The sequence below is a fragment of the Barbus barbus genome, assembly GCF_936440315.1.
Source record: "Barbus barbus genome assembly, chromosome: 37".
NCBI lineage: Eukaryota > Metazoa > Chordata > Actinopteri > Cypriniformes > Cyprinidae > Barbus > Barbus barbus.
Window position 1 is genome coordinate 13,229,355 of NC_136715.1, and position 121,906 is coordinate 13,351,260.

The 121,906-nt window shown below is 36.9% G+C and overlaps 9 protein-coding genes across 16 annotated transcripts; 2 read left to right on the forward strand and 7 right to left on the reverse strand.

The window, feature by feature from the left end:
* Positions 1-13,940: 13,940 nt before the first annotated feature.
* On the reverse strand, positions 13,941-15,939 carry LOC306856620 (glutathione S-transferase kappa 1-like; the record flags this gene model as incomplete). The annotated part of the gene is made up of 6 exons (XM_079395975.1): positions 13,941-13,990; positions 14,504-14,597; positions 14,681-14,797; positions 14,992-15,134; positions 15,691-15,772; positions 15,868-15,939. The coding sequence occupies 6 exons, from the start codon at positions 15,937-15,939 to the stop codon at positions 13,941-13,943; spliced, it is 558 nt and encodes a 185-aa protein (XP_079252101.1).
* Positions 15,940-42,712: 26,773 nt separating this feature from the next.
* Positions 42,713-47,050, forward strand: LOC306856954 (tribbles homolog 2-like). The gene is made up of 4 exons (XM_079396533.1): positions 42,713-43,493; positions 44,283-44,570; positions 44,660-44,952; positions 45,573-47,050. The coding sequence occupies exons 2-4, from the start codon at positions 44,283-44,285 to the stop codon at positions 46,033-46,035; spliced, it is 1,044 nt and encodes a 347-aa protein (XP_079252659.1). The 5' UTR covers positions 42,713-43,493; the 3' UTR covers positions 46,036-47,050.
* A 3,888-nt stretch (positions 47,051-50,938) lies between these two features.
* LOC306856654 (repressor of RNA polymerase III transcription MAF1 homolog) lies at positions 50,939-54,845 on the reverse strand. 2 transcript variants are annotated; one of them, XM_079396017.1, is made up of 7 exons: positions 54,132-54,845; positions 53,839-53,967; positions 53,566-53,728; positions 53,330-53,451; positions 53,079-53,198; positions 52,375-52,479; positions 50,939-52,111 (listed from the first exon to the last, which is right to left on the reverse strand). In XM_079396017.1, the coding sequence occupies exons 1-7, from the start codon at positions 54,212-54,214 to the stop codon at positions 52,090-52,092; spliced, it is 744 nt and encodes a 247-aa protein (XP_079252143.1). In that variant the 5' UTR covers positions 54,215-54,845; the 3' UTR covers positions 50,939-52,089. The 2 variants fall into 2 exon arrangements, with proteins under 2 accessions (XP_079252143.1, XP_079252144.1); XM_079396018.1 differs by having other exon boundaries at positions 54,441-54,820.
* Positions 54,846-58,468: 3,623 nt separating this feature from the next.
* Positions 58,469-66,521, reverse strand: LOC306856939 (zinc finger CCCH domain-containing protein 11A-like). Of its 7 annotated transcripts, none has more exons than XM_079396507.1 (17): positions 66,376-66,521; positions 64,975-65,517; positions 64,688-64,835; positions 64,353-64,472; positions 64,132-64,255; positions 63,863-64,051; positions 63,592-63,657; positions 63,432-63,512; positions 63,236-63,337; positions 63,077-63,145; positions 62,891-62,986; positions 62,266-62,802; positions 61,865-61,932; positions 61,407-61,779; positions 61,038-61,201; positions 60,770-60,909; positions 58,469-59,777 (listed from the first exon to the last, which is right to left on the reverse strand). In XM_079396507.1, the coding sequence occupies exons 3-17, from the start codon at positions 64,739-64,741 to the stop codon at positions 59,570-59,572; spliced, it is 2,391 nt and encodes a 796-aa protein (XP_079252633.1). In that variant the 5' UTR covers positions 64,742-64,835; positions 64,975-65,517; positions 66,376-66,521; the 3' UTR covers positions 58,469-59,569. The 7 variants fall into 7 exon arrangements, with proteins under 7 accessions (XP_079252633.1, XP_079252634.1, XP_079252636.1 ...); XM_079396508.1 differs by having other exon boundaries at positions 64,975-65,041; positions 66,376-66,480; XM_079396510.1 differs by having other exon boundaries at positions 64,688-64,809; positions 66,376-66,472.
* Positions 64,769-79,058, reverse strand: LOC306856621 (acidic mammalian chitinase-like; the record flags this gene model as incomplete). Its single annotated transcript, XM_079395976.1, has 11 exons — positions 64,769-64,809; positions 67,816-67,948; positions 68,034-68,150; positions 68,263-68,445; positions 68,543-68,663; positions 68,761-68,885; positions 69,145-69,310; positions 69,512-69,562; positions 69,653-69,857; positions 70,011-70,034; positions 79,052-79,058. The coding sequence occupies 11 exons, from the start codon at positions 79,056-79,058 to the stop codon at positions 64,769-64,771; spliced, it is 1,173 nt and encodes a 390-aa protein (XP_079252102.1).
* Positions 79,059-79,620: 562 nt separating this feature from the next.
* On the forward strand, positions 79,621-82,108 carry LOC306856818 (acidic mammalian chitinase-like; the record flags this gene model as incomplete). The annotated part of the gene is made up of 11 exons (XM_079396302.1): positions 79,621-79,645; positions 79,730-79,756; positions 79,922-80,126; positions 80,277-80,333; positions 80,440-80,605; positions 80,699-80,823; positions 80,932-81,055; positions 81,150-81,332; positions 81,445-81,561; positions 81,638-81,770; positions 81,861-82,108. The coding sequence occupies 11 exons, from the start codon at positions 79,621-79,623 to the stop codon at positions 82,106-82,108; spliced, it is 1,410 nt and encodes a 469-aa protein (XP_079252428.1).
* Positions 82,109-86,130: 4,022 nt separating this feature from the next.
* Positions 86,131-92,657, reverse strand: LOC306856816 (acidic mammalian chitinase-like; the record flags this gene model as incomplete). Its single annotated transcript, XM_079396297.1, has 11 exons — positions 86,131-86,384; positions 90,455-90,587; positions 90,688-90,804; positions 90,891-91,073; positions 91,168-91,291; positions 91,397-91,521; positions 91,770-91,935; positions 92,024-92,080; positions 92,194-92,398; positions 92,517-92,543; positions 92,633-92,657. 11 exons carry the CDS (start codon positions 92,655-92,657, stop codon positions 86,131-86,133), a joined length of 1,416 nt encoding a protein of 471 aa, XP_079252423.1.
* A 4,553-nt stretch (positions 92,658-97,210) lies between these two features.
* Positions 97,211-101,026, reverse strand: LOC306857107 (acidic mammalian chitinase-like; the record flags this gene model as incomplete). Its single annotated transcript, XM_079396802.1, has 11 exons — positions 97,211-97,419; positions 98,318-98,444; positions 98,527-98,643; positions 99,260-99,442; positions 99,531-99,654; positions 99,740-99,864; positions 99,963-100,128; positions 100,348-100,404; positions 100,544-100,748; positions 100,875-100,904; positions 101,002-101,026. The coding sequence occupies 11 exons, from the start codon at positions 101,024-101,026 to the stop codon at positions 97,211-97,213; spliced, it is 1,368 nt and encodes a 455-aa protein (XP_079252928.1).
* A 698-nt stretch (positions 101,027-101,724) lies between these two features.
* On the reverse strand, positions 101,725-121,060 carry LOC306856953 (contactin-2-like; the record flags this gene model as incomplete). Its single annotated transcript, XM_079396532.1, has 22 exons — positions 101,725-104,374; positions 104,482-104,650; positions 105,221-105,333; positions 106,392-106,578; positions 107,090-107,205; positions 107,963-108,197; positions 108,368-108,438; positions 108,651-108,800; positions 110,374-110,532; positions 110,958-111,078; positions 114,409-114,584; positions 114,991-115,118; positions 115,247-115,397; positions 115,609-115,738; positions 116,017-116,153; positions 116,738-116,919; positions 117,059-117,161; positions 117,269-117,481; positions 117,587-117,682; positions 117,792-117,967; positions 118,581-118,722; positions 121,003-121,060. The coding sequence occupies 22 exons, from the start codon at positions 121,058-121,060 to the stop codon at positions 104,271-104,273; spliced, it is 3,117 nt and encodes a 1,038-aa protein (XP_079252658.1). The 3' UTR covers positions 101,725-104,270.
* Positions 121,061-121,906: the final 846 nt, after the last annotated feature.

Below are 121,906 nucleotides of genomic sequence, written 5' to 3' on the forward strand. Positions count from 1 at the left end.
TATAAATAGTTTCCAACATATCAGCCTTGTCTCAGAGAGGACACCTCCAGAAGTGAAACTGTAACCTTGAACTCAGGAATGACTGTGAGAGAAAACAAAATAAAGGTAAAGATGCAATTGGAGCCAGGGATTAAGGTTTTCAGTCACAGAGCTGCCAAGCGGAACGTGGCCTGAGAAGTGATTTGAAGTATACAAATTGCAAGTGTGCACCTTAAAAATGGAAGGAACAGTCAAAATAATGTTTCTGCTCTTTTCTCTGGCAATAGTCATGCTGTTCTGTACAATTACTAGATATCTGCATTGCATCACTGCTCCCTTAGGTGAAAACACTGAAGTCATTTATCATGCTATCCAAAGAAAGACCATACAATAAATGTGCACTTAATAGTTTCCACGAGAGCCCTGGCAAGCTTTTTGAACTGCCACATATGATTTGAACTTTACAACCAACATTCTTCATGTTTCAGCAACAGAGCCATGGTTATTTATGGTGAGGGCCAATCGGTAGCTGACTCACCCATCATGCAACACTGGCGCGTTAATACTTTGTAATTAAACAGCCAACACGGTTTTTGCAGACCTAGCAAAAAGGGACTGAAGATGGGATCGTTCCAGTTCATGTTTTCTGAACCAATTTCATGCACAATTTGCTCTGTGCTGGATGAGAGCAGTGTGTGAGCATGCCACTGAATCGCTGGCCTGTCTTTCTGAGCCAGAAGAAGATCCCGTCAGCTTAGAATGCCATTCGACTCTGTGATGGTGCTCTCAACGGACTGCAGATCTGATGGAGTGGAGAAAATACCTTTGGATCATGGAAAATAAGATACACTATCTAGTTTTAGATGTTTGGTCACTTAAAGGGATAGTTCACCCAATTTACTCCCTTCAATTCCAAAAAAGAATTTGTGAAAACGGTAACATCACGCGTATGCCTGGCATACATAATACAGTGATTTATTTTATTTTTTTTGTCTGATCTGTGGGTCGTTGCAATTCAAAGAAAAACATTTCCATTTTCTAGTACATTGTTGTCATGTAAAGCCCCGTTCACACTACAAGTGACACGCAATGACAAAGTGACACGATACCATTCATTTAAATCAAAGTCTATAGTATAGAATACCCAAGAGGTGTCACTCATATAGTTTTGAATGGGGAAAAAAACACAACGCTCAATATGTCGGCTCTCAAAAATCTGCTAGGGCTGGTTAAAAAAATAGATTTCTCGATTTTAATTGATTCTCATTTTTATGCGCCAATATTTTATGAAAGATTCTTAATCCCAATCGATGCTGTTTTTAGTTGATGAATGAACAGTAGCCTACATAGTCTCCCATCCAATAGGCCTAAATCACAATAGGCTAATCTTTATATGTTGATACTTCTGATATGAAAAAGTCTTAGTTTTCAAATTCTGTCCACTTTATTAGGAAATTCATTCAATAAATATCATTGGCAGGATAGATCGTTGTAGCCGCCTCAGATCAAGCGAAGCGGCAGCGCAAGTGAACTGATCATCTCTTTCGCTTTACTACTAATGGGTAATGGCCTGTGCATAATCAAACACAGCAAAAGAATAATGACAATTTTATTTTTGTTCTGGAGCTCATGATCCCGTGCTCCGCTGCCACACTGGAGCACACTCGCCACCGACTGGACAGGGGTGAGAATTACAGTTACAAATTGCAATAGCTCATCCTCAGTGTAATCTGTCAAAGAGACTGACAGCCTTCAAATTTTTCTACTGCCAAGTGACTTGCATTGCCATAAAGGGACTTTAAATGGAGAGCTGGTGATTTCTGGCGACATGAGTGACAGAGATCGTTGGTGACCGGATGGGGCGTGTCCAGCCATGTGGGAAAGTTTAGAATCCTTCAACTTTATGCAAATGAAGAGCGACTTATGGGAAAGAAGACGGTAGAGTCATGTGCTCATTCTGTCAGCTCCGGAAAGATCCTTGCCTTCATCATTCATTTTTGTTGAGTGTCGACATGGTGAAATTCATATTAGCATGTACGTATTGAATTTATATTTATATTATATTTAGTCTTTTGCCTCCAAAATGTTTGTATTTAGCGGCAAGAAAACTGTCAACAACGGCATGGGAACAAAAGTCGCTGCTAATGTGAATTGCTTAAATGTTTAGCCACTGTAATGTAGCATGCCAATGCTAAGTTATGATATTCTGGTACTTTTCATATGTTACTTTGTCCATAAGGCAAATAGTCTGTTCACTTAGAAAGGTTAGCAAATCTTTTATGCTCACTAAGGCTGCGTTTTAATTTATTTTAAAATGCACATGATCCTTCAGAAATCATTCTAATATACTGATTTTGTGCTCAAGTAACATTTCTTATTGGAATCAATGCTGAAAAAAGTTGTATTGCTTAATATTCTTGTGGAAACTACTAATTTGTTTTTATTTGTGTTAACAAGCAGCACCAATTTGACCTTGTAATACATGTAGCATGCAAACTGCAATGTAAAGTAAAAGATTCTCACTTGTTTTTGTGGTGTGATCATAACTATACACATGCAAGAAGGAGGGTGTGCAGTTGGCCTCTGTGGTTAAATCTCCTCTCTTTTCTCCTCTCCTGTTTAGCAGCTGCAGCAACACAGTAGGGGAGCCCACAGGCAATCTGCTCCAAACACACCCTAAAATCCCAGCACTACATATTATCCAGCACACACACACACACACACACTGGGCCATGAAATGAGCTTCCTCCACAGAGCCCACCCTTCATTTACTGCTCGTTTTATTTATCTCCTAAAGCAGAAAAACTAAAGGGAGTCTATATCCTATAACACTGCACTGAAATCAGAACAACTGCAGAATGAAGTCTTTTGAGACTCATACTGAATGTGCAAGGTGTGATTATCATTTCAGTCAGTTTTACATGATCTGCAAAGAGTTAACCACAACAACATGAAGACATATGCTACAAATGCACAGATACATACACTGTGAAGGTTAGAGTGATTCAAACTTGCATCATTTAAAACACAGGGACGGGGGTATAGAAGACAAACCTACAATTAGGAGGGTTGAGCACAGTTGCCAAGTCATTCTCCTTGAAATCCCCCTTTAATCTATCACAGGGGGTCATGACAGGTAATGAATTACAGACCCTCTATGTTTAAGAAGACCTCACCTTACAATGTGTTTGTGGTTAGTAGCATGTGGGGATGATTTGGAGTTCAGAAAGAGGCCAAAATTATCAGTTGGGTCAGAGATGTTTAGTTTCACATAGCTTTAGTCTGCCTAGGAAACACAATTGACCAAACAACATTGATTTTTCTGATTGGGTGTAGAAGACCGCTTTAATCAAGCCACACTTAGGACTGATCGGCCAGATCAATTCAGATTTTCAAATTACTTTTTATTAGTTCCGCTTTCAATCCTTTAGTAAAACATTCCTTGCTCCTAAACAGTAAATCCAGCACAAAGAACCCAAAAAAGACAGTTATTCAGTAAACGCTAACATTTGCATCTCAGAAAAATTAGGTTGACAGTCAGGGAAATAAAAAAATATGAATCTCTGCTGTGACTTTAAGCTGTTTAACGTCAGCATCAGTGCAGCACACTCTTGGCAGTGTTTGGCTGGATTCTGCACGATAATCCATTTTTACAGTCACGCTTCACTGTGTCAGAGAACCATTTGGTGTGGCATTATAAATATGTGCTCAATCCCTCCTTTTTCAAACTGCTTATGCACCTCCCTAATGGAAAACCACTCCATGCAGGTGATGGAGATGGAGAAATGAGAGAAAAGGTGAGGATGAGAGAGTTTGCTCACAAATAGGGTTTGTCCTAATGACAACAGCATCCTCTAAAGGTTAGAATAGTTACTTCAGTTGAGGGAAAAAGGTAGAGGGTGCTGCCAAGTACACTCAGTATATACTTACTCATTGGAATTGAATAGCTGCCTGTGAAAAACATACTTCTACAATGGCATTGGTAACCAAAATCTATTGTTTTTGCTTGATGCAAGGTGTCAGAATACATTTCAGATGAATACCACATTGGCAAACATTAAGACTTACTGTATTTATGCATATATAATGCTTTAAGTCTTGGATGCTTTCACAAGGTTATTAGTAGCGCTTTCTAAGGCAAGCATCGCTATTAGTCTAAAGTCTACTAGTCTGGGGATTTGACACAAACTTGATTGAAGTTAGTGCGTAACTCGTTCTGTACCATTTGTACTACAGACATGAACCATGCCACAAACTGAGTGCTGTGTTGAGGAGATCAGACTTATTTCTGTCTGGAACATGATTACATGGGTAAGAAACAAAATCTGCAAAAAGAATAGTTAAAATGTCATAGGGACTTGGAACTGGGCTGAATTAAGACCTGTGCAGACCAAGGACAATAACGAGAACTAAACTATTAAAACTAGTTTTCAAACTAGTCATGGTTAGCAATGCACCAAAATTAATAACAAAAAAAACATGTTCAAATATGTTCATTCTTAGACCCAAAGATTAAGTTTTAAATCAAATTTAGGACCAATTTAAGGGGAAAATTGTGGCCGTAGGCCAATGTTTTCATTTACTGTATACCTTTCACGTTGTCCAATGTATGTTATAAGCTGTTGTGTATTAAATTTTTTCATTAAGCCTAGATTAACAAGATTCATTAAGGTACAAGGGACACAACATGATTTCTAAGACAGCAGCTTGGAGGCAATAATTAAATAAAGCAATCATTAAACAGCCTCATTAACACGGAGTTGTGACTCTTGATATCATAATAATGACAGTGTCCTTGAGTAAGTGATATTACACGTATAGCATCAATGTTTGTCCAGCGCCTGCACTGAGGGCACAGGAACCCTCATCAGAATTTACATAGGTAACGTCAAAGGTTAATGCGAATCTGCTCAACTAATTAACTAACAGTTTGACTTCTCTGCCTCCTCGCCTTTGTTCGGCTACAGACAGTCCTCCTCTCACCTCGTGCCAAGGTAATTTTGCCTGCCACACAACTATTGAATGCGTAAATGGGTTCTCTTATGTGGAACAGATTGCTCGGTCTTAGTAATGAAGGCGCCATATTTGGCGATAACGGACATGGGTTTTGAGTTATCTCCAGATATTTAGTTTTATGTTATCATAATTGCTAAGTGTCACCAGGGGAGGCATGGTACTTTTACAGAACCTTGATGGAAGTGAAGCAAGGTCACACTGACAAATGAGCGTGTCAGCAACCGCTGGACTCCACATCCCTTTCACATCCTGTGGCGTGTATGACTTACATGTTTAGGTGTTAGGTGTTGTTTCTTTTTAAATCACTTCCTAACATGCTGGCCAAGCTCTCATGTGGTGAGTTTTTACCATGAGATGTGCTCTCACGCAATTCATCTGTATGTCAAGTATGTCAGTCTAATGGTCCTTTAGTTCTCATGGAATAATACTTTTATTCAGCAAGGATGCGTTAAATTGATACAAAGTAACATAAAATATATTAATAATGTTACAAATAACTTCTATTTCAAATAAATGCTTTTCAAATTCTCATCCAAAAAAAAAAACAAATAAAATGTGTCATGGTTTCCACATAAATATTAAACAGCACAACATTGATAATAACAATAAATGTTTCTTGAGCTTCAAATCAGCATATTAGAATGATTTCTGAAGGATCATGTGACACTGAAGTAATGGCTGCTGAAAATTCAGTTTTGCATCACAGGAATAAAGTAATTCTGAAACATACTAAAACATAAGAATTATTTTAGATTGTAATATGTTACAATATTACTGTATTTTGATCAATCTCTTTAAAATTGCACTGTCAAGCAAACCTAAAAAGTGCTTCATGTGGCAACATCTCAATGAACTGTTTTTTATTTAAGTTAAAAATACAATAATAACAGTATTATACAGTTCAATTTTAATTTAAGATAAAAATCCCTTTCCAATTACATGTCTTAGCGCTGCTAGACTGAAATATTGCTAATGCAATATCTGTTTGTATTACATGCAGTCTGCTGATAAAAATGAAGCGGGAAGCATATAGGTTTAAATATTATTACAAAACCAACCGTAAGCACATACTTGTTACTGTTATTAATCTTTGAGAAACCCAAAAGACTGTTTTCAAAACTAAACTAAAAGTGCAAACATATCAAAATAATCATCTGTGTAATTTAACCCTACTGTTAAACCGAGTGTTGTTTCTAGTATTCATCCTGCTCTCACTTATGCATGTGTATTTGTGTGTGTGTGCTGTCATGTTTCTAAATGTTCCTCGGGGCTTTATCTAGTGTCACCAGGCATCAGACAGACTAGGCCGTCTCAGAGCCATGCGCTCGCCCGTATACACCCTGATTAGGCTTCCCCCATCTCCCAAATGTGCAGACAGACAGAAGGAATTGGACAAGGTCACTGAATGTTACCATGACAACCAGACACTCAAGCTGGAAGGCTTCAAAGAGATCTCCTCCCATTCTCCTGCATAAAAAGCTTAGCTTGTAAGTGTGTGTGTAAGGCAAGATAGAAAAAAATAATCAAAACCCAATATTTAAAAGCATTTTGACAAATCACATTGTGGTGAAAATTTAAATATACTCTATTTAATGAAGACTTGTGCTATTACATTTCATTTTAACTGCTTTAGACAATGTAGACTGCTTTAAAATGAATAAGCCGAATGCATTCTCTCGTTCTGTGTTTGCACTGTTGACTATCAGTGAAGCGTCAGATTAGAATTGATGTCTGTGTGTGTCTGATGTGATAGATGGAGAAAATCTGGATTGAGTCTGTCACATAGTTTGACTGATTCAGCACCATTCACCACACACTAACCCAACATCTGTCACTCAAACTCAACAACCACTCAGCAAAATACTCACAGACACTGGCCACAACACTCATGTAAAGAATAAACATACACACTGTAAACAATTATTTTTCAAAGTTGTCAATAAAACAAAGATAATTTGACTATGCTTTACAAGAAAATACTATTACAGTCTTTATACTTCAAATTGTCATGTTCAATTCAATTCATTACTCGCTGTTTCTTTGTGTTTTTTGTGCAATTTAGTGAAATGAGTGAAAATTGTTTCAAAGTATTGAAAAAAAATATTACTAAGCTATATCTCAGCAACTACGAGGTTCCATTTGTTTGAGTTCCAAGTCCTTGTTAAATTTGAATATTTTAAAAATTAAAACTAAAAGCTAATTTTTTTTCCTAGCAATCAGACCAGAGTTAACTACATAAAGATGATCAATTTTAACCAAAAGTTCAAAGTGAACTGTACCAAAAGTGAACTGTATCTGTTGTCTGGTGCAACAATGGAGGAAATGTTCAACTTTTTTTTTTTTTTTTTTTTTAATAAAACAATACAACAATATTTCAAGGCTAATTGACTTTTTTGTGATTTACTGGATAATAATTAAGGATAAGGATTTTTAAAAAAAAGAAAATTACTCAAAATTTCTACCCAATAAAATATTTTAGTTTAGCTTAACTAGAACATTCCCATAGAGTTTTACCATAATTTCACATGGTATTTCCAAGTTGTGGAAACGTAAATAAAATAATGGCATGCAGTGAATTTTAAAAAGATCTTTATTTTTGATTTTTGTTTAATGGTTGATTTGCCATTTTAAATCATTTTGACACTCCTTGAAAGTTTTCCGAGGCCCCCTAGTGGACCCGAGCACCCCCGGTTATAACATATAAATCTATATCCTGACTTTATTCCAATGATATTCAATGGAGTAAAAAGTGTTAAAACAGATTTTTTTTAACAGGTTTAATTATACAATAGATTTTCTTCTGTTTACTTCTCTACGTGATAGATGCTTAAAGTAGTTCACCCAAAAATAAAAATTCTGTCATTAATTACTCACCCTCGCTCTCAGATTAAATCCAAAATATCTTAATTTGTGTTCCAAAGATGAACGAAGGTCTTACGGGTTTCGACGACATGAGGGTGAGTAATTAATAACAGAATTTTCATTTTTGGGTGAACTATCCCTTTAAGGTAATGCATGCTTGTGAGATGTCATAGCCAGTAGCCTCAGTCTCCCCTACATTTGTCAGAAAACAAAAATTACTTAATATCCTTACATTACTTTAAAATACAAAAGACCTTAACTTTTGGATGTGTTTTTTAAATCATAGTTTATGAATGTGAGCATGTACAGCTGGGCAAAGGTTGCACATATATGCAAATGATTTGACTTCTTAAGATTCAAAATGCCAAGCTTTTGTCATACCAGTGTTTGAGGTTTCACTGGGAGTTTTCCAGCAGGGCTGTTTGGGGCCAGACTGAGTTTGATCACTCCAACACATCCCTGAAGCCCAAGTGGATTTCAGATATAGTTTAAGCTTTAATGAGCCTGAGCTGCTTTCCCTCCCATCCTGCTCTTGAAAAGCATGCTCCATTATTTAAAGCCATTACTTCACGTCTGAAGCACTCGTCTCAATGAATACTGGTCTGGAAAGACAGTTAAGAGTTGGAGCCAACAAAATGAGCTATTAAAGCCAACACCAACTTGCCAAAGCTTCAGTAAGTCATCTGATACACAGTCTGGTGATAGATATTAACACTAAAACATCTGCCACTAAAAAGCAAAATGCATTGCAATATACTTAAAAAGTAGGCATGGTCCAAATGGATTTTATGAAGTGCAGCACGGTGCCACTGTGGTAAGGTCCTTAGTTGCTATTTGAAAGGACGATCCATGAAGGAAGGCTCAACATCTCTCTTAAGAGCTACCGCATGCACTATAGGTGCACTAGCAAAGCAATGGGATATCATAAAATACACAACCAGGCAAAACTAATGCAACATAATATTTTACCGGCCTGAACAATAAGGATGACCCACTGGCCTAGGGTCTGCAAGAGAGTGTTTCCATATTTCCACTGAAAATTATTATGTTAGCTGATCCTCAACATTAAAAAAAAAAAAAATTAAGCATTTGGTTTTCTGTGATGTATTTTACAGCATTGGAAATTTGACTGATTTAACATAATATTGGAGTGCATAAATAGTTACATTATAGATGCATAATTTGCAGGTTGCTGCCAATTGCCTTTGTGAAATATTGTAAAAACTATTTAACATAAAAAAGTATACAAATTAAAATACATGTTATTATGATATATGGTCATTGACAGAATTGGCAGTCACCTCATTAACCTCAGTGCTGTGATTGCACCAATATACTGCTGAAAAGCATCCAAAGCACCCACAGTACATCACTGGCAAATGTGATTACGGCACGACTGAGCTATTAAAACTTCTTTGAGGATTTCACAGACATCCTCAACAGGGCTTATATATTAGTTCATTTACCACTTAACTGGTGCAGCCATTAGTGAACTACAGGTGAATTTATCAGTTGTCTTTCCAGAGACATCAATTACTTCATCCATTACCATTGGAACTGCAGGAAAAATCCAATTTTAAATCCAATCAAGGCAGTCATTAAACAGCTATTAGTGACCAGAATTGAGATCTCAGCAACAATCTTAATCGGTGAGGTCTTTCCTTAGATGACCCAAGCAATAACCTCATCAGTGACCCCTCTGAAAACTCTACTTGTCCCCTCACCGGTGACCTTGCAGTTTTCCTCACTGATGGTTTCATGAACGATCTTATTGACTACCACATTGATAAGTTAACTTGTGGCTTTCTCAGTTGAGTTACTCTGTGAATAGAACTGTATGTCATTATCTTTATATCATGATTGTCTAATGATGTCATAACTCATTTTATACCATATTTGTGATTCTTACCTGAACTTTTATAGATTCCATGCTTAATTCTATATGAAGGGTGCCTGTGGACGGCAGGTGCTAACGTAGATGATGTTTAGAGGAGCATGCTGTGGGAATAGTGCCATCATGAGGACTTCGTAATGTATGCATATTGGGCTTGTAAACAATCTGTTTTTGCTGCGTTCACGTGCTATCGGAATTATCGTAAATACGAGTTTCCTAATCGGAAATTGGCCATATACATATATAAAAGCAATGAGGCCAAAACTACGGTGGCCGAAAGAGCTCAACGCGAAAGAGCTAAAAAAAAAAAAAAAAACACCTGCAAAGAGTAAGATTAATTTGACAACACACGCGCTAAAAACGCTCACAACACAAACAAATAAAGAAACGCACTGCAAATAGGCACAGACCACATTATAAATATTTAAGGGAATAGCAAAGTGACGAACACGGCTGAGACGTTTATCAATGAAATCAGTTTATTTTAACATCCTGATCAGACGACTCCTTAGCTTTAAATAAATAAATAAAAATGACATTTAGTCATTTAGCAGACGCTTTTATCCAAAGCGAATTACAAATGGGGACATAAGAATAATACACAATCACCGCATTGAAATATTATGTAAGCTGGCCAAAGACTTTTACAAAAACAAAATTAACCATAGCCTATAGGCTATTAAAATTAATTAATTAATAAATACATTTATTATATAAAAATAAATAAAAACTAAAAAGAGTTACTATACCATGGATTTACTAACCATAGTTTAACCATGGTATTTGTACAACTGTGGTTATACAAATGGTAGCCTAATCAAGACAGCAAATAAAATAAATTATTTTGTTGAGGTAATTTTGTTGTGGTCTGTGCTTGCGCGTATTTGGGGGCCTGTACCATGATGAACAAATTCAGGATTAGTTGACAAAACCAAACCACTCCGATCCAGCTTTGTTGGTACCATGATGCTGATCATCAACTTTCTTTCCCTGCGTCCCAATGTGCATACTATCCACCCTATCTGCCCTAAATAGTATTGAAAATTACTACTATCACATAGAATTTAGGATGGATAGTGTGCACATTGGGACAGGGTTTGTCAACTCAGGCTTTGATCCTGAGTTTGTAGAGCACATGCGCATGAATGTGTGACATCACTGGAGAACAGTCAATCACGAGCCTTGGTTAAAGGTTTTTCTAAAGGCAAAGAGATTGAAGAATATGATGAATTTAAATGCATCTACATGGAAAAAAGTACTTGTTCATGAAAGAGGACAAATAAAAGAAATGATCTTGCTTTATCAGTGCAGTCACAAGTGAAACTTGTTAAGTTAGTTTATATAGTTGGAAATATACAGTGATAGAGACTCGAACATGTAAGGTCACATAGTCATTTTTAAAGCATTATCTATTGATTATACAGCTTATTTATATTACATACGATCTGTATTAACATTCATTTAAACTAAACATGTGGACATCAAAACATGCATACAGAGCAAGGGTTTAAACTTTTATTTTGAAATTGCGTATTGGTTGCGAATCAGTTAGCGTATTTAGATGTATTCTCCTGTGCTGGCACAGGTTTATAAAAAAAATGAAACTTATAAATCTGATAGAATGGAGCACATTGTTCCCAGATGAACATTATGAGCAACTCAGACTCACAGCATATGCAGAGATGGAGTTTGAGACGGTCTGTGCAAGTAAATGGTAACTGTTTTTGTGGAGCAGCATTTACTGTGAAAGGAGATGCACTTTATTCTCTACTACAGGGGTGTCAAACTCAGTTCCTGGAAGGACGGAGCCCTCCAGGAACTGGAGGTTAGATGCAACGCTAATTAAACACACCTGATCCAGCTAATCAAGTCCTTCAGGCTTATTTGAAAACTACATAGTTTGTGTGTTGGAGCAGGGTTGGAACAAAACTTTGCAACCCTCCAGGAACTGAGTTTGACACCCCTGCTGTACTGCATACATTTTGATGGTACAATTATTCCACTTTTTTTGATTATTTGGGAATATTTTATTGATAAAACCTTTTTTTGACCACCCCTCGCCTCTGATCCCAAAATATTTTTTTTCGTTGCACAACAATGGTGCAGAATCACAGAGAAAATTCCCCATTCACATTGGTCTCAAAGTCAATTCCTGGAGGGCCACAGCTCTGCACAGTTTAGCTCCAACCAGCTCCAAATCACACCTGCTTGTGAGTTTCTAGTAATCCTGAAGACCTTGATTATCTGGATCAGGTGTGTTTGATCAGGGTTGGAGCTAAACTGTGCAGAGCCGTGGCCCTCCATGAATTGAGTTTGAGACCAATGTCATAAGACAATGTTCAGAGAGCAATACAAAATCACAAATCTGTCAAAAAATGTCAAGAAATCATTAAGTAAAAAGGGAAAAACACATTGATATATTGCATTTGATACAGACGTAGTGCAGGGCTGGGTCGCCCTGAGTGTCCTGCAGAGTTTAGCTCCAACCTTAAGCAAACACACCTGCCTGTAGCTTTCTAGTGATCTTAAAATACATTCATTAGCTGGTTCTGATGTGTTTGATTAGGGTTGTAGTTAACTCTGCAGGACAGTGACCATCCAGGACCTTAGTTTCCCAGCCCTGATGTAGTGTGTTGTGTCACATTATAAACTTCATGTAATGAGATTTTACTCTGTGTGAAACTTCAAAAAGCACTTTACACTTTTTGCCCATCACGTTGGGTGTTCCTGTGCACCCAGGAACCCTGCATCTTTCCTTTTTGTCACACATTATTTGCCCGTATGTATTGTCAATGGGAAATCCTAGTTAGGGATGGCTGTCAGGGACTCCTGCTTCCTTACCCTTTATCGCACAATGTTGAAGAAAAACTGAATTTCTGAACATGCAAAATAAAAAGAAAAAAAAAATACGCACACACACACACACACACACATTTTTATGTACAGTTCATGTCATTTTAAATAAGATTACTAAAGCCAATAATCTTGCCTCCTTCTCACGCATGTGCTTCTGTGACCATATGTCAGAAAAGGAAGTCCTGTCTACAAATGGTGCTTGAAGTGCCCCTAGTGTGAATTTTTTTAAATTACCTTTCATACAGTGTGTAACACAGCACTAAGTGAAGGAAAACATCCTGCAAAGTTTTAAATCTGAAAGTACAGCGTGTATAAAGTTATTGTCTCTCAAGAAAGAGTCGTCTCTGAATCACTTAATGGAGTCGTTTTTAAAACGAATCCCAAGCCGTTTCATGTTGAGGTCAACATGAAACATTAGCATATCGCCCACCCACATGTTGCGCGTGGAAAACTTGATTTTTGCGTTGGTTTGAATGAAAATGCAAATTCATTCTTTGCCACTATAGGTGCAGCTTTTGGAGCGTTAAAAATAGCTGTTTTGTTTTAGAGGAATTGTGACAGCCCTGAAGTTAAGATTAGATTATTACCTATTTCTCCAGTCATTTGATTCAGACCAAAAAGTCTTTCAGATTCCTTCATTGATGTTACATTTATACCAGTAGTTGGCAACAAATGTCATTGAAACAAGCATTATTATACTTTGTTAAAATTAGCTTGTTTACAAATCTACTAATGGTTAACAAATGACAACAAAATAGATATATTTTCCCTTGTTCCTTTATTAATGAATGCAGTAAACACAGTTTGGGATAATTCTGAGGTGGCAGTCTTCATTAAGTGTCTGTTACATACTATGGTTAAAATTCATCAATGGTCATGTAAAACAACACCCTTATTACCTTGTCAAAAAACAGCTCCTTTCACGACTAATTTCAGTGCATGTCTCTTTAAATGATTATGAGCTATTGCTCATAACACCCCCTTCTTCTGTGGGGCATGTTGACCCTTGACACAAGACACTTGAATATATCTGTATATGGCTCAGAGGTGGTCTTATTCAAATAGCTTGCTAGCTACAACGATGCCAACTGCAAATTGAAATGCATGACACAGTTTCAGACTCAGACAGTCCATAACAAACTGGCTGTATGTTGTATTTTCAACCTCTCTGAGCTGGCAGACACACCAGAAACCTAGCTCAATGCAAAAAATATAAAATAAAAATAAAATAAAAAACTACAAAAGTAATTATTTCCCCTGATTTCCCCTAAAATTGTAAATGTGTGTTTGTGTGTGTGTTTGCTGTTGGATATGGATATTGGAGGAGTAGTGATCACATTGTGGCTGTGGGCTTGTTAGGGTAAGGCCCCATCCACTTCTCCCCTGGAACACAAAAGAATGACAATGATTGGACAATGCACAGTACATCACCAAAGATTTTATGACTTAAAACATGAAAATGCCCAACAAATCATCAAGAAAATGTTATGTTAAATATAAGTATTAATAAACAGAACACCTGTTCACCCCCATTCACTCGTGCAGTTGTCCATGATTTCAGTTTTTTTAAATATTAAATCAGTAGTCAGTTTTTCCACGTGCATGACATTATAGTGCTAAATATAAACTGTGACTGGAAAATGTAGACATAAATTAGCACAGAATATTAAATAACAGAGCATTAATAACATACAATACCTTGCTTTTCTTGCGAGAGATAACTGCTTTTCAAATAATTGTATCATTTATTATTTTTTATAATGACAGTAATTGGAATAGCCTTTCTAAAACTAAAAAGGAAAATGTAAACATGTAAATAAAATGTGTAAATTAACTAATGGTATTAGTCAGATAAATTGTTGGTTAATCGGCTAATCAATCAATTGTTTACATTACCGAAGGAATAAGCCATGAGCTCAAATTTGTCAGAGCCAAAGAAGACCTCAGCCTTCCCATTCACATGACACACGATGAATGGAAGACCAAAGCACTGCAAAAATGGGGAGAACCTTTTATGATAACATTTTATGATATTTATACTACAAAGACACATGCAAGTAAAATTTATTTTACTTCATACTCAAGTGCTTCCTGTGTGACACTCCTCAGCTTGTCTTTGATTGGCTGAGATTTTGAAAGAGTCAGAATTTCCTCTACCTCATTGACTGAGAGACCTGCCTTTAATCCTGCCTGAGCAGAAAGACACCAGACAATACTTTTAATTATAGTTAAATAACTATATTTAACTATAACTATATATCTTGGCTCAGCATAGACAGTCTCCATCTTGGTGCTAAAATAAATAATGACAAAAATAATCAATTATATTTAAAAAAAATTTTTTTTTTTTTTTATTAATCTCATTTGTCTCAGTTGTAGCATACCTCAGTGAGCGAGGCAGGCTGGGTAATGTCCTGATGAGTGCTCCACATTCTCTTCCAGAGCTCTATAGACACCCTCTCCAGCGTGTCTCCCTCTTTTTCCCTCTCTGCTACAGCTGTCACAAAACGCATCGCATTCAAAGTATCTGATGGCAAGAGAGAACAAAAAATTGAATGAAAGAGATGTGATTCACTAACAAGCACATGTCCTTTTTTAGATTGTAACAACAGTCTGATTGTCTGTGCCAAAGTTTAACACTCACTTACATGCATATACATATATATACCTCGCATTAGAAATCTGATCCTAAGAAGCAGTAGCTTGAATACCTTTCTTAGAAAGGTCTGAAGGTCGAAATATGGGTACTCCAAAATACTCAGACAGCAGCATCAGATCTGAGACCATGTATAGAAGTTCACTAGGGTTCGATCCAGGGACCGTGCTAGGAAAAGAACAAACTTGATAAGGGTTTCTCATCTATAAATAATACAAATTATCACATAGTTGACTACTGTATGTTACAAATTATACTTCAGCGGTTATGAGATTATTGTTCTAAGTAGAGCTCGACATTTAGTGCATAAGAAATACAATTCTTAAATAATTATAAGAGATTCACTTACTGTTTGGAATTTCTAAAAAGCTATGACCATTAATGTGATGTATTTAGATTAGTTGTGACCATGTCATTTCCCCATTACCTGAGCCGTATATGATTCCTCCTAAATATGCTGGTTTGAATTTGAGGTCAATGTTCCAAACATTTCTATAGCGACACAGCACCTAAATACACAAAATCAACACATAACATGATATTGACACTGCAGTAGCACTGATGGCATGGCAATGATACTAAAAGCAAAAAAAACATTACATACCTCAAATGCCAGCCAAGAATAAGGAGAGATAACATCATAAAAGAGCTTAATTATTTTTTTGGAACTGGACATCTGTAATAGATCATCATATAAATAACTTAAAAGCTTCATAGAGGTGTTTTGCTTTAATATTTGTTCAAACCAAGAAGTAACTCAATATAATGTTTTCTTTAATAACATTTAGCTCATTTGGTCATTTTCCCATAATTAGACAGAAATTATAATAAACACCACATGTGGTTGTAATCTATCAAAATAAATAAATAAATCTTTTTAAGAAAGATTTAAAGAGAATGTCATCTGTTGTGCTATAAATGCAGTAAAAAAATATGTGAACAACATTCTATTTCTTCAACCCACAGAAATAGTAAAAGTTTATTAAGTTTAAGATTAAGTATTTTAAAATGTTTTTCTCTTAACTTGTTATATAGGGGCAATAACCATGCACATTTCCAAGTAGTGCACTCAAATCTTGATTGCCGTGACTCGAACTATGTTGGTCGACGTCAGAATCTGGTGCAAATCATTGGGATAGACATCTTCCAAACCCATCCCCTTGGCTGAAATCGGAATCACATACTAAGCATGCTGCTTGTACTATTTCTGTCATTATATATATATGGTAGAAATAGTGAGAGTGTTATGCATTTGTTTGGTATCAAAGAAGCAAATGAATATTAAGAAAAGTGAAACTTTACACCCATACTTATGCAGATTCAAAGGAATATTGTAGGAACATAATAAATGTTATTGTTGGTATATGAAACTGCAAATACACATACTGGACTGGGATTTCTATAGGTGCTTGATACGAAATGGAAGTGAGAATTCTGGATGAAATGCTGTGACTTTACCAGCTGTGTTTGCTTACGTCATGGTTATAGTATTCTCAGTTGGAAAAACTAGAAAAATGTAATTACATGCATGTGTGCAACTTACCCTGGCTTCGACCGCTCCTCTTTCAGGGTCTGTTCTTCTTCTGATTGAATGTATTGGCGATTGTCAGATCAGTTTATGGGATATATCTGCCACCCACTAGAGGTGGGGTGTAGGAGTATCAAGTGACTATGTTAGATGAGGTGTTATCCAATCACACTATATGAATCTTTAGTGTAACACTGAAGACTGGAATAATGGCTGCTGAAAATTCAGTTTTGCCATCACAGGAATAAATTGCATTCTAAAATATATATTAAAGTATTCCACAGTATTACTTTTTATTAAATTAGTATTGAATATATTATAATCAACTACAAATCCCAGGTAAATGAAATGAATGAAAAAGTTTAGACATTTGATTCTTTTAAATAGCATTAATGACTGCTGGGTGTTTGTGTCACTTGCATATAAAATATAGTCTTCAAAGTGTTTATCAATAATTTGTGAAATTGTCAAATAACACAATAAACCTACCAAGGATCTTAAATACCATTAAAAAAAAAAGTACATACAACAATAACTTATTTTAAAGGTTATTTTTAAAATAAATTAATTTGACAGGAAAAATCTAAATTTACATCTACAATGCAGTGTCCATTCAAAGAGGCCACTGTTTTCTATCTTTAACCACAAGATGGCAGTAAATGCATGATAATAACCAAGCTGAACTGAAATATTGGCCTGCATGCCAAACCTTAACATATTTTCATGATCAAATAATTTAATGCAAAGGGTTGTAGGTCATGTGGGTCACGTGCCCATCGCAGTCCATTCAAATACAGGATTACCAGGAATATTCCAAGATTAACTGGATTAAGCTTTTTATACGTGCATTACAAATATAACTCTATCTGCCTTGGGGATTTGTCTACCCCGTCTAAAAAACTTGAAGGTGTCTGCTCGGCACACAGCTCTGATCCTGAGGGTCTGCTAATGCCTTGTGTAATGAGAGGAAAATGAGAGTGATTCATTGGAAGGGGTCAGTATTGAGTTGAACTGTGGATGCCCATTTTCCCCGCTGACTTCCCATGTGAACAGCGAAGCCTCAGAGCTGCTTCTTATAATAACACACACACACAAAAACACATGACCACACACCCCTCACTGCGGCCCCCACCACATCCTGCATCCTGCTGAAGCCAGACTGCTCCTGTCAGGAAGTAGCTCACTAATAAGCAGAAAAGGTCCTGTGGATGAGAGCTGAGTCTCTCTAGGGTAAAGGAGGGAGGCTATTGTGTATCTACGGAACTCAGTGTATCATCACCCTGTAATCACGATGAGTTGGTTTCCGCTGGTCTGAGATTAATGTTATGTTCTGCAGTAACTGCTACATCAGTGCTTTGACTGCTTCATAGAGCATACATGATCATGTGTCATTCCACATCCTCATGATATACATATTAATATATTTGATAAAATAGGAAATGAAAAAGACTTTAGAGTTGATTTTATCATTAATCATTTTTTCAGTTTTAATTTAATTTTGAACTATGAGTTTAGAGTCTTAACATTGTATACAATATAGAGCCAGGGCAAAATGAATAAATAAATACAATAAAATAAAATAAAAACATTGTTCATGCTGATGAGCAACAAAGTGGAATTAAACATTAAAAAGAAAAATTAAAAAGAAAATACAGACCTATAAGACGTGTTTATTTTAAATCATTTGAAATATTTCAAATAATTATATTAAATAATTTGAAATAAAACAAAACAAGAAAAAAAAAAAAAAAACGATCCAGGTGTTTCTTTGTTTTTCCTTAAATACTTGTATGATAAAATCACCAAGCTCCTTAAAAGCACTGGTGATCTAAAAATATCAAAATGAACATATTTTTGTGTCTGGTTCAGTGAGTAGGTGACCTTTGTGCATAACAGGTACTGCATAACAGGAATTACCCTAATTGTCACTCTCTTCCTCATTCAGGTGTGTACAGAAGCAAATTTAACATGATGTCCCAACACAAACACTGAATGTGCTGAGGTCACACTCGAACAAAATGGCACAATAATAGGCCCATTATGTCATGTGTTGCAGTGCAGTGGCACAGGCGAGGAGAGAGTGGGAAGGAGGGTGGAAACAAAAATGAGTGAGTGAGCATGTAAATGACTGAGTGAGAGAGTGAGTGAGTGTGTGCTCTGACTGCACGCTGAGGGCCAGAGCTGCACATCCTGTGCTCTGTTCCGCTCACATTTCACATGACCTGAGAGGATGTTGAGCAATCAGCAGACTCTGCAGAGGTACAGTATAAATACATACGTTTTCACATTCACAAGATCAAAAGTGCCTGTGGAATGCACACATGCAGTAAAAAGAACATATGGACACATGCATGCCCACAAAAAAAATCAATTAAAAAAAATCTATAAATAAATTAAAAATAACATCTGGACATTTCCTTGAATACACACCTTCCAAGACTATTTTCCATGAGCAACAAACCTGGCGGCACTCCCGGCCGAAGGTTTGTTGTCTGATACATACACACGGATTATGCTGACCTACTCTCCACATATCTCAGCAAGTGGGTTATTGACATCAAATTTCAAGCAATGATGGAGCAGTGAGTCTTGTGGTGTAACACACTATATTTAATCTAAAACTATTTGAAGCATTTTTATTTCCAATATTTGTGCATTTATTAGCGGTGGATGTTGAAATAAGCATCACTGTTTCTATTGCTCATGCTTAAGGATCAGAACTAACCCCTAACACTTAATGTAGCACAAATAATCCTTCACCATTTATGCCACAGACATGAAAGACACCTCAGATTATAAGGAGAGACGTGCTATAATTTTTCTAAGCAATAGAATTTATGAGGAGGTGATAAAACAACAACAACAAAAAAAGTTTTAAGCATTTAAAGATATTTTAAAATAAGAAAACACACTTAATATGTGAAATTAAACTAAACTAAAAATAAGAATATGAGAAATGGGATATGCAAAAGTATACAGCAGTAAATACAGTAGTAAACAGAACACAACACTTGGCCTTTGTTTATTGTGAATGTAAACAATTAAATTAAATTAAATTAATTAATTAAATTATACATTTTTTATAACTATTATATATTTTATAAAAATAAAAATATATTAAATATATATTTCAGGTGCTTCTTCGTGTTTTTCTTTTAAAAAGAGAACGGCATGCATTCAAAGGTTGTTAAAAAAAACATCAAAATAGCTTGCACAAAAGCATTATACATGCACACACTTTCAATGTTTCAAAAATACAATCAAAAATCTTTTAGTAATCTTGATGTTGAAAAACAAGTGAAATGAGTTATATTTATTTTGATATCTGCATTCCATCACTCCGATCTGTTCAGAAATGAGTGTTTCAGAAAACGAATGATTACAGATTAGATTACCTGCAGCTCTTTAAAAATGCGGTTTATGTTGAATGGAATACACACGAGCCTGTCTACAAAGATGCAGTACGTGCAGATTACACAATAGTGTTTGTGCATGTGGAAATTTCTCCAGCAGGCCAAGGGCTGTGTTTTGGTTGACCACAAATAGTTTGCTGATTGTTTTTCAGTGAGAGACTTAACGCTTCTGGCATGGTCCCACAGTGAAAACGGAAATACAAATCATGACCTCACCCACCAGTTATTCCCCAGATGCCATTTACATTGACGCGGAGCATATAATAATATCGTTTTGCCTCTCAAAATGCCAACATAAATGCTTTACACAGCTCTGTGACAATGAGCAGGAGAATACAGTCACGTTTGTTAGAAATTGAACGTTTAAAACTCAATAAATCATGCATTATGGATTATTTCAGACAGCTGAATGAGTGCAGACAAAGACTAGATCCACAAACCCGGGAGGAACTTGGGAGGAAGAACATCAAATTTAAAGGACACAACAGCATGACAGCGACAGGGAAATGTGACATGTTTAAACAGTCAGGCATTGTGTGGCCTTAACCCACGGGACACAAACCCCAGCAGGGAGGACAGAGTCTTAGGCAATCCTGACTCAATGGGCCATGACAAAGATGGCTTTGTGAGCATGCAGGACACTCACGTATTGTGTGAAGACTACGGAGGGTGCGTGTGGTCTGAAGCAGAACTGAGGTGGTGTTCAGGTTACAGGGAATAAAACACACCGACCAATCCGACCTAAAACTCCATCTTCTTGTCATCAAACACCACCCCACCTGTTTCCTCCCAACCTCTTCACATTTGCAAATTTTCAACAATAGATCCAATGATAGCCGCCTCCCTCACTTCTCTGTCTTAGTCGGAGGAACAGGGAAAATAAATTACGTTTTTCTCTAGAACAAACAGCAACCTAAAGATAGTTCTTCAAAGGGAACACTCTGTGAAGAACGCACTGTGTGTGCTAATTGAGATAAAAGCTTGATGAAGGGTACGTGAAGTCTTACTGCTAATCTTTTATGTGGGAGGACCATCAAGCAAAAGCAAATAAATACATCTTGTCTTGGAAAACGGGTGCCTTCCTGCAGTGGTAACACAATGCACTAATTTTCTTCAGTCAGATTTGAAAGTTCTGTTTATATGAACCCTATCTGATTGCAATCTGATTCAGATTTTCATTTACATGTATGTTAAACAAACTTCAGATTATTGACTTTATGAATACTGGAGTGCATTTTAAAAGAAATACTTATACAGTCTCTACTTTAAAATGTCACATTTAAACATTTAAACAGTGCTGACAAGATCCAAAAAAATTTAAAATCAAAATTTAGCTGTTTATGCAGTATAAATGCATTAAAAAATTATATATATATCTATATATATATATATATATAGTCACAAACCCAGTCCATGAACTTCCGTTCACTCACCACCAGAGGTCACCCGCTCACCGCATGGACTCTTGCATTACACCACTGTTGCATTTCACCATTGAACTACAATTCCCATCATCCATTGCACTGATGACACACAGCTGTCACCAATCTCACATTGCTCTGATTACACAGTTGATCACACAATCACACACGCTTTATAAACCTTGGACTTCCTCTCTGTCGTTGCTGACTATTGTATAGCATATATCCTAGCGATAGCTACTCTATGAGCCCACTCGTTTGTTATAGTCTTGCCTTGCTGGTTTTCTCGTGTTTGATACCTGCCCGTGTTTCCTGGATTAACCCTTTGCCCTGCCGTTCGGATTTTGTTTGCACCTCGTTTGGATTATTGCTTGTGTACCTGGATTATCTCTCTGCCTTGCCCTGTTGGATATTGTTCGTTGACCCACGCTTGCCTTAGGATTACTCTTTGTCTTGCCTGTGTTGTTCCTGTTTGCCATTTCATGAACCTTGCTTGTTTTGTGACCTTGCCTTTGAATAAAGCTTGCAAATGGATCCTCATGTCTTGTTCGCCCCGTAACACACACACATACATATATATATATATATATATATACAGTGCCCTCCAAAAGTATTGGAACAGTAAAGACAAAATTGCTCTGTTGGCTGTGGAGTCAAGACATTTACAAATAAGATTAAAAGATGAATATGAGACAAAACTACAGAATGTCACATTTTATTATTAGCCGTTTCAACACAGATGTTTTACCAAATAAAAAGAACTGCACTTTTAGAGGTGTTTTGGGTCATTGTCCTGATGCAATATGAAGCACTTCCCAATGAATCTGGTGGCATTTTCTTGAATATTGGTAGGTAAGATGGTTTGTACCCTTCCAAATTCATTCTGCTACTGTCATCATACATTAAGTCATCAGTAAAGTTCATCTTTGTCTCATCGGTCCATAAACACGGTTCCAAAACTCACCTTTCTGTCTCTGTCTCACCTTTGTGCTTTTTTGCAAACTCTAATCTTGCCTTTCTATTTTTGGTGCTGGTCAGAGGTTTGCATCTTGCTGTGTAGCATCTGAAATTCTGTGTCAAAGTCTCCTGAGGACAGTAGATTGTCAGAGCATCACCCCAGCTTTCTGGAAGTTGTTGGTGATTTTACAGACACATCTTTTAGTGTTCATTTTAACAGCTTTTATGATTTGTCTGTCATCAGCTACTGTTGTTTTTTCAGCCGATCAGGTCATTGTTGGTTACTGGTGTCTCTGGTGGTTTCCAACAGAGCAATTTTGGCTTTACTGTTCCAATACTTTTGGAGGGCACAGTATATATATATATATATATATATATATATATATATATATATATATATATATATATGTTCAGCATAGGTAGAGAGAACAGGCTGTGTCAAAAAAGGTAGAAAATTTTAAACACCCATAAGGCACTGGGCTTGATCAGACTATCCATGAGGGAGTTCAATGTAGTTTCCACAAAAGGCCTTGAGCTGTGAAAAGTCCGCAGGATGACATAACATTTTGCTGATAAATTAATGAGGATATCTTGGTGAAGGTAACAGAAAAATAGAATAAAAACTAATATTAATTGTTCATTTACTACTGTTTACAGCACTGCTAAATACTATTGTAACCATACTGGTTGAAAATGTGTGAGCCTACACTTTAATTCAGTGTGTTACTTGCTGCTTCTTTGTAATGAATAGTGCAATATACTAGAAATGTCCGATGATCCGAGCGACCACAAGCATAATAATTGTTTTTGTCTTTATGACATATCTAAGCTGAAGTTTATTGTCAAAAGCGCACTTGTGTATGATGTAAAAATGCAAGTAACATACGAACCACCACTGCACGTGCGCAAGGTATCTTTTTAATTCGGATCAAGCTTAATCGGATTGATGGAGGTGTTTACATGAAGGCTTTTCAGTCCAATTGAGTCATCGATCTGAAAATAAAGAATATTTGTGTGCATATAAACATAGCTAGTGATGGATAGGAAAGCACGGTGAGTTTAGCATCTCTGCTTTGCTCCACAGATGGGTCTGTGATGAAAATATAGCAGACAGACATTACCAAATGACTCTCTTGTCTAAAGTCACGTGCTGAGTTGTCGCAATACTGTCATCATATTGCCCCAGTGATTGCAGTATTCTCACAACCCAAAATCATGACTGGAATGCCTTTTTAACACAAAGGAACTTCGTCAAAGAATTTTAAAAACGCGTTGGGAATTGCAGCTGATGTCAGCCGTTGCTTCGCAATCTAACAATAAATTATTCAGGTCAGCTACCTTTTTATGCACTTTTCTGTGTGATGTTTACTAAGTCTCCGTTGTGCTCTGGGAACTAGGAAGTCCAACACATCCATGGGGTCAAAGTTTGACGTACTGCACACAGTCGACCTTCTATGACACAGTGAGAGTGTACACTGCTCAGCTTCCCACTATGGGAAACACAAAGCTTCTTTATTAATAGCCTGGACCAGAATGTGTAAACACTGACAACACTGACAAAATGTCATGTGTAAACACTGACATTTTGCACACGTACAAAATCCTATCCATAAAATAATCATGGTGATTACAGAAAATTATATAATAAATACGTAACAGGAATAGTTTTTTTTTTTTTTTTTTTTTTTTACATCTGTTGTCCTTGTCCTATAAGTTTGTTTCCTCCTCTTTAATTTTATGATTTCCTGGACTAATCCAATCATTTCCTGTTATTTTCTGTAATTTTCCTGTATATACAGTGCCCTCCAAACGTATTTGAACAGTAAAGACAAAATTGCTGTGTTGGCTGTGGAGTCAAGACATTTACAAATATGATTAAAAGATGAATATGAGACAAAACTACAGAATGTCACATTTTATTATTGGGTGATTCAACACATAGATGTTTTACCAGCTAAGAAGTTCAGCACTTTTACCTTATCGGCTGAGAAAACAACAGTATTTGATGACAGACAGATCAAAAAAGCTGTGAAAATGAACCCTAAAAGACGTGTCTGTAAAACCACCAACAACTTCCAGAAAGCTGGGGTGATGCTCTGACAATCTACTGTCCTCAGGAGACTTTGACACAGAATTACAGATGCTACACAACAAGATGCAAACCTCTGACCAGCACCAAAAATAGAAAGGCAAGATTAGAGTTTGCAAAAAAGCACAAAGGTGAGCCAGAAGAGTTTTGGAACTGTGTTTATGGACCGATGACACAAAGATGAACCTTTATCTAAGTGATGGGAAAGCAAAAGTGTGGAGAAAAAAAGGGAACTGCAAATGATCCCAAGCATACAGTCTCATCTGTAAAGCATGGTGGAGGTGGTGTCATGGCATGGGCATGTATGGCTGTCTCTGGAACAGGCTCTCTCAACTTTACTGATGACTTAATGTATGATGACAGTAGCAGAATTCATTTGGAAGGGTACAAAACCATCTTGCCTACCAATATTCAAGAAAATGCCACCAGATTTGTTGGGAAGTGCTTCATATTGCATCAGGACAATGCAATGCAATGCTTGCACCCAAAACACCCTGCCAGTTCAGTCAAGGAGTTTATAAGGGCAAACAAAGGGAAAGTCTTAGATTGCCCAAGTCAATCTCTAGATTTAAATCAGATTGAACATGAATTTCAGCAGCTGAAGAGGAGAGTAAAGGCAGAAACTCCCCAAAACAAGCAACAATTGGAATTGGCTGCATTAAAGGCTGGGAAATCATTTCAAAGGATGAGACCAAGAGTCTGGTGATGTCTATGAGTCACAGACACACTGCTGTGATTGTGCGCAAGGGATCTGCAACTAAATAATAGCTTTTAATCTTTTATATCTGCCTTATGTTCAACTGTCCCAATACTTATGCTCACATCAATGAGTGGGATGAACTCTAAAAGTGCTGTTCTTTTTATTTGGTAAAACATGTGTTGAAACGGCTAATAATAAAATGGGAGATTCTGTAGTTTTGTCTCATATTCATCTTTTAATCATATTTTCAAATGTCTTGACTCCACAGCCAACAGAGCAATTTTGTCTTTACTGTTACAATACTTATGGAGGGCACTGTATGTATATATATATATATATATATATGTGTGTGTGTGTGTGTGTGTGTGTGTGTGTGTATATATATATATATACAGTATACACAAGAATAAAGTATCGTCATTTAAGTTGCCAACAGCTTTAATACAACATGTCTTTAAACATGAATTTTAGTTTAATTTTAAACTTTAATTTTAGTTTTTACTTCTTCCACTTACTTCTTCTTCTATTTTTCTTTTTCACCAAAGAAAATAATTTCAAACAAATCCAACGCTTGGCTTTCCTGAATAAATCATAGAGGTGTATTCAAATCATTGTATTTTGAATAAATCAATATATACAAATAAATTATTATAAAAATATGTGTGAAGGTGTTAATATAAAAAAACAAATGACCAGTAAACCCATCAACTATCCCTTAAATATATGTGTTTGTGAAAAAATTAATTTCAGAATCATATAGTAACCACATCTGGATCGGATAGTCAGTGATTGTTTAGTAAAGTGCACAACATGACATAGCAGACTATTAAATGTCTCTCTTTAAATGTCTTGTAGTATGTGCTTGGCATTAGACAATATGCTTTATCTTATTTCCTTCCTCCTCACAAAACATACTATTTCATCCATCATGTCCACAAGGAAATCCGATCCCCTAAATGGACAGACATCCATAAAGATCCAGTATCCTCAATGGGCTGAGCAGTCAATGAGACATCAGTGCATTTACTGGAGGCTCTTCAAGGTCACTATGAGGAAAATAATCCTTCCTGGAAGCGAACCAGTGCTTTATTGACAAATTAGCCTCTGAGAAAAATGATTAGGTGATAGAATGATTTCAAATGCTCTCTAAAACCCATTCACAAGGACCCTACAATCACAATATCACACACAAGAATCCGTTTGCAGTGACTTGTCAGGATATATTTTCCTGTATAAGCAATTCTTTGCAGTTTTTGTGACTCTATATGAAGACAGTTGACCTGTACACTTCCTCTTAGAAACTGAATCTCAAAATTAAGATAGCTAGCATGACATAATGTGACATTTTTAGAAGCAGGATCTAGACACTTTCATATAGCCTGATCTCCATTTAAAGATTTTTAACTGGTTTCTATTAAGAACCTTTAAAATCCATGGAAATTTTCCATTACACAAAAGGGTCTTCATAGTGGAAAAAGGTTCTTGAGATTATTTAAAATTCACTGAAATATTGCGAGTACTATATTGCTTATATAAAAAAGACTAATAAAACAAAAGGTTTATCCTGTTTACTTTTGATTTTAGAGATAACATTTCCTCTTATTTGGTCTATTTTTGCTCTAACATGGGTCTTAATCTAAAACAGGGTTTTTTTAGTTGTTCATTGTTTATCTGCATGTTTTATTTGATCTTATGAGTTAGTTTTCGCTTTTTAATTGTATATTGCCAAATAATGTTTCAAATTGTACAGCACTTTGGTACAACACTTGTTTTTAAATGTGTTTTATAGAAAATGTGAACTTGAATTTAACAAAAAATTGTTACAACGTTAGGTGTAGTTATCAACTGTTGTGCATCTCCTAGCAACATGCATGTTTTTTAATGAATTGGTTGATTAAATGATTCAGTGACTCGAACATAAAGTTGCTGCATTTGGATATGCATACCTCCCTACATAGTAGGCAAAAAAAAAGAGTATGTGAAAAGAATGGTATGTCCACATTCACAATTTTCATAAAATAGCAGGCAAAAATTACCCGAATGACACAACTGACATTGGTAGGTCAACTTGATTACATTCATACTATATTCATACTGTACAGAATGTAGTTTTTAAAGGCTGCAAAATACTTATTCAAGAAAAAAAAAACTACTTAGAGAGTATGTGATTTCGGGATGCAGACAGACACTGTGTTTTTAACAAATTGGTTGAGCGAATTATTCAATGAATCTCTCATAAACAGTCTGGTTTTGTACCTCAATGAAAATTACTAAATTATTCCTTTTTTTTGTAAATGAGTCAATAACTCAAACATAAAGACGTACACAGAAAGATTCAGCAGTGTTGCTTAATATCAGCAGTCAAACTAACAATTAATATAGATAAATATAATGTTAATTATACTATATTTCAACAATGTCATGCATCTAATGTCATCTAATCAGAGTCTAGGGAAATCACCATAAATAAGGTAAAACAAAATACTGCTGCTTATAAAAAAAAAAACACTGCATCAGAAGATGTGTTTCCCTGCATGGAATCAAATGCTATGTAAAAGTGAGATAAACTGATTTAATCTGTATCTCTACACAAAGTCTTTCCTATGTTAGTTTCAACTTGAGTCACATGAAGAGGCAGTCTTTGTGTGTGTTTGTGTGCTGCATACACCTCATGACAGAAAAAGCTCTATGGGCGGTGTGTGTACTGTCTCAACTGAAAGCAACAGTGTGTTGGCGAACACGGCAGTGCTACATTCTACACTAATATGACATTTCGAAGCCTTTAGTGCTCCACAGATTGTTCATATAGCGACAGCCAGGTCTCCGTAAATGCTTCTAGAATGACTCATACATTCAGGCAATTCTGCCCAAATCACAAGCTGCCATCTTCAGGAAGGAAAGCACAATCTTAGAAACAAAACAAGGCAATAAATCAAAGCATAAGACAGTGTCTGCTATTTGAATTTTCACTCGCTCGTTCGCTCGCTTGCTTATGAATGCAAACCCTGAGCCAAAAGAATCAACAGAGTTGCAGTTAAAGGGTAATTTTAGAGATTATCCTGGAAATAAAAGTCAATAAAATAGCCACAAATTGCAATGGAGGTCAACTAGGGTCATGAAAAAGCCAAAGAGGAACCCAAAGGTATGATTATTCATACACTATTATGACACTGCGATTCATGGAATGACTAATGCTTTCTGACAGGTTCAAACAGCAGCCCACATAAACCTCCTATGCAACTTTTTCCAGTGAATGTAATCACTAAAACTAAGCCAGCCAGATTTAGACATTTCAGCCTTGATAGGGGAATACCAATCACTGTGAAGACTTCACTCTCAGACAAAAAAAAAAGAAGCTTGTTCAGGCTTTGTTCATGAGAAGAAGGGAAACCCTGAGTGTTTCTTTATACTTCCTTTTTCTGGAAACCACAGGAGCGACCTAAAAGGGCCGTGAAAAACAGAAAGAGATTTCCACTTTAGCCTGAGGTGCACTTCCTATGTACCTTGTGCTGTGTGAATTACTGTCTAAATTACCTCCTGGTATTGCTTCACTTTCCCACGAAAGCTAAGCAAACAACTGTTCTCTTCTAAAACCTAGACCTGCAGTATTTAAAGCAGCTTTTTTTAACAACCAAAAAATCATAATTAATGAATTAGCTAAAATGGCCTTGGGAAAATTCCAGATTGTGCACAGTGAAAAAGAAATGTTGATTATAAACAGCAAAATTTACAACAACAAAAAAAAAGTTACTTGTGAGGTTCTGTGACTGTTATTATGCTGCCTCAGAAGGCAGCTCCCTACTTAGGCAGTGAGGCGGTTCACTAAGTTTTGGAACGGAGCTCATGTCATTATGAAAATATTTAATTAATATTAATGTGTTATCAGTTTACATTATCATTTTATTATTGAGAATGTATATTATAACTATCCACTTTTCGGGTATAACTGACTTAAAATCACCTTCTCTATTGAGTTGTCAACTGACAGCTCTGTAGCTCAAACAGTACAGCATAGTTCAAGCGACACAAAGGTCATGAAAGGTCAAAAAATGCATATGTTAAATGAAAAATGTAACCAATAACAATCTGTGTCACACACACCATTTACAAAAGCACAGACATGATGCTTTGCATGCTGAGAATTTTTACCCTCAAACCTGTGAAATGTATCACAGATTCACCGATCTCAAATCAGCTTTTTGATTCTCAACTGTACACTGTTAAGAGCCATACACTCATCTGACTTCACATCGGCGTCTGTTGCTAGAAGTGTCAACATCAGTCTCACCTGACTCACATTCTGCAACTCCCATGCAGTCACTTAAAAAGCGCTTTTTCTCCCTGTTGTTACGTTTACCACATGACTGACCTTCCTTCATTCATCTGAGTTGGCTCAGTTTACGTGAGTGTGCGTAGAGGTTAGCATTCCACTGTTGGTCATTGTTGCACAGTGATTGCAGATCGTTACGGCATGGTTAAAGACGGGTCCGCTTTTATTGCAGTGAGAGACAGTGCTATTGCCTGGAATTGCATATGATCACATGTTGTACAGTGATATCTGCCTGTTGTGTCATCAGACAGATTTAATACACGCACATTTTCTCACTCAAAGCACTCAAGAGGTCTTTTTAGTTTGACATACTGTACAGCAAGTCATTTGCAAGTACTTTTGGGCTTTAAAAATGTCACACTGCTATTTGAAAGTAGGGCTTTCCAGCACGGTGCATATTTTAATTTGACAAATAATAGCATGTGTGTATCTGTAAATAAAAATTTAATTAAACTTTTCTTTGTTCAGCGTCTCACCCTCAAGCGTTCCTTCATGCCTTTTGCTCTCTTTGATAGTCTAATTCCATGACCACAATTACAAGTCATTCGCCTAAACCCAGTATTGCCCTCTGTTTGCAGTCAAGGCATTATTACTGTGACCTCCGGAGCAGAAGCTTCTGAGATCCAAAGACTGTCGGTTGTGCAAGCCCTTCCCCTCCCCCGCCAAGTCCCCGGGGGCTGGATACACTGTATTTACACAGCATTACCTCACCTCCGGTAGCCGCATGTCTCGCGTGTCTAGAAGAGCTTGACTTACATGCACAAACTGAAAGAGAGGGAGATCGCACCTGAGAGGGAGAAGGGCAGGGTTACGCAATGGCCCTGGGATTGCTCAACCTTCTCACTGCCTACAGGAACTATGTCGACACATCAGGCTGGGAAAAACAAAGCACAGTTGAGAGGTCACTATGGTGACTATCGGTACACAAACCTGCCATCAAATATTCCAAACGCCGATGGGAACAAATCATTGGCTTTAAAGGAATTGTTCAACCATTATGACATTTCTTCTTATTTTCATAGAATGACAATGAATGTGAACTGGAGATTCCAGGCCAGCATTGTTATAGTTAAATAGAACTAAAACTATTGCAAATCTTTTTTGTTAATTAGAAGAAAAACAATCAAATAAAACAGTAAAATGTTAAATTAAAAATATAATTTAAAATAAAAAAACGTAAATGAAAATTAGAAATGACTAAAATACTTAACTTAGAAATGTAGCCTTGGAAAGTAAAACTAAAATAATAATAAAAAAAAAGAATAATTTAAAATAAAAAAGTTTTAAAATGACTAAAACTCAAATAAAATAAAATCTAAAAGCACATAAAACTTGAAAATGAAAACTAAAAAAAATATATATATAAATAAATTAAAGCAAAAATAAGTTCAAATAGAATAATTAAAAACTTTAATAAATAAAGCACCAAGAAAGGTCATAAAAGTACTCCATATGACTATAATAACAAATACAAGCTTTGCGTGATTTGCGAGTGGTTTCATGAACTAAAACTATGTGAAATATCCCTTTAAGAATGCATCATAAATAACATCTAAAAGCTAATTAGTTGCTTTGTCATGGTGGTTAAAAAGCATTTAGTCAGCTGCAGGTCAGTGTTAGGTAAGTGTTCTCTAGGTCAAAAGCTGAACGAGGCATTTGCACCGGGTTTGTTATGGACATGTTAGATCTTCACATCCACCTCTGCTTCTGTGTGTTGATAGCTCATTGTGAAACCGCTCTGGTTGAAATGAGGAAATTACTAGGAAGACAACATCCTGGAAACAGGATTCTACCCAGCACACATGCATCATCAAAATGGTGTGGTATTTCCGATTTCACAAACAATTTTTGAATGTCATATAATTGGGAGGAAACTTTTTCTTAAAGGCCTCACATTTTTGGCGACTATATTTCCCTGCTAATGGCAAAGAAATGCAGATCCTTTCATGTTTTGTTGATAGTCTCTGTCACTATCATTTTAATCTCACTGATATGATGATATTTGGATTGCATCATGCAAGCCATGCTCTGTTTTTTCCCAGCTGGAGCTCTGCACTGGAAAAAGCATGTCTTTGAGAGCGTGAACCCGCTCAGATGTCACAAGCATGCAATTTTGATGAGCTGCAATGGGAAAATCAGAATCATTCGGTGAGTGACAGAGAGTGCAAGAAAGAAAGTTGCAGAGAGAATCGAGAACAGAAAGATTAGAGAGAAAGAGAGATGGAGAAGGACAGAACGGGAAAGTAAGACCTCCAGTATTATAAATACCACCGTGAAGCGTTACAGAGAGTTTCATCAGAGATAGATACAATGTAGCTTGCTGCCACAACCCTAAGCTAACAAGCTGTCTTTGGATACTGCTGAGACTCTGTTACATTTGGAGAAAGGATGATAAAAGCCTTCTGTAATACTATAATAAGGTTCATAGGTGATGCAAAATAACATAAATCATAACAAGCGTTGTCTTAGCCTGCAGGCACAGACTAACATATAGCAAACAAATTATTAATAAATGTGAAAACTGTAAAAACAATTGTGTCCATGGAGTCTCTTTAAAGCAATAGCTCTTCCAAAAATAACATTTCTGCCATCATTTACTCACCCTCATGTCATTCCAAAACCATTTGAGCTTCTTTCCTCAGTAGAACACAGAATGAGAACTTTAGCAGAATGTCCAAGCTGCACTCTTATATAAAAAAACACCAATATATCATAACACTAATCCATATGGCAAGAAACATGAAATCTAAGATGTTATTCACAGTTATAAATTCATAAAAACAGATAATCTTTATGTTGAACCACATTCAACATAAAAAAGTATTTAGCATGTGATTGTTTTCATTTAAATGAATACAAATTTAAAAATACATTAATAAAAATAATAGATTTAATAATTTGAAAAAAAACAAAACAAAACATTGTATTCATTAACAAATGCAAAACATTTGACATGCTTTTAGACATAAGGATGTATGTTAGATAATCTAATGTTTGTCAGAGATGTCTGTGTATCATGTATCTATCTCACACACAGATATAAGCACAAACAACATCCTTCCTCTCCTTCCTCCCGATTGGCCGACAGGATCACACTGAAATGTCATGACAGGAAGACATTCCACAGATACCAAAATAAACAAGAGCAGAACGCTACAACTAACAAAGACACACTGCCAAGAAGAGAGCTACACAAAAACACACATGCTAATTTGCCACTTTAGCTTGTTTTATTTGGAATTAAAGGGAAGATACATTTCAAACAATTACTTTGTTTTTGAAACTGAAACCTTTCTGAGTTGGAAAGTCCCCAGGCATCATTCTGTGATAGTCAATGATTGACAAATATTTAGTCGATACTAAGATGCCAGCCAAGTTTCAGGCAAAGCCGGGACAGCAAAGCCTGAAACTTATCTTGACTTTTGTTTTAATCGCACGTGGTGCAATAAGGACTCTGTGGCTCCTTGCTTCCTGTTTCCCACTGACGCCTATGGAAGTGTGGCCCTAGAGGAAATCCTTGTACTCTAGGATGGGCCTGTCTGAACTGGAAAGCCTGATAATTGTATCCTGAGTCCTGACTGCTGTCCCGGCCCTGTCTCCTGGGTTCCCATTGACAAGATCTGGTCACTTCCCAAACGTTCCTCTGCACTTGTACTATATGGTCAGTAGCAAAGGCTAATAGATCAGATATCTGTACTAATAAAATGCAAGCTCACGGGGGAATCTCCAAATAAGGGTATCAGCAACACAAGAAATAAACACTTTTAGATTAAACCTGTGGATTAGCTCAGCAATACAGCAGAATTTATTTTGCAATACTACATATATAAATGAATATGTCCAGAAACAGAACATGATTAACCACAAAAAAAATCCCTCTCAAGGGCGCATCAGAGTCAGATATTTAAATACACAGTGGAAGTCGTGGTTTCCCTACGTTCTGAAAAACCAAACCACCCACAGAAAAGTGAGAAAGAAACGGAAAAGCTGCAAAGCCCGTTCCTTGTTTTAACACTTCTCCTCTAATTTCCCAGCATCTTTGGTTATCATGTTTAATGATGGTAAGCAGACTTTTTTCTTTTTTTGGCCAAGTCCAAATGGATAGAACCTGTCTACACTGCATTCAAGCATTATTTATTCATGCAACTTCATTTATTAACATTTTAGTGGCATATTGTTTTGTCTCTTTTATAAATCATTAACACTAAGGTTTCATTCGTAAACATTATTTAAGATGAACTAACAATGAAAAATACTTTTAAGGTTAAACATTACAATTAAAATCAAAAGTTGTATCTGTTAATATTTTGTGATGGACCTGAGCTGACGTAAACGAACAATGAACAGTTGTGCTTTAACGTTAACTAAATAAATAAACAAACTGTAACAAATATATAGCTAATTCTTAGTTGATAATGTTAACCAACATGACGTTATTGTAAAGTGTTATTAATTAATCTAATATGGAAACCAAATTTATGCTCATTAAGAAACAATTCTACAAAAACAAACAGGATTTTTTAGGGATTCCCAATATAAAACGCTGTCTAAGCTAGTACAACTTTCCACATTTTTGTAATGTCACCACAAAAGAATTCTTGCTTTCATGACAGTAACTGCTGAGCCACACCTTCCCTATGTGTCTCTCTCCACTAATGCTGGTCACCGGGCTGTGAAGAGTAAATCACATGAGCTACGCTGTGCTAAACCTTTGTGGTCTCACAGACTGGAATTGATGCCAAAGTTCAGTTCGAAAAAAATAAGTCAACCTACAGCTGGCATTGCCTAAAAAACACACTCTGTGGTAAATGTGTTAACGTTTAAATCCTCCAAAATAAACTTGAAACATTTCGAATTCATTTGATAATGAGGAAAAGACCACACTTTTGTTTTTTGCCCAGCTGCACGAGAAAGCAGGGGAAAACACGAGAAAACGTGTCGAGAGACAATGGCAACTAATGAGGATGGGCTTGCTTGTGAAAGCCTCTCATGCTCCTCATCTCGGTGGGGTTTAGCAGAGCTGTAACTGTGACAACAACGGCTGCTTCCCTCTCCGGTCGAGGGAATTGAGTAAAAACTTTTACATATTCTTTCTTTCTTCACCTTGTTTTGCTGTCTCTCTCTAAACTTTAACGTCAAGCAATGTTTGACTCATTCCATTTGGCCTCTGGTTTCATCACATATATTATGAAAGGCATGTGATTCAGAGAGAAACGGAGCTGACTCAAAAAAGCTGCTTACGTGTCTGGGAGTGGGATGGAATTTGCAATGTGTCTCGCTCAATATAGCCTTACAGCAATGGCCCGTGAAAGCGGCCGAATATGATAAAAACAAGACCGGTTTTGTGGGAACTACTGCTGAAAGCCTGTTATGTCTACAGTAAAACAAGTAATCGTATTGATTCCATATGAAGCTGGAAATATTACTCTGGGATCACAATGAAAAGAGACTGATCATTCTTTCACGAGGTCTGCAGCTTCATAAAACAATCATGAGGCACTGTTATGTATTGAACTGAAAGTATGAAGTTTTTAAATGCCTCGTGAAAGAAAGTATAAGAAACCATGGATGACTCATCCAAGAGTCTGACAAAGAGAATATCCCACACCTGCTCTGCAAAGGAGCAGTTTCTTAACAGTCATGTGCTTGGTCTTCTATATGATTGAAGAAAGGACACATTGTTCGATTTTTCAACTCTTGTGTTGAGTTCACATCCTGCTGTCTGCAGGAAACAGAAACATAGAGGTGCCCCTGGCAAGAATGCATGTGATTTCAGGGAAAACTTTACCGCATATACTACACCAATTATCTTCTTGATCTCAGAATGCTTTTTTAACAGCTCATCTTGATCGCAGGACTTTTGTATCCCTCATTGTAATTTGCATAACTATGAAAACCTTATGTAATGTTGCCAGTTTAACATGGTAATACTGGTATGATTAATTGTTGTTTTTTTCATTATGCTATTAATCATGACTTTGACTTGTAGACAGTTCAAGACTGATACAGACTGACCATGTTCATGTATCTTGCATTCAAAGACAGTTTGATGAACATTTCACAGACAGTGATGACGCATTTCCACAGTCTCTTTTGCCTGCCATAATCGATGTTCGATGTCTCTTAATTTGTTCCTGTTTTGGAAAGTCATGTGAATGAAACCGTTTTTTTTTCTTTGGGGCAAATGTTATCATAACAATCAGATTTTCTTTACTCTCTCATTCAGAGTGCAACATTCTGGTTCTGACAGTAAAAAATCCATTCATTTTATTCATAGGGATATTCATTTTCAACAGTATCTACTGTGAGTTACAAGGTATTTTACGAGTAATATATTGTATTTAAAAGTGTAATTCTTGATGAAAAATTACATTAGCCATGATTCTGCAGAGAAATCTCCACCAATCAGAGAATCACCCAAAAGCATGTAAAGCTCACTTTACTTATATACACATATTTTGCAATAAACAAAAATATAGTTTCTATATATAATAATCATTTAATTCAAAAGTTTTATATTTCTCAATTTTTATTTTAGTTCATTTTTATTTTATTTTCTATTATGTCATTTGCAATGCTTCATGGGATTGTAGTTCTTTTCCTCATTAAAGTCCTTTACACAGTCTTGTACCCTGTCTTTTTTAGTGAATTTGAAATACAAATAATATTTTGCTTAAAGTTTGTAATGTTGCGATTCACTTTGTAACTTGTTGGTTTGGTTAATGGCTTATAGCTCGAGACTTTTAAAAAAAAATTCTGTGAAATGATCAGTCTACAGCATTGCCATAGCTGATAGGGAATATTAGGAAATGCCACGATTGACCATTCAGAGACAGAGAGACACTTTTTTCATGTCTATTTAATATTTGCTTTCTTGAATTATATTAAACAGCTATAAATTATATTAATTTGAGGGCTTTTCACGGCATATATGGGTTTAAGTGTGATCAACTCAATTAATTAATCCACATATTTCGTAATTAAAATAAAATAAAAAATTTATTGTATATAAAAAATGTCTAAAAAGTAAAGCTAACAGAAACCTACAAAAATAGGTCATACCACAGAAAATGTGACACTTTTAAATTGACTCAGCAAGCACAGTTATGACTTTCCACTGTTGTTTCGCCCCCTGTCTGATGTACTAAATAAAGTTCAAAACCTCTGTGTTTCTCTGGAGAGTTTCGGTTATTTTACTTACATATCACTACAGCATTAATGTGGAAGGACTCAATGTTGCGTTGAGAACGTTTGAGAAAACTGCTGAGGCAAGAGATGTGTCGTCTGCTGGAAGATTAAGCAATCATCCTCCTTAAATTTCCTCTAAATAGAGACTTTCTACTCAGCAGAATGGGAAGTTAATCAATTAGGTACTTTTGTGTCACATTTCTCATACGTGATATCACATAGTGAACAAATTTGTTAAAACATTTGCAAACAGTTCAAATTGATTACTGTACAAAAAAGTACAGTATTTCTTTTTCTTTATCCCCTTAAATACATTTAAAGTACTTCATTATTTAATTCGTTCAATTATTTCATAATGTCAAACTATTTCATAAAACAGTTATTTACAAGTCTTTTATTTTATTTAAAATAATGATTTAATAAAATAATTTAATTAATGTTCAAGACATGGTTAAGGTCTTAATTTGATAGAAGATAGATGCCAAGTGTGAAACAAGCATATAGTGTCATATATCAGGCATTCAGTCCTTTTTGTTTATTGGTTTTATTGCAGTAATTCAGCTGTTTGAAACCACAGTCTACCTCTGTGACTCAAATTATAACGCAATCTCAGTCTGTTTGCAAGTTCAGCAGGTCCACTGAAAACACCTTCGTAATCATAATACTTATAGGCCTATATATGTGATTCACAATGAATGCAACTTTACATAAATCTTTTTATGGTGTTTAGAACTGTTCACCTAATGGTTGAGGGTCTACACTGATAAAACAAAAAGATACCATGATTACAAGCCTGCTACGATCATTGGAACTGGCCCCAACATTAGTGTCCCTTAAGTTGGAAAACTTTTGCAAAGTGCAACTAACTAACTGTAAATGCTGCTATCAGACTACTAGAAAAAGGAAAAGAGATAACAGACAGGCTGATCAAAATAAACCCACCGCATGCCGAACACCAGCTTCGACCCACTCACAAGATTACCTTGCAAACGGTAAACGGGTGTGTGCATGTGTCATTTGATGTTGTTTTAATTATCTCCATAGTGATATTTTGAATCATGTTGCATATTCAACTGTTCATCCGTGTATATCATGCAATCTACTATTAGCCTGGAGGGTATGTCAGTAACACTACTTCCAGCAGGATTACAGACTGTGCGCACCTATGTTTAGATTCAAAACTTTAGAGTTTGATCACTGTGTCAGCTAGCTTGGGTTACAAGCTTAAGTGCCGTAATCATTTAAACTGCACGTACACCTTAAAATGTATTTATTTATTTACATATTATATATATTGAAATAAATAAACAAATATAAATACTTTGATTATTGTAGGTAATCTACTCACTTTCATGTCACTCAAAACTAATGCTATTTAAGTTGCCTAAAACCCTATTTTTAAAACCATTATTTGGTCACATCTTATCTTGCCTATAGGCCGCAAGCAAACAAAGACTTAAAACAAATGCTCGAGGAGCAAGTGCTTAAGGAGAGAGAGAGAGCGAGAGAGAGAGAGAGAGAGAGAGGGGGTAAATGGGGGTGTTACATGAGAGATAGAGAGACACAAAGCCCAGTCCAGACGGAAGTATTCAATTTATTCAGGTCTCAGAACAGCTGTAGCCAAAATAGCTTAGTGATTAAGAGACCAGAGGCTTAAAAGGACAAAATCTTCCAGAGCAGCCAGACCTGGCGGTTACAGTCAACAGACGGCTGGACGGAACAAGCAATATAAACATTCAAGAGGTCATTAGTAATAAACCTGTGAGCATTGTTCATTTCAGTCAGCACTGTGTTGATGTTTCACACTGAATCCAGTTTCAGCATGATGGAACATTTCAGCAACAATGTCTTATCTATAATTAAATGAATAAATACATAAATAAACCAAATATATATAGTAGTCAACATTTGAAGTGGATCAAAAAAGTTCATCACAGTTGTCCCAAGACAAGAACATATTTTGGTTTTGGGTTTTAGGACAACTTTGATGAAAGGTTTTGATCCACTTCAGATGTTGACTAGTGTGTATGTGTATGTGTGTGTGTGTGTGTATATATATATACACGTGTATATATGTGTGTGTGTGTTTGACCCTGGAACACGGTCATTTTTAATTTTTTTTATTTTAATTTGTAATTTTTTTAAATAAGCTTTCCATTGATGTATGGTTTGTTAGGATAGAACAATATTTGGTCGACATACAACTTTTTGAAAACCTGGATTCTGAGGGTGCAAAAAAAAAAATGAAGAAAATCGGCATTAAAGTTGTCCAAATAAAGTCCTTAGGAACACATCAAAAAAAAAATGTATATATATATTTATGGTAGGAAATTTACAAAATATCTTAATGGAACATGATCTTAACTTATATCCTAATGATTTTTGGCATAAAAGAAAAATAAATCAATAATTTTGACCCCCATACAATGTGTTGTTGGCTTATTATGTTACACGTATACAAACGTAAATGCTTCAGTTAGACCTATTCAAGAACTGTTTCAAACAAATAAAATATGTAAAGACTGTTGATTGACAAAGCAAGAAAAAAATGTATAGCCATATTTAGAAAAGGATTTCTTTAATCCTTTTGTGGATCCTTTAATGAGCCATTAGGAGGTCAATAAAGTCAATACACACACAATACACATTTAAGCTTTGAAATCAGATAGGGCTGTTGGGCCCAACTACACAGAGAACGCTTAACTGTTGGAAATGAAAGGACTTGCCACTTTACACTTGTGATCTAGAAAGACAGGGTGGAGGTCTGTTTACAGAGGATCTCATTGGAAACTTAAGCAAAATAAAGAGCATCCCTGAATACAAAAACCGTTAAAGAGCAAAAACCGTTAAAGAGTTTGAAAGAATCAAATGACTCAACGTTTGGAGTATATATAAAATGCAGTTTAGTTTTTTTTCCCCCACAAAGCTACTTAACACCACTTTAAGACATCTGAAAAACCCCAAACAGAAGCGCAAAGCCATTCAATGTGCCATTAAGCGCTCTGAGTAACTTGTTTATCTGAGAGACCGCTCATGGCTGAGGAATTCAGACTTTCACAATCTTTCAAAAACACTACGGATGATCCAGGGTGAGGCTTAAAAAGAAATAACCTGCTGACTGCCGTCTTTCTGTCTCTCTTTAAAACACACGTGATGGTTTCATTAAAAAGACCTTGCAACAGAGTGACACAATCTTCCAGACATGGCCTTATAGCAGTAGGCTAATAATCAGAAATTAGCTGATTTCTGATCCTCTTCTAGTCCAAGTTGCTCAATACTCTTCTAAGCGCTTGCTGCTCTGTGATGTTTGGTATGCTGATGAGAGGGTATTTTGGTTTTGGTGAGAAGTAAAATGAGAATCACCCACCCATACTCTCTAAAAACCACTCTGTATCTATTGTTAGTCATTACTTATATTTGCATGTTTCTTTGAAAAAATGTTATGACTTCAACTAAAACAAACTAATGCAGGTTGTGTTACATAGCTAGCTGCATATGAATGGCTTTTCTGATTTTAGTAAACTTGCTCGAAAGCTCACCTAGTACACTTGTGATACAGAGCGCATTCATGTTCGGCTGTTTTGAATAGAACTTAACTTGCTTTTAGCACCACTCACTAGAGAATTCAATTTAAAATTGCTGTGAAGGGTTTGAGAAACAACAACGTGTCACTCTAAACATATGTTTTTCAAAGTACCTGGGTTGATTTTTTCTGTAGTTTCACTGAAATTAAAATGTTAAAATTGTTCAGTATATAAGATAATAATATAAGATAATATTTGTGTCTGCTCTTACCTTCCGAAAGAGTTACAAGTTCTAATAGTCTCTTTTAAGTGTTTCTGTTATGCTAATGGCATTGTTACTAACAAGATTAGCCAGTTAGTTGTGGAAATGGTGTAGCATGTCCTCTAGAGAGACATCTGTGAACTTATAGCATAACCCACTCAATCAGACAGCTAACCCACTCAATCAGACAGCTAATCCAATTAGACTTTAGACTTTGATATGCAGGTCTGCCCCTTTTCCTAAACTAGGCTAATTCAGCAACGTGTCTGTGGTTGAGTGTATTTGTGTCTGCGTGTGAGAAAAACTGATGCAGAGCCAATATGAATAGGTCAGCATGTCTTTCATCAACACCAACTGAGACATAAAGAGAACAAATGTGCCCTTTTTGCCCAAAGGCTGTCATCAGCTGGTGGAAACTGGAGGGAGGATATTCATGACTTCCTGATCACTTTGGACCAGTGCTTCCATGGCGGTAAACCACCATTAGTGTCCATCAAGATGAGACAGAGCCTTTGTGAGGACATTGCCTGTTCCCATGGTGACAGTATGTCTCAATCCAGAATGTGTGACATCTGTGTAGACACAGACAGGAAGGAGATTTCTTGGAAATAGAGTGATATTCATCCTAACAATTACCTCACTATCAACAAGCAGAGAAGCTGTGCTACACTTTTAACTTTCAGATGGTGATATATTAAAATGTTGTGACTCAGCTATGGCTGTTAAACAGAAGGATTACATTTTAAGAAATCCCCTGAATATCCATCCATCTATTTAGTGCATTTTGAACAGTTGCATCTGGTGGCTCGATGCGCAAGATAAGAGATAAAATGCAACGTGCAGCAAAACCGTTTCCATTTTAAGGAGTGGTTGGCCTCCCACTCAGGCCTCTGACGGTGGAACAGCCCAGGAAACCTCTTTCCACCCACACACACACACACACACACACACATGCATGAAACCTCTGACTCAACTTGAAACCATGAGCGCTGTGGAGGCATCCTGCTGACTGCCTGGTGCACCCTGTATAATGTTACAGGGTTTGTCTCTGCAGCCTGCTTAGTGTAGGTCATCTGTGAGATAAACATGCAGTGTAGGCTACTAAATAATCAGTACTCCAGCAATAATACAGACTGAAATCGAATAACACACAATGCAGCTGCAATACTTAACTTGGAATTATGTTAAGATTAGCTCACTGACCATGCCTTCCTAGAGGGAACTTACCTCAAGGCGGTTTAAATGAGCCTCATGTCATTTAACATCTCGACTAAACAGATCTAAAATGAGACAATTGTTGACCAAAGGTAGCCTAAGTAGTAAAATGTATATGAACGCCATAAAAATTGGGAGAACATAATGAAAACTGTTTGAGTTCATATTGAAATGTCTGACTTTTTGTATCTCTGCAAATCTGAACACACATTGTTGAGCTTTCTAGAAGAGACCTGAGAAAAGAGAAACATGTAAACTCCATGTAATATTATTGATGTTTAGGAGAAACGACACATTTATTTTCAATGGGTTCATATTTCGTATTTTGCTCTATATCTGTCATCTACCTGCATGTCGCCCTGACAGACATTTGATGTGCAACACCTTCACTAGTATTGAGTCATACACAGGGGGTGGGGCTTTCATCTTCATAACGACAAAAATAACAAACTTAACTTATATATAGCAACACATATAGCACGGGTTTCGCTCGCTTTAATGTACATTCACTCGATCTATTATATTACTTTGTTTATTTCCCCTCTCCGTTGAAATTCAATAGGAGGCTATATCGACAGCACATTGTGCACTGCATATTCGCTGCTTTTGAAAACCGTCAAGGTGTCGTGGTCATTTTAGCGGTGTTTACTGCGTTACATTGGCTAAATTTTTCCATTAAACGCTACGCTTTGTGTTTGCAATCCACCCCTTGCAAGCTTCAAAAGTAGTGCGTACTGTTGCGAAGCTCTGTACTGGATGTCGTCAGACCCGAGGGGCGGAGCCAAGATGTCGCAATCTTACTAAGAACAGCATCATCGAGTCAGGCTGGTGTAACACTGAGCATATTATAGACGTGCCCAGCCAAAGTGAGACTTTACAGTCGGAGGGGCCACCTCTGATTTGTGATCTCAGTACGAAAAGAACCTTTATTTCGGCCAACCAAAGGACTGCTTTTTCATTTCTGTGCTGTCGGACGCGTCCTCCAGTTAAACTTTCTTCAGACAATTCCTTGTGTATCGTATCGCAAAACTTAGTTAAGTGCGTTTAACAGCATTTTATTTTAGTTTTATTAGACCGGTACTCGCCGTGAAAGATCTAAAACTACATCCGACCACCAAAGGACGTTATACCAACAGTGAAAATCAAGATCCAAGGAAATATTGTCCATGCAGGACGAGTTCATTCAGCGGGAATAAGGAACAAAGACATTCGTGCCAACAGCTGAAGATCTCTTGGTGTTGCCGCCAGACAAGTATCAATTTGCTCAATCTCCAGGACAAAGAAAGGGACAGAATACGCATGGAAAAGGTCTAATTGTGCACGGATATCTGCAAAACACTTTGAAGCCGGAGTTATTTTTCATATCACCTACTGTATAAGGCACCTTTCATACGGACTCATATTTATTCTGCATTCATTGGAGACTACATTTTCTCTCATATGCCGAGACTTAACTACAGCTGACGGTTTCCCAGTGCTCATTTCATAATATTGTATGTTTCCCCGGTGGAAATGTTCTCTGACAAGTAGACACAACTAAGTGCGCCTGTAGTTTTCATTGTTCTGTTTTGGAGAGGAGCGGGTCCTTTGTCTAAGCAGCGAGGTAAGTCCTGTAAACCTTTAAGCGTCACATTAACCTCTGTTTAGTAGCCTGCATCCAACCAAGAGTCCTTTAAGATTAGTTCAATTATTGATCAACTTTCCCATTTAAACGATTATTGAGAAAAAACTTTGTGGTTAAACTTTACAAGGAAAGTGATGCAGCGCATGCTATTGTTTGAACCTTGTCAACTTGGATATCACATCCTATCTATTGGGTATTTTGAGCATATTACTTGAATCTTTTATTCAACTGAGAGCTTCGACGTAGTGGTTTAAGTTTATGCTAAAAACCGCTCGCTCTGGGGGTTTAGGTTCGAGTCCGACGTGATCTGGGTCAACCTCACACACGAAAATGTTTAAAAACATCTTCTAAACAAAAACGAAAAACATGAATATTTTTAATAGAACAACTTCGTTTCAAATGGTGAAGTGGAGGAAACTAAGCTACGTCATTCTATGACGTACGCTTGAATGTGTAATAACTTAAACACTGAATGACTCACATCTCGAAAAGAGCTCGAGTCAGTGTGATCGAGAAACCCTGCTCATCAAATAGTCATTCAATAGTTTTCAATTACACAATATAAACGAACCTCCCATTCTTGTTGAGTTGGTTAGTTAGTTGGTTACTGAGTGTTAGAGTGTGGCGCAATAATCAAATGCACTCATTTTGATCAGTTTTCCTTTTCAGCTTTGTGCATGCATAGACTCTTAATTCTTCATCCAATCAACCTTTATGGTACGTTAAGTCATGCTGTCACAAACTTACCCAGCCTTGTTTTTGTCACAGATGAGTATGAACCTGTCAACTCCTACAAATCCACTGCAGCTGAAGCGAGTAGACTTCGAGGACTCTCACAACACCGATACCTTCAAATGCAAGCGCCGCAGACTCAGCCAGCCTTCATCCCCGGGTCTCACACCCTGTCTTCGCCCCCTGTCCCAGACCCTTGAGCAGCCAGGGTCAGAGAAGCACCACGTCTCGCGTATTGGGCCCTACATCCTGCTGGAGGCCACAGAAGGAGCTCAGACGTTCAGAGCAGTTCATCAGGTCACAGAACAGGAGTACACATGCAAGGTGAGCATAGATGCTTCATTGTAGTTTCTGTTAATATAAGTATGTAAAGAGGGATAAATAATCATCTTGTTTTGGTATGTTGCCACCAGGTGTTTTCCATTAAGAAGTATCACGAGTTCATCGCACCCTACACACGTCTGCTTCCACACAGCAACATCTGCAAGATCTCAGAGGTGGTGCTAGGGGAGGCCAATGTGTACACATTCTTTGAGCGTAACTATGGAGACATGCACTCATACGTGCGCACCTGCAAGAGGCTGCAGGAGGATGAGGCAGTGCGCCTGTTTGGCCAGATGGCAGCCGCGGTCGCACACTGTCATGAGAACGGTGTCATTTTAAGAGACCTCAAACTGCGCAAGTTCGTGTTCACCGATCCACAGAGGTCAGTAACTCTACTTTATTCTTTAATTACTAGCTAACTAAGTCACATCTGCTCTTGGTAGTAGGGATGCATAATATTAAATGCCAGCAAATATTACAGAACTTTTTTTGCGCACAGTATTGAATTTAATTAATCGCGCATTTCCCCTATTTTTACTTTTCAATGACCTTAGTTGTTGTTTAATGCTAACTAAAGGCTATTTTTTTTAAAGCATTAATAATTTGATAACATTGTTAAAGGTAATCTTTAGCAAAGCTTAAAATTCATATCCATTTTTTTATTGTTGTAATGCTAAATTTAATGATAGCATTTAAAAAGACTTTTAGAATTTTAATATTGGTTATTTACATAAGAAAAATAATTATTTGCTTATTGGTATTGGACAGAATTTTAATATTTTTATTGGCGTTGTTTAGGTATAACATGATTACTCCGTAAAGGTGTTGTTAAATTTAAATATATAGTATAAAAACTTTTATATTACCTACTATATTAAATAATGTATAAATGAATTGTAGATTAATATAAAATAAATGGTTAAATAATAATAAAAAAAAAAGTTCATATAGCAAATATTTTCCAGTATCAGGTGGCTGATAGATGTTCTTTTGTTTCCTCAGAACAAAGCTAGTCTTGCAAAACCTGGAGGACTCCTGTCTTCTTAACGGGAATGACGATTCGCTGACGGACAAACATGGCTGCCCAGCCTACGTCGGCCCGGAGATCTTAAACTCACGGCACTCATACTCAGGGAAGGCTGCCGATGTATGGAGCCTTGGCGTTGTCCTCTACACCTTGCTAGTAGGACGTTATCCATTTCAGGACGTGGAACCCACAGCACTGTTCAGCAAAATTCGCAGGGGTGCGTTCAACATCCCAGAGACTCTTTCACCCAGGGCTAAGTCACTGGTGTGTTGCATGCTGAGGAAGTCTCCCTCGGAGAGGCTCGAGGCTGGAGATCTACTCCTCCACCCGTGGCTCCACTGTAACAACAACGTATCCCTCAACCAGCACTCCAGCACCAGACATTCGACAGATCAGGTGGTGCCTGATTTTGAACCAAATGAGAATGAAGCTTGTTAATGAGCTGCTTTATTCTGTTTACCCACAATCAGGGGGATTGGACTCTATGGAGAAAGAGAAATTGCCTCGTAAGGTATGCAGAGTTCAAGGGCATCAAATGCAAGAGATTCCAGTAACTAAAACAGTACTGTTTTTTTACCTTGCGAGGAACTGCTGAGGTGTTCGGGAGGGCCCAGAGACTGACCTTGTAGTCTTTACAGACAGAAGTAACTGTGTTTCTTACCTCTGAAAATATCCATTTGTGGTAATCTCTCCAAGAAAACGACACCGGAAGACAAAAAATGCTGTTTTCCTAGCAGACGTCACGGCACAGCTTCGTTCCTGAAAGAAAGTCATGAGCCTCGTGCACATGATTTTAACATCAGTATTGTCTAATTAGTGCATGGATTTCCCATTGTACACCCATGTTGTGTAAATTAAAGTACCTCTAACTTAATTCCTGGTATACTTGATGCACACTTTGTGCCTTTATGTACTGTTTACATATTTTTGCAGTGGAAAATACAGATTTGACTATTTAAAGTGCCTTTTATTTCTTCAGTAAAACAGCCAATGTTGTTGTTGGACTTAAAGTACCAAAGATTTGAGTTTTTTCTCCCCCAGTCTGAGCGTGTGTATCTGCAACGGGTCAGCACGAGTGCTCATGTTTCCTTTTCATGTGAAGAATTCAAAAAGGTTCTGTGTTTTCTGCAAGTCTCTTTTGTAAATGTCTTTCCATCTGTTAAACTACGTATTTGTGCTGTAGAGCAGGTTTAACCCTGAAGGGATGTGGGGCAAATCATGCACCACAGGAAGCATCCATATAATGGTTTAGAGGTGTGCCTGTCGGGCGAAACAAAGGCTTTACATACGTTATCGTTTGTGATGTCTGCATGCAATGCGTTCACTCTTTTTTCGTTAAAGTACCTGTCATTTTGTAGATATCTTTTTGTTACTAGCGAGAAGTGGACACTACATTTGTTGTTGTTTCAAGGGTTGAAATACCTACAAACAAGTATTTTGTTGTTGCCAGTACAAATAAAAGGAAAAATAAAAAAAAATCAAGACTGCCTTGTTGCTTATGAGATTTGGCCTGATTTAATGATATTTAAATCTTCACTTTCAGTACAAAAAGCAGTACTTTTTTTTTTATCCCACCAAGGTTTTATAATAAGAATGTGTTTTCTGAAGTAAAAATCGCAATCAGTGCACATTGTCAGTAAATATTTATTTGGCACAGCATTTTCAAAATAACAAAAATGCTCTTTAAAAGAATATTCATAAAAATGTGTTAAGCTGCCAAGAAGGAAATGTTAATGTATCATTAATGCATGGATCTGCATCCAATGGGGCTCATCCTTGATTTTTTTTAGGATTATTACTCAAAACATTTGTAGAACTAACCTATGAAATTAAGAGCAAAAGTGATCTTACATCTCTCTGCTGGTATCCTGTTCTTATACTGGTGCAACGCTGTGATACATCGAAGTGCTCAAAATTACAAACATAGATGGGTCACAGTCAAATCTAAAACAGAAAAGGAATTCAGTAAGTTTGCAACTTCACCACATATGGCCAGATCTTCAAGAGGTCCTCCAACACATACTGTAACAGCGGACAATATAAACTATAGCGCTCATCGTGAGTTGGGTGTTATTTATTCAAGCCACAGTAGAAAGACTAAGCAACAGCACTGAATCTGATCAGACAAATTCGTTCACTATCAATCGAGGGACGCTTCTCAAACGCAAGGCTGCTCAGTACTGACATGTTTTTCGTCAGTTTATTTTCATGAAAAGGATTGTGGGCGATTAAAGGTCGCGGAGGATACATCCCATGCATCCAAGGACGCGAAACGAAGGCTGTCTTCGACTGAGACGGCCTTCAGTAACATTTCATGACGTGACAGCCGAGATATGCAGCCCTCCGTTTGAGAAACACCCCATGTGGCAAACATACGGAGCCCGGCACGCCACCTGTAGGAGAAAAAAAAAACAATCCGTGGCGACGGTTTTGCAATTCGTCCCCTCAGTTTATAAACCGTACCCACGAATTTCCAATCCGTGCACTCAAATTTTGTAAACCGTGCCCTCGGTTTTTGAGTCTGTGTACCCACAAATTCATAATCCATCGCACGCTTTCGCAATCCGTTCCCACGGGTTTGTAAACGCACGGATTTGTGGCCCCGCCCCCATTATTTTACTCACCAATAGGATAAAACACCGCCGCCTGTATAAATAAACGCTAAAAAAGAAGAATAGAAAATTTCCTGAATTTTCTAAAAAAAAAAAAAAAAAAAAAAAAACCCTATAGGTTTCAAGAGGAGAAAGTAAAAAGCAATACAAAACAAACAATGTACCGACTATGTTGTCATTCCTTTGCTCTCCAACTGAATGTAATGTTATAATAGACCTAACATTAACAGTGAAACTACGGGGTAAAAGCTTAGTATAATAAAATCACCGAAATAATGAGATGGTCCTCACTGCAGAACACAAGATCCAGGGGGCGGGGTTGGATCTAGATCCAACTCCATACACCTGAACCTACCCGTCTCCACCCCCTGATCCTTAAACCCACCCATCCCCACCCCTAAACCTACCAATCTCCACCCCCTAGATGTGGATCCCACCCACATGTGGAGTGAGGGGCTACTGAAAATAAGTCTTCATGTTAAGAATGAATAGTAGCTACACAAACACATTTCCAAAACTGTAAAAGGTTATTTAAAAAGAAAGCATTCATGGATTATTTTATGATAAACATTTTACTGTCTTAAGTGCACTCATTTATTTAGCCTATTAATAATAATAAATTATTATTATTATTATTATTATACGGGCCATTCCACCGAATGGATGCCATTTGCTTCAAAAACTCTTAATTTAAACTCTTTTTTAAATACTGAATCTAGTAATACACGTTTAACTATTCAAAATCTGTATTGGCCTATCTCAGGTAACTTTATTTAATTTTTTACACATTTTTTAAGTGGAAGATGGATGCATTTTTCTCAATCCTGTTACCAAAACTCTAATGTCTTTTAAAAAGCATGTTTAAAAATATGTCAACAAATTCCTTCATTTCCCCCTCAGGCAGGTGTTTATTTTTAAAGAAATTGTTGGTTTCATGGTAAAAAAAAAAAAAAATCCCTTTTAATCATAAAAAAATCACCATTTATCTACACAAGATGTATTTTTCTATAGTACACAAACTTTGATGCTATTTATTAAACAATGGGATAAATTATAGTTTATGTACTTAATTAAAAAAATAGTGGTTTAACTTTATTTTTTAAAGAAAAAAATATTTAGTAACAGGAATGAAACAGGTATTAATGCCCGCACCGATATAGTGAAAGTGTTGAACATTGACTAGTGAGCTGACCTCACTGCTAAAAAAGGCCAAATCATGTTTCTATTTACATCTAGTGGTCTGCAGAGGTTTTTGTTAGGGTTATGAGATATTAAATAATGAAAAAATAATAAATATTAAGTTAAAATTGATATTGAAAATAATAAACTTAATATATTTTCAGTTTTTCTGTGGATATTGTTTTCTTATAGCGCAGCTCACAATATATGAGTCTAATACATAATTGCCACAGGACAGAAATCATACATTTTCTGTCATACTTGCAGGAATATAAAAGAACAATGCAGGAACAACCATACGTTTTCTCTGGGCAAAAGCATAGTCTCGGTGTGGAAAGAAGGCCAAAACATTGAGAAAAATGGTTTGTCTAGACCAATATGGATGTAGCCTAATATTTACATGAATAAATCTGATGACACTACTCACTCCTGTTACTTTTACTCAGCTACTATAAGTATAGGATATATGAGTACATGAGTAACAAGACTGAAAGTAACAGGATTGAGATTTTAGGATAAAATGAGCAAATACATATAATCTAGCCAAATGGAGTACATACATAAACAAAAATAAATTAAAATAATCTAAGAAATAATTTAGGTAACAGGACAGTATATTTATAATGACGCTCCCAGCCACAAATACAATATCATACAGAAAAGAAAATAAGACCGCATGCTTCCGATCATTTCATTACCTTCAGAAGATCCAGATGTTGCAATATTATGTTGAAATTGTGTCTTGTGGAATTTTCCTATTTTTTTAGAGGGAGAATGTGTTTGGGGAACAGGACTGAGTGAAAACCTGGGGACACGATTAAAATGTGTATTTTATCCAAAATATTATACATTTATTTTGAAATAAATCTATTTAAAGCACAGATGAGATATGGAGGTACACAAAAATGCAAAATTTTAAACATATTTCATATTAAAATGCTACATCATGCACAAATGCTATATTTTCAGTGTTTTAGGTAGTTTTTAATATTTTTTTAAATTATACATCTTCAATTTGCAGTTAGATTAATGTGCAGGACACTTTGCTTAATAATAAAATGTATTTTATAGTTCATTTTTATGCATGTTTGTACCTATAATTTCCTGGGGACAGAAATGACACCCATTCGGTAGAATGGCCCATACATTTAGGTTAGGCTACTTGTGCATTTAGAAGAAGCTTTTATCCAAAACGACTACCAAAAGTAGAACAAATTACTCAGTCACGCCAGGTTTATTATACAATAATAATCAAGTGCTAAGATTATCACAAATTAAACAAGATTTTGACGCACATCTTTCTTATTAAATCGTCGTATTCCACCTCGTACACAAGACAGAGAATTGGAAAATTCGTGGGTACGGTTTATTAACCCATGGGCATGATTTGCTAAACCGAGGGAACGGTTTAAGAATTCGTGAACACGGTTTATAAACTGAGGGGACGGACTGCAAAACAGTCGCCACAGATTGTTTTTTTTTTCCTCCTACAGGTGACGTGCCGGGCTCCGTACTACCAGGATGTAATAGTTGAGAAGTTGAGAAATAGTCACTAACACCCACTCAGCATTTATAGATAATCAACATCCACAGAACCATGTTAGATCTACAGCTATAAACACATCAGCAAACAATATCAAGAGTCAAATGTGTTGTCAAACAACACAAAAATAAGTCACCACAAACAGGTCTTCATGGAAGAAAGCAGAACTGAAATGTTTACTTCACGTTATACACCTCACATATGTTACGAAATCCAAATAAAAACCAGTCATAACAAATAAAATCTTTACAAAAACTAAACTTCACAAACCCATCAAGGTTTTCCTTTCACATATTTGTTAGCTTTGGGGGCACAACTATAAAAAGGAAGTTGGATAGGTCAAGACACCAATAAATTTACTGGGTGATGTTTACGCTGACATCTGTTTAAATATTTTTTTTTTCCTAAGGCAAGAAAGTTGCAGGAAAATATATTACATCCTACAAAACAAAACGACACACATCCATTAACTTCTATTGTAATTAATAGTGAAAAGAATTCAGGGGGATGTTGATATAACAGAAACGAGTTATAAGCATGCATAAGACTCAAAAATATGTCAACTCAAAATAACATTTAAATGTGAAATATGACTTACTTTCTTCTGACCTACAGTTCTTTATTTAATGCTCAAAAAGCCTTACAACTTAAAATAAGCTTCACAAATAAATTTAACTAAAGCAGTAAATAACCAGAGACAGAAAACATGGATGTTGAAGGATGCCACCTAGTGGAAATACTCTTGTAAAGTTCTTGGAGCCATAAAAAATTGTCTAAATCATGAACGTGAATAAATCAATGAGGTTTGGGTAACAAAATAATAATAATAATAAAAAATAAAAAGCGAGGGAGAAGGGGGAAAACAGACAGGGAGAATAAACCTTATATACTTGCATTCAGATACAAATAAAACGACCTCTTTGGAAATGGGAAAAAAAAAATAATAAAGTAAAAATAACATGTTCACACATGTTCCCTCCAGTGAAATTCAGAGGAACATTAAGAGAATGTAAAGTACAAGTAAAATGCTAAAAGTGCAATGTTAAAAAAGCAACAATATATAAAATGGAATAAGAAACAGGAAAAAAATAACAACAGGGAATTAAAACTCAGGTAAGAGATGCTGGCTTCAGATGACAAGGGGGAGACAAGGCTTCATCAGGCACACAGTGCACCATACCTGTGGAAAGACCCATCAATGCATCATTGACTTCAATAACACAGTCTGGTAATATCAGAGTAATATTGTTTACAGTTACACTGCAATGTTACTTTTGGCTGTTGGCTCTACACTAGCAAATACACTGGAACCACATGATTTATTTGCAGTCATTTTTCAGTCAAATCTGGATGATGATAACGCATTACATGGGGGTTCATGATACAGTACTTCCTAGAGAAGTGATAATAAATAATAACAGTGCAGTTCGCTTAGTTGCTCACCTCTCTTCATCCATGTTGCCCTCTTCCTCTTCCTCATAGCTGCCCTCATCTAACTCCAGATCCAGTTCAGTGTCAATGCCAGAGTCTTGTGGAGCCATGAAAAGACTAAAGGATCACAAACACAAAAATTGATTTTTTTTTCTCCCCACGTTGGACCAGCTGATCTTTAATAATAATAATAATAATAATAATAATAATGTAAATAAATTGTATAAATAGACTACCATTCAAAAGGTCAGTAAGATTCTTTGCATTTTTTTAAAAGTCAGTTATGTTCACTAAAGCAATATACATAAAGTAATATTGTAAAATATCACAATGATATAACATAACTATGTAAAAAAAAAAAAAATAATCCTGTGATGGCAACACTGATAATAATTTTATTATTATCATTCAGAAACTATTCTAATATCCCAATTTGGTGCTAAAGACACTTTTGACAGTTGTGCTACATTTGTGATTCTTTGATAAAGTTCAAAAGAACAGCATTTATTTGAAATAAAAATATGTTGCATATTATAAATGTATTTACTGCGACTTTTGATCGATTCAATGTATCCATGCAGAATAAAAGTGTTCTTCCACCCCCACATAACATAATTTGTAATCTGTAATGAAATCATTTCCTCTATCATTACAAAGATAACTTTTTTTTATTTGTTGATGCTGCATGGCTTTCTCCCTGACAAAAAGATACTCACCTGACAGAACGGCATGTGAAGAAGACAATCCTCTTCAGTCTTTTGTTATAAAAGAAGTAGTTGAAGGACCAGAGGTTGCCTTCTTCTCCATAAGGGTCGGAATCCAGATCTGGATTGTAGCTGTCACAGAATGCAATCAGAGCTTGCTTAATAATTTTGTGCTGTATCATTCAAACAAACACAATTCAAAAGCATGCATCAAATTTTAGGAACGCCTGACTGAACCTGGATTTTAAAAGCAGAATATCTACCTGTATATGTCACATTCAGCAAGACTGATCTCCTTGTCTAGAGCCTCCCATAACTGAGGCTGTAGGTGACTGTACACCTCACCCGCAGCAGCAGACAAACTGCTGTTCACTGCATTAAACACCTGCGGAAACCATGAATTATGTTTTACAATAGTTTTATAATGCCCCATTCTATATACATTAAAATGAGTGCATATGTTGTTTCAGAAATTGTAACCATTTTACATCAAAATTACCCAATTAACACTGGGCTCCTTGCTGAAATCGTGGCCTTTGGTGCGACTGAAGTCGTAGTCCGGCCGGAAGGATTCATTGAGAGTGGCGATCAGGTAAAAGAGTGTCTTCCTGCTGCACTTGTCCGAGAGAGGACCCTCCCCGTCATCCAAACTCTGACTCAGTCTGAAAGTAAAACATCTTTCAGTGAATGTGCAAGTTTTTGACTTTCTGGAAGACATGTATTGTAATTGTGTGTAAGTGAGGGGGTACCTCAAGAAAAGTCTTTGACTTACTTGTTGGGGCTGATTCCTGAGCTCTGCGGAGGAGACAACGCCTCCAGGACATGCGGCTGCCCCTCCTGACAAAACTGCTTAAACATCTGCTTGTCGTCACCTGCCATCTTACAGGAGTAGCTCTCAATACTACAGAAACATCACAGCAGTGTCATTAGAAAAAAATACTTTAAATAGCACTCTGACACCAGAACAGTGTGACTAACATGCGATTTACTCAGTTCCTCTTTATATGCACTGATAGTGTTCAGATATGTAAATGTTGTTTATAAAACCAAGTATTGAGCACTTACCGTCCAATTATCTTACAGTCTCCCGTTTCAATTGTGAGCAAACTGTTTATGGCCTCAAAACTTGAGTTTTCCAGGAGCTTCATGGTTAATTCAACTTTATTATATATATATATATATATACTGACAGAATTGCACTGAGTCTTTAGCGCCACTAGATGTCAGTTTCTTTGATAAACAACCATCGGCCAGTTATTCCGCCGTTACACCAAACCAAAACAATGTTTAGCACGTTAGTTTGGAGAAATATACGGCTCAAACAGAAATATAAACAACTAGCCAATACTGGGTTATAACCAAATAACCACTAACCTCGATGTCTCCTACAGAACCCGCTTTAAAAACAAACGGCTCTCTATTACATTCAAATATAAAAAAAAAGAAAAAAAAAGCCTCCCTTGCAGATTCTTACGACCGCGTAAATAATCTTCTTCGGTTGCTTAATGCACTTCTATGTCTAATAAATATATCTTCCTTTTTACTGTGAAATTTCCAATACCTGCCATTAAACAAGTTAAAATTTAGAGGGAAATTATGCATCCCAGCTATTGAACCAGAACTTGAGGAGAATTCCAAGGCTTATAAAAGCCTTAATCCTCGGTTTATAGTTGTCTATTTGTGTGGAGGAATGACAACAGCAGAAGACGAGCGTTTGAGTTGCAGTTCTCGGTCGCAGTAATACGCAGTTGTCTTTTTCCTGTGTTTTTTTTTTCGGTCAGGATGTCATAGGATACAAGTGTTACATGTTTACCGCCTCCTGGTGGCTTGGGGTTTAATGGCGCTTCTCTTTTTCTCTCATTCATAGCAAACAAATTTATAATATAGATTCTGTGAGGCTTCCAGTGTCGGTGAAAACGCATAAAAATCATGGCAAAACAAAGCATTTAATTCACTTTTTTTAAAACAGAGTATTCGTATACTTTTGCATCTCTGAATTTAAATATTTTTAAGCTATTATTATTTTATTAAGGTCTAAGAAAAAAATCTAGAGATTTACATGTTGCACACTTAAGGATTTTATAGGTTAGTTTATAACAATACAAAAAATTGCAATAAATAAATAAATAATAATTAAAAAAATAAATATATATATATATATACACAGTGGGGAAAAAACAATTATTTGATCCCCTGCTGATTTTGTACATTTGCTCACTGACAACGAAATGATCAGTCTATAATTTTAATGGTAGGTTTATTTGAACAGTGAGAGACAGAACAAAAAAATAAAAATCCAGAAAAACACATTTTAATGAGTCAAATAAGTATTTAGCCCCTTCACAAAACATGACTTAGTACTTTGTGGCAAAACCCTTGTTGGCAATCACAGAGATCAGACGTTTCTTGTAGTTGGCCACAAAGGTTCACACACATCTCAGGAGGGATTTTGTCCCACTCCTCTTTTCAGATCCTCTCCAAGTCATTAAGGTTTCGAGGCTGACGTTTGACAACTCGAACCTTCAGCTCCCTCCACAGATTTTCTATGGGATTAAGGTCTGAAGACTGGCTACGCCACTCCAGGTCCTTAATGTGCTTCTTCTTGAGCCACTCCTTTGTTGCCTTGGCCGTATGTTTTGGGTCATTGTCATGCTGGAATACCCATCCACGACCCATTTTCAATGCCCTGACCCTGACGGTACATGGCCCTGTCCATCATCCCTGTGATGAGGTGCAGTTGTCCTGTCCCCTTAGCAGAAAAACACCCCCAAACATAAGGTTTCTATTTCCATGTTTGACGGTGGGGATGGTGTTCTTGGGGGTCATAGGCAGCATTCCTCCTCCAAACACGGTGAGTTGAGGTGATGCCAAAGAGCTCAATTTTGGTCTCATCTGACCACAACACTTTCACCCAGTTCTCCTCTCAATCACTGGCAAACTTCAGACGGGCCTGTACATGTGCTTTCTTGAGCAGAGGGACCTTGCGGGCGCTGCAGGATTTCAGTCCTTCACAGCGTAGTAAGTTACCAGTTGTTTTCTTGGTGACTATAGTCCCAGCTGCCTTGAGATCATTGACAAGATCCTCCCGTGTAGTTCTGGGCTGATTCCTCACCGATCTCATGATCACTGAAACTCCACGAGGTGAGATCTTGCATGGAGCCCCAGACCAAGGGAGATTGACAGTTATTTTGTGTTTCTTCCATTTGCGAATAATCACACCAACTGTTGTTATCTTTTCACCAAGCTTCTTGGCGATGGTCTTGTAGCCCATTCCAGCCTTGTGTAGGTCTACAATCTTATCCCTGACATCCTTGGACAGCTCTTTGGTCTTGGCTAAGGTGGAGAGTTTGGAATCTGCTTGATTGCTTCTGTGGACAGGTGTCTTTTATACAGGTAACAAACTGATATTAGGAACACTCCCTCTAAGAAAGTGCTCCAAAACTCAGCTCCTTATCTGTATAAAAGACACCTAAGAGAAAGAAATCTTGCTGAACTCCTTAAAATGCAAATCACTTCATAACTTTTTTTAAATGAATTTTTTTTATGCGTTATGCCTCAGACTGTTAAAATGAACATACCATTCAAACTATAGACTAATAATTTCTGTCAGTGGACAAACGTACAAAATCAGCACCCCCCCCCTGTAGGTGGGATAAGGGTCAGCACAGGCCCAGGCCCCCCTTGGTCCGTTCCCGATTGTGTTCTTGGGGGATGGGGGTTGGTCCCCCTCAATACGAGCCCATTGAATCCGCACCAATTGCACCTCCCTAAGGATAGCCCTGGCTGGGATGGTAGTTTTTTTAATAATGTTGCATCACAAACACCCAAAATATAACTGTAAAAAATATAATTTATTAAATACTTGTGTTACCACAAGCACTTACATAATATAATGCTTGCTTGATAAACCCTGTTAACACTTTAACCTTCAACCCCATTTAGGGCCTCGCAGGTGAAAATAACCTACCTGAATTAAAATGGTAACAGTTTGTGACAAAGTGTGCTTACACAAACAAATTAGGTATCTTTGGAAAGAAGAGACTCTGGGCTTTACTATCTATCATCCAGAGTTGATAATGCTCAAAAAGATAAAAAGTTATAGACACTGACGTGCCTTGAAAAATATTTTTCCACACTGAATGTTTTTTTATTTCATATACAAATACATGAAATAAGTCCTGGAGCAATCCAGAAAAGTAATGGATCGAAAGCCATGTGTCTCATCAGTTCATATTTCAAATTTGAAGAAGATACCATGAAAAATGAGATTCCTGCAATATTTTTTCTGAAACTATTTATAGTCCCCCCACCCCCCTGTTTGAGGAAAAATAACCACCAAATGGATTGCAGAATTATACAAGCTATTTTAGTCATTATACATGTTCCTGCATAGTTTTTCAATTATAAAATAATAGACAGATTTATTTGAGCACTAAAAAATACAAAAATAATTATTTGAGTAATAAAAAAGGAAAAAAAATAGAAAAAAATGCTTTGTATATAGTATGTATACTGAAGTATTCTTCGTTATTCGTTATTACAATGATAAATATCACTGCCAGACGTGAAGTGATATTGCCAGACATGGTCATAGAGTCAGTAAACACACGCTGATGTGCTTCCATTCAGATTATAATCAAACAGATGGGCCATATAATCAATAATAGCTGATCAATGAATCACAATGATAGCCGTCATAGAGTCGCTAATAAACACGCTGATGTGCGTCCATACAGATTATAATCATGCAGACACGGCCACATTCCCCACACAATACACACACACACATATAAAAAATGTAGAAGAAAAAAAAAACAGTTTTTTATGGATAAAGCAGATCGCTAAGTTATGCCCCGCTCAGATGACAGCGTGCGTCACAGAAGCGTCACTGCCGGCAGGAGGGAGCGCCAAATTCAAATAATCTATATTCCGCTTTTCTGAGACTTTTTTTTCCGTAGACGGTCTCATTATGTTTGTAAGACCGTATTCTACAAAATCGTTTTGTTTTTTTACCACCAAGACGCTGTTTTTGAGCGTAATTTATTCCATAACGGACGCGAACAATAACTCTCTGAAGAAATGAAACGTAAACAAAGGAATATTCATCCTTATTACAACGTTATTGTTTCGCTGGACTAAAAGTGCTCGCTGGGATGTTTTTCTGTGGACCCTTACCTCTCTAACTAAACTGGGATTTCAGCAGTGGACGCGTTTGTGGCTCGTTATTACAATGATAAAGGTACGTACGGCTTTTTTACTCTGCGTGTTTGGATGTGTACTGCTTACACAAATGTAGCAAATTTGTGCCACTCATTCCTTATAAGCTTTCCATCGAAAAACAGCGATCTGTCGTCGATGCTTGAGGCTTAGACCCTCAGAATGATATAGAGTTTGACAAGATTAACTTTGTCCCGTTTCATTTATTCTATTAGAAAACAATGACACATGCAAACAAAGAGCGTTCAGTGCGAGGTCGCTCTGGTGCAGGCTAACAGGTTAAAAACTGAAACAATATTTTCCCATAAAGACATTTTATTTACAAGAGGTGCAACTCAACTGAAGACAGACACCGCAGTAAAGATAACATTTTCACATCCAAGTCCCTTAATGCATGATGTCAATCAATTAAGGTGAATAAAACAAAGAAGAGAAGACATGGATGGTCAAGACATTCCAAAGAAAACAAAACATACAGGGTAAGCAAAGCTGAAGTATTTTCCCTGAGAACACCGCTTCATATTTACATATTTCAGAAGTCTGAGAAGGAACTTCGCTGCTAAAATAATTTGATATTAATTTCACAAAGTGAAAATGTGTAGATGGTCCCAAAGGAATTTCATGTAGCATAAAATTTGTGACAGAATTTATGCGGAAATGAAGAAAGGCGAGCCATGACCTTCAGCTATATGTCAGATCATTAAACAATAGGACCATAAAATGTTTTGCCTAAACTAAATGCAAAGGTGAGCAAAATGACCTGTTAAAACAATGATGTCCAAAGAACATTTAATGGATCATAAATACACGTGACTCAAAAAGAAGACAAAGAAAGGTGTGGCCTTGATGTGCCTTCTCTAATAAAAAGCAATTTTTCAGCATACACAGTACACAACTGAAAACTTCCTATCTTTGTAATACATGATGATAGTGCTATAACAACTTCCAACACAATCATTATACCTGAGGCTGTCTTACAATGGCTTGTTAATACCCGTAACTGCTAAATAAGATTTTTTCCTCTTTTTTGACAGCTTTAGGAAGTTAACTAAAAGAAAACAAGAGGACAAGACTTGTAAACCACAACTGGTGTTTCTCAAGCACTGTTTGATGAAGAAATATTTACATCAACAAGAAAAAAAATCTAAAAGAAACATTAAAACAGATCTATTAGAGCTCGAAAATAAAAGTCTTAATTTAAAATGCTGTGGATTAAATGGTGTCACAGTCCTTTCAAATTCATAGTGGCAGTGTTTTTGTAAGAAAACGGATGATATCGCTCATGTCTAACTGTCAATCATCTCTGAGAGTTCTAAAAGGAGGTCGTCCTCTCCCTTGCCCGAGTCCAATTCCAAGTCATCCTCAAGCCGATCATCAGTAAATTCATCTAACAGGTCTTCAAAGTCATCCACTGATGAACGGGTAACAACAGGAGTACGACTAGTAGTGGTGCTGGACCGGCGAGAGCGCATGCTGGGTGTTTTGACCACAGGGCTACAAGTGGAAAAAACAAACAAACAGAAAATATATAAAAAAGGAGTAATTGTGTATGTAAATAAATATTACATATACACATACATACATATACACATACACACACACGTATGGGGTGTAACAGTACATTCGTACTGAGAATTTTCATTTTTGTCCTTCGGAACAAATCGTACCTTTTTTCAGGAAATTCAGACAAATGCCGTTTTGGTGCTCTCTGACATGGCATAATAGATCGCTGTATAAACGCCTCAGTTCTGATGGCAGAGTGGCGTGTGAGTGAGCGTGAACCCTTCCACTTTATTACTAGTTTTAACACGAAATATAGATGAATAAACATCTCACTCCTCACATAATCGCTAAAAGGTTTCAACCGCAGAAAGATGTCATTAAAACAGCTTGTAAACAAAACGTCAAGTAGCATTTCATTTACCTCAGGCAAGTCATCAGTGTCTACAGCTCGTTATTTGCTAGAGAAATGAACTGCAAAGAGCATTTCATGAAATATTGGACTATATACTCATTATACATTACTTGTTAGTGATGTCTTTATTATTAATTAATGCATGTTTAAATATGACAGCCACTCGTAAATTATTATATTTCAACAACATATAGAAATCGTATAATTTAGAATTCGATATGTTTGCATTAAATTTTTATTTTGAGGGTTGATTATTAAAGTTAAAATTAAATAGCAATTGAATTTCTGTTTGGGGTTGTTAATTGTAAAAGGGCTCGCTATAGTTTAGGACCGAAGCTGAGGTAGATTTTTATCCTTAAGAAAATTAACCATTTAAAAAAAAAAAAAAAAAAAAAAAAAAAAAAAAGCGTTTTTTTTTATTTCTCCTGCTGTACCGAAACCATACCGAACCGTGACATCAAAAACAAAGGTACATACCGAGTCATGTTTGTGTATTGTTACACCCCTATACACACTTTATTTTTATTTTTTTTTAAAAACATTGTTTGAAACGCGAGAACAATTTCCATACCTTTGGGGGACCGCAACAATTTCAGGTGATGTAGTACTGGCGGGCTCAACGCAGTTCATAGGCACCATCTGAATATCCACAGTGTTGAAAGGCACCTGCTGAGTGTTGGACTGAACATCTGGAGGGGTTGGCGACTCCACCTAAAAGTGTGTAAAAAAATAAAAATAAAAAAAATAAATTCAAACTGTATTCTATATTTTTTTTCCCCAATACAGTGACACACCAGACTTGCCTAACACCTTTAACTAATAAATAAACTAACACTTACCCTAATACGCTTGTTGAGAATAACTGGCGAGGAAGGTGTTTGACAGGCAGTGTTAAGAGGTTTCACTTCAGCAACAGCAGAGTGAACTTTTGCAGCTTTCCTCTTTTGGGTAGGCTGGGCTGCTGGCTTCATTACTGACGGCTTCACATTCACCTTGGGCTTCACTGAAATGCAAGCAAATGCAATGGATTGAGTAGGCCATTTGGAAAAGTTATTAATTTATATTTTGTATTTTATACATTACATACATTTTAGTACTATTGTAAGCATTACGGTCATGTAGAGAGCATTACTGTGTAGAAACAAGTAGTTAAATAGTACAGTTAAAGAGAGGTTGAATATGACCATCAATTAATGTTAAATTCATACCCTTCTTCTCTGCTTGAATAGTTCCCTCAGCTAGCTGGACAGGTATCACAGGAGAGGTCGAGGGCTTTGGTGTGTTTGTCGATGGAGTCCTGTCTCCAGAGCGCTCGGGGGAGCTTTTCTGGGGCGCTCCTGGGGTAGCAGGGAGCAGAGAGGTCTTGTGTTTGAGGGCAATCCGCTGTCTCACGGTGGTTTGTGGTTGGGCGGAGGGTTCAGAGGCTGGCGGTGAGGCAGCAGGTGCAGAGAGCGCTGCGTCTTTCTGGTTGGTGGAGGTGACTTGCTCCTCCTGCAGCTTGCGGAGTCTCTTCTCTCGCATGATCTCCTCAAACGTTTTTACTTTAACGATCACACTGGTGGGTTTACCTTTTCCATTTGCCTGCGAGTTGAACAGAGCAAACAATTATTGGAGAAACAATAATATTTAGGCATGACTGTTGTCTTGTGTATAATTTGAATCTTACCTCTACTGCAGGTTCTGGTTTCTTGTCAGGTGCATCTGGTTTTGTCTGACCCACAGTGCATGCAGCTGCTGGAAAGAATTAACAGTTATGTGAGCCTGGTTTCTCCCAAGGTTTTTTCTCCATTCTGTCACAGAGGGAGTTTTGTTTCCTTGCCACTGTCGCCTCTGGCTTGCTCAGTTGGGGACACTTAATTTCTAGCGATTATAGTCAATTTGATCTTACGGATACTATTTAAACTAAACTGAGCTAGACAATGACATCTCTGAATTCAATAATGAAATGCCTTTAACTGAAAATTGAGTGTTTAATCTTATTATTATACATTACTGACTTGAACACCCTCCTTTGGGTATATGAGGCAACTAATTCAAACTAGGAAAACATGAATGTGTCTGACTTACATGAGCTTTTATTAATGCGTAGAATGCGCCTCTTTGGAGGTCCACTTGACTCCGCTTCAGTTGAGGTTGGGGTCTTATCGTCTGTGGTCTCTTGAAGCTGTGCCTGCATCCGGGCTGCCTTTTCCCTGCGTATCTCCTCTAGTGTTTTTACTCGTACCTCCCCAGCAGCTAATACAGGAGCCTTGACCACAGCTCCAGCAGTGGAAGGTCCTTCATTCCTCTGTGGGCTTCTGGCTGTTGTGCTCACCTCCTGGGCTTTTTTTTCCTGCATTTTTTTCTTTTCGTGAAGGATTTCAGAGAAGGTCTTAACTTGAGGTCCGCCAGCGTGTTTGAGACTTTTCTTGGATGGGCTCAGCTCCTTCGCCGGCACTTCTTTCACAACACGCTCAACTTTACATGTGTCAAGGTTTCTGGCTGCCTTCTCTTGCCGAATCTCCTCGAGGGTTTTTATACGGATATCTCCAGATGACTTCAGCTCGCTGTCAGTGCTAGATGGGGCGGCAGTCAACCCAAGTCTTTCACGCACTGGTTTCTGAGCTATAAAGAGATCACAAAAAAAAGAAGCTATGAAAAAGATACAAAAGACCCACACAATTACAGCTGCCACAATAAACAAGTCTCTCACCTTTCTGTGGTAGCACGTCTGTGGAGGATTCAACAATTCCACCGACACGTTCAGCAAGGCGTCGTTTTAAAGGTAGGTCTTTCTCCACAGGAGCATCTTAAATTAAACGACAACATCATCTGTCAGATTTTGTAAAAAGGCACTGCAGATCCATAAATGTGAAGCAAACTGTTTTCATAAACTTACCTCTGGCCAAAATGTTTTTCCCAAGTCTGTCGGCAATTTTTCTTTTTCCAATTTCATTAACAGATGAATCTGCAACAGATTTTAAAAGGGTTTTTAAATTATTTAATGGTTCGATATTGTAAAAAAACCACAAGTTTTAAAACCTTATGGACCACTCACCAATGCTGGCATTGTTAACTTCCCAACGTGAGAGAGACTGAATGTTTTCCTTTTCAATAGCAGCTCCTTTGTTTTGGGCTGAGCCTTGCATGGTGGACTGCCCTGCAAACAAATGAAAAGCAAATATTAAAATGATCCATCTGATGGCTTAACAACAAAACTTACCCAAATAAAATAGTGCTGAGGATTCATTTACCAGATTTCTTCAAACTTGACATGAGTGCTTTCCTCAATCTGATTTCCTCTAGTGTCTGGACACCAAAGTTCAGCGAATCATCTGCATGACAAGATAATGATTAAATAAAGCTCCTAATAAATAAAAGAAAATATCAACAGATCATGGAAACGGTCTTTACTTTTGCTTGTGATCATTTTTCGGGGTGAACCTCCAAGATATTCATCTCCTTCCTCTGAGAATTGATCTGCAAATATTGAAGTAAAAAGACAGTGAGATTTCTAGATGAGGGATGCAAAACTATTCTTAAAGGTCCACCTGAAGCCCGTAGTTCCAACCCTAATTAAACACACCTGAACCAGCTAATCAAGGACTAATTAAGGGTTGGAATCAACCACAAACGAGGTTGGACAGCCTGCTCTAGTTAAACCGTCACAGAAATGTAAGCTTACCATCCTCATCGTCATCATCGACAGGGTTGATGACCACAGGTGGATGGGTAGGGCTGGGGACATTCTCTTGGGTCTCAGTTCTAATGACCCCTCTTAACTGCGGGTTAGTAGGGTTTGCAGTGGGTGCAGGGACTTGGTTGACTTGGTCCTCAAGTGGGGCCTCTTCCTTCTCTTTTCGCACTACTTGTCCTATTTACAAAAATGCCAATTTATATTAGAAACTTATAAAGAGCGGTATAGTTCAAATCACCGTAAAGACAACAAAATACCTTTGTCTGGGGCAAAATAACTCCCATCGATGATGCGCGGCTTCTCATGATGGAAAGCACAGTGAGGTTTCTGGCAGCCAGCCAGCTGGTTCTCCCAATAGCATGCGATTTCCTTGCGGTTTTTCTATAAAAGTAATAACAGGGTGGATCGTTATTGAGGTCTCATTTGAGGAGCAATAGAAGGATCTTAACAGAAATAGGTTTTGGAAATGGACACAAACCTTTATTTCCATATGGCGAAACTTGCAGACATTACGGAAGCACCTTTGCTCTTGCCACAGGGTGCAGACCTTCTCGCTACCCATGGCAGCCTCGCAGTGTCGAAAAGGGCAGCTGTCACCCTTAAAAGGCAAATCACAACACCAAAAATTAACTTTTAGTTATGATCATCATCTTCATGTATGTGTGTGTACAAACGTTTTCATACTGTTTTCAATATTACATTTTATCATATTAAATCTATATTAAAATAAATATCTAATATAATTCTATATATTCTAAAATGTGTGTGTGTGTGTATACAATGCACAGCACATGACTATTTACAATATTTTACCTTAGTACAGGTGGAATAGTAGAAGAAGTAGCAGTCATCTCCTTGCATGGTCATTCTGGCACAAGTTTGTAGTCTTCTAGGTCAGGAGCTCTTCAGTGATGCTGGGACCTCGTCCTGGACTCCTACAACAGGGTCCACGTGAATCTCCCTATTTAGAGTGTTACAAGCCTATTCATGCCCCTGTTGATCCTTTCACATTTTTCACTTACACATTCTGTCCTGAATGATGTAATATGGTGGCCGATATTTAAATACTTGAGAGAAAATGCGTTGCAAGAACTGTTCACCTGCAGTGGCTGAGACGTTCCCTGGTGATCTCGAGCACTTGAAGGGTCGCTCCACACTGTATGGATCCTGAAGGAACACTTGACTGATGAGTAAAGACTGAACAGGTAGAGATGGGGCTACTTTTGCCTCTCTTAGAAACTTGTTCCCATCAGACTGCTGTGTTAAAACTGGCAGGTGGTGGAAAATGTCAGTTTCTTTTTTTTTTTCTCAATATTGTTGATAATTGAGTGGTGAGGGGTTTTTTTTTTTTTTTTAAACCCTCAAGCTAGATGTTGTCAAAAAAGAAAAAGCCGAGGGCAAAAAAAGGACTGGATATCTTGGAGATGTTGGAAAAAAAAAAAAAAAGGAACGGTTCTCTTCTACGTCTCCTGAAGGCAGGTGGAAAATTGAAATGGGGTAGACTGGAGCTTTAAAAAAAATGCTCAATAGAGGAAAACCAAAAATCAATGGTGAGATTAAAAAAAGGCAGCAATCTTCAGGGAAGCTATATCATTATCCAAATCCAGTTATCCTCTGGAATGAAGGACAAGATCTTGCATAACCTACATTTCAAAAAAAGAGACAAAAACACTCCCCATGTGTTTAACAATTGGTTATCTGAATAAGGACAGGAACATAATATATTTCATTACATGGATAAAATTCTTAAGGGAGACTGAACATGTTTTTGGATTTATATCACATGTAATTGAACACAATAGCACGTGATAATACATACAAACAACTTCAGACCGTGAAGACAATTTCGTACTTGAACTCATTTTGTTTCTGGGTATCGTTTTTCGAGCATGATAAACCATTATATCAAGTTTTAAAGTTGGTATTATCCGAATAAATATTTGGCAGATTTTGCATCCGCACATGTAAATTTAGGATGCAGTTTACAAATTCCGCGTCTGTAAATCTCAAATATTGTAACAACATTTTTTCAGATGAAAAACATGTATAGTACATAATCTAAAGTTACACACTCATAAATAAACCAAAACGAAAGCACAGCGAAAATGAATTTGATTCGAATTTTTGAAAAAATCTTTGGTTTCCATTGAGTTTTTCAAAACTTTGATTACGATTAGATACATTTTGAATTCAATTCACCGTTCAAATGATAGTTAACGTTATTCCCTTTTGTCATGTTAAGCCTTTAGTGTCGTATTTGGTCCGACTCGTTTAACTATGAAGGTTGTCAGATGAGAAACACTGAGATAAACAACGTGTAAAGAACAATTAATTATGTTATATGTTTAAGCCTAAAAGCGGTGTACGTGAAAATAACAGTGTTCTATAGCTTTCGAATAGCATGTTGCTAACTTCGGGTAGCACGACTACTGCACTTTACTAAAACAAATGAATGATTAAATAAAAAGTTCAATCACTTCAAATAAAGCGTTCACAATTACCAGTTTATACCGATTGGAATTAAGTATGTTCGGTTTGGTGTATGTTGACGCTCGTAGTCGACGCTCCTGGACTGGTCTTATCTCTTCTTGGCTTCACAGGCGAACAAAATGGCGCTCGGCTGTCCAGGCAGTAAAGACATCAATGTGACGAACAGACTCGTTAAAGGGACAGTTCACCAGAAACTGTAGGCTAGGTGCCGTCATGTTATTCTAAACCCACACGACTTTCTTTATTCTGCAAACTCAGAAGGTGAATTCTGGCAATCAAGTCAAGCCAGAAGAAAAATATTGTATCATATAGTATCATATAAGTCATAAAAGTGGTCTTTGACGTACAATAGCGATTTATTTATTTTATAGCGACTCTATTTAAAATAATAACTTTTTTTGTGTTAGGCAGAATAAATGTAGCCTACACTGATTTGAAAGAAAATGAGAGTGAGTAAAATTATTATTAGAGTTGAAGAATTAAAATAAAGCAATAAAAAGTAGCCTAGTCTCTGAGTAGTCACTGTGGGATACAATATATCCTAATGAAAAGAATATAACATTTTGTATGTAGGCTATGTAACTGATTCCCAGTCACGCTATAGCTGCACAATAACCAGAAATATAAAATACACAATGTTGCTCTCTTACTTTTTAATGTATTAATTTTAACCACACACACACAATACAATTACTAAAAATAAGGACAAAAATACAAAGAAAAATAAAATAATCTTCATATATTTCAGTAAATGCAAGCAAAAGTATATCTTGTGTTTCACATTACACGTGCAGAGGCAATTTCTCAAAACAAAAGTTAGTTAGCTGCGTATTTACACTACATTAGTTGCTTGACTAAGGACTAAAATGGCTCAAAGGCTAATTTTAAAGCAGAGTAATAAGAAATGATTTCACATTAATAACCACAACTATTCACAAGTACTCCACATGCATCCATATGCAGGTTACAACCTATACTGCATTTTAGATGTAAAAAAATGTGCTCAGCTGTTTTACCATCTATGTTTTTATATTAAATCAATATGTTAAATAGGCTATGCCACTGAGTTAGAAAACCTGCACTCACTAATGTAATAAAAACAATCATCTGGGATGGTCGTGTTGCCTCAGAATGATTTAAAACGACAGGGGTGCACCAGGTGATATTTGTCATTCCTCCGGTACAGCTATAAAATGAGTTAAGGGAATCCATTCTTTGATAGAGTCCATTTGATCTGTTTGCACAGAACTGACTTTTCAGTGCAGGAAGTGAGCTGAGAATGTTCACACATGTCGGCAGTGGTGAAAAGCCCTTTCCAACGGTTGCAAAGGAGTTTGCAGTCATGGAACCATTCAATTCATCTTCTGCTCCTTAGCAAAGAAATAATTCTATATCAGAATCTGAAGATAAATAACCATTCTACAAATCAAAACAATTAATGCAAATCTTACCAAGGATTAACCATTTCTTCAGGTGGTTGACTAAAGGGTAATTGCCTTGTCCACAGAAATATCCAGAAAAATCATCCAGGTCTAGAGCCCATACAAATGCACCCCCAAAGCCATGTTCCTGTAAGTATTTTATCTTAACAATAAAAAGCAGAGCTGTTATTTTTCATGTAACATAATCTATCAATTTAAACATAGGAGTAGCCTGTAACAGAACGTACCTTAATTTCAAAGCTCCTCTGATTGTCAAAGCCCACCCAGTCACTGCCTTTAATAGAAAAAGGAACTTTCTGGTCTTCTATCCACTGTACTACCCCACCGTTTAGGAAAAGACATATCTTGAAAAAAGAAAATATTTCTTAACTTAATATAGACAAGCATTTGTAATTAATATTAACGACATTGAACAGAGGTTTCTGTCTAGAAAATATATTTTCCTATGAGATTTACTTCAAAGTAAGCCCACAGGCCCATCTCTTGTGTATAAGGTCCAGGAGAAGCCAGGTTATTGGCTGGGGCTCCAACTCCACTCTGAGAGGAGGTGAGGATGAAGGAACGTCCATACGTGGCAAAGCCCATCAACAACTTCTCAGCAGGAGCTCCCTGGAATCTCCAGTATTTTAGTGCAGAATCCTGTATGAAAGATGAAAATATGCAAACTATCCAGCAGCAAATTAAAGTTATTCACTGTCTTGAAGCCTGTGTTCATAATAAAAGTCAATCTGCTTACGATGTTTGAGTTGATATCGTCCTCGTCTTGGATGCCACTGTACAAAGGACTGTGATGTCTTGCAATGTCATCTTTAAATGTATGAAAATCAAATGTCTTGACACTAATAAGGTCCAAGTACCTAAAAAAAGTTTTTAAATTTTTAAACTTTTTTTTTGTGTGCAATTTTTGCAATTGTCATAAGACAGCACTGCAGCTGAATGACATGTTGCTCTTACTTTGAGATCTCTGGAATATTATAGCTCCTTTCAATAACTTCTTTCTGTGCTGAAACAGTTGCTGTTAGAATCAGTCTTGCATCTTTGTTTGACTGGCCTTCAGCTAGAAACGCCTCCAGAAGCTCCTTAAGTTTCACAAAAATTCATTTAGTTCTTTAGGTAATTATTTTTTACTCGTTTTAAGCATGAACCTCAATAAGATTTATGCTTAAACCAAGAAGAAGAAACAATTTGAAACAATTATATTTATAATCTTAACAACCCTAAACTTTTGAATGGCAGTGTAGCCTATATATTTATGTGCCATGTACCAGTAACATTTTACACAGATTAAGTGGAAAACACTTGGGGCCCTATATATGAAAACATCATTTTAATTTTAACCTTGCACAGTAGAGTGAATTTCAGTTTTTCTTCTGGATGTGTCTCTGAAGTGCCTTTGTATTCCCAGTCCAAATCCAGCCCATCAAAATTATACTTCCTCAGAAATTCTATAGAAGACTTGATGAATGTCTGACGGTTTGTCCAGTTGGATATCATAATGGAGAATCTGGTGTGAACAAGTAAATTCATGACTACTTACTTCACTATAACTTGTAATGTGGCTTACAAATGTTTCTGATTAATTGCAAATTTGCAAAATCTCTCTCAATAAACCATGTTTTTGTAAAAAAAAAAAAAAGCTGTATGAAACACAAAAATGGTACGTTTAACAGCAACATTTATTCAGAAACAGAAAAAGAATGCTTACTGGTTTGAGTCCTGGTCTCTGACGGACAACAAGGTTATTAGGTGAGGATTTCTAAAAGAAACAAAGTCTTTGTCACACAGTTGACAAATCAAATATATACAAGACTCGAAATGTGTATCTCTGAGCTACACGCATCCTTACCGGTTCTTAAGTGCATTGAAGGTCGAGTAAAGGGCCACATCATTCCACTCGCTGCCTGCTATGTTATTGGCATAGTTTACAATGGCAAATGCATAGATCAAATGAGTGCACAAGTTTGGGTCCACATTCTCAGGAAGGTACTTCGCAGTTCCTGCTCTGTACTGAGACCAGTTTGTAAAGTAACACACCAGCCTTGAACAGGTTACTGAGGAAAAAGAGAACAAAGACACATACTAACATATCAGCAGGAATATGTTTGTGATATAATTTAAATGAATAATTCTCAATCTCTCAATACTTTATTTTTTTTAAACATTAGACTTATCACTTTTATGCAGTGGATTGAAAATCACCTTACCGAACTGAAAGAGCAAATTCAGGCCTGACAAAAATGGGAAAAGATCATTAATAGATGCTTTTATGTGAGATTAATATATTATCCTTCCTGTTGTGTTGAAAAACTGGGTAAAACTTCTGTTTTGGGGTCAAATTGACACACGCTGGTTTCCATGCAAATTTCCCAAAATCAGCACTATTCAAAAAGACATCTATTGGAGCTTGTTTTGATGTTTTTTTGGTTCAGAAATCATAATGTTTTTGATGTTTTTGTCTTGACCACTTAGTGACTAAGTGGTAAGTATAAATAATATCTAACGTTATTTCTATTTATCTCTTCCTATTTGTACTTCCTCTGCCTTTTTGTTATGTCTGGTTCTCAAAACCTTGTGAGTAAAATGGGTTTCTCACACTTTTTTCAGTGCTGCAACAGTTCAGTAATTTAGATCCAAAAAATCTAACAAGCAAAAATGACCAGTACAAGTTAAAAGTTTCAAGTTGTTCGACAAGTTACAAAAAAGGTTTTCTCTTTGTTGATTTTTGCCAAATTTATGGGAAACAGTTGGGGTTAATGGGGGTTCAACATGACCCCAACCCAAAGGAACAATTTTTGTACAGCCTCTCTGAACATCTATGTCACAAATTTGCATGGACATTCATGACCCCAAATGATCAATATTCACAAAATTTCAAGAAGAAATAAATAGTTTAACCAGTATTTCAAGTATTTTGAAACTTGAATGCGATTCAAATTGACCCCAACACACCAGTGGGGTTAAATAAACATATCTGAATAAAAATAAACAAAATACCTGTTAAATGTGTTATTCCCCTGTTCATTTTGTTGCTGCTACATGTCCCTTTAGTTTTGTGTGGGGAACTCCACTTAAAGTAAAATTAGGGGTGGAGAGAGAGACAGGGTGGGCTACACATGTATAACATGACACTAAATGTCAGCTCAGATTTTTCTTGCCTATAGAAAAATCTGAATTTCAGTCAGATTTGTCCGATCCAGATTTATAGTAACAGACCAAACAAGATTTATTTATTTTGCAACTTATTTTTGGAACGAAGATTTGTCTTTCTTTGACAGACACAATGAAGATTTAGTGTATCTCTCATGGTGGAATCAGTGGTGTGGATGTCCATTCCCTTGAGGATGTTCACAATAGAATGAAATGAAATGCTATTCAAAACAATTAAGAATACAATGGCAATTTTATTTTGAGACTGAGGAAAAATGCTCATGCACTTAAATCTTTATGTTTTGTTTTTAAATAAAAGTGTGCTATTAAAAATTAAGCTCTTCACATTTAAACCCAAACATCATAAACAATATCTACACATTTTATCTTGATGAAGAGCCTTGTTGTCTTACCTTAAAGAAAGGAAAAAACACCTGATGTGACCTATTTTCAGTTTCACCTCAAGCTCTCTACCATTATTATTTTTACTGAAACTAGAAATTCTAGTAGTGTAACTAAACTGCAGTATCGTTGCTGAAGTCACAAAGTTTGTCATTACAAACATGATATGTTTCAGTGACTTCAGGCATGTGAAAATTTAGCATGTGGACATATAAAGATTCATCACATTGTCTTCAACAGCCTTAGGATGAACCCTAAGATTGCTTCTGTAGGATCATACAGGGATACTATAGATATCAGTAACTTCAAGCTAATATTTATGATAATGTGTGCCCAGTGTTACACAAGAAATGTACATTAGGTCATTGTTCAATCAGATACGGGTGCATTTGCTCTTTGTAGTGAACCTTATTTTCGGTGGAAGGTGTGTTTTATCCAGACAGAGACGAAGGTCATGCAGGTGTCAATCCAATGATAAAAATAACAACAACACAGTAATTAGTAACAAAATCACCTGAGCTTGCACTCCAACACATCATCTTTGACCTGTCTAAACACCTCCAACAATATTAGAGGGTCATTGTAAAAGTATTAATAGCTAATAAACGTGTACATCATATGTTTTGATTGTTTGATATTGATTTAGTTTAGTCTTAATGTCTTAATTTAATCATACTCCCCTCTATATTTTAATATGTGCACTAAAAGTCAAAAGTTTGGAATAATAACATTTTTAAAAGTTGTTTCAACTTAAAATAATTTGATACCCCGCTGACTTAAAATTATTAGTTAATGCAACTAAAATATTCCAGTTGTCCCTTAAATTAACATTGAGTAACTTAAAATCTCAAGTTATCTAAACTAAAAATGTTAAGTCAGCAGGGTAACAAATTATTTTAAGTTGAAACAACCTTTTGGAACATTTTTTTTTACAGCGCGGTAACCATTTCACATGATCCTTCAGAAATCATACAAATATACTGATTTGCTGCTCAAGAAACCTTTCTTTTTATTTTTCATTTGAAAGCAGGGTTTGCTGCTTAATATTTTTGTGGAAACCTTAATATAACATTCAAAAGTTTGGGATAAGTATAAAAAGTTTATTAAATAAAGTATAAATAAATAAAGAAAGAAAAGAAAAATAAATGAATGTTCTTATTCAGCAAGGATGCATTAAACAGATGAAAAGTTACAGTAAAGGCATGTACAGGTGCATCTCAGAAAATTAGAATATGGTGAAAAAGTTTTCTTGTAACTTATTTCAAAAAGTGAAACTTTCATTTATTTTAGATTCATTACATGTAAAGCAAAACACTTCAAATGTTGTTTTGTTTTCATTTTGATGATTAAAGCTTACAGCTCATGAAAGTCAAAAATCAGTATCAAAATATTATAATATTTACATTTGAGTTTCAATAAATGACCATCCCTACAGTATAAATTCTGGGTATCTCTCATTCTTTGAAACCACAATAATGGGGAACACTGCTGACTTGGCAATGATCCAGAAGACGAACATTGACGCCCTCCACAAAGAGGGTAAGTCACAGAGGGTCATTACTGAAAGGGGTGGCTGTTCAAGGAGTGCTGTATCAAAGCATATTAAATGCAAAATTGACTGGAAGGAAGAAATTGAGTAGGAAAGGGGGTAACACTTTAGAATAAGGTTCCATTTATTAACATTAGTTAACAACATTAGTAAACATGAACTAAGAATGAACAATACTTCTACAGCATTTATTAATCTTATAGTTAATGTTAATTTCAGCATTTACTGCATTATTAAATTCACAAGTTGTGTTTGTTAACATTAGTTAATGTAGTGTGAACTAACATGAGTAAACAATGAACAAATGTATTTTCATGAACTAATATTAACAAAGTTTAATAAATAGTGTAATAAATGCATTGTTCATTGTTTGTTCATGTTAGTTAATACATTAACTAATGTTAATAAATGGAACCTTATTCTAAAGTGTTACCGGAAAAGGTGCACAAGCAACAGGGATGACCGCAAGCTTGAGAATAGTGTCAAGCCAAGCCGATTCAAACACTTGGGAGAGCTTCACAAGGAGTGAACTGAAGCTGGAGTCAGTGCATCAAGAGTCACCACGCTCAGATGTCTTCAGGAAAAGGGCTCTGTTTCACTTCTGAAACGGAAACATCGTCAGGAGCGTCTTACCTGGGCTAAGGAGAAAAAGAACTGGACTGTTGCTCAGTGGTCCAAAGTCCTCTTTTCAGATAAAAGTATATTTTGGATTTCATTTGGAAATCAAGATCTGGAGTCTGGAGGAAGACTGGAGAGAACAGAACCCAAGCTGCTTGAAGTCCAGTGTTAAGTTTCCGAAGTCAGTGATGATTTGGGGTGTCGTGACGTCTGCTGGTATTGGTCCATTGTGTTTGATCAAGTCCAAAGTCCATGCAGCGGTCTACCAGGAGATTTTGGAGCACTTTATGCTTCCATCTGCTGACAAGCTTTATGGAGATGCTGATTTCCTTTTCCAGCAGGACTTTAGCACCTGCCCACAGTGCCAAAACCACTTCCAAGTGCTTTGCTGACCATGATATTATTGTGCTTGATTGGCCAGCCAACATGCCTGACCTGAACCCTATATGGAATCTATTGGATATTTTCAAGAGAAAGATGAGAAACAGTCCTCATGGCAAAGCTGAATTTCCATCAGCCAGTACTCCTGTCTTCAGCGTGACATGATACTTCAGAAATCACTCTAATATGCTGATTTGGCACTCAATTATTATTGGTACTTAATTAATAATAATGGTTCTTATTATCAACGTGGAAAAGTTTTTGCTGCCTCACAACTTAGTGGATTTTTTAAAGGATTCTTTAATAAGTATAAAATTAAAAAGAATTGCATTTGAAGTATCTTTTGTATCATTATACAGGTGCATCTCAAATTAGAATATCGTGAAAAAGTTAATTTTTTCTTGTAACTTATTTCAAAAAGTGAAACTTTCATATATTTTAGATTCAGTAAATGTAAAGTAAAACATTTCAATAGGTTTTTTTTCAGTTTTTTTTTACTTTGATGATTAGAGCTTACAGCTCATGAAAGTCAAAAATCCAGTATCTCAAAATATTAGAATATTTCCTAAGATCAATCAAAGAAAGGATTTACAAAACAGAAAAGTTCAAGTTCTTTAAAGTATGTTCATTTATGCACTCAATACTTGGTCGGGGCTCCTTTAGCACAAATTCCAGCATCAGTGAGGAATGGCATGGAAGCGATCAGTCTGTGGCACTGCTGAGGCACTATTGAACCTTCAGCTCATCTGGCTGTTTTGAAATAAGTTACAAGAAAAAATTAACTTTTTCACGATATTCTAATTTGAGATGCACCTGTAACAAGAGATACTTACAAATGCAATTCTTTTTAATTTTATACTTATTAAAGAATCCTTTCAAAAATCCACTAAGTTGTGAGGCAGCAAAAACTTTTCCACGTTGATAATAAGAACCATTATTATTAATTAAGTACCAATAATAATTGAGTGCCAAATCAGCATATTAGAGTGATTTGTGAAGTATCATGTCACGCTGAAGACAGGAGTACTGGCTGATGGAAATTCAGCTTTGCCATGAGGAATAAATAATCATTTGAAACATATAACAATGAAAAACTTCTTTCAGATAGTATTGATATTTCACAATATTACTATTTTACTGTATTTGTATATAAATGAAGTCTTGGTAAGCATGAAAGACTTTCAAAAACATAAAATCGTAGGTACTCAAAGCATTTGACTAGTGTATAATTCTGAAGCTTCATTCATGGCAACATTTTAATAAAGCATGCACTGCCTTTTCAAACCATGATTACTGGGCACATATGTTTAGCAGATTAACAATAGTTCCTTACCTCCTGTCCCGGGGCTAATGAATTTTAACTGAGAAATGTATGCATGCAGGGTTTATTTATTATTATTATTATTTTTAATGTAGCATTATATTATTTACATGTTGTATTATTTAATACGGAGGACTAGGAGTAACAATGAACGGATAAGATAAATTGCTCATTTAAAATTGCTCTATGCCTTTTTATCAGTTTTACCTTTTTTTTGCCATTTCAGCAAATCTTTTTCATTACAAGCCAATGCACCGATGCCACATCTACAGTAGGTAGTTGAACATACATTATGTGAGACATTGCACTTGTATTGTTGTTATAAACCTTAGTACTCAAGGGGGCGAGAGAATAAGTTGTCAGAGTGATTAGCTAGTACAGAATTTGATCAAATTAGGATGCTTAAAATACTGGAATACTGAAGAAAATGATTTGGTTTTTAAGTCATGACATGTCAAATATTGTTTCCACTCTGTTTCAAATAAGAATAACATTTTTGCCTCCGTCTTTGAGCACTGTTCATTCATAGCACATTGAGCTGAGCTTTTAAAAACTCACGGAGTACACTACAGTCTTCAGTCTCAGTGTCTCGGACAACAATAATTTAATGATACAGACAACAATTATTAACTGTGTGGCCAATTGAGAATTGCATGCAGATAAATGTTAGGATGATGATTTTTCCCCATCACATTTCATCAGAAATAAAAGACTTTCTTTGTGCAGCATTTAGCGCAACCAAAGCCGACCTGTAAGTCTACTTGAACCAGATGTGATGCAGGTGACAGTTCAACATGAGAAGAAAGCAACACAAAAGAGACGCATTCTGACCTCATATACTGTATAAAGTGAAGGCCTATCAGTGGGAAGTTCATGCATTAAATTAAGAATTCTATAACATAAAACAAGTCAGATGACAAAACGTATGTGAACTAGTATGTTATGTGATGGAAGTGATTTCTCTAGGTGCGGTAGAGGTACTGATGGTGAAAGTGATGGTAGCAGGAGGATAAGCAGTTTTTAATCATCAAAAGATCCAGCCTTATCATCCATATCAAGTGTGCCACCAACCGTTTTATTAGCTATCCTTTGCAACTTGGAACCAGTAAATTAGGCTCATTAAATCTTTCCTAAGTCCCAAGCTATTTGTCATCACACTGATAAAGTCACATTGATAATTGCCTGGAGACACTTATTGTGTTTTGTTACTGCACAGTAAGCATTATGTTGATGCGGTTGGTAAGCCTTTTAAACATACATTCTTCATACTGTAGCCTATTTAAAGCCTATTTTGCATGACGTATTCAATGATCGGCTGTTCAATAACATATCGCTTTATGCGGGACAAAGAAGAAATTGTGGAGTTCTCTGCATTTGTATTCTTTTCCTTTTTTATTTTTTTTTGAAAAGATGAACTTATTTTTTCAAAGTCTGCATTTATTTGATTTTATTGTATAAGCTGTATAGTTCTGCCTGTAACAGATACTCCATGTATGTTTCATACATACTCCATGATACTCCATGTGTATCAACTAAATTATTAAGTTGATACACATGGAGTATCTGTTACAGGCAGAACTATACAGCTTATACAATAAAATCAAATAAATGCAGACTTTGAAAAAAATAAGTTCATCTTTTCAAAAAAAATAAAAAAGGAAAAGAATACAAATGCAGAGAACTCCACAATTTCTTCTTTGTCCAGCATAAAGCGATATGTTATTGAACAGCCGATCATTGAATACGTCATGCAAAAGGAAGCAGTGGTCTTTCAACAACTTGAGATTGAAAACGAGTAGCTGACCAGGAAAATGTATTTTTCTTGTACCTTATTATTTTGGTTTCAAAAAATGCTTTCGGATAAAGCACAAATGTTTTGTTTTCTCATGATTTTACTCACAAAGTAACATTTCTATCATTATTTACTCACCCTCATGTCTTTCCATGTATTTTGAATAATCACGCAGGTGTTTTTGCATTATTCACTCTGTGAACCGGGTGTAACGGTAAACAACTGAAAAGAATTAAAAGAACTGGCTTACAAGAACAATTTATTCACTGACAATTCATTCAAATTCATCTCAAGTGCGGCTCTGCTCCTGTGTGCAGAAGATTGTGCTTCGAGGCATCATTGTAACACATGCATAAGGGAGAGGACAACCTAGTACGAAATAATTAAATAAACAAACAAAAAAATAACATTCTTGTTGGTTTGACATCCGATAATTCCCTTGATGGTTGCTGTTTTGAGCGAGCCATTTTTGGGGGGATATGACGTAATACGCAAGATTGACCCTAGTAAAAAAGTAATCTATTTAAAATACATTTATGTCATAGTTAAAATCTATTAACATATTTACTAACAGATAACTCGAGACTACTGATATAAAAATGATAATTAAACTTTATTTGGCATACTACTTGTGCACAATGCACATTTCTTAATATTAAGTCTAAAATGTGTTTTAATGTCACTTTTGATGAGAATATGATCTTTGAATAATATCGGTCTTTAAATGCAAAATATTAAAATTCAATTCAATTAAAAAAACTTGATTTGTTCCCGAGGGGCAATTCAAAAGCATATTGAGCAGCACTTCAAGAAAAACAACACTATTTCAGACAGATACACAATACTATTGCAATGGTAATAGTAAACAATAATAATGACAATAAATAACAACAAATAGCAGCAAGGATCATATGTGTCTATACAGTAAAAAGAAGTCCTAAAAAAATAATAATAAGAAGAGTCTTCCATTGGGAGTCTGTAAAAAAACGTGTACCTGAAGTTTACTTGCAATAGATCCACTTTAGCACAATCAAATATACTGAGCATATCTTTAATTGTGCTTTAGCACTCTGTCTGCACAATTAAAGTGCATTATGTACAAAATTAGGTGTTCCAGTTTAGCAGACTTTAAGTTGACCAGTTTAGTATACTAAAAGTACAAAGACAGGGCATTTTATTATGTAGCTTACATAAATATGGAAATGTATTTGTAGTATACTTGGAATTTCAAATACATTTAAGTATATTTATTTTTCACTAGGGGAATCATGCACGTCTATGCCATTTCTCTTCAACAGCATATACAAATCCATGTTACTTTGGTAGAGTACCAGTTCATATGCTTTGTCTCAAAAACCTATAAAGTCTATAGGTTAATCAAAGTATATCTGGATAAATAAATGTTTTGAAAAATAGATTTTAAATTGATTTTTGAATGTTTATTTATTTGCACTCTCTCAAAGATAACATTTTGTCATTTGAATTTGTTATCAACTTGAATATATAATGTATTTATTAATTTGAATGATAACCAATATTTTAAATACAGGCCTCGTAAATACTTTAATTGGACACCCAAATTCAAACTATACAATTAAATTATCTTTGCAAAGACCTCTGCGCATAATTTTAACCCCATAAAAGTTTGATACAACATAATTTGATTATTTGATTAGATATCAAAGATGAAGTAGCATTTCTTCTTAGTTAATAATTACCAAAAAAAGAAAGAAAGAAATAAGGTTAGGAACACCTTCACACAGTGACTACCATAACCAAAACTTACATTTGTTTTTTTAATCTGCATCTTTTTCTGTTGATTGTCTTAGAATATTTGTTTATATATTTATATGGAATATGGATTTTGCATGTTTTCCCTGTGTCTGCGTAGGATTCCTCTGGGTGCTTCAGTTTCCCCCCACAATCCAAAGACATGCAGCATAGGTGAATTAGACACTATAAATTGGCCATAGGTGTGAGTGTGTGTGCCACTGTGTGAACCCTGCGATGGTCTGGCCATCCGATCAGAGTGTACCCCGCATGTGGCCTGAAACGCTGGTTAGAGCCGCCCGCTCTAATCTTGAAATGTCCCTGCAGAGGACAAGCAGTATGAAAAATGGATAGATGAATGATATTGTAAATTCTACAAATCTGGCTTAAGCTGAACATTTTACCATGTTGAAATGTTTAAACTCAATTGATAAAACCATATTACAATAACAGACATGTTGGCATTCATCCACATTTTATTACATCAGGCTCAATTTTTCATCTTATCTATGAATTAAGCTTTACACAAATTGTGCAGAACAGTACAAAGGTAATTTATTTCCACGATATAGTCATTGCAGTCCATAGTTTACTGGAGATATCATATCTTAGACCATCCTAATAAATCCTCCCATATTATGGCATAGATAACACCCAACTCCTATAAAACTCAGGTGTTTTGGTGCTCATCCTCTCATTTTTCTTGACGAACCCCAGGTAAATAACATCAGGGAATTTCTATTTTGAGAATTCAGCTTAAAATATTTATTTCGGCTTTCAGTTCATTGTAACTGAGGAAACTATACTTTATTTCTTATAGAAAATTGGCAAAAAATGGGGAGACTTACACTTATAGCAGGTAAGAAATAATAAAGTGTAATCTAAAATACGCTCATGGATTATTTTAAATTTGTCACTTACATTATATCATTGCAAATTGTAGGATTGGGCTTGGTGCTCTGCCATGTTGGTGAGTCACTGCATATTTATCAGACCACATTATTAGATTAAACCTCTCTTTTAAATGAAATATCTGTATGATTCATCAATTTTGAGATGAGAGAGATGAGTTTAAGGGGTGCATTCTAGTTTGAAAGTGTCCTGTCTAAAAGATTCTTTGTGTATCCATATCCAGCCTTCTCCATGGAAATGGGCTGCTACTTCACCAACTGGTCCCAGTACAGACCTGGAATTGGAAAGTATACTCCTGCAAATGTTGACCCTTTCCTTTGTACACACCTAATCTATGCTTTTTCAATCATCAACCAAAAAAACGAGCTTGTCACCTATGAATGGAACGACGATGTTCTCTACAAGGCATTCAATGACCTCAAGAACACGTATGTATTAGATAAAATATTATGTACAGCATTCATTAAAATACCAAAAAAGTAAGAAAGTAACACTGCAGTTAGACATGGTAACATGAAATCAATATACATTGTCATATATTATGAAAACATCCTAAAATATCTATATTAACCTCACAGAAATCCCACTCTTAAGACTCTTCTGGCTGTTGGTGGATGGAATTTTGGTTCAACACAGTACGTTTTATTTTCTTTTTTCCTCATTATCACATTGGCTTGATGGTCAGTTGAAATGCAGAAACATCTACTGTAGATATCAAGATTTTTCCAAAATTCATCTCAGGTTCTCCATCATGGTTTCCACTGCTGCGAACCGTAAAACATTCATCCAGTCCACCATCAAGTTCCTGAGAATGCATGGATTTGATGGTCTGGATCTGGACTGGGAATACCCTGGAGGAAGAGGAAGTCCACCTGAAGACAAACAAAGATTCACAATGCTGTGCAAGGTGGGTCTGATTGTAATGCAATATCTTTTAGGCAGATATTGTGGAGAACTTTTACACCTTTTAATTTTTATTTATCTATGTTTCTCTTTGCAGGAACTTGTTGCGGCCTATGCAGCTGAGGCCAAAGCTACTGGCAGACCTCAACTGATGCTGACCGCTGCTGTATCAGCTGGCAAAGGGACAATTGATGAAGGATACGAAATTGCAGAGATTGCCAAGTAATCCATTCATCCATTTTCCAAATTTCTTGGCCTATGTTGGGTCATAGGATAGTGAATCAGCATAGATGTTTTAGACCCCTCTTGATTTGTGTAACTTTTTTTCAGGTACTTGGACTTCATCAATGTGATGACTTATGACTTCCATGGAACTTGGGAAAGATTCACAGGACACAACAGCCCCCTGTACCAAGGCTCAAATGATGAGGGAGACCTGATCTACTTTAATACAGTGAGAATTGATATACTATAACATCATTTATCATGAGGTTTTCAAACCTCCTGAAGAAATCCTTTTTAAAATGAGAGCTCTCCTCCTCATTCAGGACTATGCTATGCGCTACTGGAGGGACAACGGCACCCCTGTGGAGAAACTCAGAATGGGTTTCGCAACATACGGTCGCACTTTCCGTCTGACATCTGCTGATACTAGTGTTGGAGCCCCAGCTAGTGGACCTGCTTCAGCTGGAACCTACACTCGCGAGGCTGGATTCTGGTCTTACTATGAGGTGGGAGCTTTGGAGTAATTTTTTCCAAAATAATGTAATATGTTCTTAAAAGTATCTTTTGAATAGTCCCAATATCCTAATATTGTCAAACAATATTTCAATATCTGTATAGATCTGTGGATTCCTAGAGGGAACAACACTTCAGTGGATTGAGGATCAGAAGGTGCCCTATGCCACAAAGAACGGTGAATGGGTTGGATTTGACACCAAGGAGAGCTTCGAAACTAAGGTATTTTTGAGACTTTACTAGAGTTGGGTTTCATTGTCAACACTTGTCAGAAAGCAACTCTTCTTTCAATTTATAGGTCCATTATCTTAAAGATAAGAAGTTTGGTGGAGCCTTTGTCTGGGCGCTTGATCTGGATGACTTTGCTGGACAGTTCTGTAATCAGGGGAACCATCCTCTCATGGGCCATCTGCACAATCTTCTGAATATCGGTACAAATTTCACAAGCTGTCCTTGCAACACTGGTTGTATGTGAATAAAAAAACGAATAAAACTAATGCTTATTAAAATGCTTTTTCCAGAAGTACCTCCAAGGCCTTCAACCACCACCCCCAAACCTGGCCAAACCACAACGCCCACCACAACTACCACCACCACCACCACTCATGCTCCAGGACCAGGATTCTGTAATGGAAAGCCAGATGGACTCTATCCTCATCCTGAAGACCCCAACAAATATTATAACTGTGCAGGAGGCAATACCTTCTTGGAGCATTGTGCCAAAGGCACCGTGTTTGATAACACCTGTAAGTGCTGTGTTTGGCCCTAAGGGATCACCTTCTAAAAACATCTGCAAATAGTGAAAGTGCACAAATGACACTAAACATCAATTGTTTCATGTTCATAAACTGAAAATATTATGTTTAAATGTAGCACAGTTATGTCTTCAATCCATCTGGGTGCAGTTTGTTATTGTAAGTACCTCTTTTTAAATGACTCACTGTTTCTTGGTCATTTTTTTGAAGAAATGAATAAACTGACTTGTCATCTAGGGAGACTTCTGTGTTTTTTTGTGACTGATGCAAGTACACAACTTCACAATCATAACTCAAAATATCATTCACAAAACAGCAAATAAAAAAATTAAAAATAGGTTACATAAATTTGTTTCTACCAAATTTTAGAAACAAATTTAGAAGAAAAAAATGAAATATAATGGAAAAAACAGTATCATTCAATTTGTGTGAAGTACAGTTTTCTCATCAGTGAATGGCTTTCAATGGCTTTACAGCTTGATGATTTATTCTTACCAGACGTAATCTAGTGTACATATATTAATGGTCTGTCTGTTTTATCAGCAGTCAGACAAGATTATTCTATAGAATAATATCCATCCATCCATTTTCCAAACTGCTATATTATATTATATTATATTATATTATATTATATTATATTATATTATATTATATTATATTATATTATATTATTAGTTCTTTAATATTATGACATCTTAAAAATGAAACATTATAATAAAATTAACATTTAAATGACTACATATACACTGATCGGGCATAACATTATGATGTATTATGACACCTTTTCATCAGAACCAGCACATTTTCATCGCTCCCCACATGCATCAATGAGCCTTGGCTACCCATGACATGGTCGCCGGTTCACCGCTGTACCTTACTTGGACCACTTTTGATAGATACTGACCACTGCAGACTGGGAACACCCCACAAGAGCTGCAGTTTTGACCCAGTCATCTAGCCATCATAAATTGGCCCTTGTCAAACTCACTCAAATCCTTATGCTTGCCCATTTTTCTTGCTTCTAACACATCAACTTTGAGGACAAATTGTTGCTTAATACATATAACTGCTATATATATATATATATATATATATATATATATATATATATATATATATATACATATGTGTTTGGTTTTTGGCACAAGGTCTGCATATAAAGTCACATCAGAGGTGTTCAGGACTTGGCTTTCTGCAGACCAGTCAAGTTCTTCCACACTGACTCAATCAATCATGTCTTTTTGAACCGTGCCTTATACACAGAGGCACTGTCATGTTAGAATAGAAAAGGGTCCTGTCCAAACTGTTGCTATAAAATTAGAAGCACGCAATTCCCTAGAATATCATTATATGCTTAAACATTAAGATTTGTACGCATAGAAATGACTAAAGTAGTCAAACATGTTCATTAGAAGGGGGTGCTACATGATGTTACTAACCATATAACTTGTATTATCTCATAACTGACCATTACTAGGACATGACTTTGAAACTAGTAACCCATCTCTGACTGATAAGAGAATACCTCCTTATTTTAACACTGAAACATGCTTTTTCTGTGACGTTGCTTTGAAACTGTATGCTTTGTGAAAATTAAAATGAACAAAACAGTTTTCAAAAATTAAAACGAAAAAAAAGGTCTAACTATACATTTGAGGATTAACATATTGTAATTAAGTGACTTTGATATGGTGACAAGCATAATTAAATAAATTTTAGAGTACATTAATATGTCTAATAAACTAGTAAGAAACCTCAATTCATAACATCCATTTTATGCTTTAGATGAAACCTAATTAAATCATTGCTTCATGATGAAAACTAGTGTACTAGTGTACTTTTTCATACTGGAGAGTGAAATGCGATTATATATAAAGGGGTCAATATAAATGAACAATGGTTATTTTATAGGATTGGCTGATACAAGGAAGGCAGTACAGAATGTATGGACAATAAAAGTAACACATTATCAAGGTATATAATCAAAGGTCTTAAAGATACCAGATACATAGCATGTTTCTACATAAACAGGACAGAAACTGAAGATGTAAAAGGCAATAAATAATCTCACTAGGGTGCTTCAAATTTGTAAGGGTAAGCTATACCACTTGACCCATTTAGCAAATTAGGTTTATGACTTAAAGTCTTTATGACAGTTAGCATATCAGCAGTCTATATTGGAGGTTGTTGGGTTTGTTGGATTTTCCTTTTCATGTTGTTTCTTTTAAGCTGAAGTTCTGTTAGTCTAATAGTGCTGTCTAGCAATTTTTTTTCAGCTTCATGCTTGATGTGTGACTGTTTGTTATGGACCCTTATTACATTTCTGGGATTCTCAGAGGCAGAAATGTTCATATTTTGGTAAACTTTGACAAATTTTTGCTTTCCAATTTGCACCAATAGAAAAAGAAAAAAACATATGATAGTGTTTTTATGCCGTACCAAAAGAGAAAACAAAATATCAAGACATTGATCACAGTGGTCAGACAAGAAAGATGTCAAATTTGCTGTTACACCCTCAGCATTTGTATTAGAAGCATTGCTGTGGAAATCATTGATATGAAAAGGGTCCATTGATATGAAATGTGAAAGTCTTTTCAAATAATATTACGACAGAATTTAATTTACTCATGAGTCCAAAATGGAAAAAAAGAAAGAAAAAAAAACTACAGAAAATTCTTGAGGAAACCCAAGGCTGGACAGTGTTAATTCCATTCCTGGTTTTTGACGAACTAAACTGTTCTTCTCCCCTTCTAAAATGTTTCTTCAGTTTAGCATATCAAGTAATGTATGTGTGAAAGTATGTATGTATATATTACTTGACAATTTGTATGTGAATGAAAATTCCCATGCAGAAATGAAAATTTTGTCATTAATTAATTCATCTTCAGAGCACAAATTAATATATATTTGATGCAATCCATGAGCTTTTGGACCTTGCATAGACAACAACACAACTGACACCTTCAAGGCCCAGAAAGATAGTAAGGACATTCTTAAAAAAGTCCATGTGTCATCAGTGGTTCAACCTTAATTTTATGAAACTACAAAAATACTTTTTGTGTGCAAAGACAACAAATATAATGACTTTATTCAAAGATTTATTCTCTTCTGTGTCAGTCTTGGATGCAAGCTTAAAGAAGCACGACACACGCACTGATTTCACATGGACTATTTTAACAATGTCCTTAATACCTTTCTGGGCCTTGAAAGTGGTAGTGGCTTTCAGATTTCATCAAATGTATCTTAATTTGTGTTCCGAAAATGAACAACAGTCTTGGAATGACATGAGGGTGAGTAATTGATGACAGAATTTTCATTTTTGGGTGAACTAATCCTTTAACATGAAAGATCACACATTTACAAAACTGTTAGCAGCGCTAGAAATATGCGGCGTGTAGCTGGACCAGAGGGAAGGGTAGTAGGCCTACTGTTTATGCAGTACAACTCAAGTTCACTTCCCAGGCTTGAATCAATGAATGACTGATATTTCAGGTGGTTCTATTTTTAGTTTGTGATTTCGCTTGATTAACTTGACTTCAAACATGAACTTACTTCTGTGGCAGCTTCACGTAATCTAATCGTGCATTATTAATGTTACCAAAATGTTACCAAAAATACCTGCCAATATGTTATTAATAGAACTATTCAACAGAACGGTAGATTAATCAATATTTGTCATTTTAATTCTCTAATATGAAAATATGCAATGAGTCAGTTACGATTTATTGCAGTTAATCTGCTTGAAATGCTGATAAAATTTGGGATTTTATTGATCCCACCATGCATTCCTTTTCAGATGTAACCAGAATCGTTTTAATGATGGCTGTATGTTGTTTATTAAGATGAGTTAAAAATCTTTTTGAGTCGTGTACATTTTTATTTTTATTTTTATAAATGATGCATTACACAGCAGTTGTACTAACAGCAATTACATGGATAGATTTACAGGGGAGATTTAAAAAAACATGCATTACACACTTTTAAAATACATTAAAATGGAAATGTCCTGTTTCATTGTTTTCACAGTAGTGATCCTTTAGTGTTTGGGCCAGTCACAGCATTTACAGCTGCTATCAAACACAGTGCCTGGACCGCAGTTATTCAAGTAAGTGTAGCCTCCTGCACAGTTATAGAATTTGTTGGGGTCTTCAGTATGAGGATAGAGTCCATCTGGCTTTCCATTACAGAATCCTGGTCCTGGAGCATGAGTGGTGGTGGTGGTGGTAGTGGTGGTTTTTGTGGTTGTTTGTCCAGGTTTGAGGGTGGTGGTTGGAGGCAGAGGAGGCAATTCTGATAAAAAAAATAAAGACATGTTAGCATTAGCTAGGGAGCTTTTTAGCTTTTCTTTTGCTTATAATAATGCCTGATCGAGACGGTACACACGATCATCGTGTCAGGACCGCTTCCCACATATCGACAAGGACACGAAAGGTTCAGTAGACTGTTTGCTTTAAACTAATGGTTATTGTCATGGTGTAAAGAACAGAAACTGCTCTGTTAATATTTGGAATCTTTTCTGGGAGCGTCCTAGGCTTTTCTGTGCTCATGGCCTGCACCCCAGCAGAGTCGGAGCGGAACTCCTGTCGGACAACATTTCCAGGACGCTATGCTCCATCTGACTAGTGAGCCAATTCTCAAATAACTGCTATGACGACTTTTGTTCTATCCACTTAAATGATAGAAGTACTTGCATTGTCCAATCTATACAGACTGTGTCTGTTCCCCGAATAGCGAGGTCAAAATATAAATTTAATGCAGGATCTAGAAAAAATCTAATTGTTATTAAACCAGAAAAACTAAAAAAAATAAATTAAAAAAACAATTATTAAAGCTTGGGCTCCTAAATATTAGATCACTCGCACCCAAAGTAGTTATTGTAAATGAAATGATCACATATAATAATTTTGATGTACTCTGCCTGACTGAAACCTGGCTTAAACCAAATGAATATATTGGTCTAAATGAGTCTACTCCACCAAGCTAATTTTATAAACATGAGCCCCGTCAGACTGGTCGTGGCGGCGGTGTTGCAACAATATATAGTGATATTCTCAATGTTACTCAGAAAACAGGATACAGGAGGTTTAACTCATTCGAAATACTTCTGCTTAATGTTACACTGTTAGATATGCAAAAGAAATCTCTCCCGTCTCTTGCTCTGGCTACTGTGTATAGACCGCCAGGGCCATATACAGATTTCCTAAAAGAACTTGCAGATTTCCTCTCAGATCTATTGGTCAATGTTGATAAAGTGCTAATTGTCTGAGATTTTAACATTCAAGTTGATAATACAAATGATGCGTTAGGACTTGCGTTTACTGACCTAATAAACTCTTTTGGAGTCAAGCAAAACGTCACCGGGCCCACTCATCGTTTTAATCATACGCTAGATTTAATTATATCGCATGGAATTGATCTTACCGATATAGATATCGTACCTCAAAGTGATGATGTTACTGATCATTTCCTTGTATCGTGCATGCTGCGTATTACTGATATTAATTATATGGCTCCGCGTTATCGTCCGGGCAGAACTATTGTTCCAGCCACCAAAGACAGATTCACAAATAACCTGCCTGATTTATCTCAACTGCTCTGTGGACCCATAAATACGCATGAACTAGACGAAATGACTAGCAACATGGGCACTATCTTCTCTAACACATTAGAAGCTGTTGCACCCCTCAAATTGAAAAAGGTTAGAGAAAAATGTACTGCACCATGGTACAACAGTTATACCCATTCTTTCAAGAAAGAAACTCGTAATCTTGAGCGCAAATGGAGAAAAACTAACTTGGAAGTTTTTAGAATTGCGTGGATAAACAGTATGTCCAGCTATAGACAGGCTCTGAAAGCTGCCAGGGCAGAGCATATCCACAAAATCATAGATAACCAAAACAATCCAAGGTTCTTATTTAGCACAGTGGCTAGATTAACAAATAAACACACGCCACCCGATCTAAATATTCCCTCACAGTTTAATAGTAATGACTTTATGAATTTCTTTACTGATAAAATAGATAACATCAGAAATACAATATCAAATGTAGATTCTACTGCGTCTAGTATTTCAGCTTCATTCATCGCACCCAAAGAAAAACTGCAGTGCTTTACAACTATAGGACAGGAAGAGCTAAATAAATTTATCAGTGCATCTAAACCAACAATATGTTTATTAGATCCTGTACCCACTAAACTACTGAAAGAGTTGTTACCTGTAGCAGAAGAACCACTTCTCAATATTATTAACTCATCGTTATCTTTAGGTCACGTCCCAAAACCATTCAAGCTGGCGGTTATTAAGCCTCTTAAGAAACCACAACTAGAGTCTAATGAACTGGCAAATTACAGACCCATTTCAAATCTTCCGTTTATGTCTAAAATTTTAGAAAAAGTTGTGTCTGCTCAATTGTGCTCCTTCTTGCAAAAAAATTATCTCTATGAAGAATTTCAGTCAGGTTTCAGGTCTCACCATAGTACAGAAACTGCACTTGTTAAAATTACAAATTACTTGCTTCTTGCTTCAGACCAAGGCTGCATTTCATTGCTAGTATTACTTGATCTTAGTGCTGTGTTCGACACAATAGACCATGACATACTCATAGATTGATTACAAAACTATACTGGTATTCAAGGGCAGGCTTTAAGATGGTTTAGATCCTACCTGTCTGATCGCTACCACTTTGTTCATTTAAATGGGGAGTCATTTCAATTATCAGCAGGAAAGTATGGAGTACCACAAGGATCTGTCCTAGGTCCTCTGCTATTTTCAATATACATGTTGGTAATATTATTAGAAAATACGGGATTAGTTTTCATTATTACGCTGATGACACTCAACTATATATCTCAACAAGACCAGATGAAACTTCTAAACTATCAAAGCTAATAGATTGTGTAAAAAAATTAAAAGATTGGATGACCAATAATTTCCTCCTATTAAATTCAGATAAGACAGAGATATTACTTATTGGACCAAAAAACAGTACCCAGAATTTCTTGGACTACAATTTGCAACTAGACGGATGCACTGTTACGTTCTCTAAAGTCAAAAATCTGGGTGTTATATTAGACAGCAACTTGTCCTTTGAAAATCATATTTCCCATGTTATACAAAAACAGCATTCTTCCATCTTAGAAACATTGCCAAGCTTCGAAACATGCTACCTGTTTCTGATGCAGAAAAGCTAGTTCATGCATTCATGACCTCTAGACTGGACTATTGTAATGCACTGCTAGCTGGTTGTCCTGCATCTTCAATAAACAAGCTACAGATAGTCCAAAATGCAGCGGCTAGAGTTCTTACAAGGTCAAGAAAATATGATCATATTACCCCAATTTTACAGTCTCTGCACTGGCTACCTATTAAGTTCCGTATCATTTACAAAATATTATTACTTGCCTATAAGGCCCTAAATGGTTTAGCTCCTGCGTACCTAACTTGTCTTATACCACGTTACAATCCAACCCGCTCACTAAGGTCGCAAAACTCTGGACTTTTGGTAGTACCTAGGATAGCAAAGTCCACTAAAGGAGGTAGAGCGTTTTCACATTTGGCTCCCAAACTCTGGAATAGACTTCCTGATAGCGTTCGGGGTTCAGACACACTCTCTCTGTTTAAATCTAGATTAAAGACACATCTCTTTAGCCAAGCATTCACATAATGCATCTTATAATCTTGTACTGCAGTTATATCTGATCAAATGTACATTATTATTATTCTTTAGCTTGGGTTGAACAAATCATTTTTGCTTCGATGGAACAGCAGCTACGCTAATTATGTCTCTATTTGTTTATCTGTTTCTGATTAACATCCCATGGTAACGAGGAATTACAGAAGCTTCAGTCTGGATCCAACCCTTAAATGATCTGAGATGACCGAACACCTGAGAAAAGATAATGCCAACCCCTCAGAGGATGCCAACGCTCAGACAACATACAGAATTACCAAATTTTGCCATAAATTAAATATATTAAGGTTCTGTAATATATAAATATATTGTGGGAACTTAATTTCCTGTAGAGCTGCTTTGCAACGATTTGTATCATAAAAAAAATCGCTATACAAATAAACTTGAACTTGAACTTATAATATTTAACAATATTATTGAAACACAATTTGATAGGTATCAGCTTGTCTGTGAAAAAACACCTACTGGTTTTAAAAAGCATAAAAAGTGCTTTGAACTTTCCAAACATTCAGCCCAGTCTATAAAGAATCCTTGACTCACAGTACAGTGTTGACAATTTTACCAAAGTCAGCCTTAACAGGTCCACTTCTCTGCCATTTTGAATTTTACCACAAACTACCTGAGCAGCTTAAGGTGAACAGTAACACCTAGTAATTAGCAAAGACTTACCGATATCCAGAAGATTATGCAGATGGCCCATGAGAGGATTGTTCCCCTGATTACAGAACTGTCCAGCAAAGTCATCCAGATCAAGCGCCCAGACGAAGGCTCCACCAAACTTCTTATCTTTAAGATAACGGACCTATAAATTGAAAGGAAAATAGTTAGCTGCTAGTTAGTTGCTGACAAATACTGACATTCAAACCCAACTTCTGCAGTAAAGTCTCAAATTTAAAAATTACCTTAGTTTCGAAGCTCTCCTTGGTGTCAAATCCAACCCATTCATTGTTCTTCGTGGCATAGGGCACCTTCTGATCCTCAATCCACTGGAGTGTTGTTCCCTCTAAGAATCCACAGATCTATACAGATATTGACAGTATTGTTTTATATATTCCATTCATTTTACTTTCCATTTTGGACAAAATGACTTTTCCAAAGCTCCCACCTCATAGTAAGACCAGAATCCAGCCTCGCGAGTGTAGGTTCCAGCTGAAGCAGGTCCACTAGCTGGGGCTCCAACACTAGTATCGGCAGATGTCAGACGGAAAGTGCGACCGTATGTTGCGAAACCCATTCTGAGTTTCTCCACAGGGGTGCCGTTGTCCCTCCAGTAGCGCATAGCATAGTCCTGAATGAGGAGGAGAGTTGTCATTTTCAAATGGATTCCTTTGGGAGGTTTGAGAATCTCATGATAAATGATGTTACAGTATATCAATTCTCACTATATTAAAGTAGATCAGGTCTCCCTCATCCTTTGAGCCTTGGTACAGGGGGCTGTTGTGTCCTGTGAATCTTTCCCAAGTTCCATGGAAGTCATAAGACATCACATTGATGAAGTCCAAGTACCTGGAAAAAAATAATTACACAAAACAAGAGGGGTCTTGATGACTTATTTTGACCTCAGTGCTTTGCCAGTTTGTAAATGTCGTGATTCAGTGTCGTCATGCTTACTTGGCAACCTCTGCAATCTCGTATCCATCATCAATTGTTCCTTTGCCAGCTGCTACAGCAGCGGACAGCATCAGTCTGGCTCTGCCTGTAGCTTTGCCCTCAGCCTCATAGGCCTTAATAGTTTCCTACAAAGAAAACCATTGATAAATATAGATAAATTAATAAACAATGAACAGATTTAGCTCAGTATCAACACTACTGACATTTGAGCTGCCTATCATTGAACTGAATCAACACCTACCTGACTGGTGCTGAATAATGTATAAACTATTGTATAAATCAAGGATGCTTGACTCAACATAAAAAGAGATTAAATAAGGAAAGTGCTCCACTATACTTGCTTAAAAAGACACTGTATTACAATCAGACCCACCTTCAGCAGCTGTGTGAATCTTTGTTTGTCTTCAGGTGGACTTCCTCTTGATCCCGGATATTCCCAGTCTAGGTCCATACCATCAAATCCGTAAGTTCTCAGGAACTTGATGGAGGACTGAATGAACTTCTGACGGTTTTCAGCAGTGGACACCATGATGGAGAACCTGGGATGGGTTTAATGAACAGTCTTAGATGTCTTTGTCTTTTATTTGACAAGGTAAAACTAAACCTTTTTTTTTCCAGAATACTTACTGTGTTGAACCAAAGTTCCATCCACCGACAGCCAAGAGAGTTTTAAGATGGGGATTTCTGTGAGGATAATGGAATTTCACAAAAAAAAAAAACAACATGATTTGAGAAACTGAGTGTTAAACATTATATAGTTTAATAGTGTTAAACATAATATAGTAACTAATACATACCTGTTCTTGAGTTCATTGAAGGCTTTGTATAGAGTCTCATCGTTCCATTCATAGGTGATAAGCTCGTTGGCATGGTTGATCATTGCAAAAGCATAGAAAAGGTGTGTACAAAGGAAAGGGTCAACATTTGCAGGAGTATACTTTCCAATTCCAGGTCTGTACTGGGACCAGTTGGTGAAGTAGCAGCCCATTTCCATGGAGAAGGCTGGATATGGATACACAAAGAATCTCTTAGACAATCTTTCTCATTTTAGCATATCAGTTCATAAAAATTCATTACAATGAATGTGACATGATGATGCAGTAGATATTCAATGACTCACCAACATGGCAGAGCACCAGGCCCAAACCTAGAATATGCAATGATATCAAGTAAATGACAAGTATAAAAAAATGAATAAAACACACTAGTATTTCATTTATTATTTAAACACATTACCTGCAATGAGTGTAAGCTTCCCCATGCTTATTTCAAATTTATCTGTAAGAATAAAAGAAGAGTTTTATCAATTACATATAAACTAATAGCAGAAATAAAGATTTTAAGCTGTATTACGATCATACAATGCTAGGGTACCTCAAGCAAGACAAATGTACAGAGGAACTTCAGGACGCCTTGGTTTTTATAGCAATTGGGTGCTGCCATATGGGATGATTTATTATGATGGTGTTAGATATGGTATCTCATTTAAACTATGGACTGAATTGACAATAACGTGCAAGTAAAAATACCTTTGACCTTTTCAGTACAATTTGCATGAAGCTAAAATCATAGATAAGATGAAAAATTAGGCCTGCTGCAAAAAATTGTGTTCATCGTGCCAATATGTTTGTTACACTGATATGAAATTGGCAGCTGATGTATTAACTTCTACATATTAAAAATATTCAGCTGACATCAGTTATGCATTGGCATTTGAAAAAAGTAATTATAAAATGATTATCATGCAATATGTGCCAGAGGAAATGACAATGTGCGATAAATATAAATGAAAATAACTGCTCCTGGTACTGTATTTGTATGTTAGTCCTACTGTGAAGGTATTGCTAAACATAATTATTTATATTAATAGTAATCCTATTCCTATCTCTATTAATAGTTATCCAAATAATCAAAAATGTTACTTAAGCTGTGATATCTAATAGCTGAATTTGGTATCTGAATAAAAGGTTTACATGCAGTTTCCAACAAACCAAACTTTTATGGGGTCAGTATTATTTAAAGAGGCGTATGTAAGTAATTTATCTTTACAAAGATAATTTTCTTATATAACGCTGTGCTATCACAACCACATAATAAAGTGTTATGGTAACTTATCGCTTCAGAATCAGCATAATTTTCCCCCACTGTTTTGGAAACCAAAATCAAACAGATGGTTAAATTGCACGTATCAATAAACTTTCGCAATGTCACTTTTGTCCTTATTTTCATTGAATAAAAATATATAAATAAAGAGAATAAGAACTAAATTCTGTGAAGATGTTGAAAGAGAACATTGGTGTTGTATTGCTCATATCTTTTTTTTTTAATTGCAAGTATAAACAATTAACTTCAACATTTGAATATAACATTGGATGGCATTAGGAAGATGTCATATAGGACGATAACAAAGAAAAACGAAATAAATAAAAATAATAAATATATAAAACAAAATAGTACAGAGGTAGTAAATCAAAAATTATGTAACATTCAGCATAGTTTCACAAATTTGACACTTGGTGTTAATATTTTTTTAGTGTTATAATTAGGTAGTTAAAGTCACAAAGAAAATGCTGTAATTTTGGGGATGTTGAAGAAAATTTACATTTGTGAATATAATATTTTCCCAACAAAATAAATACATTTCCTAAGAATTTGTGACACTTCAGACTCAACACTGACATTACAGAAATTACAATTCAGATGAGGATTACCAAATTTGGATGTAATCTCATTAGTGGGGTATATATTATGCAAAAACTTTAAATGTATTTCTTTAACTTTATTGAGGAAACAGAATTTATAAGGTAAGAGCCATGCTTTTTTTTCAATTAATCTTATCTATTAAAAAAAAAAAAACAAATAAAATAAAATTCCCCTAAGAGTAATTATTTTCCTTTACTGAAACACATTTCTTATAATTTTATTTCTACATTTTGAGTCATAAATGCACTTGTCATCAACAAAAAAATTTGGCTCCCTTTTTACAATCACTTCAAACAATAGATGACATTTCATTAAGTGAACAAGACCTGGTATAGCTTTAATTCCTAATGAACAACAGGAAAATGATATTTAAACATGAAATCACAGCAATAATAAACATTCCCTTGTGGATCTAGTATAAATCCACAGATTAAGATAAATAATACCTTTTTTCATGCCAATTCTTGAGAAAAATCGACTTGTTATTTACTAAAATGCTCTCGTTATTCCATATCTTCACTTTATGCAGGGAGAAATTGTGAACAAAACACAGTTTCCACGCCAAAAGTTCCTGTTCCTGTGAATTTAAAATGTTTTATGGGGAGTTTAGAAGGATAAAAGTTACAAGTTAACAAAAATTTAAGACCTCCCACGTTTTTATAGATATTGTATGGGATAAAGTACCAAATAGAATCTGGTGAATTGACACAATTCTTAACCCAATTTACTTTGAAAGTATAATTAATGTAAAGAAAAATGTAAAAAATAAAATAAAGCATGTCAAAACCTGTTTTGCTTTTTTAATTTTAGGAAGAAAATTGGATGCCGAAATATTTCACATTATATTTAATAAATATATTATTCACAGAGGTTTCAAGGTTATTAAATAAACAAATAATTTTGCAACCTGATTTGTGTTTTCTAAAAACAGGGTTGTATCGTCCACAAGCTGTGAAATTCTAATCTCACGATCAAAAATGGTCACCCCTTTGATATCAGCATTATTTCAAATATTTAAAGAGAGTTATTCCACAACTAACAAGAACAGAAAGGGGGAGATTCCACAACCTTGCCTAACCCCCCTGTTAATAGGATATCTATTAGAAGTTTCAAATTGTAAGAGAACTGAACTATTAATATCCTTATACTGTATATCATTAGAACCGTTTTTATAAAATTCTCTCTAAAACCAAACAACTCTAGAGTAGAAAACAGAAATTTATATTCAATGCTATCGAACGCTTTGTAAAAATCTAGAAACAGAATGATTGCATCAGAGTTAATATAATTCACATAATCTATGAGATCCAAAATTAGCCTGATATTACAATTTACATGTCGTTTAGGCATAAAACCAGTTTGAGTTTCATTAATTATATCAGATGAGCCAGATCAGACAATCTTTTTACAAGAACTAGTGCTATCATTTTATAATCTTGTATTGCTCATATCTTATCACTTGTACATTGCCATGTGATGACATGAGTGTGAAAAAGAAGAAAGAACATAACAGAAGAATGCTGCAAAACAACAGTTTGTGACTGTATAAAAGATCTCTTTAACATTTAAAAGTTATTTTATATTTTAAAATAACTTTCAATATTTTTAATTCCACACAAGTATAGGGTCATTAAGTTTTTGTTTAAAGAAATTAATACTTTTATTCAGCAAAAACGCATTAAATTGATCAAAAGTGACACTAAGGACATTTATAGTGTTATTAAAAAATTCGAATAAATACTGTTCTTTTGAACTTTCTATTCATGAAAGAACCCACTAATGACTGGAGTAATTGCATCTGAAAATTCAGCTTTTCCATCACATGAATAAATGATATTTTTAAATATATTAAAACAGAAAACAGTAATTTTGAAATATATAACAGTTTTACTGTATTTTTGATTACATAAATAGCTGAGAGGAGATGATGCCAACTCCTCATTAGACCTCAGACAACATACAAAACTAGCAAATGTTGCTAAAGTTTGATCGCAACATATAATCATTGCTGTTAATAATGTTCACCGTCTGTTTGATTACATGACATTGACTAACTGCTTGAATTTTACCGTATATTTCTGCCATATGGACATCAACTTGAGATAAGCTGATAAGCTATTAATAAATATAATGTAGAAACTTGAATTTCCTGTAAAGCTGCTTTGCAACGATTTCCATCGTGAAAAGCACTATACAAATAAACTTGAATTGAATTGGATTGAAATGCAGCCCTGGTGAGCATATAAGAGACTTTCAAAATGGAAGTGTGAGTTTATTGATTACATTTATTTCAATAAACGGTAATATTACATTTAACCTTAAATGTATAACTAACTATAAATGTGTATCTTCAATAATCAACTGCATATTCTTTATTAAACTATTTGTGTACACCACACATAAATTAAAATGAAAAAAAAAATCTATCTAATCTTGTGCCAAATCAGGTGTCCCAGTTATCTGCCTGTAGTTTATCATCTCAGATGTAATATAAGAATAAAAATGCTTGTGTAAATTATAAGAACAGTCAGTCTTAATGATGTGGCAGGCTCATTTGTAATTTTATAACTGTACTCTTCAAGTTACTCTGGCAAGTAGAATTACACCAATAATTGAGAAGGATACTCAGTTTACTGAAGTTTACTGTACATTAGATTTCTTGATGGTAGACACTTTACTGTATGTAGATGGTGGTGTCCATAATATGACATGTTTAATGATGGCACTTCTCTTCTTCATATCTGTCAAGTTTATGAGAATCCTTTATTATGTGTGAAATTTACAGTTTCATAAAGCTAGCCATACATAAGGTGTGTCACTATCTTTATTTGATTTAATCCATTTAAGGAAGATGTATTAAGTCAGAGTGCTATCAACACTAGACTGTACTGAACCCGAAATTATGATTTTTGATTCACAAAATGTGAGGAAAAATATGACCAGCAATTTACCAAGACAAAACTCCATTTTGTTATGCATAAAATCCAAATGTCTGTGACTTTTTTATTTTTAAATGATGAGCTTGGATAATCTGGAAGCAGAGGTCATAAATCACAACAATAAATGACTGGACAGCTGTATTGAACAGGGGGAGTGGATCTGAATTTGCACTCAAGGCCAATCACAACATTTGCAAGCATCAACATAGACCAGACCAGGCTGGCATTTATGCAGGTATGTGTTTCCACGGAAGCACTGGAAGTAAGTGGTTTCATCAGCAGCGTTGGGGTACAGCCCATCTGGTTTGCCAACACAGAAAGAGGCGATGGGGTCAGCGGTCGTGGTGGGACGTGGCGTAGTGGTGGGCTTGGGTGGGAAACCTGTGAATAGAGATTCAGCATCACAATCCATATAATAGAAGACAGAATACATTTTATGGTCTCGTTAGGCCTAAACAGAATAGAAAACTGATCTGAGCAGTTGATCTGGGTTCACTCTCCCCTTATTACTCTTCTGAGGTCAAGGATCTGGGATTCATACTGGACAGCTGAATAAACAAATGAATTCTACCGTGAGTGTCAGCTTTTACCATCTGCGAAGATTAGCAAAAGTCAAACCCTTCCTGAGCAGGAAGAGTTTTGAGATGATAATTCATGCTCTCATTTCTTCACAACTTGACTATTGTAAGTCGTTATATTATGGGCTGCCTGTCGCAGCTATTCATCGTCTACAACTGGTCCAAAATGCGGCTGATCGTTTGCTCACAGGCAGTCGCAGAAGGATTCACATCACACCTATCTTGTGTTCATTGCAGTGGTTACCGATTAGTTATCGCATTAAATTTAAAATCCTGCTATTTGTGTACAAAGCTCTAAACAACCTTGCTCCTCCATATCTCTCTGAGTTGATTGTTGTACACAATCCAGCTAGATCACTCGGATCACAGACTAAGCATCTGCTTTTGGTTCCCAGAGCTAGACTGAAATGTAGGGGTGACAGAGTCTTTGTTGTTTCTGGCCCTGAGCTATGGAACAACTTGCCATTATCTATCAGAACAGCTTCTTCAGTGTCTGAGTTTAAAAGTCTCTTAAAAATGTATCTGTTTTGTCCCATGCGTTCAATGTTTTGTGACTGTGTTTTTCTAATGACGTGTTAATTTTTCATGTGATTGGGTCAATGTAACTCTGTACAGCACTTTGGTAAACTAAGGTTGTTTTAAAGTGCTTAATAAATAAATTTGATTTGACTTTTTCTGCATTAGAATTGCAAAGTGTTTACCTAGTGCATTGCGCAAATGGTTGACAAGAGGATAAGATCCGCTGTAACAAAATCGGCCAGCAAAATCGTCGAAATCTAAGGTCCACACTGATGCTCCTCCCAAGTTTAATGAGTTAAGCCACTGCACCTGTTAAAGCAAATATTAGGAAAGGTTTGTCGGAAGCTCATCAAACATCTTGTTGCATTCTGGAAACCAGCAGTTGATTTACCTTAGCAGCAAAACTTTCACGGTTGTCAAATCCGACCCAAGCCCTTCCTTGAACTGCATAGGGCACCATCTGCTCATCGATCCATTGAACAGTGACACTTGATTCCATGGGGCAAATCTGAGAACCAAAAACAATCATCAGATTTCACCACCCAAAGTTTACATAGATTATGTGTGTTTTGTGTGGCAAATGACCGACTTTTGAGAACATAAAATCTTTAAGAATCCAAACACTCATATTGTTATATTTGTCATTCCAGTTAAAGTAGTTATGAAAAAACAAACTGCAATCTCTGTATCTCTGTAAACAACAATGTAATGGTATTCCTGAATGAATCGGTTGTGCGAATGATCCAGTGACTCACTTGTTTTGTGCCAGAATAAATCAATGATTTTAAACGAATCATTTGAATGAATGTTTCAATGATTCACTCATAAAGAGGTTTACTTGTCGCCACCTAGAGGCTGAGTCATTAAAGAGTCAATAACTGTTGTATAATAAACATTGAACCTTGTTAGTAGTCATTTACTTAATGCAGTTTGAATTCAGTTTGAAACCCCTTTCATTTTGAAATGTTAATTTATATATAAATGTCAAATATTATATGAAATATTACAAACAACTTTTAGTATACAAATTCCATGCCTTGAGGTCTAACGTGTGACCTAGTTTTTAAAGCAAAAATCAGTTGAGAACACTTGTTTTAGAACATATGTACAAATAGAGTTAAAACCTCATAATAGGACCAGAAGCCTGCTTCGCGTGTGTAGGGGCCGGCGTCAGCAGGGCCATTGGCTGGGGCCCCGAGACCTGTTTGCGAAGTGGAGAGCAAGAATGTGCGTCCGTATGTGGGGAAGCCAAGAAGCAGCTTGTCAGCGTGGGCTCCATTGCTCAACCAGACATCCACAGATGAGTTCTGGAGAAGAGAGCCAAGAATGTGCTAAGAGATCTTAAAAATGACACTTCGAATTGATGCATTTTGAATTTAAGGGTTTGGATCTTACGATATTGTGGTGAAAGATGTTTCCAGTGTCCACGGAGCTGCGGAAAAGGGGGCTGTTGTGCCCTGTCACAGGGTCCCAGTGTCCATGATAGTCAAAAGACAAAAGGTTCAAGAAATCCAACAGACTATGATGACAGAAAGAAGGAAAAAGTGAAAAACTTTCATAGGCACACATGTAACTGCAGCTTCATTAAAACACAGCAAACTTACCCTGAAATTTCAGCAATCTCATAAGCACGCTCAATAGTGGACTTGATGCCGGAAACTTTGCAGGAGACAATCAGAGGAGTTTTCTTTGTGTCTATGGCCTCCTGTTCAACAGCTTCTCTCAGTTCCTAAGAGAGAATTTTCATACCATAGAATCATAATCAGACCCATAGTCATGTTTTAATGGAAATAAACATGCTTGATTTTAACCCTCTAGTCTGCTCACCTTCAGGAATGTAGTAAACCTCTTCTTGTCCTCTGGTGGGCTTCCATTGTGACCTGGGTACAGCCAGTCAATGTCCATACCATCAAATTCATGGAGACGCAGGTACTGCAATGCAGACTGGATGAAAGTCTTGCGGTTCTCTGGAGTTGACACCACATTGATGTATCTGCAAAGTTGCAAATTAAGACATACATAAGACATACAATAAGATTGATGATTCAGTAAATCCTGTTTAATGTGTTTGCAGCTAGGGACTAATTTAACTGAGAGTTTATTTAAAAAAAATTATTAGTATTAAAAATTATTTTGTGTATGTTTTTCATATTATAGTGTAAAGTCATATGTCATATATTTATGACTTTTACAGATACTGTGTTTCGCTTACGGACTGACGCCATTGACCATTCCTCCAACAGACAGCAAGGTCTTCAATGCAGGATTTCTATTAAAATAAATAAAATAAATGAAGTAATAAGAAAAATCAATGAGTCAAAAATTCCAATCAATGTCAAAAATTGTGTAATTAATCATGTTTATCACACTGTGATGATTGTATTGCTATAGATACAGCTTTTACTTACACTTTTTTCAGGTCATTCAGAGACTTGTACAGCACATGGTCATTCGATTCAACAGTAGTGATTTGATTATCATAGCTGATGGTTGCCAGAGCATAAATCACATGTGTGCAGAGGAACGGATCAATGTCTTCAGGCATGAACTTGCCATTGCCGGGTCTGTACTGGGACCAGTTGGTCATGTAGCACACCAGATTTGTAGAAGCCACTATATCAAGAAAAAAAAATATTGCATATATTATTTACTCGTTATCTAGGAACATTTATTATGAATGTTGATGCATTTAATATATAGACTATATATTTGACATATTATTTAGGGTAATGTACTTACCCATCTGCACTGTAAGCAAGATGCCCAGTGCTACAGAAAAGACAACATGGTTATGCGTAAATATCAAAATATCATTTATAGTAGATAAATATATTTAAAAATTTAATTAAATATATATGAAAAATACCTGCTAAAAGTGTTAATTTAGTCATTTTGGTCTTGGTCCAAACCAGTATTCTTCAGAAACAGAGCTGGAAAACAAAACAAATAATGCATTAGAAATTTCACCAGCACGTCTTTGCAAGTTTTGCCATAGTCAAATCCTTTCTATAATAGAAAAATGAAAATTAATGTGTGCATAGAAACATTAGTAACAAAGAAATGAATGAAACAGAAGCTGAGAAGCTGCTCTCTTTACCTGTCAGCTGCACTGGCCAGTTTGGTAAAAAACCTGTTCGTGATCATGTATACTTATACATTATTAATAGTTCCAAAGTACAGGCGATAAGTGCTGACTTCACAAGAATTAGGCAATAAAACTAATAAGGAGTCATATAACTAGTAAATTATGGTAAGGTGGGATTATCTTTTAGATTGTTGTGACACATGATCTAACCTCAATTGTAACATGAAAATTCTCAAATGTGAACAGTTTTGTTTCTTCTATTAAAACAGACATTTTTTTTTTTTTTATATTAGGCATGTAAGCTTGATAGTGTATGTACAGACCTATATCAATCTGTGCATGTCAATATAAATACATGGAAGTTTTTGTTAACATCTCATGACATTGTGCCACCTTATATATTCTATATGCATAAATACATGGTGCATCTAAGCCAGTCGTGCACATCTGTATAAATGTGTGCATTATGCTAATCGCTAAAAACTGAACGCAGTTTCTTCAAATACAGTCAAAATGTTTTTTATTGTAGAATATTTACAAGTGCTGCATTATTCACATTCAGTCCACAGTGGACAGGCTCAACCTTGACAACAACTGGGGTACATAGTAGTTTGAAGAGACAACTTGACATCACAACCTGAGTGACCTTCAGAGCGAAACTACTAGCGTGCCATTCGACTCCTGCAAGCGTAAATACAGCCACTTTGGAAAGTTGTTAGTGGCTATGAATGTTGAGTTGTGACTGACGAAGCCCTGATTGAACACAGAAGGGCAAACTACACAACGTGAAACACAGCAGAATGATTTCCGAATTAAATGATAACAGAAAAGAAAGCTGTGAAATTGTACATAGTGCACTCATAATGCACTTAAAATCACTTGAAAGAGAAGTACAAAACAAGGACAAGAGGACACTATAGTTTTGGTTGGTTTTGTAGTCCTAACATGACTTGAGTGCTTCTACATTTGAAAAGTGTAACATTTACTCGACTGCTACCAGGGTGTGGGACTACAGCTACTGGTGATGCTGTTATGTGTTTTTGGCTAAAACTGTTTTGAATGATCATGATTTGTAATTTACAGTTAATGGACAAAATATTAAATTGCTTGATATAAATGATCAACAAGGTGTTAGAGAAGATGTAAAAAGCTAAATGAAGGAACTGAAACATTCAAGCACCCCTCGCATGAAGAAATGACCACATTTACTGTAAGAACTTGATGAACATTGTGTTAAATAGAAAATTAAATAAATTAAATAGAAACATTACATAGAAATAAAGAATAATTCTAAGGAAATCATCCCATTGAACAGGCACTAATGAAAATCAATGCAGGGAGAAGGAAAGAAAGAATATATACAACATTCAATCAGTTTCATTGTACCTTTTTGATCTGAAAGTATACGCTTCAGAAAGAAATTTGACGCATTGTGCACATCAGAATGATTTCATTCCAGTTTCAGTTTGCACTTCAGTAGTTGATGCCATAGTATTGAAAGACATATCTAAAAAGCACAGCTGAGGATCTCTGAAATCTTTAGTTTTGTCCTCATTAGTAAAAAGAAAAGATCAAATAAAAAGGAAAACATAACAGTTTAAAAAAAATTCTATATAGGTTTTTAAATAACAAATGGCAGGTTTAGGTTGAGCTGGATTTTGGACCGGACAAGTGTCCTGGGACCTGTTAGGGGCCTCCAAACAGGCAGAGTGACCTGAGAGCCCCAGAATCGTCACTAAGACCATCACAATTAGTGTTGCCAAGTCTGCGGTTTTCCTGCGGAATTAGGGTACTTTAATACTGCTGCCGTGGGTTGTTTTTCATGTCCACGGGTTAAGGCGACCCCAATAACGTGATATTTAGCCCCTGCAATGTGAATTTTACCAGAGAAACCTCACCAAAAAATTTGTATTTTACACCCCGGAACACTATTTTTAATGGGGGGCCCCCTCAAAAAGCTATTGGGCTAGTTTTGAGTAGCAATTGGGCAGTTTTTTTGTGAAAACCTGGCAACCCTGCTCACAATCTAATGTTAGCCAACTAAAACACATGTCTCCTAATGCTTTTAGTGAAATGGACATTGTCACTTAAAGTATGGTAAGGTGTCCACCATTAGGGACAGTCTTCAAAGATTGAGCCATACAAGGCTAGGACCTTGGTATTATAGGATAATAATATAACAATATTATAGGATAATAATTAACTTGTTTGTCCATGAATGTTATCTTCAGCATTGTTCAATGTTCAGTGTCTCGCTCTTGCAGTGTGCCAAGAAAGAAATGAACAACCCATGGACGTCAATTTTATGTAATCCTTGAGGAAAACGGCAAAGTAATAACAATGAGATAACAGAGTGATAACTTTGGCAAGTCAAGCCCACTTTAACAACCATGCGAGAATCAGGTTCTGTTGTACCATTGCTTTCGTGAGACCTTTCAGCTTTAAAAACTAGAACACTGAGGGAGGCAGAATGCTACAATCATTCAACACAGATACAAAACCCTGTTAATAAAAATCCTGATCCACTCCTGATTCTAATTACATTGATACACAAAAAATAAAGATCAAATAAAAAAGGTAAACATTCATTTGAATTATTTTGCAGTCCACATGCTGCCATGAAGTAGAAACAAAGTATTAAAAAAAGTTTTGTTTAATCCATTATGGAAATGTAACCAATACATCCATGTGTATTTACACCTATGATGAAATCAACGAGTCAGAGCTGTTGCTGAATTTTAGAAACTACAACCAAATGCTGACATGATCACCGCTCAAGTTTCTGAGCGTCTAAGGCAAGCGTCTAAAATTATAACAATCAAAAAAGTCTCCCACAACGACTCTCTCTCTGTCCAGTCATCCTTGTAAAAAAGCCTTTTTATACAAAAGAACCATCCACTCCTCACACTTCTAAAACTTTACACCCCACGCAACCATTCCAACATCCCTCATCAAAAAAACCCCAACCCAACCCACAGCCTGCCCCTTCTGAGGAAAACCTGCTCAATTCTCTTTGATATTAATAAGAAATGCCTCATCACTGGCTAATGTCACAGTCCAGACGAGCCAATGAGAACGAGTGCAGTGAACAGCAGAACAGATGTGCAGAGGGACCCAGAAGTGCAAGAACTGTTCTGGACCATCATTCCAGTGCCTGTGGATCAAACACAGACTTTCAGAGACATCATTTAGAACTTAAACACTAGTTTTTCAGTTAGTTTACTAAAACCAGCACTCCTAGCTATTTTTAGTCTCACACACCTGAATCTTGAGACACTATTGCCTCATGGGCTGCCCCGTCTCCTCCATCTCCCCAAGAGCGGATTTCCAGAACCACATAACCATTGTCCTTGGGTAACGGCAGAGTGATGGAGTTCTTGCTTTTCTCCAGTATCTTCAAGGAAGACTGCCCTTCATGCTTATAAAGGACCTAAACAAATAATAGAGAATCAGTTTTGTGAATTCTAAAGATGTGTAGCATTTCAAGTCAATTTTTTTTGCATAGCACCTTTCACAATACAAAGTTTTCAAGCAGCTTCAAAGAAAATCATGATTATACTATCTTAATATCTTGATGGCTTATATTCGCATTAAGTGGTTTTTGCGCTGTACAAACATATACTTGACATTTTTTGACAATACAAGCAATCAAGCAGTTGAGATTTGTTATACAGTACACACCATCTTGACAAAAGATGACCTTAATCCTATAGCAGATCAGATATGACATACAAAACTGGTTAACATGTTGATTCACTGCTAACGGGCTCAATAGGGTCATTATAAGGGACGACACATGTTCTCTTCTCATGTGACATTAGGCCGCCCATTTATTAGATTCTTACCTCAGAGCTATGAAATGATACGACAGGAGCCTTTGACTGAAATGACTGAATCTGAACAAATATTCTGATGACATACAGATGGAGACAGATGACCCAACACAAACACACATCCTAAGAGATAGCTATAGTGTTGGGTGGCAGCTTGTGTCACTCACTTTGTAACCCAGAACGGCAGACTCATTGTCCATGGATTTAACGTGATCCCACCTCACAGTAACCCAAGAACCAACAGCCTTCCATGAGATGTTACCTGGAGGACGGTTGGGGGCTAGAATTGAAGATATAAGCAAAAGTAAGTCCACAAAGCTTTCACACCATTCTTAGTGACAAAGACAGGACTTGCAAATGTCAAGTTCGTATGAAGTGTATGAAGGACTGTTCGGGACATTTGAACTGTTATGGATGTAACTGATTGTTCTAGTCATCTTTAGCGGCAAAATTAAACTTATTACATTTCTATTATTGTAACAGTAATCTTCATAAGTAGGTTAACCTATTTCTAGAGATCAAGTAACAGTTTATTTTCTCCATGAAGGAGAATGAAAATAAATATAGGTGGTTTTAAGTCAACAGCAAAGATGGTTGACCGATATTTTTTGACAGTCTTTACCAAAGAAAGATTCTGTAAGGAAAGCTCAAAATATCACGACAACGTGATTTGATGCATGGATCTTTTATTTCTCTCAACTCTAGCACCCTTAGGCTACCAGCTTATGCAAGCTGGACATGAATCAGCCATTGTTGTTTCTTGGAATAACATTCTTATCAACCAAACACTGTCCTCTGATTCAAAGAGTACCCAGCCCACATTTCACCATTTTTTAATAGGTGTATCAATGTCATGGATCAAGGTTAAATCACTGTTGGATTTTGTTTTAATTTTGCAAATCAATGTAGATATTCATTATACCGCATCCATTTATATGTTGTTTGTTAACCTTTTTACATTAAACATTCTTTCAACATGAATTCAACTGAAATTCTTTCAATCACCTTTTAACATTAAAGGAGACCTATTGTGCCCCTTATTACAATATGTAATATAAGTCTCAGATGTCCCCAGAATGTGTCGGTAAAGTTTCACACAGACCATTTATTATTATCATTTTGAAAATGCCCATTTTGAGTGGAAGCAGAAACACGCTGATTTTCATGATATGTCACCTTTAAAGTTTGGTCATGTGACGGCTAGGTAGTTCGGAGTAGGACTTTGGGTTAAGATTTGTAGAAAAAATATTTTAGAATCTCAGGAAGCTTGTTCTACTCATGTAAATCACATTTTAGCTAAGGTACCAGTGCTCCCTGAGCCCAAAAATGAGGTCTTACGAGGTTTCTTGGTGACGACAGTGGCTCTTGGGGAGGGTGGGCCAGTGCCTGCACTGTTGTAGGCCAATACAGTGACGTGATAGAGAGTGTTATGCCTCAGACCCGTGACTCGAGCCGTGTTCTCCAGCCCTGCTGTTCTCACTCGGTCCGCAGCTGCCTCACGTTCATGTTGTCGCCAATAACGAATCTGAAACCAGAGCAAGAGGACTGTCTCAAACCTGTGATAAGCTTGCTGCTTGATCATACTGAAAACAACCTGAATGTGAAATCTGTATTGAGAAATTAAAATTAAAGTGGGTAAAAAAATTATGAAGTCTGGAAGATTTTGCTTCCAAAAGACAATTATATTACCATATTTAATTAAATACAATATGAAGAAAATACCCTTTGATACCAGTGGATTTCAAAGCATTGTTAAATCCAAAGGGAAGCGCCTTATCTAAATAATGTGTTTCGTGCTCCTTGATCTGATCTAGATATGCTGTTCATAAAAAGGAGCTAATGAGATAACAGCACCTCTATTAGTCTATCACTCTATGGGGCAAAGCTCATATCCTGATGTGCCACCTCAATGGCCATCAATGACCTACAATGGTCAAAAAAACAACCATCAACTCTGTCATGCCATTTATGTTTAACAATCCACATAGAAATATAAAAAGAGATGCTACAGGTATTAAAAGAAGAATGGGCCTGACCTCATAACCCCGAAGAACTCCATTAATGTTCAGATGTTGAATGGGGTCCCAGGACACCTGAATCTCAAAAGCTGTCAGAGCTGTGGCATTAATCCTTCTTGGGGATACGGTAGGTTCTAAGGAAGGCCGGAAAACATCATGTTATACATCTATCAGTTATCATGCATTTGTTTATCATTTAATCTTTTTATTTCATTTTATAAGGCTGGTAACATTTTAATGTCAAATAAAAAGCCTGTAAGTTCTTGTTTTATCGCTGACTTATCGAATTCTGTAAACACACTCTTCACGTGCACATTGCTGCGATTACACATAAGTTGCAAGTTTGATGTTAGTTATAATACAGTTTGCACTGTCTCTTCATTGGTTAACAGCCTCTTTTTAAAGCCATCATTATACTCTGACTTGTGCAACAAAATTATCTGTCCTGAAATGTGCCGCACAGTTAAGCTGAGATGTGATTAAAGACCTTGTTAAAATAAACTTGGGCTCCTCTTAAAGGATATACAGAGCAGTTTAGTTTAGTTTCTCATTCTACAGTTATTATTGCTTCTTGTGCTGTTACTTCTACAGCTACTAACTGATCACTAAAGGGATCTTAAATGTGGGTGGTTTTGTGTCTGAATATAAACGGGATGAGACATTATTACAGCTTTGTTTCAATATGTTTTTTGGGAGGACATTTTGACTTTTGAAAATTAGAATATGCTTCCATAGAACAACAAACTCACATAGTGTAATAAGCTCTCTTGTCTCAAATGATAGAGGAAAATCAGTTTCTTTTCAATGAGCAGTTTCTCCACTGTCTCCAATGGCTAAGCAAAGTCTAATCAGAATATAATGAAAATGATTATCCTTCCTAATGTTTCTCACCCTCTTCTGCAGAATGTACCACAGCAATCTGGCTGAAGGGACCTTCTCCTTTCTTGTTGTAGGCCTTGATTCTGACCTCAAAAGGGCAGTAGGCTGACAGACTCTCATTACTGTAGACATATCGTGATGACTCCACGTGTGGCACCCTCACCACCATCCATGTTGGCATGCCTTGCTTTCTGAATGCCAGGATATAACCAAAGCCATCTCCATTCTGATACTCCCTGGCCATGGGCTGCAATTCATACCAGTAGAAAACGTTTTTGTCTCATTATGGAACAGAAGGTAAGGGTTGAGTAATAAAGACACATTGATTGACCATCTGTTAGCAACTCTACATACTAATTAAAAAGAATAAGGCAAATCTAATACGAAGTTAGAGCAATAGAGGTCCATGGCACTTACAGTCCATGTAATTATAAGTTCATTATGGTTTCCTCCACCTCCACCAAGTCCACTGGGAGCCACAGTGGGTGCTGCAAGACAAATAACAAAATAATAACCAACAATTACAAAACAATAACCCACTTACATAGTGGAAAAAATACCCTATCTACCAAACATTTCTATGTGGAACCAAACTTATATTTTATGTCAATTGTTTTTAATATGTATTATAATTATATTCATAATAATATTTCATATTTAAATTTTTGTTCAACACTGACAAATTTGTAATTGTTCTGACCTGCTTGTTTGGTTCGGACAGGCTGGGAGGGCATGCTTGGTTCTCCACTACCCAAAATGTTGCTGGCAATAACCTGGAATTCATAATCCATCCAGGGTCGAAGATCTATCACACGTGCTGACTCAGCATTTCCTTCTATGTTTCCAGGGTCTGGCAGAACCATAAGAAAACAATCATAACATAACGCATGATGCTCTAATACAAATAGATTTCTCAGGCTACAACAAAAAAATAAACAAAATAATTAAATATTTACATTTTTAAGCAATATGGGTGCAACCATGACTAAAGAAAAAATTTGCAAAAATATCAAGGTACCAAAAAGAAAATGATCATAAGTATATATACACTTTATTGCCAAAAGTATTGGGTCACCCCCTTCTAATGAACATGTTTGACTACTTTAGTCATTTCTATGAGTACAAATCTTAATGTTTAAGCATATAATGATATTCTAGGGAATTGTGTGCTTCTAATTTTATAATAACAGTTTGGACAGAACCCTTTTCTATTCTAACATGGCAGTGCCTCTGTGTATAAGGCACGCTTCAAAAAGACATGATTGATTGAGTCAGTGTGGAAGAACTTGACTGGTCTGCAGAAAGCCAAGTCCTGATCCCAACTGAACACCTCTGGTGTGACTTTATATGCAGACCTTGAGCCAAAAACTCATCACCAAACACCAATGACTTGTACATAAGGGCACTGTCATTTTAGACACGTCCAAAACTGTTGCAACAGAGATGGAAATACAATTTTTAAATACATGAATTATGTTTCCATCTGCTTGCCACAGTTTTGTTAGTGCCTTTTTCTGTTTTAAAGAAGGGTGTGTCCCAACACGTTTGTCCTTATAGTGTGTATACAAATCATTGGTGTTTGGTGATAAGTTTTTGGCTCAAGGTCTGCATTTAAAGTCACACCAGAGGTGTTCAGCTGGGATCAGGACTTGGCTTTCTGCAGACCAGTCAAGTTCTTCCACACTGACTCAATCAATCATGTCTTTTTGAACCGTGCCTCTTTTCATTAAATGAAAAATACATCAAAGACGACCACAAACTCTTCAGCAGCTGGAAACCTATATCAGGCAAGAATGGGACCAAATTCCAACACCAAAACTCCAGAAACTCATAACTTTGATGCCCAGACGTCTTCAAACTGTTTTGAAAAGAAGAGGAGATGCTACACCATGGTAAACATGCCCCCGTCCCAACTATATTTGTAGCAGGCATCAAATTTGAAATGAGCTCATTTTGTGCATAAAATTGTAAACATTTCTCAGTTTAAACATTTGTTATGTTATCTATGTTCTATTCTGAATATTGGCTCATGTGATTTGAAATTCATTTTATTCAAATTTAAAAAACATCCCAACATTTCGGGAATTTGGGTTGTACATATTAGACATTAAAAATGACATTTATTATAATATATTGTAAATAATCAAAAATATTCCAGTATATAAAAAGCTCATGCTGACAACGCAAGACTGCAAAGTTGATTGACAATGTGGGAAGGCTGATTTAAATGTTTCATTCACAATGCTTTGTGCAAATGGGGGACTGGTTCAGGGTTATGAAGAGAAAAGTTCAAAAACATTAGAGAAACCCCTGCTATAATAATAATAAAAAAAAAACCACTTTCATTATAAGCATATTTGTAATAATATTTATGCAAAAATGTTAATTCTATCATTATGCAGTAAAATGACCCATAACCTCACCCGTTCTCATCCTCTTCCAGTCGTGAGTTTGTGAGGATCGGCCCAGGATGACATACTTGCCAATGGGACTGTGGTTGTCATATCCACGGCTCCATCTCAGCTCAACAGATGTGTCATTGACACTAGTCACCACTAAACCTCCAGGAGGTCCTGGTGGGCCTGTAAAGAAAGAAACATTTAGCTTTACCAGAGAATGTACAACATTTTTTCTTAAATTCACATTTTTTCATATATTTATATTAATGCACACACAGCAAAAAAACAAAACAAAAAAAAATCAACAAACAACAACAACATGTCATTAAAGCAGTTTAGTTGGGGCTGCTTTCTTTACAAAATCTGTACCAAACAGGCATATGGGAACCAAACCCCAAGGATGCAGATCTGCTAAAATTATGTTTCATGACTCTACATTTCATTCATTCTCACAGGGCTGAGAGCTGAGAGTTGTCTGGGCAAAAAATATCAAGCTGAGGTAAAACACAAGAGCAGGGCTGTGGAACAGCCACGGGCTGCAGGCTGCTGAACTGAGCTTTAATAAGGTCTCTATCATATAATTGGCTCGGCCAACTGGAAGCCCTTACCCCTCACAACCAGCTTGGCAGAGGCCACTGCGCTGTCCACCACCGTCTGGGCCATGCAGGTGTATGTGCCAGCGTGACTGAGCTGTCCGTTCACTATCAATAGGTCACCAATCGTCTCTTTCTACATAAAATGACAGTGAAAAGAAAAGTAAACTGTGTTAGAAAGTAGTATTAGCCCACTTCAACTTCATTGGAGCATTATCATGCTTTTTATTACATGCTTAATCTGGAGAGGTTTTGAATTTGGGATTTTAAAATTGACTATATAATATGTCTAAAAGGCATTTACTTTGAAGTGAATCCTATTAAAGCTAATCTCAGCATGTGTGAGGAGTCTGCTGCTATTGGAATACAAATCCAAATGGTTTTACTAATCTTGCTAATTTTAAATATTAAGAACATAACTAGTTTTTATTACAGAAAGAGTAAGTGGTGGTATTTGCTAGGGTGTTGTGGGTGGTTGTCAGGGATCCTCTATGCTCTAAGTTGTTTTTAGCATGTTGCTATGCTGTTGCAATGGCATAGCAAAGTGTCGAATCTCTATGACCTTCCCTAGATATAGCTTTTGTCCTTGCAATGCAGGTTTCTGGGATTTTTTGCCGCTTTATCATCTGCCAGGCTAAACCCACGAGTCTAATTGCTTAGAAATGCCATGACACATCTCTTAACAAGCTGTATTTTGAATAAATCAGTACCTTGTGGTATAAAATCAAACTAACATACTGTCACGTTCCCTCTCGGGACACAAGGAGCGAGGAGACGTAGGAGTTCCAACTAGCACATTTATTGGAGAGACACACACAAGGAGACGAGGAGCTTGGGGAGAGACGAACATCAATGACGTTTATGACCGGAAACAGGGGCTAGGAAACACAGGGCTTATAAACACAGGGAAATTAACGGGGAAGAACAGAAACAGGTGTGGGGCAATCACATGCAGGGCTGGGGACACATTAACTATTAATTAAAGGAACGAGGATGGCCAGATAGGGACACGAGAGGAGGGGAAACACAAGACAAGGACTGACATTACGCCCCCCTCCGGAAGGCGTGTCCTCACGCCTAACACCATCCAATGGGGAGGGGGGGTGGGCGCTCTGGAGGCCTCCAGGGCGGTGCCCGTTCCAGGGGCCATGGCGGGTCTGGAGACTCGGGAGGCCATGGCGGATCTGGAGACTCTGGAGGCCATGGCGGGTCAGGGGACTCGGGAGGCCAGGGCGGGTCAGGGGACTCGGGAGGCCAGGGCGGGTCAGGGGACTCGGGAGGCCACGGCCTATTTTTTTCGGGCCCAAGGGGTTCTGTGGCCTTGGCCCTTGGCCCGGCCACACAGGCTGTGACCCTCTTACCCCCCCCCAAAATTTTCTTGGGGAAGCTCCCCCCTGGGAGCCACAGAGGAGCGGGCTCTGTCGGGAGCTCTTGCAGCGCCGACTCTGTCGGGCGCTCTTGCAGCGCCGACTCTGTCGGGCGCTCTTGCAGCGCCGACTCTGTCGGGCGCTCTTGCAGCGCGGGGATGGACGGAACCTGCGTGGAGCCGGCACGGGAGGGCACGTGCGTGGAGCCGGCACTTGGGGGCGCTCGGGAAGCGCGGACACTTGGGGGCGCTCTTGCAGCGCGGGGCTGGACGGAACCAGCGGGAACTCAGGAGGGCTGGACGGAACCAGCGGGAACTCAGGAGGGCTGGACGGAACCAGCGGGAACTCAGGAGGGCTGGACGGAACCAGCGGGACTTCAGGACGGCTGGGCGGAACCAGCGGGACTTCAGGACGGCTGGGCGGAACCAGCGGGACTTCAGGACGGCTGGGCGGAACCAGCGGGACTTCAGGACGGCTGGGCGGAACCAGCGGGACTTCAGGACGGCTGGGCGGAACCAGCGGGAACTCAGGAGGGCTGGATGGAGCCGGCACGGGAGGGCACGTGCGTGGGGCCGGCACGGGAGGGCACGTGCGTGGAGCCGGCACTGGAGGGCACGTGCGTGGAGCCGGCACTGGAGGGCACGTGCGTGGAGCCGGCACTGGAGGGCACGTGCGTGGAGCCGGCACTGGAGGGCACGTGCGTGGAGCCGGCACTGGAGGGCACGTGCGTGGAGCCGGCACTGGAGGGCGCTCTGGAAGCGCGGACACTTGGGGGCGCTCGGGAAGAGCTGAGCTGGACGGGACCAGCGGAGACGCAGGAGAGCTGGGCGGGACCAGCGGGGACGCAGGAGAGCTGGGCGGGACCAGCGGGGACGCAGGAGTCCACCTGCGAGGAGCAGGCACTGGAGGGCGCTCTGGAAGCGCGAGTTCGCGGGGGCGCTCTGGAAGCGCGAGCGGCGGCGGGCTCGGGAGAGCCACGGACGACGGCGGGCTAGCTCCGACTCGGACCCGGAAGTCTCCCAGACACCGGTATATTCCTACCCTCCAGGTCAATCCTGTGGTGTCTGGGAGGTCCATGGGGTAGTTGTAACAGGCTCCGAGCCGGAACAGGTGGAGGATGGCCGCGTCGTGCAGATCCGAACTCCGCGCGAGCCCGCAGAACTCCTCCGCGTACTCCACGAAGGGCAGCTCGCGGAGTATCAGGGCGCGGAGGCGGGCGGCGAACTCCATCGCCGTGGAGGGGGGGGGGGAAAACTGGAACAAACAAAAACTTTCCTCAAAACGGAAAACAAAACGGGGGAAGGAGTTTCGCGCTTACTTTGTGGGTCCGGTCTTCTGTCACGTTCCCTCTCGGGACACAAGGAGCGAGGAGACGTAGGAGTTCCAACTAGCACATTTATTGGAGAGACACACACAAGGAGACGAGGAGCTTGGGGAGAGACGAACATCAATGACGTTTATGACCGGAAACAGGGGCTAGGAAACACAGGGCTTATAAACACAGGGAAATTAACGGGGAAGAACAGAAACAGGTGTGGGGCAATCACATGCAGGGCTGGGGACACATTAACTATTAATTAAAGGAACGAGGATGGCCAGATAGGGACACGAGAGGAGGGGAAACACAAGACAAGGACTGACACATACACTACAGTCAAAACGTTTTTATAAAAAAAGTTTTTCTAAAAAGATATATCAAATAAATGCTGTTCTTTTGAACGTTCTATTCATCAAAATTCTAATTCATCCTAAATAAAAAATAAAAAAATCCAATTGGAAATATTTTTTGAGCACTATCAATCAGAATATTAGAATGATTTCTGAAGGATCGTGTTAAGGTAATGACTGCTGAAAATACTTTTTTCCCCATCACAATAATAAAAAATACATTTTAAAATATATTACAATAAAAACTATTATTCTAAATTATAATAATACTTCACAATATTACCGTTTTTACTGTATTTTTGATCAAATTAAAACAGCCTTGGTGACTTTTTTAAAAACATTTTGTTTTTTAAATCTTAATTAAGAGTTACTTAAGAGTTAATGTGCTGATGTTTACAGTTTTTAAACACCCTTTCACGTCAAGTGCTCACCCCCTCCATACGCCGATAGTGTCCATTTGGTTCCTCTAGGTCCAACAGAACTCCATTGAGGGACCAGGTGAAGGTGAGATCCATAGTAGGGTCATGTGACGCATGGCACTGCAGAGTGGCATTGTCACCCTGATTGATGTCAGCATTAGAGGGTGCTAATGTGATTTTTGTGGCATCTGTTTGAGAGAACAAGGTGAAAAACATAACTTTATACACTGAAAGCATCTGCGCCCACATTAGTATTTAAAGGTTTACATGCAGATCAATAAGCTAAAAATACACTCAGGCTTGAAATCCAGACATAACAGAAGATAATTGCACAATGAACATGCAGAATGGGAGCTGATAAAGGTGTTTACATCCAAAGCAAACTTGGCTAAAAAGTCTATAGGTGTGTCGAAAAAAGTCCAGATTTTGCTTAACCGTTGAAAGAAACAGTGTTTATGGGTTTTACGTGATCTTAAACTTTTCAAGTGTAATCTGTGTAAAAAAACTATCCATGTAAACACTCACAGCTGCAACAATATTTAGTGCCAAACAGATCACTTTAAACAAGATAAACAAAAAATGAGGTTTTGTTACCTCTGACAGACAGGTGTCCTGTGCTGTTGGCTTTGCCAAGGTAGTTTTCTGCAAAGCAGGTGTACTTTCCCTCATCGGCACGACTGATATTGTAGATCCACAGAACCCCATCTGGAGTGACTGTTATCCTGGAGAAAATTCATCTTTTCGAGATCATTGTACTCAAAGCATCTACAAACAGCTCACAAGGCCATTTTTCTGTAAATAATAATATATATTTAGTTAAAGCCTTTGAAACACTTCATTACTGGATTACCTGGTACTATTGGTCAGTAGCTCTGTGCCACGGCTCCAGAAGAGAGTGGGTTTAGGAGCCGCCCGAGGTTTACACTCCATTTTCACCTGTCCGCCACGGGCAGCAGGAATAAGCTTGCGCACTGGATTTAACCTGAAGTCTGGAGCCTGGACTGAAATAGGGCAACAGGATGGGGAGGAAGGGAGATGGGGAACCACACAGAGAGGATTTAAACACAGATCATGCTATAATCGGGGTTTAGGCATGACTGGGTAGGCAGAAGGAGATCTGAAGTGCATTAAGGTAGATAACAAGAGAAACATGTCAATGTTTATTTAGTTGTATTCTGATGTGCTTTCATGTTGAGGTTCACTTGTGCTCACCTTGAACTCTGAGCTCAGCATTTGAGTAAACGGTGCCATGTTTGTTTTCGGCCACACACTGATACATCCCAGAATCCTCCAAGGCGAGGTTACTGATCCTCAGTCGCCCGTTATTCACTTCCACTCGGTCCTGCACACAGGTAAGTGTAAGAAACATGCACATGCTCATTAACGCCAGCAGAGGGCCACACAACATTTCTCTTGTCAATCTACCTCCAGCTGAACAAATAATGAGCAGGTTATTCACTGTCACATCTCACTGCCTCTAAGACATGAAGAGTTTTCTAAAAATGAGTTAGCATATATCAGTCTGAGTCTTGACAGCTAGAGGTCCTGTTCATTTCTGATAACACACACATTGTCAGATAACAATCCAGCTCCAGTTGTGTGTGCGCACATATGGCTGACCTGTGTGGTGAGGGGCTGTCCGTTACGGAGCCAGCGAATGGTGGGTCTTGGTTTGCCCGCAGCAGCACAGCTCCACTGCAGCTCCGAACTGATTTCCACCTCAGAGTCACTCATGACCTGAAGCCAGTCAGGCTGGGCTGGGAAGCGAGAACACATACAAACCCACAGATTTGTACTTTTCTCTAATAAGTGGATTGATGTGTGTTCATTTAATTGCTTATATACCATTATTACTTAAGTATTATTTATATACTACTATAGTATTTATTAATATAATGAATCATCTTTTATTTTAATAAATCCAGTTTTTAATTAATAGTTTTTTATTACATTTCTTGTGTTTTTGTCATGTGTGTGTGTGCGTGTATATATATATATATATATATATATATATATATATACTGTATATATACACACACATTCACACGCAGTATATAATTTTAATTCATTTTTATTTCTGTTTTGTTTTAGTATTTAAACTTATTTTAGTTAACATTTAATTTTCATTAAAAATTTTTGATTTTTAGTCTATTTGTAATATTTATATAAACTTTTAAATATAATTTATATTGTATATTTTATTTTAATTATTCTAATTAATAATTTGTAATAATTTTAGTTAACAATAACAACACAAAGTTTTATGTTACATGAGACTTCTACCAAAGGTAACAAGAGGAAAATCTTGTCGAAAATATTCTAGTGCTGACGTTATGCCTACCTTGCACAGAGACACGTCCCTGATGTGTCTCACGGCCCTCGGAGTTGTAAACCTCACACTCATACATGCCCTCATCATCAAAATTCAGTTCAGGAATAATCAGTGTGGGTCCCTCTGTACTTGCTCCAAGCTTAGGTGGTAAGATCCCATCCACCTTCCTCCAGCGGATTTTAGGAATGGGACTTAGGGAGGAAAGTAAAGAGCAAGCAAAAGGACGTTAGAGAAAAATGTTCCATTTTTATAGCTGACTGAGTTATGGATTATGTTGAACCGATGTCGCAGTGATCTCTGAAGGGAAGTGAGGAGCTAAGGGGGACTTACTTGCCATAGGCAAAGCATTCCAGCTGTGCAGTTTGTCCCGATAACGCATACGTCTCAGCAGGAAAACGCACTCGGACATTTGGAGCGGCTTTCCTTGGGTTTGCTGTGGAAAAACAAAATATAAGATGTATTTTTTTTGTATAAAATGTTATTTTGATAGCAGCATGTACTTGAGCTTGTTTCTTTTTTTGTTGAGGGAAACTAACTAACCATCGGGGTAAACAGTGAGCTGGACAGCTTTACTGAAGATGCTCTTGGTGCTGATGTCCATGTTGATGGTGGTGAAGCAGAAATAGTTGCCCGTGTCGTTGGCTCTTGCGTTAGCAAGGTATAAGTTACCCGTCACCTGAGAAACAAACCATCTGCCCCCCTCTGGCTGAATGAAGTTGGGGAACTCGTTGATGAACCAGCGGTAGGACAAAGCTTGGTGGTACAAAACAGATGGAAGATGTAATATTACCCTATGAGGAAATAAATAAACTGACTACAGAGTGAAATATTTAACTAGCTGATAGTGTGCAATCATACCTGGGTAATGAGCTGGTGGCTGACAGGCAAGAAAGGTTCCTGCACCTTCATGGACCGTCTGAGGGCTTCTACTCTCAGGGGGGAAATCATGGAGGTCTAAAATACACACAGCATTAATCAGCTGCGGTAGAGTGCAACTGCTGCTTTTATGTATAAAGGCCTAATTTTCACACATGGACAACAAAATCGTTTGGTTCGTACTCACAGCCAAATCTGAGGTTAGCCACTCGGCTAACAATGGTGCCACAGCGGTTGATGGCGAGACACTGGTACGACCCACCATCTCGCCCATTCTGAGGGTTATTGATCACAAGGTTTCCTGCGACCTGTGTGTAGTGCGAATCCTCTGCAAATGCTATTTCAGTGCCATTCACACGCCACCTGTGAGAAATCACATACAAGATCTAACTTAAACAGATTCTAACTTCAAAAAAGTGCATAATCAATGATTTATTAAATTCAGGCATGAATGTAGCACACTTTTTGTGGGGACAGCATGCATAATGTATTTAAAGAAATATTTTTGCCTGGTTTTCCTGTAAAAATATTTGTAACCTCCTTTAAATAAGGAGATGTTTAATATTTTTCAGATAATATATTTTGATGTTTATTTTTCATACCACAGTGACAAATAGAGTTTTTCTAAGCATAAATATAACAAAATTTAGTGAAGTTAATGTATTTAACTATAAAAAAAATCCTAAACTTAATTTATTATTATTATCTTACAAAATTACTTTAACAATCAAATGTTTTTGTCAGGTCAGTAATATATATATATATATATATATATATATATATATAGAATACTTTTATTCAGCATCAAACTGATCAAAAGATTTTTTTTTTCAAATATATTATATATTTGAAAATTTGAAATCAATTATTTTGGTAAAAACATTTTTACAATGTTTGTATTTAAAGTTAGGTCATAGTAAATAAAGGTCCTGTCTTGTTCGATAAGGTGTAAGTGCCAAAAACTTGATCTGGGTACCGGTAAATAGCAGCAGGGCTGGCGCGAGCCTGGCAGCTCAGGGTCACCTTGCCTTCTGGCATCCCCTCCGGGTAAATCAGACTAGACGGCTGCTCTTCAAACACAGGCCCACTGTCGTGACCTGACACACACACATCCCCACCTACAAAAATACGCCCACCATTACTGCCTGTTTCAGCTATTTCAACAAAGACTGTCACAAAATGCTTTTGAGTCAAAAACAGCATTCATGGCCTTTTAACGTGGTGACCCCGTGGATTTGAACAGATTTCTGGTTACCAGATGATTAACTAGGCAACAGCACACTAAATTAAATTCAAGGGTAAAGTAAAATATATGTGAGAGTAATCTAGCTCAAGTAGTCTTGTCATGCTCAGGTCTTTTGTACTGGCTCCATTGACAGCTAGTGTGCTGTGCCAAACAGACAGATACAGGGGGGTCGTGCGTCCCTAACAACTCCAGCTTATTTGCACTCATAGTGGGAGTGTACTCCACCTGGGGAAAGTCAGCAGAGGATACAAGCTGTCAGATACAATTGCACTCACTCAGATATTTTGACAGAACAGAGGGGAACAGGGGAGTTTGAATACAGTTAAGTCTCCAGGTAGCCATGAACACACATAACGCATTATGAATTGGGTCAAGAATGAGTTTGGATTATATAGGACTGTGTGTGCATTTGTGTCAGTGTGTGCAACTGCCACTCGGATTTTGCTTTTCTATTTTCAAATAAATTGGTGCTTCTTATAGACTTAAGACTGTGCATTTTAATGCAATTTGTGATGGATTAGAGTACTATAAAAAAGAATCGGTATGAATAAAAATATCTAAACATTCCTAAAACAAGATAAATTCATTTTCAAATAAATTGCAGATATTAATATTGTTTAAGATTTTTTCTTCCCTACTGATATTTAGTGATTAAATAAGTAAATAGAATTTATTTTAAAGAAAAATGAACTGAATTCAAGATATATCTCTACAATTAAGTAATATTATCTTACACCAGCAAAAATATAATTTTTAAACAAAGACAAAAATTCTGATGAATAATTTATTTTTTCAGTCACTATGTCTGTGCTGACTTTTTGTTTCATTTATGAATTTGTAATTTAGAATTCATTGAAGTTCTGTATATGTATGCATGTATGTGTGCAAATCAGTGTGTGTATGCAGATCTGGTGAGACCCACAGGAATCTAGGGCAATAAGAGAGAGGCAGGGGAGGAGAGATGAGCTGAGAAGGGGAGCCGGCTCCCCGGGAGGTTTTCTGCCCTGAGATTACAGTGAAATTCAGTGGTGTGACGGCTGCTTCCAGTAATGGGGATAAACAGCTCAAAACTGCCACTTAAGTTCTTTTCCACTGAAGTCTCTCAAGAGCACTTCACAGTCTCTATGTGTAGTTACTTCTGCGTACTAGACTAGAAATAGTAATTGTTTTGTTTGCCAATTCAATCTGAATGTCTGTGATGACAAATCAGAACCTAGACATTTTCCTCAGGACAGTGAATATGACAATTAGGTATATTTTCAAACCATTCATTCCTTTCCATGTCCATGTCCATTTTAAAGTATATTAAAACAGTAATAATATTTCACAATATTGCTGTATTTTTGATCAAATAAATGAGCAAACAATGATGTAGGTCTAGGAAACATTGGGCAGAAACTATACTCTGATTGGCTGGCTGTCTGGAAACAAAGTCAGATTTAAAAGTAGGTAGAAAGTTGAAGACGTAGAGCAGATTTGCTGAAGAACAAATACCTGTGAAGTAGTTGGTACTTCTGCATCTGCAATGATTTTTTTGTGCAGGCAGTTGCATTCCAACACTGCTGAAGTTTTATTATAATTTTTGATTTTTCACAGTCTATTTTTGAGGAATCAATTATTTTAAATCAATCTTCCCCTAAATGGCATGTAAAAATAAAACCTATTTTTCTTGGCCTCTTATGTTGGTCAGATGGTAGCTCCTGACCAGAATTTGCTGCAAAGTGGACCAGATTTTATGCCTGTGAGACTAGTACAACTTTGACTAGAGTACCATTTGCATTATGGACAAAAGCACATTTTTATCAATGTTTAATGGGGCCTGGAATACTTCAGCCATCAAAAACACCTCTCAAGTAAATCAAATCCCTTCTGCCCACTGATCTAAGATAACACAATGAATAATTAATCTGAATTTGTGGCCCCCCACTGATGCACAAGCCTAAAACCACACGTCCAAGACATCATCAAAGTGACAATGTACATTTCAATGATGTTTCAACAAGGAAATGCTGGAGCAGAGGGAATATAGAAAAAACAAAGGGTGAGTGGTAACGAAGTTTCACTAATGGGAGAAGGGCTGAGCAAGTATATTTGCAAATGGGATCTTGAATGAGATGAGATGATGGGAGACATCAGATCAGATCATACTTACCCATTGCGTAGCTCAGAGCCAGAGAGCTGAGAGACAGCAGACACAACAGAATCCTCATCCTCCTACTGCAACCACACCCAGACAAGAGACAGAGGCCTTGCAGCTCCTGGGGAAAAACAAAAACCCAGATGACTCACAACAAATAGACAGATTCTTAGATGAGTATCAACCTTATTTTTAAGTTAAAGTAACAGTTCACTCAAAAATGAAAGTTTGTGGACCAATTCTCACTACTAATATGTCTTCAATTAATACTTACTAATTAATAAACAGCCAATAAGCTAGTGATATACATACTTTTAAATCGTTATGACTTTCTATCTTCTGTAAAACACAAAAAGAATACATTTTGAAGAATGTTGGTGACCAAGCAGTTTTGGTGCCCATTGTCTGCCACTGTATTGAAAACAAGAAAACACTCAGAAATATCCCAAAAATCTTCTTTTGTGTTCCATAGAAGAAAGAAGCTCATTCAATTTTAAAAAGACATGAGGGTGAGTGTAGGTACACATATGGATATATGTTACAACTGAGGAGAACCATAACAGCCCTTTCCAACCAATGAGAGGATGCACGGCTGTGTGTTTTCAATTGGCAACAAATTCAAATTTATTCAGACACTGTATTCCTCTGACAGCCTGAAAATCTACTCTACACCAGCATATTCACCGTTTCCTCGCCCTGATGTGTCACCTGCTGATGCACGGCTCAGATTCGGGCCTAAAAAACAGGAACATGTGACTCAAATGGTCTAGCGGCTAAATTGACAAGAGTGTGCTGGGGAGCAGCTGTTTTGCACCATTCGCCATCCAGTCCTCACATCTGCTTTGAGTGTGTGGGATTGTTTCCTTCACTGTGTAGCATACCCCCCAGTCCAGTAATTGGCAATTGCACATCTTTTTCC

Coding starts and splice junctions, on each gene's coding strand:
- LOC306856954 (XM_079396533.1), top strand. CDS start 44,283: ATGAGTATGAACCTGTCAACTCCTACAAATCCACTGCAGCTGAAGCGA. Junction 44,571..44,659: donor AACAGGAGTACACATGCAAG/GTGAGCATAGAT, acceptor TGTTGCCACCAG/GTGTTTTCCATTAAGAAGTA. Junction 44,953..45,572: donor GTGTTCACCGATCCACAGAG/GTCAGTAACTCT, acceptor TTGTTTCCTCAG/AACAAAGCTAGTCTTGCAAA.
- LOC306856939 (XM_079396507.1), bottom strand. CDS start 64,741: ATGACCATGCAAGGAGATGACTGCTACTTCTTCTACTATTCCACCTGT. Junction 62,803..62,890: donor AGACGTGCTACCACAGAAAG/GTGAGAGACTTG, acceptor ATCTCTTTATAG/CTCAGAAACCAGTGCGTGAA. Junction 59,778..60,769: donor ATTGTTGCGGTCCCCCAAAG/GTATGGAAATTG, acceptor TTCCACTTGTAG/CCCTGTGGTCAAAACACCCA.
- LOC306856654 (XM_079396017.1), bottom strand. CDS start 54,214: ATGAAGCTCCTGGAAAACTCAAGTTTTGAGGCCATAAACAGTTTGCTC. Junction 53,968..54,131: donor GACTGTAAGATAATTGGACG/GTAAGTGCTCAA, acceptor ATGTTTCTGTAG/TATTGAGAGCTACTCCTGTA. Junction 52,480..53,078: donor TTCACATGCCGTTCTGTCAG/GTGAGTATCTTT, acceptor GTGATCCTTTAG/TCTTTTCATGGCTCCACAAG.